Below are 129335 nucleotides of genomic sequence, written 5' to 3'. Positions count from 1 at the left end.
TGCATTTTATCTCAGTCAAAGTTTCAAAAGGTTCAACACTACATTTTACGACACCGAAAAAAAGTGCAAAATATGGGCCAATGAAAATCTATTTTTTCAAAAGCTATTTTAGTGAAAAACAAATAAAAAACTTACAGAACAGCAGTAGAAGACATTGATGTGTTGAAGGATAAAAAAATTCTGCACTAAAACTGCCAAAATACTTGAAAAAATCTCAAATCCTTACCTCTAACTTTCATAACAGTCATTTCACCGCCTCCATCTTGAATTTGAACGTTTTTCAAATGTTTGTTTTGATTGCGCACTTCATCCTAACCCTTTGAAACCTATACTTTCCGGAATGGAAATTTATCACTCTTTTCAAATATCATAACCATTTGATTCTCACAACAACAGAAAACTAAATATCATTGCTTAAATGACCATACATATAAAAGACGCGTATACGCGTCCCTCGTATATAGGCGCGGACGCACATGTGCGTCCCGCGTGGGCTAAGGGTTAAGGGAACTAATTTTCACGGTAACGGATTTATGCGTTTTTCGGTGTCTACCGCGAAAATTAGTTCCGCGAAATACAATTTTTACTAAAAATTCTCGAAAACTCCTAGGGAAATGAGAGAATTTCGACAAAAACTGGGTGTCAACCGTGAAAATTAGTTCCACAAAAACGCAAATTTCATATCCTTGCACGGCGAAAATAAGTGCCGCGAAAATTAGTTCCCTTAAAATACCATGAAAATTAGCTTGTTTTTTGTGACGTTGCAAGCCAAAAGACGCCCATTAAACAACGTCCACCACATTCATGGTCCCTAAATTAACATAACATGTAAGCTAGCCTGAGACAAAATGTCAACTTTATACCTAATCTTGTCGCTGTGCCTTCTTCTTTTTTCGATTGATTGATGAGGAGATTCTTGATATTCATGATGTTATATTTCATACGGAAACACACGAAAAACACCGGGCGTTTGCCACCAGTATTATTGTTTGAATTCAAAATTTGTGGCAAACGCCCGGTGTTTTCGGGTGTTTCTGTATAAAAGGTTACGTCGTGAATTTCAAGAATTAACCCTGGGAAACGGTACATCAATCGGTCGACTATCATCACACCCTGGTTGAAAATGATGGGCCGCTCTCTTTAGAGGTTTGACAAGCTCCCTTATTTGATGAAAATCAAATTTCCTTTGAAGACCGAATTAGAGAGCGTCAACTGTATATAAAAAAAAGCTCATAGTAAGGAGGCATTATTCTCAAGAATAGCAGACGCTAGCTAGCCAAAAGAGAAATACAGTATAGGCAAAAATTGGCTTTTTTGAAAAAGTTATTAACGTTAGCGTTTTTCGCCATAACTTTTGATCTAGATAAGTAAGCATAATGAAACTTTCTGTGATTGTTGCTCGTACGTCATTGCGATGCCGAAAAAATACCCGGAAAAACATTTTTACTTTTGCTTACGATTCTTTCTTCAAATCTATCGACAAGAAGTTTTTTTATAAGGATATCCAAAATTTTTCAAGCCTTCGAATGTTCTTAACTTTTTGAGTTTTAAGCCTAAAAATGTTCTTAACATGTTCTTAATTTCACCATTTTTTGAGTATTTTTGGTCCATTTCCCTAAGAAATTGTGTTTTAGAGTCCGCAAAGCCTCAAAATGTTCTTAATTTGTTCTTAAGATTTTGGCTATCGAAGCCCTATGTTCTTATATAATTTGTTCTTATAACAAAACGTGTACTTACCATGAACAATCCAAAAGTTCGCTCAACAGTCGCAAGACGAACCAGGCTCGCCATAGGCTCCCAGCCAGCACACATCGTCAAAACAACGTCCATTTGACATTCATAACGTCCAAATAATGTTATTTGAACGTTAAAACAACGTTGTGTACCAGCTGGGCTGCTTGCATCCTCTAACGAATTCGTGGGGTTTTGTAGAGGTCTGCGATTCAGACTAGGTTTGCCACATAAAAAGACTCTGCAAGAAGTCTTTCATGGATAAAGCACACGCTTGATTTTTGTCATTTTGGCGCCTTTTGATAATTGAGCGAACTTTTGGATTGTTAACGGTAAGTGAAGTCTTTTCGCAATGTAGATTTTTTGTATTATTTATGTAATCTATTTATATCAATATATTTTGAGAGTAGATAAAAATTACCGCCCTAGGGCGTACTGGATGTTTTTGTTTGCTTTGTCAGTATCAACAGATAACAGATGTTAACTAAAATACACGTTTTTTAGTGAGAACATTAAGAATTTTGATGCCTTTGAGTGTTCTTAACTTTTTGAGTTTTAAGTTTTTAGACTGTTCTTAATTCCGTCATTCGAGTATTTTTGTGCAATTTCCTAAGAAGTCGAGCATTTTAGAGTCCGTAAAGCTTTGAAATGTTCTTAGCATGTTCTTAATATTTTTCCCATCGAAGTCTTATGTTCTTATTCAGTTTGTTCTTATAAAAAACGTATATCACCATCAAAGACTCTATCAAAATGTTTACACGGAAAAAGCGTGAAGCGTAAGGAACTCGGTTTAAGAAGCTGAGGACTGATAATAGACTATGCTATAGTCTAAGACGAATTCGTACAAAGGAAGAGTGGCCGCACGGGAAATAAAAAGTTGGGCGGGAATTTTTTCCGCGCGGGAGGGTAAAAATTCGGAGTGGGCTCAATGTCTTAAACACAAACTCTATTTTCCGCTGCGTAACATATTTATTACGTTTCATAATATACAAATATGTTATATCATAATAATATATTATACGGACGATAGCTTCGTCTAAGGACGCATTGTTAGTGTATTGCTTTATAGCCTGGGATCCACTTATTATGACTTTTTGTGAGACTAGATGGCGTGAGCTTTAACATGAGATTTAAGACTTTTGACCTTACGATCACAGCATTTAAAAGCTCAAAATTGTTCCAAAAAGACTGGGAATATAGCCTACAAGCCATCGAACCCCTCCAAAATCGAAATATCCAATGGAATAAAATCACAATTCTTCCGAAATTCAAATTTTGAAAAACGTTAAAATACACTAAAATCCCAATATATAAAAACAATCATACGTATAATTGTAGCTAAAGAAAGTCAACTCTGCAACCAATTAATTACAAATCTTTACTGCCAAAATTAGAAATAGATAATGACTATCACTTCCTGATTTTCAATTATACTTCCGGAAATCAAAATTGGTTTACAAAAAAGCGAGGGACGTAGGGAAATTAAAATGTCTGCGTTACCCCCTCAAATGAAATCGTTAATGACCAGAAATGACTGAAAAAACCAGATGTTAATTACTTTATAATTGCGGTTTTAATTTGAGGCTTTTTTTTATCTGAAGAGAGTCAAGTTGTCATACCATCAAGTCCCCCGTCATTAATTGGTGCTGTGTAGATTGTAAATGACTATCCACTATTTGTTCTATTTTTTCTATTTCCTATCTTCCATTCTACTTTCTGATTTTACTCTGAGTCTTTCTAAACTAATTCTGAAATAAGCTTACCAGCTTAAAGAGACACGGCAGGATGCGAAGCGAACTAATACTTATAGCGTGTAATTTACAGACTCTATATATAATAACTCCTAACCCTACCGGTGCCCCTAAAAGGGCTGCGACACAGGGTACAAGAGGGCCTTCGACCCTACCGCGTATGTTATGACTCTCTCCAAGCCTGACCCTAACTGATGATAACAGAACCCCCGTCCAAACGGAACCATTATATACCCCCGTCAAACGTTTCCGCAGATTATTTATTATTAGATGAATTTGTTCTGACACGCTTTGCTATCAAGGTCGAGCAAAATTTGCTCTTATAGAGCTTTAGTGTGGGCGGCCGCCACAACACCATCAGAATATCAGATAACTGGTTTACAATGGAAGACAAGAAACAAGGAGATTCAAATAGCAAAAAAAGCAACGATCAATTCAGAGCAAACTTTAAGTTTAATTAATAAACGAAGTTCGCGTTCTTTTTGCGTCGCATTTCGAGGGAAAATTTTTATTTGATTATTATGAAACCTAAGCCTATACTAGACGTCGCAGTCAAGAAACGGGATGAAAAATCTCGGTTTTTAGTGAGGTACTTGCTATACGAATCCCAATCATGAATAATTGTCATCATTGGAAGTTTTCAGAATAATGCCTTCACTATCATTAATCTCATTAATCTCCTTAAGCGTTGCCAAGCTTTTCTGGCATGGTTTCAAACAAAAGACGATAACAACTTCAATGATCCGATTAATGTTAATGTTAATGTGTATATTCTTTAAAGTCGAAAAAAGTGTACAAATATGTACTAGCTTTAAAGCTAATAGAGTTCGACTGCCTATTTACAAAATGATTCATTCATCATCATCTGTAGACGAATAGTCTACATCATCTGTTGATGCCCAATCGCTGACGATTTCTTCTGTAGTGTATTTTTGTTCATTATAATTTGAAGATATATTTGTTTGATTTTGTAATTTTTTAACGATTCGTAGTTTTGTTCTTGGGCTCCCTCTAACGCGCCAGTTGAAGTCTTTATTCTTATTGTCTTTGTTAAGTTTCTTTGCTTGTTCGTGCATCTCCTTTATCTTTTTCCGTTCGTTGATTGTGAAATCTTCCGTGATACTTACCTGAAAGAAACAAGTTTCTTTCAGCATGTGTAAATTCTTCATGATAAGATCTTTGTCATGCTGACTTTGTAGGGTGACTTTAAGAGGACGGCCGTTTTTTGTTTTTCTGTTTCCTAATCTGTGGTGAGTAACATTTATTTCTGGAACATTGATGTCCTCCAGGAGTTCTCGGAACCGAAATATGTCATATTTTTCCCCATTTTCTTCTTTTTCCTTATCTGGGCCTGAATATTCGAGAAACCCGTGAACGATGATATTCAGTTTTCTATAGTCTATGTCTTTCTTTTCACTTTCTTCCTTCCGTTTTTGTTGTTCGGCAGATCTTAAGTCTTCTTTGTGCTTCTTAGTAATTTCGGCGTATGTTTTCTTTGATGTCTCCGTCATTATTTCTGGTGTGTGCTTGATTTCTTCCTTTATCATGGTTCTTGTCTTTTCTTCCATTTCTTGTAGCTTTCCTGCCAGAAAAATTTTGAGATCATTTTTGATGGAATCACGGATTTTGGTGTTGGTGTTGACCTCGTTGTTCAGTTTTTGTATGACGTCGTCTTTCTTTTTAAGTTCATTTTGCATCATATGTTGAGTGTTTTTCCCCACTTTATTTCTTAGGTTCTTCGTTATTCGGACGCAGTTTGAACATAAGTAATGATCGTTGTAGGATGTCACGAATATTTGTAGTTGATACAAAGGTAGCTGTGTGCACTCATAATGAACTGATCTTTTACATTTTTTGCATTCCAAGCGATCCAGGTCTTCATCATTTGTACATCTTGACGGCGTGCAAGCTTGAGGTGGTGAGGCTGCTTCGAAAGGCTGATCTTTATCCATTTTGATGTTATTTTCATGAATTTTGATGTTTTTGTTTTTTTTCAGCCATTTTTCCGAAGAGCGTTGCAAAAGCGTCTTATCTAATTGACACCGCAGATTTTCCGCAAAATTTCTTATCAAGTGAATTCCAAAAGCTGTTAGTATAGAAGATTATAACAATAGTCTAAAACAAATTAAATCACTATCACTACTAATATAAGAAAAAAGCCCAAAAGCCGAAGAAAATTCGAAAACGGTTTTTTTTTCCAAAAAGAGTTTATAGCCGGTAGAATTTGCCAATTATCGTCTGAGTCTTCGAAACTCTAGCTAACGCCTAGACGATGCTATCGTCCGTTTAGAGGTCACTAAACGCGGGGAAGAGTTAGGGCGTCAGGGCGGTTTACGGGAAAAAAGTTTTTTTTAGTGATCTTGTGTAGACAATAGGATATTCTAGCTAACGCCTGGAACAAATAAGATTCAATGCTCGAGTTCGAATTCTGTTGCATTTTTTTATAATTCTGTATTCACGATTATATCATTTTCATAGTAACATCAGAAAGTGGTACAGATGACTGGTTACGGGATTGACAAAGTGCCATTGGTGCATATGATTTTGATCTGGAGGCGTCTTTTTGTGGAACTCTCAAAAAGTCGGGATTATTTCGGCTAGTTTCCCCTATATCTCCAAAATTAGTGTCCATATGGAGATAAAATTTTGCACATTAAGTCACCTCATAACAAGTCAAAAGTAGAAGAAAAAAGTTTTTGATGCATCCAATAGATCATAAGTTCTGGAGAGATCCCTATATCCCTTCCTCATTCCGGGTGGGCTCCCTCTAAATCGGAATCAAGAAAATTCCGGATGGGAAAAAGCTAGGAACTTGAAATTTTGAGAGAATGTGCTCTTTTAAGCTCAAAGGAAAAGAAAGTTTTGATTCTCAACCATTTTCTCAAAATTTAGCCAAAACCAAAAATTTTAAATCCGATTAATCCGGTTACAGATTGCCGTGTTTGACTCCTCATCAAATTTTCTACTCCTTGAAATACCACCTCTGACATCTTTCAATAGTCTTCTGAGTGTACTCTTTTAGAATGGTACGTTGATGAAAGTTGGGTTTAAACTGACACTGACCTTTATATATTCCTGGACCAAGTTAGTCAATCCCGACCAACCAAAAATCTTTGATTGGAGTATTTTGAAAAGTGAACCCTAATGGCGGCACTACTCAATAACGGTAAAAATGCATCGAGAGCGCTAAATCTACTTTTCCCCGAATACTTTTGATGATGTAGCGCCGTTAATTTTTAACATTGAAATGGCTCCTTCTCGTTTACCAATTTCAAAAAAAACTTTGATCAAAGATGGCGGATATAACTTGATCCAGGGATAGATAAACATTCAACAAGGCCATAGCTTGGATGTAAAAATCAAAGGTGTTTCATTCAAAATGATTGATCAGAAAAGCCTTTTATTTCCACTTTAAATTCTTGTAACTTAGATTCCCAAGTCCAACCAAATGTTTGAGTTTAAATCCCTGAAGAGGCTAAAACGGAATCTCTAACTTTCTTCAAGCAAGATAAGGTGAAGGTGAAGGTTTGCGCGGTATTTAGAATGATGGATTGAATTTAGCTTGTCTTGATTTCGCGTCATATCTTTCAAAATTTAGCGACAAATTTTACTTTCAATCTGGCGTTTGTGTTTTGGATTGGAAATAAGTGGCTTCATTTCATTGGATGGGTTTCGGATATAGCTCCTTCGGGGCTTTGAAATCAACGATGTTCCCTTCTCATACCAAAACTTCTTTTATATCAGCTTTGCAAAAAAGGGTTTATTTAGTTAACAAGATACCTTTCAACCAATAACATTTAGTTATTTCGAAGGGAATTTTTCCCACCACGGTTTAACTTTCTAAGAGATAATGTTCTTCACCGAACACAAGCTTTTAATCTCTAGTGAGTTAAACCATGATGTTCAAAGCATTGACTTCCAAGTCCGAATGGCTAGACTCGAGACTCCTTGATGGGAAATGAAGCCACTTATTTCCCAGAACGCTCGTGCGTGTTTTTTAGATAAATTTAAAAGAATGCAGTCCTCAAAAACAAAACGAACCGCTAGATACAATTTGTCGCCATGATTGCAGCGCATTCTGGATGGGAAATAATTGGCTACACTTTCCTTGCCTGGGAAAGATAAGAGATTCTCCTCTAGACCGGGCTTTAAACTCAATGGTTCAGAGCGTACTTTCACCCAGTTCTGACGTCAAGACGTGACAAAGTATTTAAACTACTTACTAAAAGAGGAGTTTAACCTTTATCCTCTCCCTTTAAAATACTAGAAATTCCATAACCACGGTTTTAAATTACGAGAAATTATTGAATCGTTAAAAACAGACGTAAGCTTGGAGGATGCTAATCGAAAGTTCATAAGATCTTCGATAATCCTTATTACACGTTTTTATAAGAACATTGTTGATTTAGACCATAAAGAACAAATAAAGATTCAGATTTCAGAAAGAAAATCATCTTTTAAGCCAATACTGAAAAATCTGAAATTGGATATTACAATGTAATATTTGAAAATTACAAAAAATAAGAACAGTAGAAACTCATTAAAAAATTACTGGCTCTTATAAAAAAAGCGTATAGTTTGCAAAACAAACCGAACATAAAAATGACGTCATAACAACCGCCTATACCGTCCAAATAACGTTTGATGAATGTTCGAATGTTGCACTGACCTATTACACATCCCTGGACCAAGCTATATCCGCCATCTTTGATCGAAGTTTTTTGAAAGTTGGTACCCGTAAAGAAGCCGTTGTAGTGTTTGAAACTTTGCCTACCGACGAACAGCGTTATATCACTAGTGGACAAGCAAAATAAGAACTAGCGCTCTCTGCGCGGGTAACAAGTTAAAAAAACTCCGATCATAATATTTTGCTTGGCCGACATTGAGTAACTTGGTCCAGGAATATATAAAGATCAGTGGAAAGTGGGAAGCTTTCTTTTCATCGTGTCAACAATTCTATCAAAAACGTCTATATTAGGTTTTTCTATGTTTGCCAAATGGACTAGGAAGATATTCTTTGTTCTTGTTCAAAGTCAAAAGGTCACGAAATTGTACAAAATTGACTTCTGATAGAAAATTCAATGTCGTCTTTGTCATATTTCTGATTTTCTCTAGTTACTTACATGGAAAAGGAAACTAATTTTATGAGCCTTTATTAGACGGGTCTTTAGGCTGTTTAATCTATTTCTGTCATTCAACAAAGCAAAAATCCAATCGCTTTAAGAGGGAATACTATGGTTGCTAGCTGACGGGTATGTGCCGCCCGACTTGCCGACCCTTGGACCCTTAGCGGGACCCCCGCGTCACTAAAAAAGAGGAAAAAAAGAAAAATGTTGTCTATTTTGCGATCGTTGATGGGACTAATCCGACCAGATTTCGATGTTTTAAGGCAAAAAGTTTTCTTATTATACCGACCTTTAGGACTGATAATTATCGATTTTCTGATTTTCTTACCCTTAGTGGAATTTTGGAAGTCGACAAAAGGAAAAACGAAGACGAAAATTTTTTTATCCTTCAGTGCTAGTAACTTGATTTTAGATACCGAGATACTTTAAAGCCTTTTGATTTCAGATTTTCAATTATTTTTCATATAGAATTAGTGCATAGAAAGTTATAGGCCTCAGAGATTTAGGTTGCCATTTAGAATGGAAAAAAATCAAGATACTAGTTATTTTACTCCAACAACGAGCTACCTTTTATAGGCTGTAACCTTTAATGCAAGGTCTTAATATAGAAAACTCACTAATTTTTATACGTTTGCTAAAAAAATCAAATTTAGGAAAATGTTTTAGATTGATATTGTAATATGTGGGATTTTAACAATTACCAATTTCCCTTGTTTTTTATTAATGACTTTGATCAATGTAATTTGGGTGGGAGTGGGCGCGAGGGCAATTTTTTTTCTTTTCCTCAAAATTTTTGTATAAAACAGCGCTGCAAAGATCATACTTTTAATTAATCAAAGTTACTCTGAAAATTGAAGGATTTTGTGACAAAACACTACAAGAACTTGGTTTTATAAATATTCTGTCGACACACCAAGGTAAGTCGTCTTTTAGTTTTAGTTTATCCGTAAACCCTATCTACAATAATGGTAGAAATATATTGAGATTTAAGTTTTTCAGATTTTAAAGTTCGGGCGAGAATTGCTATTTTAGCACTTTCTTTCATTGAATATTTCAATTTTGGAGGGGCTCGGTGGCTTCTAGGCTATATTCCAAGCCTTATTGGATCAAATTTGAGTTTTTAGATCCTGAGATCTTAAGGTCCTAATTCTTAAGTTAGAACTCTACTTTCCAACTGTAGTTTAACGCGCTTAAAAATCATTTGTGGTGTTTAAAATTTCGCAGGGAAATCCCCTTTGTCCCAAATATTTTGTCCATGATAGCGCACCGCGCTGAATCTAAAAATAGATTTTATTTTTGACATAATCATTACTCTCGATGTGTTTGTACGACTTCCAATCCCATCAACCTTTGCGTTAATCTCTTTTGCACGTTAATTGCATAATTTGACAAAAGATATATGACGTATGTGTTGCGGAGCGCTATCGTAGCCCCGCCTGAAAAAAATTTCTTTCATGGAGGTTTTGGACTTAGAGCTATAATTGTCTTGCAATTTCACAAGTTTTCCTAAAATTTATTTATCTTCATTTCCGAAATTTTTTTTGCCCAATACCGCTAAATCTGATGACGTAAATTCAAAAAGTAACACAATTTTTACAGACTAAAAGGCTTGGTTTTATAGAAAACTACAAACTTAAATATCTTTTCAAACAATAAAGATATGACTTTGAAAGTCTGTCTACAGGTTAAAGGTATTATCTTAACATAAGTGTTCCCGTTTCTTATCGGCGATCCAAAAAATATCTGCAATCTGATTGGTTAAAAAGAGTACAATATATCTTGTATTTTACATGTAAAAATATAAATTAACGAAAAGATGTTGTTGCATTGTAGCGGTAGAAGCAATCTAACGTCACTTTGCACTACAAAAGTGCCGTGCGCTTTTTTCCAACACAAAAGTGCATTTTTTGGGTCACCGATAAACCAGTTATCAGACATTTGCTCGTACAATATGGAAATATTTCACTCGTTCCGGATTTTCCGTATATTTTCCTCGCCTAAGGGCTCGGAAAATATTGTACGGAAAAATCTCGGAACTCGTAAAATATTTCTTCTATTGTACTCGCAACTATCCGATAACTATTACATATCAGACACGTATTTCATATCAGGATAGTGTCTGCCTTTTGTTATATTATGCTGATATAAGCGAAAAAATGTTTTTCTTTTCCTCTTTCTGACCAATCTTGCTCCACATCCGTGTCAATCCAATGTGAAAAAGCTTGTGAATTAAAAGTGATGAGTAAGCAAACTATATCACTCTAATTTAAAAACAAAACCTTTAACATGATGGTAAGGAACATTTCCGAGAAAATTGTTTGCGATGACGTCACTATTTCAAAATGGCATACCATTTTCGAAAAAATAGATTTTAACATTTGGCGCACTGTACAGCCTGATTGAAATTCATTTAGCTCCGAAGCAGAAATGAAAGATCTTTTCTACAGCAAGAGCTACAACGGTTTCAAATTATGTCATTTTTTGGCTATTTATTTTCTCATAAAAACTGCTGACGTCATCAAAATATGTCCAGTTGCAATTTTTCCAAGACTCTGCAGGCACGACGGAAGCTTTTTATATCTGGTACGGCGAATGAGGAAATTTAAGCGATTTTATAGCGATTTGACCGACGAAGAGGAAAACTTCGGGTATTTTTGTGAAAATCTGGTACGGCGGCCGCCGTACCTGCCGTACCCGTTGTGTCGTGCCTGCTCTGCATAGATATGTACAATCATGCCAAGATTTATGACTTTTCCATCATTTTTCATGGTTTAATGGTGAGGGGGTGGTGCCCCCTATTATAATTCTTCTAAAAATCCGAGGCTTTAGATAGGGTTTAAAGCTTGTACAATCTTAGATAATGATGAGGCGTGAAATTTAAGAAAGTGCACTCTAAGGGTTAAAAAAGTAAGGGCAACAAACTTGTTTGAGCGAAATGTTGGAAAATCTCACCAAAACGCATGGTAAGGGTCGATTATTTGACCTAAATTTACTAAACTTTTCGTTGTACTGACATAATTGTCCCATTTGAAAGGCCTAATTTTAGGGCGCACATACGGTCGTTTTTAAAAACTATTGGAACTCACGCCTTGATTCACCCAAAATGTCACTGAAAATCTTTTTTAACTTTTATTTTCATAGTTAGGTAGGAAGACAATTCTTAAGGGCAATTTTTCTCTTTTTTTTCCAGCAATCAACAGTACCAATTCACCGAACCATGGATAGTTTATTAAATAAATCCAGCACCTCATACTCAACAGGTGGTAAAAATCTCCATAGCAACACAAACAACAAAACAACCACCAAATCAAACATGGTATCCAAAGGAAGCTACAACAAACTCGTCAAAACTTCTTCCACTCTCAACTGTAAGAAATACGAGCCAAAAAATAAACAACCGTCTCCTTTGATGTCAACAAAGAAGTGAATAAATGAGGCAAATCCATGACTTATCGAGGCAAAATAAAATTTTGGAGAGGTGACCTAGAGTATACAACTCAAAAAACGATCTGCAGTAACAGATAAAATCGGACGAGGCTAAGCGAAATCGAACGCAAATTTAATATAATTGACACAAGAATAGAAGAAAGGCTACAAATTTCTGGCATGTTAATTTAATCAATGACTTTCTGACCGATAAATTAAAATCAACCCTTATTTACAAATTCCAAAACAAAAATAACTTGTATATTTTAAAAATATTCAACGATGTACATATTATTTGTCACTCTATCAATTTTATTATATTTACACAGAAAAAAAATCGGAAAATAAACAGCCGTTCGAATAATTCTTTATTTGGGTTGGAGTAAAATAAATATAATTATAAAGGGGGGACCGTACGATCTGGCGGTACTCGGGATAAGGTCTAATTTAGGGCCGGGAAGCGGTAAAAACAATAAAAAGGGTTCGGGAAACGGTATTATGCAAGAGCCACGGTGACGGTAAAACACTTGATTTTCGTCCGGGACGAAGTAATTCTTATAAAAAACAACGATATTTCGGTAAAAGTCATACGTAGACGGTACATAAAATTTTCGATCAGCTCGTCTTATACACCCCCGTCTCTCGATTTTTTAGTTTCGAGAGAGGTTTTTAATTCAATTTTAAATTAATCAAACTTTTCAATTTTTCTTGCTATTTGGTAAGCAAGATAAAATCTCTCGTCTTTTCAACTTTAAGAAAAGAACATGCACACTAAGATTAAGGTCAAATTAAGGTTTTTGTATAAAAAACATTAAGAAATGAGGTATTTTTTGTATTTCTGAAAAAAAGTTTGAAAACTTTTACTTGGAAGACGTGACTCGGAATTCCAGTCAATATTCCAAAATAGTATGTTATTGGGATATGTCTCTGAACCAAGATCGCCAAGAATCTCTGGTGAACTCATCAGAAGACAAAATAGTGTTTTAAATAGGTAATTTGCCAAGAAAGATGGATCTGCAAAATGCCTGTCTAAGACTATTTTAATACTCTTTGAGTCTTTGTGACATCGCCAGAGGAATCCAGTAGCGAGTCTGAGTGGTTTCCAAATTCTTTATTAGAAAATCATCACTCTTCGTCAAAATTTTTGAACTCCTCTCATATCTGCCACTTGAACCTTTTGTCTTAAGGTTTTTAAGTAACGCACTTGATTTTGACTATGATCACTCCTCAATGATACGCTTATGCAAATCTCACCTTATCACTGCATCCATCAATAAAAGTAACGAAGTTTGTGGACACTGAAAATTAATGTTTTTATTACTTAATAAGATCCTGAAGATAAAATTTGATAATATTCTTATAGACCCAAAATTTTTGATTTTTATTTCTGATAACGGACAAGAGGTATTCTTAGCGACTGTTTCTGAAGAAATCAAATTGTATAAGAAGACATTTTAATCTTACAGTACCAAGGTATTTTCAATTTAATTTAAACTAACAGTACTCTGCTTCACATTGGAGCTTTTTACCAGTACTAAATATATTCTTAGCAAACTAGGCTAAGCTGATGACCTTTAAATTTGGTTCAGTAGTTCTCAAGTTAAGCTTTGGAAGTCAAAATTCACTTTTTAAAAAGTCCAAAAACAAGTCAAATCAAATAATAAATTTTAAAATTTACCGGTATTTTCGAAAATTTTGGACGGGATAACGGTAATTTTCAAAAAAATGGCCGGGATGGCGGTAATTCAAAACCTCGTACGCCGCCCCCCCCCCCTATAAAGCGCCTAAAAAAAATCTAAAATATTTGAGCGAATTATCGAGAAATATAATAGATTTTCAATAAAAGCCATAAAATGTTGAAACCACTCGAAATTATCAGAAAAAAAATATATATGGTTAAAAATTTAGACATTTTTTAAAGATAACAACTTTAATTTTAAACTTTTTGACATGTAGCTTCCCCAATGAATGAATTTCCTATGGTCCGAACATAGTTGGCAACCATACCGTTTCGATTACTTTTTGTTGGACTCTGTACGACTTTTAGTTTTACGTACGATAGGTTGTACGACAAGTCGGATAAACACAGGGGGAAGACGGATGTCCAAATAAGGTGATTCTGTATTGTCTTCGATAATGATGACGTATTCACCTGAAAATATAATCACGTGATCATTTTTTTCTTAGAAACAGTTTTAAAAGCAAAAAAGAGCCTCAAAAAGGCCAAAACATTGGAATTTCTAAAAACAACGTCAGTGGTGCATATCATAGGTTAGTGCGATCAGTATAGGCAATCACGGGGAATCAGGAGAAATAAATTCTTCTGTTCGGTCCAAAATGTTTTGTGATAGGGGTTCGTGGCTCGAATCCCTGCTCCTTTAAATGTTCCGCTCAGTGCCTAAAAGTCCTAGATTACTGGGCTATCCACGTTAAACATCGACTCTATCTATAGGGGGTTCAAGAGATGAGGTGACGGAAATGAAAATCGACCTTTACAGAGAAAATCTTTTACATTCTTGAAACTTTAGCGAAAGGGTTAACATCTCTTCACAATTTGCAAGATTGATTGATCTTTTTTATCATGTAGGGCTCCTTAGTATAAATCCTTATACTAAGTTTTCTCAAAATCCAGCTGGCACACAACGTTGTTTCAATGTTCAACTAACGTTATATGGATGTTGTGAACGTTAGATGAACGTTGAAACAACGTTGTGTGTCAGCTGGGAAGAGAAAAACATTACCTGGTTTGCAGAATCTTCGATCAATAATGTCCTCAATTCGATCTTCCTGTCTCGAGGCGCGATTCCTTTTCTTTTTTCCCGACGCCATACTCCCGCCACTGCCATCGCGCCCTGCAACGCCCTCCAAGTCAGTAACTTTTTCAAGATCTTTATTAAGGCGTTTAACTTCTGATAGTTTTGTGACAGATGATTCAGTGACACGACGAGGGCCAGTCCTACGTGAAAATAACGTTTTTAGCAAACTCGTGCCAACAAGTGCCTTTGGTATGTTTTAAATGATTCTGTCATCAAGAGTTTTGTTTATATCGCGCCATTAAATCAAATTAAGAAGAGGCTCTCGCTTGGTAAGAGAGTGCGTTATTAATAGACCTTATCAGAGTTTTTCATTTTTCTAAAAAAGCGATGCACTGTGGGATTGTTTCGAGTGTATTACAATAGAATTCCCTCGAGGAATTCCAAAGAGATTTCTATTGTAATAAACTCGAAACACTCCCACAATGCATAATAATATACAGTAGACTCTATTATTATAGTAGACGCTTATTCGAATCTTTCTATAATTCGAACTCATTTCCAGTCCCCGTCAAGGCGAAACTCTTTTAATATACTATCTATAGTTAAAATCTCTCTGTAATTCAAACAAATAAAATCCCCTGTTCGAGTTCGAATTAGCGAGGGTCAACTGTACGCGTGTGTTTCAAAGCTAACCTGTTTGATTTGCGAGTTTCAAAGCTAACCTGTTTGATTTGCGAGTTTCAAAGCTAACCTGTTTGATTTGCGAGTTTCAAAGCTAACCTGTTTGATTTGCGAGTTATCAAATGTTTCAAAAGCTAACCTGTTTGATTTGCAAGTTTCAAAGCTAACCTGTTTGATTTGCGAGTTTCAAAGCTAACCTGTTTGATTTGCGAGTTTCAAAGCTAACCTGTTTGATTTGCGAGTTTCAAAGCTAACCTGTTTGATTTGCGAGTTTCAAAGCTAACCTGTTTGATTTGCGAGTTTCAAAGCTAACCTGTTTGATTTGCGAGTTTCAAAGCTAACCTGTTTGATTTGCGAGTTTCAAAGCTAACCTGTTTAATTTGCGAGTTTCAAAGCTAACCTGTTTGATTTGCGAGTTTCAAAGCTAACCTGTTTGATTTGCGAGTTTCAAAGCTAACCTGTTTGATTTGCAAGTTTCAAAGCTAACCTGTTTGATTTGCGAGTTTCAAAGATAACCTGTTTGATTTGCGAGTTTCAAAGATAACCTGTTTGATTTGCAAGTTTCAAGCTAACCTGTTTGAGTTTCAAAGCTAACCTTCAAAGCTAACCTGTTTGATTTGCGAGTTTCAAAGCTAACCTTTTGATTTGAGTTCAAAGCAACCTGTTTGATTGCAAGTTTCAAAAGCTAACCTGTTTGATTTGCGAGTTTCAAAGCTAACCTGTTTGATTTGCGAGTTTCAAAGCTAACCTGTTTGATTTGCAAGTTTCAAAGCTAACCTGTTTGATATGAGAGTTTCAAAGCTAACCTGTTTGATTTGCGAGTTTCAAAGCTAACTTGTTTGATTTGCGAGTTTCAAAGCTAACCTGTTTGATTTGCGAGTATCAACAACTGCAATATCAGGCGAAAGTATCCCAGGAAAAGTATCGGCTGCTACGCTAGGTGGTAACATTAATGATTGAAAACGTGTCCGCCCATCTTCCGTTCGCTGCGATAAACCAATAATTGAGTTGGCTCTCATTTCTCCTTCGCTGTTCTTTAATGTTGGCGAGTCACCTGAAAATTTGAGAATAGACCTTTTCATAAATTGCGTCACGAACATCACTTGCCTCGTTTTGAAATTATTACCATGGTGATTAACTCCCAGTGTGTTTTATTAAAACTTTGAATACGAGGCAAGTGATGTTCGTGACGTAATTTATGAAAATTTGAGAATTTGTTTTACATTTTAGCTACTAAAGAAAAATTAAGATTTTTTTCTACCCAATACAAAATACTACAATTTTTTACATTTTGCCGAATCGACAAAACTTTGAGCAATTAAATAAGATTTTGTTTTCCAGATTTCATTTGTTCCTGGGTTTGAATAATACTGAATATATTAGTTAGTATGAATAAACTACATAAATTACTCTAAAAATGGACCAAGACCTGTGAAAGAAAAGAATAAAACACTTGAATAAAGTACCTTCGTTGGCAATAGAATCTCGTTTTTCATCTGACGTGACTTCAAACGTTGGAGTGTTCCTGTTCTCAACTTCGTTTTCACCCTGGCGAAAGAAAACAAATATTATTCTTCTAATTTTCAAATCTTGATCTGCCAATAGTTTAATTTATACTGAGACGATTAATTCGTCTGAGACCAGCAATTTAGAAAATGAGCATTATGGAGGAGTGTACTTTCCATTCATGTTACAATAAATAGGATCTTCTCCACGGATCACATTTTACAAACTACTCGTCTCAGACGATTTTTCCGTCTCAGTATAAATGGTATACTTTCTGAACTATTGTCTACACTACCAAAGGTTAAATTTGATATGGCGATTTGGCAGAGCTCGTAGTTTAGTGAGTGGACATTTTACATTAAAATGAAGAAATTCATTGGATCAGAGTTTTACCCTAATGGTACCACTATTCGATCAGGTGTAAAGCATCGAGCACGCTTGATCTACTATACTTTCCATTCAATTTTGTGATGTGGCGCCATTTGAATCAGACAAAGTTGCACAACATTGGCTTCTGTGATGGTATTACTTTTCTAAAAGCTCAAAAGTGCGTAAGTCCATGTTTTCGCGTCGTTTTCGCACAAACGCTAGATTGAAAGTAAAATCCATTGCCAGATTTTGGAAAATATGCCGCAAGAAAACAAAAAAAGCGCATCCTTAAAAGCGGCGCAAATCTTAAGGCTTCATTATATCTTGCTCGAGAAAAGTTGAAGACTCTGGATAACGACCACGAGTGTATTTGAATTAATGATTGTACACATATCAATCTGGTCACCCAAACTACGCAAACATGTGAACATGCTCGAGGGAGTCCAAAGACGAGCTTCAAAACTTATCCAAATATATCGACACCTCCCGTACAGTGAAAGGCTAAAAAGGCTTGGATTACCAACCCTCGAATTTTGGAGACAGTTTTGTGATATTGTGCAGGTCTATAAACATCTTTTCTTTTACGACAAAGATACTATACCTTCAAAACTAATCAGCCGTGCATGTCCTAAACGATGACATTCCAAAGAGCTTTTACCAAACTTTGCAAATGACGGCTTCAATGAACCCCAAACTAAGTCGTTTTACTATAGATGTGTGCCAACGTGGAATAAAATACCAAGAGAAGTTGTATCCGCACAATCGATTGAGTCGTTTAAAGAGAAACTGAATGACGTCATGGAAAAACCCACAAAGATTTGTTACAAGAGGAATATGAAAGAAGATCGGTTAGAGGCCCACCGTGAGCCTAGCTTGTAAATCTGTATAATAATAAAATAATAATAACACATCATACCAAGAGGCTTACTTACATTATAAGTTGCAGCTGTCACCACATCATTGGACGGCGAGTTCGGGGAACTTTCTTTGCTCTTGAAACAAATGGGATAAGGTTCGACTTGAAATCCACTGGAAAAAATATTGAGAAAAGATAATCGGTCACTCATAAAACTTGACATATTTTGTGACAATTCAACACCTTTCTTGATTCATAGGTATCTACTTAACACCTTATTCAAAAGCTCAATCTTAAACTTTTGCCCAGTCGCTTATGAAAAAATTGGACTAGAAAATTTCCTAAGAAGAATATTTCTTTAATATTCTTTAAATCTACGAAAAATTCTTTAAAATATTCAAAAAGTGCTTAAAACCACTAATTTTAATTCTAATTTTTCTAAAGAAGGTGTTCTGAGTATACCATCAAGGCACTAACACCATGATATCTGAAAATTTAGTACTGACCCCCTGCTCTTATTTGATTAATCAAAAGGAATGAGAAATCCATGCCTCAGTAAAAAGAGATAGATTTTAGAGCCCCGATAACGCCGTTTTGTAGCCTTGTCATTTTGAGTTTACTTAACTAGGCTAGTCTTTGGTGAAGATGTTACAGACGTGTTATTTATATTACGTCATTTATCGTCATCTGTTCATGCAAGTAGTAAGTAAGTTTGTGACCGCAGTCAAGGGTGACCCGAAGGCTCCCTTTTCTCTAGCTGTCTACCCGAAGGTAGGGGAGGACGCCACTCTTTTCCCTGGATTTCTCCACTTACCCTTGATCCGTCTCTTTAATTGCTAAGCATCAAGCAGAGAGGCATCAAGTACCATTTTGGGAATCTTTGGTATGACCCAGCTGGGGGTTGAACCCACAACCTTGCCCACCGGATGCTCTACCTGCATCTACTGCACTACGGCCGCTTATTCTAAAAAAAAAAATTCAAAATCGGCCGAGAACAACGACTAATTCACCGGCAGCCGAGAAAGAGAAGAAACTTACAAAGGTGTATCTCTTTTTTCCACTTCCGAATTTTCGCTTTCTTCAACTGTTAATGTGTTGTGTGGCGTCTTGGCGGAGGGAGGTTTGGGCGCCACTGGTTTTTCTTGCAAACGGATACCAGCAGTGATTTTCAATACACGCCCTGATTCTAGAAAGACAAAAAAAAGCAATTAAAAAGTGGTAAGTGACCCACAAAGAAATTAGGTTTATTTTTTTCCCTTCCTAAAGTTCTATGGGATTTTTCAGACAGCTGTTAAGACCGTATTAGGGTTTTAACAAATCTTTCAAAAGTTTATTGTGAAATTTATGGGTTTAAAAGACTTGAGACAATTTTTGTAATGCTCTAGTTTTGAAATTTTCGATTGGGATCCTTTTGAGATATCTATGAGTTATTCTGAAGAATTTTTGGAAATGTGTACAAGATTCTTCGAGTGGTTCAACTCTGGGCCTTGTATTCATTCAATGATCGACACTGGAGCCCACTTGTTAAACTCAACACGCACGATGTCCTCTATCAATGTCAATGACCTCTCTAAATTTTTTTCAAGCAAGAAATTGAAACTGTTATCTTCTCGTCGATTTTCAATCTTCTTACACCGAAAAAAAAAGAGAAAACAAAAAAGTTGGCTGTCTTACGGCTTGGGGACACGAGAAGTTTTTTTTGCGTTGGAGTAATGCAACATGCTCATCACACCAACCTGAAACGCTTTCTCGTGTCTCCTACCCATTTTTCTTTCTACCAATAAAAGTGAGATCTCACTTTTGTCCCTGGGACAAATTGATTCAAATTTTGGGTATTTTCCTCACTTTTTGTCCTATGAAACAAAAATAGAAACCAAGCCTCCAATTGAAACTAGGCTGCGCGCATCCGCAGAATTTGATTTGATTTCGATATAGGGGATGCGTATCGTGTATAAAAAAGGACGGCGTAACTCTCGGACAAGAATTTGATACACGATAGGCAGCCCCTATATCAAAACATATCAGAGAGGAGGCCGTACAGCCTAAATTGGAATCTCTCGGTCGGAAGCAAGAACTTACCTGTCACCACATCCCCATCTTCTGTCAAACAGCGAACGTCCAAAGAAAAGATGACGTCATTTTGATCTACATAGATGACGTCATCAGTAATGTCGTCCACTTGCATCAGTGCAGGTTCAACTGAAAAAAGAGATTTCTATCATACCATCATCAAAGACTTATCATGCCAACACGGTAATGACAATACATTGGTTTGAATAACGCACGCGAAAAAATATCAAGTAAACACACTTCTTCCGAAATGGGAAGAACCTTCCCGAACGGGAAGAACTAACTCTATTTTTTTCTGCCCGTTTTGGAAGATTCTTCTTCTTTGGGAAGTTGAAAATTGACTGAATCTCGGCGAAGCAGTACGATAACCGGCGAAAGTTGAAACTTTTTGGAGGTGAAGAAGCATCAAATTTTAAGGTTTTTTCACCGAAAGAAAAGTAGACTTTACCGTAGAAATCTTGTTAAATTGTGAAAAAACTGCGTAAACTTCCCAAACGGGAAGTTCCAACCCGATCGAGTTTTCCTTAGTTTCTCGCTTCTTCCCGATCTGGAAGTCCGTTAACCCGTTTGGGTGTTAAGTTAATTTCCCGTTCGGGAGGATTCTTCCAATTTCGGAATAATCTTCCAATTTTGGAAGAATCTTCCCGATCGAGTTAGTGGCACAGACTGACAGTTAGCGTTCTCTAATAGCACCTCGTTATGCAAACGTCATGATTATTACTTCTTTCAATTGACCGAAATTCAATCCCACAGGTCGTGTTCAGACCTGAAAGTTTAAGTTTAAGGTTCAAGTAGTACTTTGTTGATATGGGAATTTAATTATAATCACTTTTCTTTTGTCATCATCGATTGGCGATCTCGAGGAATCTCCTTTCCTAACTTGAAATCATGTCATCTTCTCTCTTGAGATACTTTGAAACAAAAAAGATTTCAGGGAATCCCTCTGCAAAACACTAATTCGTGGTCGTTGAAGCCATTACTGCTAGAGATGCTCCGAGCGTCTCTAAGTCATAAATTTCACGTTCTTTTTTCTTAATTTACAAAAGGAGCATGCTTTTCACTTGCGAATTCTGATTTCGTCTATTCAGAAAACTGTAACGAAATCGTAAAAACTTTTTTTTTAAACTAGAGGGTGATTCCTTTTTAAACTTTGGTTTAACTAATGAGGAGCGTGCCGTTAGATACAAAAGGAATATAAAAGAAACATGTAGACCTAATTGCTTTAAACCTTGGTCTGAACACGACCACAATCCTTCTCGTTTTAATTCAAAAATCGTGAGAGTTATTACTTTTTCTTTGTAATTTAGTAAGATTTGCGTGCAAGCATAATTAACGCAAAGGGTGACGGGATAGAATTTCAGTCAAACAGAAAAATCAATGTCTATTTTTAGAATTTTTGAATTTTCATCGAATAAGAGAGTGTATCGAAATGGTAGAGCATCGTTTATGAGACAGTGACTTTCAATATTATCGAAAAATGGAGTATATCGAGCGTCGAATTACAGAGCGTTAACTGTATTTAACATTAATTTGAGTTCTGTTTACACAAAAGTATTTTTTCAAAGAAGATTTCGAGTGGATCTTTAGTTCAGTTTAAAAGCCTTTTATAAATAAAAACAATTCATCTCAAAATACTTACATAATGGTCTATCATTAGTCCACAACCCACAGTAAACGAGGCCAGAAAAATGACGTAGTGTTCCTTCGCCATTCATAAGGTCTGCTTTCCATTGGCCCTGAAAAAAAGAAAAACACGGTCCTGTCACGTGACCTTTCAACCAATCACACTTCTTAGCAATGTAAACATTTTCAATTACTGGGTTACCCTTACTTGAACTGAATTGGGATGGGTGGTCATCCACAGTGAGAGGGGCAGTCATTTGAAGTGAAGTCACGACGCAAACAAGCAACTTGGATAATTTTCGTCTAAAAGTGATACAAGGCTGTTTCTAAAATGATTTTAGGTAAAAGATTGCGCTGTATGCTCTTTCAAACTTGAGTCAAAATTGTGCAGAAAAATCAGACTTACAAAATCACATACAGAAATCCATTCCAGTAGATATTTTAGAATTGGGTGATTTCTTTTTCATACCTCATAAATGGAGCCATCTTTGAAATGGAATTTCCCGTTCCCGTGTTTCATGTTGTTGATCCAACCTCCCGTGTACTTCTCACCCTCGTTGCTACACAAAGAAAATGGGTAAAATCAACTCAACTCATTCAATGAAACCAAGAATATTGTGTTATTAGAGCTGTCTATTGAAACAGGGAATCCCCATAACTCGAAAATCTACAACTTGAATGTTTTCTAAACTCAAACAAGTTGGTTGACCCCTTCATAACTCGAACAACTCGAACATTTTCGTTACTCGAACAAGTTGGTCAGTCCTTTCATAAATTAGTCTCCATAACTCGAAGTAAGTAAGTAATTTCATGTTGACGAAAAGGTAGCAACAAAGGCTAATAAAAGTCAACGCTACTTTACAATTAAAAAAGACTAATGTTTTGTTGGCAGCTCATCGTCGCTGCTACTGAGGCTAGATATTGACAGCTTTTGGTTGGCAAAGTTTTTGTTTGTTTTTATCAAGTGAAGGTTATCTGTTCTGGGACTTCCTCTCACACGCCAAATGAAATCACCATCACATTCGGAGTTCCATTTTTTAGCTTTTTCGCACATCTCTTTGATTTTTCTTCTTTCATTGATGGTGAAATCATCAGTGATGCTTAGATGATATTCAAACTTTTTTAAGGCTTTAAGGTTGCCTTGAACAAGTTGGTCAGTCCCTTCATAAAACAGTCTCCATAACTCGAACCTCTACAACTCGAACGCTTTCTTAACTCGAAAAACTTGACCGGTCTTACATCATTCAGTCTCCTTAACTCGAACATCTTCTCAGCTCAAGCAACTTGGCCGGTCCCTTCTTAAAAAAGTCCCCATAACTCGAACACCTACAACTCGAATGTTTCCTTTATCGAGATATATCATTGCGGGTCTCGTCTTTATGTCTTATTACGTAGAGGTATCTTGGCAACAGAACTTTAGAAACGCGAGTTTCTCTGCATTTTGAGGAATATTCCCTAATTCAGGTTTTTTAAACCAGTTTCTTTTTTACCTATTCCAGCCTCCTTCACCGTGTCGTTTGTGTTTATAGAATGTTCCTTTGTATACATCTCCGTTTGCATATTTGAATGTCCCTTCGCCTAAAGAAAAAAAGAAGCATGGGTTCTAGTCTTTCGGGTTCTTCCAATAACTAAGATCAACTCGCGGCTTACTTCCTTTTTCATCTTCATTTTTCGATTTTATGGAAATTTTTGATCCAATTAGATAATTCAACTCGAGAATATCTTTCCAATGATGAGTTGTATAGCTTTTTAACATAACATAACATAATGAGTGCTTGTTACAAAAGTAAAGCGTTCACATACGTTTGAGGCAAACTTGAGTACAGAACTTATAAGCCAAGTCGAAGACACTTTACTAACACGATTCTTTAAAAAAAATAAAAACAGCTTTCGTGACTATGCAACTAAATCGTGTTAAAGGTGTTGTTTTTAAATAAGAGTGATATCGTTTGCTTACTCGTCAATTTTAAATTTTAAGCTTTTTCACATTGAATTGATACGGATGTGGAGCAAGATTGGTCACAACGAGGAAAAGAAAGACAATTTTTTGTTTATATCAGCATAATATAACAATAGGGAGACACTGTCTGGATATGGAATATGCGTCTGATATGAAACAGGAAACATGTAAAAATTATGTAAAAATAAAACTCAGTCATAAAAAATAAAACTCATCCGTGTCAATTTGCGAATCTCGTTTTTATAATTTTTTAAAAATCTGACGGAAGACTGCCTGAAACGGCACGAAACTCCGAGTATCGGAAAATAAATTTGTCTCTATTCTTGACTGATATATCGCTCTACCAATGGTATAGAGAAACTTTCTTAAATCGCAAGTCAGATTTGCAAATAAAAATAAAACTCTGTATTCATATTCGGGTATAAACAGAATTCAAACCAGACAAGAAAAATGCTGACCTTGCATTTTATTATCCGCCCATTGTCCTTCATACTGATCACCATTTCCAAATTTCATGACGCCCATCCCGTTCATCTCTCCTTGGTCAAACTGCCCTTCATAAACATTTTGGTTATGCGACCAATATCGAGTACCGGTGCCGTGAATTTCACCCTCATTGAACTCACCTTCGTAATAACTGCCATCTCGCATTTTGAATTTTCCAAAACCTGAAGAAAATTTTTAATTTTCTCAGATTAAGAATCGGAACTCTTAAAGGCAGTGGGCAAAACAAAACAAAAGTTTTACGTTCCACGACGAATAATAAATTGAAACCCAACAAACTAGCCTTGATTTTTTAGTTTTCGGCGAATTTTGAGAAATCTGCCTGAGGCGAAAACAAAAAAATGTAGTGTTTCCGGAAACCGGCCGGGTGAAGGAAAAAAGCTCTTATGCGGCCGGCCGGAAAAATTATTTTGCTTGCTATTTTTGATAACTTAAGATCATTGAAATAGAACTTTAAAGATAACTTTTATGTACAAACAGTATGAAGTAAGCCCTGAATACTAATGTATGAACTACTAACGAACAAAACTTGATCGGCGGCCGGGTCAGAAAAATTGTTTTTTTTCACCCGGCCGGTTTCCGGAAACACTGCATTTTTTTATTTTCGCCTGAGTTGAAAGAATTTTTATTTGTTTATAAAAGAGTCGGTAGAGTTTTGATGAGGCTCGGCTGTTCTTATTTTATTTGCACTTTGAGCTTCAACAGGCCTCAAATTGTTCTTATCCTTTTCTTTATTTCTAGGACAATTTAAGGTCATTTTGGTTTATTTGACCTATAGTTTGATAAATTCAGCCGTTTCAGGGTGAGAGTTGTTCTTAAATTGTTCTTATTTTCGGCGTTTTTTTTTAAATAAAGAGTGTACGATAGAGAATACCTTTCTCATGTGTTTGTAAGTACTACATAAGACTATTGCAGTAAGACATCTTTAAAAGTGAGTTTTGCGTTCCCGAGCAGTTACTTGTATTTATAAGAACAAACTATATAAGAACATAAGACATCGGTGACCCAAATATTAAAAACAAGTTAAGAACATTTTAAGGCTTTATGGACTCTAAAACACCCAGTTTATTAAGAAATTGCACAAAAATACTCACAAAATGGTACAAAATAAGAACATTTTATGAACAGCCAGAGATTTGGGAAAAGAGGATAAGAAATGCGCTATTCATCTATTTGAAGCGAGGCTGTAGAATCTTTTGTTTCTATTGAAATGTCTGCGGCCGATCGATTGTTTTCATTCTGAACCAATCAGAGCGCTTGATTCGTTATGCGCACAAGACTAGAAGTACAAACAAAAAATGGCAGCCGTGATTGATATCGAAAGTGAAATAATTTTTTTTTAAATCAGGAATTTTGATATTTTTTATAAGCACTTTTCACTTTGAACGTAGTGTTTTTCAAGCCTTCGTCGTTGTGCTTGAAGGGGAGAATTACGCAGCCTCGACCAAAATATTTTCCTTATAAAATGATCGAATCAATTCATACATACTGTAGCTAAAAGAATTGAAATTTACATTATAAAACCAAAAATGATAAGCTTGTAAAACCAAGATAATTTTTCGTTATTTCTTTGTTTCTTGGACTAGAGTTTCTAATAAACAATATCATGAAGGCCTCTTCAGCCGGGTAGCGATGTTGGGTAATAGAACAAATTGGAGGAAAGGAAAAATTAGAGCTCAAAAGAAAAAAGAAGCGATGATAATTCATGATATCAATGCTAGATCACAAATATCATGAAGTCTTTCTTTTAAGAGCTTTATGAACTCGAAAGAATAATACATAAAATAATCCAAAAACATTATTGAAAAAAATACAATAGTTATACAAAACAGCTCCATCTAGGGATTTCCCCTGATATAATGATATATCTATCTAGCAAATAAAACAGTATAATAAAAGTGTATAATTTGAAATTTTTCTAAAAAAGATTAAACCCAAAAGGGTTTTTTTATGATTCACCTTCATTTATAACACCTGGGAAATTATAAAGACGTATTGCATGAAAAAAATCAGTATCATTCATGACTTAACTTGAAATAAAATTGAGAAGACTATAAAAAAAGACCAAAACCTTACAACTGATTTTTAATTAGTACTGATTCAGATTGTATAACTTGAAAGCTGGACTAGAAAATTATATTAATGCTCCATAGAGGACTAAATCCAATACATGTGTAACTCATTGTTTAAAAATTAAATACATTCACATATGGAAAAAATATTGGCAAAATAATCATTGTGCTCAGAAAAACTTGCGATATAACAAGTGAAAATATGTGTCCAAGTAGAATTGTAGAATTTAAATAGAAGCACTTTTGGGGTCTTCTAGTCTGCTAGTTTGTTTACATTTGGTAATTTTGGCCCATGTGTTTCCTGGCTCTGATGACTTGTTTGGACCATATTTCCAGGGACAACATGGATACAAAACAAACATTCAAATAAATGCAGGTTTGAAAAATATTCTCCAGACTGATCAAATTTACATAATACGTGTATGGAAATCCACTTTTTCCAGAGAACATTTTCCAAGTATATATATATATCCAATTTCAAAGGATATGTAGGCGGTGCTCAACCAGGTTTAACTGTTCATATCCACGGTTGTCCAGAAAACATTTACAAAATATCAACATCCACTGCATATATTTATTATACTCCATTCTATTCTGTTTTGGTCAAGCTAAATAATGCGCGTAATATAGTTTCTGCAGGTTTGATTTCCTCTTTTAGCATACTTTTCCCGTATGCCTTAACGTGAAGGTCAAAATGCAAAAATGTTGAGTCATTCTGAGTCAATCTTTGCTTCATTGCATCAGTGCTTGGATGGCCAATACTTAACTTTCCGTGGGCTGGTTTTTCTGGGAAGTGTTGTTATAAACATTATTTCATAGAGAAAATGACGATAACTAGCCTGAAAATATATAAAATGAAAATCTACTGTAAAACTAGGGCTTTTTTGTAAGCAATCTGTATGAATTACCCTAACACAGACTGTAAACTGGTAAAGTCCACCGATGAAATTATGTTTTGGCTGAAAAATTGTCAAAGCCTTGTGAGTCAATCCACTGACCGGTCAAAATCATGGCCCATCAATAGTCAGACTTTATAAATATCACATGTTGAAGTTATTTGAACTTTGCAATGTTTTTGTTGTCGAAACTTGAAATTTCCAACTATAAAGTCAATGCTTTCCCTAGATAAAGCTAAAAGTACCACAGAGGAAATCAAGTATACTTACTGAGAATCTCAATTCCATTACCAGAGAGGAAGTTTTTCTAAGATTACACTATTTTTTCATCTAAAAGTTGAAAAAAAACAACAACATTATCAACCGATATTGCCCATCTTAAATCAAAATGCCAAGAAGTTCTAGAGAGTGCCATGGAAAACTAAGGCATAGGTGGTCACAATCAACCTTCCTACTACCCATAAAAATTATGTCTGCAACACAAAAAATTCATTCAGAGCAATACAAGCCAGAAAGAAATTGGTCCCAATTTTTCAAAATTTCAAGCATGCCTCATGTCCGCCATCTTTACTCCCAGAATATAGAATGATTTTCCTCGATTTTCTCAGGGGAAACCCCCAGAAGATCAAAGATTCACACCCCAGTCTCTTTTTCACAAAGAACTCACTGGAAAGCTTTATTCAAGGACTTTTTTCTTGAACATTGGTTAACCTGTACGTAACGCCATTTTGTTTCGGCCTTCCTTCTTGCTCAACTATTCTACAGCCTTGCTTCTTCAAAGGGTGCCGAATTCAAAAGGAAAGAATAGGAAAACAGCGAGCGGCAGCGGCATTTCTTATCCTCTTTTTCCAAATCTCTGGAACAGCTATGAACATTTGCAGGCTTAAAAAATTTTGGAAGTTCTTATAAAAACCACAATATGTATTTCATTTTTTGCACGTGTTTCAAATTTTCCCACGATTCTACCCAAAAATATTTTCGAATGATTGGTGATTTTCGAGATGAAATTTTCATTGATTTATATCCACCATTACGGAGATAAAGAGAAGGAATTCTAAGAATTTCTTTTTAAAACTGTAAATTGTTGTCATAGGAACCCCCTTTTTAATCAAAAAGATATTTGAGCAGCTTATTTTGAAGCCAAATAGTAATACGAGATTGTATGTTTTGTTGTTGTGTACTTTGTGTTGAGTTTGTTAGATGAGGAGTTTTAAAAAAGAGAGAGGCTTGTGTGTGCGACACAGAATATTGGGGAGTTTTAAATCATTCGATAAAATGGAGGACAGAAATTTAGCACACAGCGCAAATGATAGAAATCCTCCGAAAAAAGCTGGTAGTGTTGAAATCAAAAAGTTGAAAGAAGAACATCAAAAAGAAATTCAAAAACTTACCTATGAATCAAAAATCGAATTGATGGACGCACAAATGAAAAATGCCAACTTAACACATCAATTGGAGCTGCTTAATTTGAAACATTCACACGGAATAGAGTCGAAACAAATTCAAGCCGACCACGAGCTTCAAAATAAACTGAATGAAATGGAAAAACAGCTTGTAATGAAAAACAAGGAAATAGCAACTAATGTAGATGAAACAACGTTAAAACTGATCGAGAAAGATAAAGAAATTGCAGACACTAAAAACCAAATGACGATAAAACTGAACGAGAAAGACAAGGAGATTGCAACCAAGGACAACGAATGCAAAATGAAACTGATGACAAAAGATCAGGAGATTCTGGGAAAAGAAAACGACTTCAAACTTCAAATCAAAGATATGGAACATGATCACAAACTTAAACTTAAAGATATGTTAAATCTCAACCAAACAAAAATCAAAGATTTGGTAAATGATCACAAACTTAAACTTAAAGATTTGGAAAATGATCACAAACTGAAACTTGTTGCGTTGACGAAAGAAAAAGACGCGGCAATCCTAACACTTCGAAACGAGATCGAAAAGTTAAAGCCAAAGAACAACCAGTCAAACGATGTGGTCGAACCCAAGAAAGTTATATCTGTCAAAAAAGAAAAACCTCAGAAGCTTTTCACAAAAATTGAAAAGTTAGCTTGGGGGGTTGACACTTTCTTTGAAGGGAAAAAATGGGAAGAAAATGTTTTCGAATCTTATGAAGTCTGGTACCGAGAAATCAGTTTGATTTTGACGAATAGAAAGCAAGAAAACGTTTTGTCTCCATTCGATGGAACAAAGTATGTTTTTATCAAGAAAGAGTTTATCGAATGTCATGAACACCTAGATATTGGATTTAAAGAAAAAGTAGGTAATGATTTATACAAAGAAAGAGATTGTGACACAATGTTTGAAGGTCTGAACGAAGAAACGATGATGAATGGGAGATTCTTCCTTCTCCATCCAACAATACCTGAAAAGCATTTCAAGTTTGCAACACATCATTTTTTTATTGGTTGGTGGATAGATGAAGTACCAGAAGACTTTTACTTTGGTGGTAAAATCTCAGTAATTTTTTATGTGAAAACTTTACAATCATGACCGATCGTGATCTTTTAGTAAAAAAGCGAGCATAAGAAAATTATAACTTAATGTTGATTTTAGATCATTTCTGGCAGTTTTACCAGAATCAATGGTATTAAGAATGATTTTAATGTACATTGGTATAGAACTTGTTACCTATTCTTAAAAATTACTAGTAGGCAGTGAAAAAAGGAAAACACATCTTCATGTTTATCGTCAAAGCATGTAGAAACCGTCCGATTCATATGACGAGCCGTCTTTTCTGGACTTTTATTTAATGACCTACTTAACATATGTACAATAGAAACGATCGTTACACTAATCAGAGAACTTGTTTTTCTATCCCTTTACACTTTTCTGCTTTATCAAAGAGTTTATTTAATAATGACTGTCGAAAGTAAATACCAGTTTTTTTTATAAGAACATCCCGCAAAATTTTTGAAGCCTTCGGATGTTCTTAACTTTTTCAGTTTCAAGCCTAAAAATGTTCTTAACATGTTCTTAATTTCACCATTTTGTTAGCATTTTTGCCAATTTTCCTAAGAAATCAGGTGTTTTAGAGTCCACAATGCCTTAACATGTTCTTAACTTGTTCTTAACAATTTGGCCATCGAAGCCTTATGTTCTTATACAGTTTGTTTTTATAGAATAAAAAAACGTGTAGAAATTATGCTATTTTATTGGATTTGTGCATCTGTAGCTTGCTACTTTAAATTCAATTTGCAGATTTCCCTTCAACAGAGACGTTGAGAGAATTGATTTTATGTCACTTGAGAATTCAAAAACTCTTTTTCATTGTTGTTGCTTTTGTAAAAGTCATATCTCCATTCAGTAGCACAGAAAATTGATTACTGCAGTGACGTAGAAAATAGAGGTCATCGGCTATTGGCAAATTTCAACCCGTCCCCGCCATGTTGGGCCCACAGATTTGTAAAGCCCAAAGGGCTTGATAGGCAACTTTAGGCTTTCTCCAGCAAAAAAAAGTGAAGCAAAAATTTAACTTTTTAATTTCGTGCCGATGGATAGGATCTAGCATTTTAATTGTTTTAGGAGCGCGAGATAAAAAAAAGGCGGCAAACGTTCGATTCTCACAAACCAGTGAAATTGGCTTGTTGTCACGCAATTCCTACAAAAACTTGTTTCACTTTTCGATAAAGGCCGCGGATGGTTGGGTCATACTAAAACTGAAATTGTGTTCATACACCTAAGTTCGTAATGTTGTGGATTTTAAGAGTATCGTCTTAAAAAATAATGTTTCCCCTGTTGAGAAGAAGATTTTGATTTTGCCTAAAAATCTAAGAATTTCTTTTTAAAACTGTGTTGTCATAGGAACCCCCTTTTCAATCGAAATAATATTTGAGCAGCTTTTTTGAAGCCAAATAGTAAAATACGAGATTGTATGTTTTGTTGTTGTGTACTTTGTGTTGAGTTTGTTGGATGAGGAATTTTAAAAGAGAGAGGTTTATGTGTGCGACACAGAATATTGGGGAGTTTTGAATCATTCGATAAAATGGAGGACAGAAATTTAGCGCACAGCGCAAATGATAGAAATCCTCCGAAAAAAGCTGATAGTGTCGAAATCCAAAAACTGAAAGAAGAACACCAAAAACAAATTCAAAAACTGACCTACGAATCAAAGATAGAATTGATGGAAGCACAAATGAAAAATGCCAACTTAACACATCAATTGGAGCTTCTTAATTTGAAACATTCACATGGGATAGAGTCGAAACAAATTCAAGCCGACCACGAGCTTCAAAATAAACTGAATGAAATGGAAAAACAACTTATAATTAAAAACAAGGAAATTGCAACTAAGGTAGATGAAACAAAGTTAAAACTGAACGAGAAAGATAAAGAAATTGTAGACACTAAAAACCAGATGACGATAAAACTGAACGAGAAAGACAAGGAGATTGCAGCCAAGGACAACGAATGCAAAATGAAACTGATGACAAAAGACCAGGAGATTCTGGGAAAAGAAAACGACTTCAAACTTCAAATCAAAGATATGGAAAATGATCACAAACTTAAACTTAAAGATTTGGAAAATTATCACAACCTGAAACTTGTTGCGTTGACGAAAGAAAAAGACGCGACAATCCAAATACTTCGAAACGAGATCGGAAAGTTGAAGTTAAAGAACAACCAGTCAAACGATGTGGTCAAAGCCAAGAAAGTTGTATCTGTCAAAAAAGAAAAGCCTCAGAAGCATTTCACGAAAGAGGAAAAGTTAGCTTTGGGAGCTGATACTTTCTTTGAAGGGAAAAAATGGGAAGAAAATGTTTTCGAATCTTATGAAGTCTGGTACCGAGAAATCAGTTTGATTTTGACGAATAGAAAACAAGAAAACGTTTTTTCTCCAATCGATGGAACAGAGTATGTATTTATCAAGAGAGAGTTTGGGAAAAATCACAAGAAGCTAGATATTGGATTTAAAGAAGAAGTAGGTAATGGTTACAAAGAAAAAGATTGCGACATAATGTTTGAAGGTGTGAGCAAAAAGACGACCAATAAAGGAAAATTCTTCCTTCTCCATCCAACAATACGTGGAAAGCATTTGAAGTTTTTAACAAATGATTGGGTTAATTGGTGGTGGAAAGTTGAAATACCTGAAGACTTTTACTTTGGTGATAAAACCTCAGCAATTGTTTGTGAAAAATTAACAATCGTGACCGATCGTGATCTTTTAGAAAAAGAGCTAGAGCATAAGAAAATTATAACTTAATGTTGATTTTAGACGATTTCCTGCAGTTTTACCACTTCATTTTTATCGTTAAAGCATGTAGAAACCGTCTAATTTATATGACCAGCCGTCTTTTCTGGACTTTCATCTAATGGCCTACTGTGGAAGGCGTTAAACAGCCTGTTGTATTTTTAATTTTTTAAAGAAAAATAAATTTTAAATTTTGTATCGGTAGAATGTTATTTCAAATTCAATTTGCAAATTTCCCTTCAACAGAGACGTTGAAAAAATTGATTTTATGTCACTTGAGAATTCAAAAACTCTTTTTCATTGTTGTTGCTTTTGTAAAAGTCATATCTCCATTCAGTAGCACAGAAAATTGATTACTGCAGTGACGTAGAAAATAGGCTAATAGAGGTCACCGGCTATTGGCAAATTTCAACCCATCTCCACTCTGTTGGCCATACTAAAACTGAAATTGTGTTCATACAACTAAGTTCGTAATGTTGTGAATTTTAGGACTATCGTCTTAAAAAATAATGTTTGCCCTGTTGGGAAGAGTATTTTGAATTTGGCTTAAAATGTAAAAATGTTTAGGTTGCACGGTATATCCCTGGACCAAGCTATACCCGCCATCTTTGATCGAAGTTTTTTTTGGAATTGGTAAACGAGAAAAAGCCATTCAATGTTAAAAATTAACGGCGCTACATCATCAAAAGTATTCGAGGAAAAGTAGATCTAGCGCTATCGATGCATTTTCACCGCCAATTGAGCACTGCCGCCATTAGGTTTGATTTCAAAAAAGAAAAAAAAAGAAACAATTTCAAAAAAACTCTAATCAAAGATTTTTGGCTGGCCGGGATTGAGTAACTTGGTCCAGGGATATATAAAGGTCAGTGGTTTGACGCTAAATTATTTTGACTTTTTTCCAAAAGTTGGAGATTTTGAGATGACGTCATTATTTTTTTCTTCTTCCTACTGGAAACTTGCTTTAAGATGGAGAACATCTGTATCAATTTTCATGGCCAAATCTCTTTAAATGAAAAATAATCGAGGGTGGTACAAAAATAAGAGACATTGGAGACATTGAACTCAACACTTTCCTCAGACCTGTGAAATTTACCGTTCACCGAGCTAAAACACTAGATTTGTAGCTGGCATGGCAACCTAACGTTAAATCGACGAACCAATACTTAAAGAGGGAAATAGCACAAAAACGTGAATTTCGAGACCCTTTCCGATAACTATTTTTTACCAAATTTCGACCTATCAAAAGCAAATTTTAAATGAATACAAACCATTTTTTAAGCCTTCTTTCCATTCACCTTCGAATCGGAAGAAGCTGTTTTCATAGGTATACGTCCCGTAACCTGGGGAAAGAGAAACAAAATTATGTATAAATTCAGTGAACATAATATAACCCATAGTAATAACCTTTCGATAGCTTCCAAAAATAGCAAATATAGAAGGCCAGGCGGGGTCTTATAAAGATAAAGGGGGGGGGGCTATTTTCCCATAACAGGAAAAAGTAAGCTTTCTAAATAAAATGGGTACTAGAAAAATAAAATAGTATTAACATTGTATTTCGCAGGAATAGAATTCAGGTAAAAAGGTGGTTCTTGTGGTAGCGAGCACCTCACCAAAAACCGGGATTTTTCATTTCGTTTCTAGATGAATTCCATTTTGACGATTTTTGAAAAATAGAAGCCTTTCAAGTGCTTTGATGCAAATTCGATTTTTCCCTACTGGCAGGAGCTTCGAAAGCTAAAAGTGACGTCAAAAAATCGAATATTTAGAACCCGAAAACCTGGAATAGACGTTAATTGTGTAGAAAAAACGCAGGTTACGTCTAGTATAGGCTACTGGAAGGTTTGGATTACGGAATTTGACTTGACCGCGTTTAAAAATTTTGCGAGGAGCCTGGAAACGATCAACAGCAAGCTAGTATCTGATTCCAAATCGGACGCGGGTGCTAGGCAGAAAATATAACAAATTTAATACGAATATGGTGTAGAATCATGTGCTAGCTTGCTTAAACAAACATGAAAAATCCCTGGTTTAGCTTCATTTACATGAAAATACAAGTTGCAAATGCGTAAAAAAACACGAGTGACGTCTAGTATAAGCTATTCTTATGAGTGATTGTTACTCTATTTTACAGTAAAATAGTAAATCATAAAGAACTATTTACCGTCTCTGAGATTGTGTTTGATTTCTCCAACATATCCACTTTGCACATCGATCGTTGTACATCCAGTGAACTTTTGACGTTCTGATGATGTAGTGGCTTGAAGTGTTGTGCAAGACATGACTTGTTGTATCTTTTAAATGTTTTGTTTCATTTCAGTTTTCGTTTATTTGTTTATGATATTTTCACTATATTTTGTGTTCGTATTTAGTTTAAATCTGAAATATACAAAAAATAAAATTATTTATATAGTAGATCAACTTTGGATCAGTAGATAGGGAACGAATTAGTGGACTTCTAACGTTTGTTGTTTTACAGGGGAGCTAAAAGCAACCTTTAAGAAAATCAGATTTTCCGCATCTTGCCAAAATTCTCCATGATAAGTTATCGACAAGATTTACAAAATTGCTACCTTGCTCAAAATAAGTTCTCACGAAATTGAAGTTTTTTATAATTTTCCACAATAAATAGCTCCAAAAAAGAGCTTATTTAACCTGTAATTTGCCAGAACTGATTTTCTTGAGCCGAATGTTTATGAATCAAGGATTTCAGCCCAGATAAAGAAGAAACAATCAGCGAAAAATGTCTTCAATCTTTCCAACAAAAAAAAACCGAACAATTTGTTAAACTACTATAAAAATAAGAAATAATGATATTTAATATCTAAGATTCAAAAACAACGCTACTGTAGTTTTTATAGCCCGAAAAATATTTCATTGGGTACAAATCTTTTAATCCGTCGAAGACTATCACTGATTTCCACGACACTAAAACTCTGTTTCTGTAAAAACTGTAAATTCTAAGGATTGTGGAAGTCTGACCTTATATTTGTTTACACGCTTTTTTTTATCATGGATATTCTTGACTTTTTTGGAAAAATCATCCTAAAATATTCTTACAGCATTCCTAGGTTAGGATCCTAATTCAGACTAGATTTAAAATTGATTACATACGTCTCAAGCATAAAATGTCATTTTTGTGAAAGGAGTGAGCCTTACTTGGGGTTAATTGACAATTTATAATTGAAAATGCCCTAAAAATGACATTCTTAGATTGGTAGAAAAATTGATGGTGATATTCTTAGCATTATTCTTAATCTTTTGGCCATTTTCATCAGGGACATTCCTATAAAGAATATTCTTATAAAAAAAAGCGTGTATGTGTATCCAGTCATTTGCTTGAATACTTGATACCACGCAATTATAATAAAATGCCATTTTATGCTTATTAATGATTAGAAGATTCTAGAAGAGTACTATCCTAGCTGTCACACAATGTCGTTTCAACGTTCATTTAACATTATTTGGACGGTTGTGAGCAATGTTGTTTGCCAAATAGAAAAAATTCAAAAATACATTACAGAAATATAAAAGAACTATTATATATGTTATCGGCCAAAACTTAGTCGGCTCCAAGTGACTAAATTTTGGCTTGGTGACTAAAATTAGGGCCGACTAAGTTTTGGCCGATAAGGTATGTATCCCATGAATGGTGACCTATTTTCGGACACTTGTGTTTTTAATAGAAATATCGGACAGGAGGAGCAGGAAGGTCTTCATCCGCTTCTGCATCATCAGATTGAAAACCAATGATCAAATCAGTGTACTCAACTCCTGCTTTTGGTTTCAATAACTTTGTCATTCTAGAAAATTGAAAACAAGTGTTTTTTATATATCTGAAAAAGCTAATCCAAATTCTTATTTTTCGTTATTCTCAGTATTCAATGTTCTTAAAATGTTCTTAAAATATTCTTAAATATGCAAACTTTATTCACTTTGATTCATGGGACTTAAATCGACCATTTCGGAAATCCGAGGCTAGGGCTTTTTAGTTTGTTCTAAGGTTTTGTATCAAAGTTGAACCTCGTGTTCTTATAAAACAACGTGTAATTTGCAGAATGTTTTGGAAAAATGTGAAGTGTGTGGTCTAGAAAATCTAAAATACACTTTCCAAATCCAGCATCGAAAAAACGAAAGTGGGATCGGAGTTTCCGGAAGGTAAGAGCGACATAAAAGAGACGTTTAGTCAAACTTAAACACGTCTGCACATACTGCCTAGTTGAGAGGAATCAGAAGAGGCAGTCACGCTTTCCTCTTTTTTTTAAGGTATCATATTTCCTGTTCCATGCTATCCTCTCTCATTCAAATTTAAGTGTTTCTATTCTATATTCGTGACATTGCTTTGATAAAAATCCCCTTTCCTTCAAGAAGAAGTGTTTGTAAAGCCATGGCTCGCAAGGTTGTGGTTGTGGGTTCAACCCCCTGCCCATGTTTGTGGAGTTACTTGAAAAAAATACTTACAGTTCTTTGGGTCTTTTTAAATGTCCAGGCATGATTGGCATGTATATCATCTTTACACCTTCGCAAACCATGCTCACAGTCAAATCGTGTGTTTTCTATGAAAGAACAGTACAATATACTTGAAAGTTTTAATACTAAAGATTTAGGCAAGTTACGGCCTTGTTAGGATTAAAAAAAAAGCGGTAAGCGGGTAAAACCACTGACCTTTATATATCCTGGACCAAGCTACTCAATCCCGGCCAACCAAAAATCTTTGATCGGAGTTTTTTTTAACTTAATGGCGGCACAACTCAATAGCGGTGAAAATGCATCGAGAGTGCTAGATTTAATTTTCCTCGAATACTTTTGATGATGTAGCGTCGTTAGACGAAATTGAAATGGCTTCTTCTTGGGTACAAATTCCAGAAAAAACTCTGATCAAAGATGGCGGATAGGATATAGCTTGGACCAGGAATATATAAAGGTCAGTGGGTAAAAGCAGTTCTCATTCACACCTCCGAGCATGGAGCGTATTCACTCGTCTAGCTCTTCAAGAGAATCTGTCCAGAATGGCGGACTGGACCGTTTTGATATTTTTCATCAATCTGAACGTGGTAAAACAAATGACAATCATAGACATAAACATTAGAAGCCAGTCGCTTTCATTTTTATTTTTCGTTGAATAACTAGGTCAGATAATCACATTCGCTCACTCTCTCTCTTCAAACTTCAATGTTCAGGTCAGATGTAGCCCAGAAGGTTACACGCTTTTTATAAGAATGGTGTTTTTTCATTTCATCATGGATATTCTTTTGGCGAAAATCGTCCAAAAATATTCTTACAAAATTCTCAGGTTAAGATCGAAATTGGCAATCTACAGGTTAAAATGCATTAAAAATGGCATTCTTAGGTTTAGTTGCTAAATTCCATGATGGTGATATTCTTACCATATTCTTAATTTGTTGGCCATTTTCATCATGGACATTCTTATAAAGTGTATTCTTATTTAAAAAAAAGCGTGTAGCCATTCAAAGACAACCAAACTTAAAAAAATGTGTATTTTGTTGAAAAAAGGAATTAACCTTAAAATGATTGATAAAATCTTGCAGTTTGTAATTAGCGTTGCCCTTGACAACCCAACGGTCCCACATTGTGAATTCTAATCCGTCCCTGAGGTAGAAAAAGAGAAAAGAATCTTATTATATCATTAGGTAAAATAAATTCAAGTTTACTTTCTTTAATCTCTTTACACGACCGACTTTCTGTCCTATTCTAATTGTTAGAGTACAAAAAGTGTGCAAAAAGTTGGCAGTTAAATCTCCATTAGGAAAAGATTTGAAAGATGACATTACATGGACGTCAAAAGTGGGCAATGCATTGACTTTAAACAGTCAACTTTCTTCCCACTTTTATTCACAATTAGAATAGGCAGAGCAAAAAGTGGGCCGGCGTCTAAACTAGAAAATGAATTAGCTAGAGGTTAAATAATTTGGTTGCATTTAAATTCGTGAATCATTCAGGTTCGCCGACTCGTCAAAGAGGGAAATTGTTTCGCTTACACTTTTGCCATTTTTATCCTTGTGCACACTTCTACCACCATCAAGTTGAAACATTATAAAAAAGTGTGAAAAGTGGCTTCTACAGCTAACTTGCATCAGGCAATGTGTAAAAACGAGACCACGTTCCTTCTAATACAGGTCCGAAATAGTGGTCCTTTTAGGTAAAATTCCGACGGCAACAGAGCCTTATTCTGGGTCTTTATATTACATTTTCAATCGGTACAACATCAATTATGCCTTCTGCCATCTTTGAATAAATTTATTCTCTAGTTACACAGCGACGGATAATTAATGCAAAATTAAAATCAAATTAATGCAAAAATGCCAATATAAAGTGGAAAGCTGCCATTTTGTTTACCACTTTTCACACAAACTGTGCGAAACAAAACAAATTTGTTTTTTGCTTGGTGGAGATTGAGAATTTGCCACTTTGAAAACGAATGGCACAAACGATCAGTAGAAATTTAAGCACTTTTGCCACTTTTAGACACATTTTGAAGAAACAAATAGGAATCTGATGGCACTTGTGGCACAAATATGAAAAATATCAACGAAACAATTTCCCTCAAATCAGTTTTCTTTTTCAATAACCATATCTTCTTCCCTGCATTTTCTTTGTAGTAGTTCGGCCGGATGTAAATTTATATAAATTCATAACTGCAGTGTTTGTAGTATATTTATATGTTTTTAGGTTACCCCCTGTTGTGTTAATGATCTTCAAACAATAATCAAATGTTTGTTCGCAATGCGTACGATTTGTACAAGGCACCGTTTTTCCAAAATGAACTTAAATACACCTTTTCGACCGTAGTCGCGCGGGCATTTTTTGTCCGCTTTATCCCATTAAAACCGTCCCAATCCTGTTTTGACGTATTTTTCCAATGTCTATATGTGCGAAAAAAGGACTGGGACGGTTTTAGTGGGATAAAGCGGACAATTGGTGGCTACGGTCGAAAAAGAGTATTGACAAATTGCTGCTGCTTCTTCAAAAAAAAAGACACGGGCAGCGACCACTGACCTTTATATATTCCTGGACCAAGTTACTTAATCCCAGCCAACCAAAAAATTTTGATCGGAGTTTTTTTTGAAATTGGTACCCTAATGGCGGCACTACTCAATAGCGGTGAAAATGCATCGAGAGAGCTAGACGTTAATCTTTAACATTGCAATGGCTTCTTCTCGGGTATCAATTCCCAAGAAACTCCAATCAAAGATGGCGGACATAGCTTGGTCCAGGGATATATAAAGATCAGTGGCAGCAACATGCTGGGCAAATAATAAAACTACTCTAAACCAATAGACATACTTGATTTTAGTTTTGGGAGGGGCACCAGGTTCCGAAAGCACCATCATCGGTAACGCTAAATTCAAGAAGCAATTCTTTAGGTTCTCCAAGGGGCTTCCAGCAATGATTTTTAGTAATTCCAAAGATGCCTGGAAAATGGAAAAAAAAAGATCAAATATAAAATATTTTGACTCAGAGAAATTTTATTTATTCAGAGAGAAGGAGCTTTACGATTTTGAATAATGACTGTATAAAGCAGTATTTCAACTAGGTTTTATGAATATGAGACGTACTTTAAGTTCGTGAGTGATTTGAACCCAAAAAACAATTATTGGTAAGGCGGAAATGGTGTACAATGGAAACCCCATAACTCGAACACGCATGGGGACACACATTTGTTGTGTGGAAATTTCGAGTTAAATGGAGTAAGGTTTATTATGTCATTGCTAACTGAAGGGATAATCAAGGGACAATAAAACCCGTTCGAAGTGAGAAGACATTCGAGTTATAGAGGTTCGAAGTAAGGAGACATTCGAGTTATAGAGGTTCGACTTAAGGAGACTCTACTGTATTTGTATCTCGATCTGATGGATTTACGTCCACAAATAATAATAATAATCGTCTCACCAATCCCGCTATTGCGGCAGTCGTAGTAGCAATAGCAGGGATAATCCGTCCCGCAATTCGTTTGGTTTTGAAACGATCCGCTGTCGGGATATTGTACATGGTCGCTCGTAAATTCTAAGAAGTAATGCTATATATTTTTAATATTTAAGCTATGTCTGATTTAAATGTGAATTAAAATATCATTATGGTATCCCTTGAAAGGTGCCCCCACTTAGGCATCCTAGAAAATAATAATTCGACCAAAAACTAATCTTGGCGTTCAAGGATTTGAATCCCGAAAAATTGACCCCAAATCTTTCTAGAAGTTCATAAAGCTTGTCAAAAGGAAGCATGTCCCACCCCTACCACGGGTGTTTTCTTTTTGCTTTTTTGAAAGATTTTGCCGTTTTATGGGCTGTTACGGCTGCCTGGCTATTACTAACTTTGTAATACCAAATCATTTAAAAACAAGAGCGTAGGAGTGCTCTTTTGGTAAACGAAAGAAACCATTGCACTAAAGCAACGTAACTTAGTTGAACTTATTCAAATGCTAATGAAATAGTTCAACTCTCCTCCACAGAGGCCAACAAGAGAGTTGTGAAAAAATATCTCAGTAACTAGGCTGCTGACATCCACTAACGAATTCGTGGTCCTTATACTTATATACTACCTGCGGTTTTGCTAAAAATAGCTCCACGCTTCTCCACAGAGTTGCGAAATAGCATCTCAGTCACTAGGTTGCTGCAATCTTTCAAGAAATATATTGAGAATTCCGGTTATTTTGACGTTTTTCGAGATTTAAAGTTCGGGTGAAGAAGCCGATTTCGGGCTATCTCTTTAATTTAATCGAATATTTCAATTTGAGACGGGTAGGCAGACTTCCAGGCTATATTAGGAGCCTTACTGGACCATTTATGAACTTTTGGATCCTCAGATCCTAAGGTCCTAAGTCTTAAGTTTAGCGTTAAAACTCAAAGTTAAAGCTCTACCCTTCGAACCTACTATAGAGCACTTACAAATCGAATTTGGTTTCAAAACTTCCTGGGGAATTTCCCATTCGTCTCAAATATTTCTTGAAGGATTGTGGCATCCACTAACGGATTCGTGCTCCTTATACTTATATACTACCTGCGGTTTTGTAGAGGTCTGTGATTCAGACTACTCAGTCACGAGATGGTGCTTAACCGTGACAAATCGCACTTTGCGGTTCTTTAGCGAGATTATGTATTTGCACTTTTGAGGACGGTAAAGTGACTGAAACGATTTGGAACAACCCACAGTTCCGCCTCGCAAAATCGAGGACGGTATAAGTGCCTCAGTCAGCCTGGGACTAAACAAGCCATACCATCACTGTCACAGAAAAACACAGGTCCTGCAAAGAAGAGGTTGAAATGAATGTGAAATGAATTTTTACTTACAGACGCAGATGTGATGAAATCAATATGTCCATTACTGTCGTCATCTTTTTCAAAATGTTCAACTTCCAAATGACCAGCTGTAGAGAAAATAGAGAAAATAAAACTGTAACACCGAAAATCTTGAACTTGAACTTTCCCGTAGTTTATTTGGTAGAAATATACACAATAGACAGTTTTAAGCGGTTCAAGACCTTTTTGAACAATTGTTAACCCTTTAACTGCCCATCGCTTTTTTTTAGGTGCGATTTATTTGCCGAGGTAAAAAATAAAGGTAAACGCCGACATGGGCGAAAAGTAGCGATTTTCACTTCATTTTCGGAATAATATATGAAGTATTAGCCAAGGACTATAATTTTGAGTTGAACATTGTAGAATAGCATATGCCGACATGGGCACAGAAAGGGTTAATCTCTAGATGAGTTATAAAGAAGCTTTAACGAGTGGTCAGAAGAGAGAATACGTTCATATGACAAAAAATTAGTATTTTGATTAGTATTTTGAATGTAAGCTTAAGTAAAATATATTATTTTATAAGTTTTAAAGGAGAGGAAAAAGAACCTTGCAGATTTGACGAAGACTTCAAAAAGTTTGTCAATTTTGTGATTTTATCTTCATCGTTATCTTGCGGTTTCTTGGAATCTTCCTTCTCTTTTGATTCGTCAGTCTCGATTTTCTAAAAGCAAAGAAGATGGGAAGGTGGTAGCTATCAAAATAAGTTTATGTATCAGAGGATATCGAGGGTGACGGTAAGTGAACTCGACGCAAAACAAAGTCGGTAGTTGATGTACGGCTCTATATCGCCTTTGCCACTTAAACAGACGACGGTAAAAACACATTTTATCGTGAAGATTTCTGAGAAACTGCGTGGATGAACATGTCAACCACAAGATTTCTCTCCCTATCCTCTCCTCTGAAGATTTCGGGCTTTTACAACTAAAACAGAAAAAGTGAGGTGATTTTATTTTTCCTATACCTTATTTTTGGGAACGAATTCAGGTACTTGGGTGTTCTGCAAAATACTCAAAACACATTCAGCTTTCGTGTCATCTTCAGTAACCTTTATACCATGCACATTTGCCGTCAGACGAGCGCAACTCAAAATGAAAGTCATATGTTCCGCATCGCTCGCGTTGAATTCGATAGGTGTTGGAGGACGCTTCGGTGATTGCCAGAATAATGCTGAAAGAGATAGCATATTGATCCATGGCAAAATTAATTTTCGGATTAAGTTTTATCTTGTTTTTACTGTAAGCTGTTATATGGTCAAAGTTTTCAGAAAGATTACATTTTGTAGGAAATTAAAATAATTTTTACACGGAATTATTTCAATAAGTTTGGTAGATATAAAACTGAAATTACAAAGTTAATTTTGATAAGAATTTCGCTTTGGTGATTACACTATTGCAATGTTTAATTTCACACTAAAAGTGTATAAAATATTTAAAATACAGTACATAGTTTGCATTGACAGTAGATTTTGACATCCTCAAAGTTTTTCTGATTCTTTGTAACAAATTTTTTCTTCAACATTGAACCAAACTTCCTCTAAAAATGGAACTTACCTCCGTCCGGCATTTTGGTATCCAAGGGAAACGCATGTAACAAAAAGAGCGCCATGTGTTTAAAGTACTTCTCGAATTTGATTCGTGCAGATGAAACACACTCTGACCAATCAGAGGGCTTCTTTTGAAGTAACGAGATGGTGTCTACAAATCCGTCCGGAATGGAGGATGACAAAGTCTAGAAATTTCGAAAAGAATGTTATGGTGATCAGTGAAAAGTGATTTTTCAAGAAACCATCTTCTGAAATAATTATAAAGTTAACTCTCTCTAATTCGATCTTCAAAAGACCAAGAATTTTTTTCGAATTAGAGAATAATTCGAATTGTAGTAAGTATACTAATTTCTAGCTGAGGGGACCAATATTTTTTAGTTCGAATTATAGAAAAATTCAAATAGTAGAAGTTCGAATTAGAGAGAGTTGACTGTAGCACACGGACAGAAAAAGTAAGTTGATATCTTTCTTCTCGAAGAAAACCAAACATCTGCAATAGTTTTTTGTAACAGGGAACACAAAATTAGGGAAGCAGTTCAGAGGCAGCTTTTATGACGAAGCACTTAAGACAATCAGTGTGATAAGAGGCGACGATCACAATGCTAATTTTGAGAAATGTATGATGTCAAACCTGTTTGAAAGTATCTGGTGTGCCATGGGTTTCCCAGAATTTATTGTACGTGGTTGGCTTCAAGTTGAACAATTTCTCAAACTTAAAAACGAAATGAGACATATATAAGATAGGATAAGACGATCTTTTCTCTAGCTAAGGATCGAAAAGACAGGACTTTCAATAGACCTTTTCATGAATTACGTCACGAACATCACTTGCCTCGTATTCAAACAATTACCATGGTGATTATGTCTCTTCAGACATTAAATGATTCTTTTATGAATAGGAAGTAGTTTTGATAAAATTCGCTGGGAGTTAATCACTATGGCAATAATTTTCAAAACGAGGCAAGTGATGTTCGTAACGTAATTTCTGAAAAGGTCTATAGGACTAAATTATCCATCGTTTACAAAACGCACAATACAGTGGAGTCTCCATAATTCGAACATGCACGGGGAACACAAATTTGTTCGAGTTAAAGGTTTTTCTTTTTAAATAAGAGTGATATCGTTTGCTTACACATCAATTTTAATTCACAAGCTTTTTCACATTGGATTGACACGAATTGGTCAGAAAGAGGAAAAGAAAGACATTTTTTGCTTGTATCAGCATAACATGACAATAGGAAGACACTGACTGTCCCGATATGAAATATGTGTCTAATATGAAACAGGAACAAATATGTAAAAACAAAACCTTTAAGGTAGTTTCGAGATATGAAGTAAGGTTTATAAGGTATTGTTAACTGAAGGACGATAAAACTTGTTCATGACATTCGAGTTATAGTTAAAAGGTTTAGAGTTAAAAAGACTCCACTATTATTGACCGTATAATCATAATAACAATGGACGCTTGAGAATGGTTTCCAAGATTTTGTGACAATAGCTTATGTTATGATAATAAATAAGCGCCTATGACCTAGAATGCCTAAAGTTTATTGCATCGACTATAGTCCTTGTCAAGTGCGTTGTCAAGTTACACTCGGAATTCGACAAGGTACCTTATCTCTAGCCCATTGGATGGTGTGTTCAATGATCTGAGGAAATGATTTCAATGTACAATATGGAACATCTTCATCTACGGGATCTCGCTAGAAAGATAAGAGAGAAAATACAACTATCAAGATTACTTCACTTTTTTTGTGTAGAACACTCAGCATTAATCTAGAACCTTAGAAACTTGCAAATCTTAGGATTCTTTAAATCGTCCGCCAACTAGCCGAGAGTCTACAAACTAGCCGAGAGTCTGCCAACTAGTCGAGAGTCACAACTAGCCGAGAGTCAACTCCAACTAGTCCGAGAGTCTGCCAACTAGCCGAGAGTCTACAAACTAGCCGAGAGTCTGCCAACTAGTCGAGAGTCTGCCAACTAGCCGAGAGTCTACAAACTAGCCGAGAGTCTGCCAACTAGTCGAGAGTCTGCCAACTAGCCGAGAGTCTACAAACCAGCCGAGAGTCTACAACGCCAAGTCTGCCAGCGAGAGTCTGCCAACTAGTCGAGAGTCTGCCAAAAACTAGCCGAGAGTCTGCCAACTAGTTCGAAGTCACTACAAACTAGCCGAGAGTCTGCCAACTAGTCGAGAGTCTGCCAACTAGCCGAGAGTCTACAAACTAGCCGAGAGTCTACAAACTAGCCGAGAGTCTGCCAACTAGTCGAGAGTCTGCCAACTAGTCGAGAGTCTGCAAACTAGCCGAGAGTCTGCCAACTAGTCGAGAGTCTGCCAACTAGCCGAGAGTCTACAAACTAGCCGAGAGTCTGCCCAACTAGTCCGAGAGTCTGCCAACTAGCCGAGAGTCTACAAACTAGCCGAGAGTCTGCCAACTAGCCGAGAGTCTAGCCGAGAGTCTGCAACTAGTCGAGAGTCTGCCAGCCGAGAGTCTACAAACTACCGAGAGTCTACAACTAGCCGAGAGTCTGCCAACTAGTCCGAGAGTCTGCTAGCAGAAAAACTAGTCGAGAGTCTAAAAACTAGCCGAGAGTCTGCCAACTAGTCGAGAGTCTGCCAACTAGTCGAGAGTCTGCCAACTAGCCGAGAGTCTGCGAACTAGCCGAGAATCTGCGAACTAGCCGAGAGTCTGCCAACTAGCCGAGAGTCTGCAAACTAGCCGAGAGTCTGCAAACTAGCCGAGAGTCTAACTAGCAGCCGTGCAACTAGCCGAGAGTCTACAAACTAGCCGAGAGTCGAACTAGCCGAGAGTCTGCGAACTACCGAGAGTCCCTGCCAAACTAGTCGAGAGTCTGCCAACTAGCCGAGAGTCTACAAACTAGCCGAGAGTCTGCAACTAGCCGAGAGTCGAGCTCTAGAGCCTGCCAACGTCCGAGAGTCTGCAAACTAGCCGAGAGTCTGCCAGCCGAGAGTCTGCAAACTAGCCGAGAGTCTGCCAACTAGCCGAGAGTCTGCGAACTAGCCGAGAGTCTGCCAACTAGCCGAGAGTCTGCAAACTAGCCGAGAGTCTGCCAACTAGCCGAGAGTCTCTGCCAACTAGTCCGAATTCTCCAAAGAGCCAACTAGCCGAACTAGCCGAGAGAATTGCCGTCTTTCCAATACAATCTTTAGAAAACGTCAAAATAAGGTGCATAATGGTATTAAAATTTTTATCTTAATTGTTATTGTTTTTGGAAAACTTCTCCCGCATACCAAGCCGTCGGTAATAACTCTACGTGCTTTAGATGCTAGATATCAACATTCTGTTATCAGTTTGAACAGTATAATAAGATACCGTTATACTCCTAAATCTTCTGGATATTAGGAGGGCGGTTATTCGAGGCGGGGAGGGGGAGCGTTTAAAAGCAGTAATACGGTAACCAATAAGAGAACTGATCAGTTACTTCAGACTTACCTGGTCGGAATAAGATTCAGTCTTGAATGGAACCACAACCTGGTGAAGTGGATAAAAGATGTGGAAATTATAGTGATTCATTTAAGCAGAAGGAAAGGTGTCTAAGACATAGATTAAAAAAGCCCGAAGGGCTAGATGTAAAGCTTTTGCCGAAAAATGTGCCGTGATTAGGTAGGAAATTCTACGTAAGTCACGTGGCATTACAATAGAATTTCAGCGCTTAAACAATCAGAAGCTTCGTGGGTTTTCGAAAACAATAGCAACAATATTTTTCCCGATATTCACTTTTTTTTTCTGCGATGGAAATTTTTGAAAAAATTCCATGAAGAGTGTAAATAGCCATGACTAATGAAACCTGATTTTTTGAAGAAAAAAAGTGTTTTAATCGCAGAAAATCGATGTTCTCACTCGATGACATCCCAATAAGAAGAATCTGAATACCTGAGGGTGATTGATTTAGCCTATAATTGGCTCCACGGGGAATAGAAATCGCTTCGAATAACTGAAAGTTCGTATAACTGAAGTTCAACTGCGAGTATTTCTGCCCCAGTTGGGTAAGCCGATCCAAGGGGAACACCATATCTCACTCTGAATAACCGAATTATTCGAATATGTGCAGGTTCGAATAATCGTAACGTAAATATAATAATTTTAGGTGTATTGCGAGAACAGAGAAATTACGAATATGGTTGACTAAAAGTTATAGAAAAACATTAGGGTAGTAATAACTTTTTAATTCCCATTATCAAAATTAAAAATTCGACTACCTGTACGTGGCCCTTCGGCCCCATGGTGCCAGTTTCAAGGAGCGGTAATTGATTGGTGACACATCGACTGAAACGAGGAATGAAGAAAAATACATTATAATTTTGTGATAAAATATTTTCTATTTTAAGCTATTCATTTTAAGTCCATTTTTCTTTAACGCCCTCTTATAATCACCAGATCACAGCTTTTTGGATAGATAAACAGATAGAGATAATAGTCGATGTTTTGAGAGTCTTTCGATTCTTCTCACGAGGGTCCACTTCCAACAACATTGGAAGGAGCGAGGACCCCTGGTTTCAGATGCTGACGCCCTAGACCACTTGGCCAAACCCATCACTCCTCGAATTGGTAAATTTACATTTCTATGTCACAAACCAAATGTGGAAGCCCACGTTTCTTAATTTTAAACAAAGAGAATAATCACAAAGTTGAACAGCTTACCTATCAACATATCGCCTTGCTTCTACATTGTCTAGCGCGTTCACGACGACATTTTGAGATTTGTAAAACGCATCATTATAGGTCGAAAATTCCGTATCTGGTGAAACTGAAAGTAGATATGTGTTTAATCCATATTATTATTACATTTTTTTCTTAGATAAATATTGGAATTTTTTTCGTATTCTTGCGCACACAAAATTCGATAAGGGTTTTATTAATATGGTAATCAACTAATGATCAAAGTTTCGATTGTCTCGACTTGACTTCGTGTAGCTAAACCATCCAATTTGTGAAAATTAATTTTCGCGGAACTTATTTTCGCGGTGCGAATAGGTACTGAATTGGCGCATCTTGAGGAGCTAATTTTCGCGGGGTGAGACCCATTTTTTGCCAAAACTCTTTCATATTCCTAGGGGTTTTTGAGGATTTTTAGTAAAAATTGCATTTCGCAAAACAAATTTTCACCAAAAATTAGTTGCCTTAAGGTATCGCATCACCATCTGGCTAAGCCTATCATTATTCATAATAAACATCCGCTCAGTCAATAGTGTAAAAAATCAGACCACATAACGGGGCCACATATTCCGGGTACTTTTAAAAACAGAGCGTGCAGGGAAGCAGGATGATGGTCTCTCTTTCTAGTAAGAGACTGTTCATCTAAGGTTTCCAGACCAAAAAGAAGAACCAAAAAGAACGACAAATAACTATTAAAAAGCGACAGAAAGAACGAGAAACTTTAACCCTAAACTTAACTATCAAAGAACGACATATTTCGCCGTCCCAAACCCGTCCCAAGTTAAGGAGACATTTGAGTTATGAAGTAGGCTTTAAAAGGCATTTTCTAAACGAAGGGACCAGCAAACTTGTTCGAGTTAAGGAGACATTTGAGTTATAGAGGTTAGAGTTAAAGAAACTCTCTTTTACCTTTATTCTGATGTGCTTCGATTTGCAAGTCTAAAAGAAATAAAAGAGAAATCATTATCTATCTATGTTCGAAGGCCATTTAAAAAAAAAAACTCAATAACATAAATTATGGTTATAATTATATGTACGGTCGTTCTTATCATTTATACGATTTTTAATATACAATACTTCGACCCTCGTAGTGAGGGTCACCTACTTCAAAGTCTCTACTGAGAGTCTCTATTTTAATTCCACGTTCTACCTTAAACATTCAGCAACCCTAAGAAAAGGAGATTTTTGAGTCCAATTAAATCTAATCCTTAGAACAACTACCTGCGTTAATTTCTCTCGCTGCTTCTGAGGCGGTTAGTGATTTTGGTTTCTAAAAAAGAAAGAAACATTGAAAGATCTTTCCTTGGGCTAATAATTTAAAGGTAAAAAGAATAACCTAAAGCGTCATGTTTTTATTTAAAAACTATATTCGACCCTCACTACAAGAAGTCATCATCAGAGTGTAAAAATCTATCAACGTTGTAGTGAAGGTTGTCTGTACACAAACCCAGTATCTACGGCTTATTTCAAAATTCATTGCCGTAGAGGGTCTGTTGTCATTGTCTTTTCCTATTTGAGAGTGTTGGCGAGAGAGGGGAGACGATGAGAGAAGTGTTACTATTTATGAATCATACTTCATCGCAAAGGTTTGCGTACGGGAATTTTTGATCAAACAGACAATGCCTGTACTGCGAAGCGATAAACGTGAGATACACTTTGGTACGGAGTATAGTGAAGGTCGAATATATAGAAAAACATGACGCTTCTAGTTATGCTTTTCACCATTAAAAGAAACATTGATGTAACCGGAGAACCGTAGGCTACAAAGACAACAAGATCCTCTTCCCAGATGGCACACAACGTTGTTACAACGTTCATGTACGTTAATTGTAAAGTAGCGTTGACTTTTATTAGCCTTTGTTGCTACCTTTTCGTCAACATGAAACAAACTATTACTTACTTACTTACTTACTAACGTTATATTGACGTTGTGAACATTAGATGAACGTTGAAACGATGTTGTGTGCCAGCTAGGTTAGCTTTCGCAAAAATAATAAGACGGCTTGAAAACAAAAAAATATTTACGACGTCAAATATTGTTCTTAAATCTTAAAGGATTTGAGGTTGCTCAAATAAAACGTATGGGCAAATAAAACGTATGGGCAAAGTTAACACCCCCTTCTCAGAGATCCACCAGGACCCCTTCCAAATGGAAAAATTGCCCAAAATAGCGTTCCCGGTGGGAAATTATACTCCAATTTTTCCGCACTAAAAATAATCAAATAAACCAATCCTCACGGCAAAATATAATGCTATTTTTCCCATCCCCACTGAATTTTCTGACTAAAGAATTTAAATCCCCGGTCATAAAAAATATGGGAATATTAAATCCCATCAAGTTTCAGACGGTTGTTTTTACCCCCACTTGCTGAAAAAATTCTACCGTATTCCAAAGTGTATTTTAAAGTAAGTTAGCAATAGAAATAGAAACAAGACGACTTGAAGTCAAAAATATCGCCTAAAGTTTAAACTGCATGGGAAAAACAAGAAGTAGAGATGAAAGCTAATCTGAAGTCTACTCTACATCGAGCCTTGATGAAACAATTTTATATGAACAACGAGGCTCAAAATCGCTAAACAGATAAGATCAATTTACGAACAATGGTTGTTTAATTCTTAAGAACTAATAACTGAAGGCTATATCACCTTCTATCGAGAGTTATTGATTTGATTCTTATAAAGTATATGCTTATAAGAAAAATAAATATGCTAATATTGTGCGCCATCCCTTGTTTACTTAGTAAGAACTAATTACCGAAAGGTATATCACAGTCTATCAAGAGTTATTGATTTGATTCTTATAAAGTATATGCTTATAAGAAAAAATGAATATGCTCATATTGTGTGCCATCCCTTGTTTACCTTGTAAGAACTAATTACCGAAAGGTATATCACAGTCTATCAAGAGTTATTGATTTGATTCTTATAAAGTATATGCTTATAAGAAAAAATGAATATGCTAATACTGTGCGCCATCCCTTGTTTACTTTGTAAGAACTAATTACCGAAAGGTATATCACCATCTATCAAGAGTTATTGATTTGATTCTTATAAAGTATATGCTTATAAGAAAAATAAATATGCTCATATTGTGTGCCATCCCTTGTTTACTTTGTAAGAACTAATTACCGAAGGGTATATCACCGTTTATCAAGAGTTATTGATTTGATTCTTATAAAGTATATGCTTATAAGAAAATAAAGAAAAAATCCAAACTGTGAAGCTAAAGACACAAAGATATATGACGTAATCCAAAGAAAACCCGCGAAAATCGTCCGTGGTTATACGAACGTGTAAAGTGTAAATCAAGTTTAGTAAGTTCGTCCACCGTATCGAGTACTTTCGTTTTCTAAATTTTCGTACGATGACACAACCGCCGCCGCTGAATGCCTATCGTAATACTTTCGCTAAGGCGAAATTAACTAGGTCACAGTGTGGATCTAAACCACACTGAAACGACCGCCTTCCATCACGCATCACGCTCGCGAAAGAGCGCACGCACATTATTAACGCCTACATGTCATCTCCAGTACATTTTAGATTATTCATTGAAAACAGATTACAATATAGTCATTTTTCATGTCTCGATTATTCAATTCCGAATAAAAGACATTCAGGGAAAAAAAAAGAGAAACACCTGGGTAATCTAGTTAAAAAAACTGAAAGTAAATGGCAGACAAAGTAATTAGCCAAGGCAAAACGAGATTAGCGTACCACTATGAAAGAAACCGCCTCCGGCGGTCGATAAAAATGGAGTTTCCATAACTCGTAAGGTACGGGTAACGCAATATTTTTTGAGTAATAGAGACCGGTTTATTAAGTGTTGGTTTACTGAGAGAACCAACTTGTTCTAGTTAAAGAAAGACTTGGTTGAGACATTGAAGAGAATTTGACAGTTATAAAGGTTCGAGTTATCGAGGCTCTACTGTATTTGCTGCGGATTGTTTTTATAGTTTGAGTGTGTGAAGAGATCCCAGCGTCAGAAGCTAGCAAATATTTCGCAATCACCCTAATGTTTACGTAGAGAAAATTTTAGACCAATATTTTATAGCATATTAGCTTTTTGAATACCTCGGAGTGCTTTAGATTGTTTTTAAAATCCAACCAAAAGGTTGGTAGAGCTAGACAATATACTTAGTAAGTATTTCGCAATCACTCTAATGTTTATATAAGGAATGCGAGATAAGTGTGTTATCGTAGGCATTTTACAACTTTATTTAAAATACTTTCGCGAATTTTTCATTAAAACTTGAGCGGGCTCCACTTTGTTTATTAAATTTACCTCAAAACGGCTGAAAAATTAATTTTATGATAAGCAGCTGGATGGAAGGAAAGAAATTCAGGTTTAAGCACAAAAAAAAAAAAAAACTAAATTTGAAAAATTCGCAAAAAAGTTTCTTCCCTCGAGCTCAACAACAAAATTCATAATTAAGAAGCCGCCAAACCCCAACTTTGATAAATGTTAATGTCGAAAAAAAGGAAAATATAATCTATTCAAAAAGACGACTGAGAGATGAGAAATAAACCTTTGTGGGAGAATCCCACTATTCAGGGAAAGTCCCGTTTTTTGGGAAAGTCCCACTGTTTAGGCAACATTCGGAACATTTGAGCTCAAACGGAAGGATCTAAATACCTGAATATGCCATGGTCGGAATAAGAACTGTCGATTCAAATTAGATTTCTCAATTAAGTCGTTATCAGTGATAGTGATCCTTCCATCCTGACCACCTGAGATGCCCAATAGAGCATAATTTTTCAACATTTCACAACCGATTGCGCCACACCCAACCATGAATAGACGTGTGTTCTGAAGTTTGGTGAATAAGTCTTTGGAGATACAGTTCAGAAGTTGGCCGTATTTGCCTGTAAATAGAATCAATCATCTGATGTCAAATATGAAAATATTTTTTATATTTTAGTATTATCAGCTCGATAATGTAATAAATTTCTCAAACTAACTCTTTGTTAAATATTACACGCTTTTTTTATAAGGATACACTTTATAAGAATGCCCATGATGAAAATGGCCAAAAAATTAAGAATATGGTAAGAATATCACCATCATGGAATTTAGCAACTGAACCTAAGAATGCCATTTTTAATACATTTTAACCTGTAGATTGCCAACTTTGATCTTAACATAAGAATACCGTAAGAATATTTTTGGATGATTTTCTCCAAAAAGTTAAGAATATCCATGATGAAATGAAAAAACACCATTCTTATAAAAAAAAAGCGTACACATGTTTATTTTTTGAAAGAACTTGTAAATTTTGGCTCATGCTTTGTGGTTTTAAATTTTCTGAAATATTCAGGCTTAAATATTCTTAAATTGCTCCTATTGTAATATGACTCTAGAACAATTCATTCATTTTGAGCCTTTATAAATAAAAATTTAGTGGATAAAATTAGAATGACTATAAAGCCCTGTGTGTAACGGTGTTTATATCCCAATATTCTTGATTCAGCCTTGGTCTTATTTAGTTTGTTCTTAAATATTCGCTCGAGCTGAGCCTCAGATTGTTCTTAATTTGTTCTTAGGTTTTGGGATAAGTTGGGAGTTTTTACGAGCTTTAATTTGATTTGATTGGTCGTTAACCTATAATAAAACTATTTTGTTACTTTTTTTTTAAATAACGAGTCATTTCTATTACTTCAAATGACTAATCAGTTAGGTGAGGTATCTTATAAAAACCCCAGCTCATCCCTTGGTTTTGGCCAATTTTCAACCTCGTGTTCTTATAAAATTAATCTTATAAAAAACGTGTATTTTGATAAAGGTCTCTTGTTTCAAAGGAGAGTTTGACAGCTTACGATGTTCTTAAAAATGGGTTTAAATCTGTCAAAATCTGTACTTTCTTAGTTATTTCGAAAGCTGAGGCTCAGATGTTTTTAATTGGTTCTTTAGGTTTTGGCCAATTTTCAGCCTCATGTTCTTATAAAATTGTTCTTATATATAAAAAAGGGTGTTTGCGACCGCAGTCGAGGGCGACCCGAAGGCTCCCTTTTCGTATAACTGTCTACCCGAAGGTAGAGGAGGGCGCCACTCCTTTCCCTGGATTTCTCCACTTATCCTTGTGATCCATCTTTATAGTTGCTGAGCATCAAGCAGAGAAGAATCAAGCACCATTTTGGCAATCTTTGGTATAACCCAGCTGGGGATCGAACCCACAACCTTGCGCACCGTAGCTGGATGCTCTACCTTTATGCTACGGTCGCTTTTATGTTATATATATAAAAAAGGGTGTAATGAAAATCACCTTCACCCTGGCATCTTTGAGAATCACTACAAACTTCCACACCATCCAAAAACAACCATTGTTTCAACGGACTGAACTTTCCTGAAAGTCCTTTTAACACTTCTTGTGCACAAATACCGCCGATGGCTGCACAGAGCGGCGCTAATTTTCCTTTGCAAGTCCTGTACAAACACTTCAGGTAATCTTCATTTAAACCCTCTGAGGGATTGGATGGTTGTGAATTTACTGTTCGACATTCGTTTAAAAATAACTCTTCATTTGAACTTAACGAGGTTAAGGTGTCTTTATTTTTCAAAAGCGTAGATAGAGCAATCAAACTCAATATAGGTGCATCTAGTTTCGATAAATCGTTGACCACAACGTCTGGTGTTTTTAATTGGTCTTCCAAAGATCCGAACTCCATCGTTGTAGGTTGTTTAATTTTCTTAAGCACGCCACCATGAGTGTAAGGCCCGTATTCACTACCTGTCGTATCGAGTTCTAAACTAAACGAACTTGTTGAAATGTATTTGATCTTGTGTGTAGTTTCATTCAGTGTGTCCATACCCTTGATTTCCCGTAAGAGAATTGTGTCGCCAGTTTGTAGACCATGTCGCCGATAGTCTAGTGTGTCAATCGTGCATGGGTTAGACTAAAAATCAAACACAAAACAATATCAAAAACTTAGGATGTTAGATTAGATCGAGAAAAGAAATAAAACGTAGCTTTTTGGCATAAATATTTTTTTATAATTACTAAGTTGGGAAAATCCTGGTTATATAAAAATGAAAAGCCTTTCAACGAAAACTTTTCTTAGATCTTAACATAGACAACAGCAAGGCTTGACCATTCTCGCCAAAATAGAGGATTTTAGAGGAGGTTGAATGCTAAATTTAAATCATTTCAAGAATTTCATAGGGCACTAATGGTGCGTGTTTCCCAAAATTTACCTTTGCGAAAGCGCTAGATATAAAATCACAAAAATTGAGGTACTTCAAGTGCCTTGCGATCATACAGTCAACACTCTTTAATCCGAACCTTTCTGTAATCCGAACTACTTTAGGCGTACAGATTTATTCAAGCGCAAACTTTCGAGATTTGCGTTTTTCGGTAAATGTCTTTGAAATTTCTTAATATGAAAGTAACTCGCAAAAGTTTATGCTCGCAAAAATAGTTTAGAATACAAGCTGAAAATATTTACTATTTTAGTTAGCTTTGGGGTGAGTGTTTCAAAATTTTGAAATTTCCGAAAGAAATATCTTCATCTTTAATTTGCGAAAATTTATGTCGTAAATTTCGCGATTTCTCCACCTCGAGAAAGTTTGTACGCCTAAAGTAAAACATTTGTCCAGTCAGATGAAAAGTATTATTATTGCTCTCCGTAACTCGATTCTTGGTAACTTGAAGATCGAATTAGAGAGAGTTGGATTTACTTACTTTCGAGATGTTGCCAATGAAGACTTCTTTATATTCTTCACCGTCAGAATCATGGACGACAAATTGTGGACCAAAATCACAAAACAAATATGAAAACACTCCAATCACATCACATGAAATGAACTGAAAAAAGAGAACGTTTCGTACACGTTTTTTTATAAGAACAAACCATACGGCGTTCTAAATTACAGGCCTGGCAAACTCATTTTTATGCAGGCCAAAAATTGGAAACTAACGTAGCATTATCAAGATCAAAAAATGAAACTGTTTCGTGTTTTAGATATCTACCTGGTTTTATTAGGGGAAGTTTTGGTGGTACTTAATTTCGCGAATTATCAAATTTAGCGAAATTTGGTGAAATTTGGTGAAATTTAATTTCGTGGTTAATTTCGCTGTTGACGGTTTTTCCAGTTCAAAATCGTTCTAAATTAATATGAGCTTAATTCCCCGGAAAACTCTAATTTAAGGGGCGGAATAAGTTTTATTAAAGATCAACGTAGGGGGGGGGCTGGCAGTATTTAATTTGCGAATCAGACGTCGAAATCATTAAATTTTGCGAAATTTAATTTCGCGGCTGACGATACTTTCAGTTCAAATTGTTCAAAATGTAAGCTAATTTCCCGTAACAACTTTATATTTATAAGGGCGGTTAAAAAGCTTAAATATAGTGCTGTGTTTATCAACACACGTTTTTTATACGAACAAACGATATGAGAGCATAAGGCTTCGATGGCCTAAATGTTAAGAACAAGTTAAGAACATTTTAAAGTTTCGCAGACTTTAGACACCCAATTTCTTAGGAAAGTGGACAAAAATACTCAAAAAATGACGAAAATAAGAACATGTTAAGAACATTTTTAGGCTTAAAACTCAAAAAGTTAAGAAAATCCGATAGCTTCAAAAGGGTTGGTTGTTCTTATAAAAAACACGATCATCCATTCTATGATAAAAAGGTCATTCCATATCTCATTAGTCTGAATGGCAGACCTAACCGCAGGGAATATAAGATCTGCTTAGTAATCTACCGCCCACTTTCCGGTTCGGTTTTTTCGCTTATTAAACATCCTCTATAAGAAGCACGAATTCGTTTAGTGGATAACAGCAACCTAGTGACTGAGATGTTTTTTCGCATCTCTCTTTTCGCATCTGTGGAGAAGCGTAGAGCTATTTTTAGTAAAACCGCAGGTAGTATATTAGTATAGGGAGCACGAATCCGTTAGTGGATGCCAGTAGCCTAATCATCTTGTTAGAGACGTTTGTTGAACACTAAGTAAACATACCTAAAAGTGGAATTGGATTCATAAACTCATACAGAAAACCTATACTCTAAAATTGAACTCAACTTAAGGTTCAAAAGAATATCCAAAGGAGAAAAAGGCTCGATATTTATACCAAAGAATGATTCTTTATCTATATTCCTTCCCAACGGGAAGAAAAAGTCTTATTTATCGGTTTGAATCTCTCCGGCCTTCCACTGTGATGACAAAAGACAAAAAGTTATTTCCGGCATGTAAAGTTTTCTAACCAAAACATATACACGTTTTTTTATAAGAAACACGTTTACGAGGAATTGTTAAGGAACTGCTCAGGCTGAGAATAAGAAAACAAGTCGAGGAATAGAGAGTTAATTCTTGAACTTGCAAATATTTACAAAAACCTAAACAAAAAGATGACTAAAATGGACGAAACAACATTCAATACACGCTTTTTTTTAATAAGAATACACTTTATAAGAATGTCCATGATGAAAATGGACAAAAAATTAAGAATATGCTAAGAATATCACCCTCATGGAATTTTGCTACTCAAGCTAAGAATTCCATTTTTGGAGTATTTTCAATTATAAATTGTCAATTGCCCCCCAAGAAAGGCTCACTCCTTCCACAAAAATGCCATCTTATGCTTGAGACGTATGTACTAAATGTTAAATCTAGTCCTAAACCCTAACCTAAGAATATGTTGTAAGAATATATTTCAGGATGATTTTCCCAAAAAAGTTATGAATATTCATGATGAAATGGATTTACACCATTCTTATAGAAAAAAAACGTGTAAAGGTCTTTTTCTGTACTGTAGTCAATTATTATAATTACACGAAAATTACATACTTAGCAAATCCAATCTTAGCAGCTAAGTAAATTAAGAAAAAAAGTGGAACCTTTCAGTAATTTCATCGATATCTAGCCTAATTTTCATTCGGGTTGGAGCAGCATTAAAAAGTTCTAAACTTCAGCTTTCTAAGTAAGACAATGTTAGAGCGTTGTTGTAGAAAGTCGTTCAATGGTTGATTAATTGACAGAGGGTCATATGATATGAAAAGGTCGAATAAGAAAAGAGAAAATAGAGCTGTTGTTATTCTCATGACAATATCTCTCTTTTTTTATAAGAACAATTTCAGAATAACAACGAGACTCCAAAACAAAACAAAAGCAATAACAGGAATGGAATAACTAGAATGACTGAATTTCAAGCGAATACACAAGTTAGGTTATAAGAACAAGTTAAGAACATTTTAAGGCTTGGCGAACTCAAAACACACAATTTCATAGGAAAATGGACAACAATACTCAAAAATGGCGAAAATAAGAACATGCTAAGAACATTTTTTGGCTTAAAACTAAAAAAGTTAAGAATATTCGAAGGCTTCAAAATTTTTGGAAGTTCTTATTAAAAAAAACGTGTAAAGGGTCAAATCAGTAAAATTGGTTTCATAGCTAAATATGACTCATATTTGGCCCGAAAATAAGAATAGGCCAACCTCAGTAAATTCTAGCAGCCCTTATAAAAAAACATATTCATGATGTCTAAATACTAAATATAAAGCTAGAAAATAAGTATATTATCTTAATACAAGTCCTACAAAGACTCAAAATCCATATATTACTCTAATTATTCTATCATCTTAAAAACTATAAACAATTTCTTAACCCATTATAATACACTTTTTTTTTCATAAGAACAGATTCAGAAAAACAATGACTAAAAGATTAAGAAAGGCCAAAAGATACGAAAAATTACGGAATAAGGCTGAGCCTGTTGTAGTGACTGAATTTCAAGGGTCAAATCAGTAACATTGGTTTCATAGCTAAATACGCCTTATTTTTACCCCGAAAATAAGAACATACCAACCTCAGTAACAATCTAGTATTTCTTATGAAAAAACGTATTCTAAGTCGGTGATTAAATACAAGTCGGCTAAAGAAGGCTCCCAATTAAATCATCTTACTCTGATGATCCATTCATCAATAAAACTATTCACAAATTTCTTGACCCATTATAATATGGCAAAATAGAAGGTAATTAAGTTGAAAGGTTCAAAAGAAATCAAAAGGAATGAGTAAAATACTCTCGTCAGCAAAAAATCTATTGTATCTCTAAGAGAAGTAAGTATGTATGTTTGAAAAAACTTGGTTCATATGATCAAGATTTTTTTTTTGTCTGTCATTTTGATGAAAGAAGTATTTTTGATGAATATTGACACCAATGAAAAAACCTTAGTTCATATGATCAAAATAAATTTTGTTTTTTTGTTTGTTAAAACATTTTTACAGTTGAAAGAGAAGGTGTTGATATTTGAAACCTCTGATGTTTGATGGGTTGAGATGACAGCAGCACAATCTTCGCCAGTCAAATATTTCACACAAGAACACAAGAATCGTCATAATGTTGATATTCTCGAAGAAAAATCTCAACAATGCCTCCTCAATGTTTTTCACAAACATTTTCCACGCAATCCAGTTGATTTATACAATGCTTTGTTACCACATCAAAGGAAATTGAAACAACTTCCTAAAAAGATTTTGAGACAAGATCAATACGATTTGATATATCCAGCATGCCAGAGAACCGACTCCTCAAATTTTGACGTCACTTTGGCGTTCCTTTTGATCCGTGAGTTATGCGGATATCAAGATCCACGGACAGGTTGGAATGCGGAACCAGACCCTACCGACACTTCAGACATCGCATATTGTATCATTCTAAAGATTGAACGTAACCAACTCAACCATAAAGCAAACAGACAGATTACCAAAGCAGAATATAAGAGAATCTACAATCGGATGAGTAAACCTTTAATCGCTTTAGGATGTCCTCCACAAGATCTCAAGCCTCTGTCACCAACTTTCATTTATCAGCTTCCAATCGAAAACCTAAACTTCGTTGGTCGTGAAAATGAATTGAACACAATTCACCAATCTCTCGTTACCGGAAACAAACTAGCCACGGTTATTTCAGGGATTCCAGGTCTCGGAAAATCAGAATTAGCAAGGAAGTATATCATAGATTATGCTGCCAGATATAATAACATTTTGTGGATAAATGCCGAAACCATTGAGACAACTTACACCAATATAGCTCAGATTCTCGGTTTCCCAGGACAATCAAATATCAAGGATATTTCACACATGCTTCATGACTATTTTAAAAACGAGGAGACACTTTTTGTCTTTGATAACTGCACTGATATCAACCAGTTATCAGATGTTTTACAACTTGGTCAAAAAATCATCATCACCACACAGCTTGGTAATTGGACCAACAATTACGAACATTTAAAAATGGAAACATGGCCTGAACAAACTGCTTACAAATTCGTCGAGAACAATTTGAAGGATGAGAAACATTTATTTAAAGATTTGATTCAAGAATTAGATTTTCATCCATTAGCTATTAGTCACGCAGTAGCGTACGTCAAACAATCACAAACCTCTTTGAAAGACTACCTCCAGCTTCTTCAAGATTACAAGCTCGATACTTTATCACAAAAAGCTGTCACTCATTATGGAGTTCGATCGTCCGTCTTTTCATCTTTTCAAATCACTATCAAAAGAATCGAACAATCTAACGACCAATCGATGATGTCTTTCCTATATTTATTCGGTATACTCGATGGTAGTTTTATCGACGAACGTTTCCTTGAACGTTGCTTTGAGAACAAACTTGAATATACGAAAGCAAAAACACTTTTGTTAGATTATTCCATGATCAAATGCAATCAAAGGTTTCAAGAATTGACGCATCTAGCACCCGAAAATTTTTGGACGGTGCATTCCCTTTATCAAATATCAATCCAATATTACCTTTTCGAAAAGAACATCGAATTTGAAGCGGTCAAAAAGTTTTATGATACGATTGTTAATTGCATTTATGATGAAGATGGCGAAAAACTTGCAGTTCTTTGGGCTCCTCATCTCTATCATCTTTGGAAGGAACCGAAATATAAAACAATTTTCATCGATATCATTGATTACAGAATTTGGGTTATTAACGTGGACCTCGATAGTACCGGATACGATAATTTAAGGGAACAGCTCGTTAAAGAAAGTTATGAGGTACGACCACACAACAAAACTGACATCACTGTCTATTGGTTAAAATATTGTATGATTGATCGTTCGGAAAAAGATCCTCTGAAAAAACTGTTGAAGGAAGTGAAGACGAATGTTGTAGAGGAATCTCCTGAGAAAGAATTACTCATCCAGAAAATTCAGAAGCATTTAGAAGACAATGATTACAATGATTACAGTGAAATTACAGCCATCTTATTTGATGGCGATTTTGAGGGGCATCAAAGTCAAGAAACGTTGAATTTTGATGAAACATTCCCACTTGCTCTTTCTTATAAGGAACTTGGAAACTACGATGCTGGATTACAGTTGATAAAGAAATATTCAGACTTGACATATCTATGGTATCCTTGTAAAACGTTGATTGCGTGTTTATTGATATTGAATGGAATGACGGAGGAAGGTTTGAAGATTTTTAACTCTTTGACTTTCGATGCTGATCAAAAATCATGTGTTGAAGGAGACATCACATTATCTGAAGTCGGTCGTGCTCTTTTCGATACAGGAGCATACGAAAAATGTGCAGAGATTTACCAGAGATTCCGTCAATTTGCAGATGCGTTACCTTTGTTTTCCCATCTCGACAGTTTGTGTAAAATGTTGATTCTGAACGAAGTTGAAACTATTGATTTCGTTAAAGAGCAATTGTTGTCTTTCATTGATCCTAGGTGTAAATCAACAACAAGTTATTTAACGAGAGTGAAATTCCGATGCAGAATACTTTATATTTGTTGTTTCATTCGTGAAAATGATTATAAAGAAGCCTCAAAACATTCGAAAAAGCTCTTCAAAAAGCTAAAGAGACAATATCATCCAAATGATTTAAGAGAGGCTTTATTCATGGCGAAGCATTTGAAATTACGTCAAGAACACGAAGAAGCTTTGACTATTCTTTTTATCGTGAAAAAACTTCAAAAGAAAATGAATGCTGAAACATTGAAATTAAATGGGGTTGAGATCGACATTGATCGAGATATCGAGTTTTGTATAAATCGATTGGGTGGACTTCCCGAGCATCTTCAAGAAAAAGAAAAACGTGATTGTATTGTATTGTAAATTTAACTTTTTTTGTAACATTAGTGTACGTTGTAATGTAATGTAAGAGGGTAAACAAACAGAAATATTTGAATTTTAACACAGACAATACGGACCTACTTTATGCCATAGAATGAAGGTCTCCAGGTAGTTTATTTTTAAAAAAAGGAAGCTTTTTACCTTAAGTGGATTAATTTTAATGTGGATTCAATTTGGCGATGGATCAATTGTGTAAAATTTAGCAGGGGTTTAATTTGTCGAAAACATTACGCATTCTACTTTATCCTAGCTTGTTTTTATACACTTATTTGTAATTATTTGACTTTATCTAACTTTTATTACGAAGAATTGAAGAAAGTAATTGTTGGGTTCATTTTTCAACTGACAAGATTTACCTCTTTCCGATATTGATGATTTCTCACTAGCCACTTTATGTAAGTGTCTTTTATGTGTCAGAGACGGTTAACTTCTGATTTGTCTAGATCCTGATTGTCTGAGAATGACACTAATTAAACACTTTTCCATACTCGATTTCCAAATCGTTTCATTCAGTCCACCGCCCTCAAGAGTATAATTTATTGGCCCTTTTTACCTAGGCCCTTGTTGGTGTTATTTTTTTTAATAAGAGCCGGTGTAAGGGGTCGGAATTAAATAAAGGCCGGACTAAAAATAGAAAAAAATTGAATTTTTTTGCATAATAGAGGCCGGCGTAAAAAGGGCCGATAAGGTACATAAACTCCCTACTTCCAATAATCTAGCAAGCTAGACGATCAATTCAAAGCAAAAAGTAATAAATGGAACAAATTTTAGTATATTTTAGATTTTATACAAACTAAATCGCGTAACAATAATTGTATTATTATATGCCGGCTATACTACTGTATTACACGCATTATAAACGACTTCAGTCGATACTTCCAACTCCGTCACGATTGACCCAATATAGAATCAAAACATAATTCTAGATATTATCTGAGCTTTTGAACTACTTTGAACTGTAGTAGAATCGAGTGAAAATTTTACCTTTTATTCTGGGCTTTATAATACACGGCCTATATTACGTCCACCATCTTTTACAAGTTTTAAGATGCATAAAAATAAAGCCGTCTCTTTTAATCTTTCCAGCGTCCAACATTTTCTGAAAAATGTGAAAATTTCCAACTATTTTTTTTTAAATCCAAAATTTCAAATTAGCATGAAAGCTTGTGCCTTGAGATTTAGACAATGGTTTTAGTACCATTGGAAAGTAATTCTTATACTCTTTCTAAAAGCATTCAGTTTATGCCCTTTTAAATCAAGTGGTCAAGAGTTATGGCCTTAAGTCTGGGCCTCGTTAGATTGGCAAATTCAAACCGTGCATACACGCCTGCCGGTTTTGAAGGGCCAGAACGTACTACAGAAACTTAGATCTAAAAGTACCACCAATGCAATATTTCCCTACGAAGCATATAATTTATTATCTCTGGCTTTTACATGTTTTATATTTCACTGCATTGACTTTAAAGCCCCTAAGAAACTAGAAAGAAATTTCTCCAACCTTTCTAACGCAAGGGTACTCGTACTCTTGAACTAACGCTAAAAACCTGATAGGTGAACACTTATCAAACTCACTATTAGAAGTGCTTGCATTTAGGCGATTATTAAGGAAGTTGTTGAACTTGGTTTGGATTAGATATACACCAGTCAATATTAAATGTCCCTGGCAAGTTTATTACATGTTCACTAAAAAGTCAGTCTAAGCCCCGCTATAAATGTGCTTAATAGAGTTAAGTAGTCTAGCATGCGATCAATTTAAACATACGCAAACCAAGCAAACAATAATGGAAGTAAGAAATTAACGTCTTACAGAAGTTTCTACAAACTGCAATTATCCTGGTACTGTATTACATGGATATAAAGAACTCCACATCGCGCAGAATTGACGTTACAATTTTTGACATAAAACAAATCCGGGGGTTTTGACGTAGATTTTTGACGTCAAAAAATTAGATGTTGCAAATTTCTTAATTTTTCCCTCCCCTTGTTTATTACACTGCTTCCTGTGTATAACGTTTTGAGACATAAATTTGATATTTTTGAATCACTGAATCTGTCCTCTTTTAAGAAATACCAAACTTGCTTAGATTTGTAAGTTTGTAAAAAAGTTTGAAGCGATAATGTAAAGGTTACTTTTTTTATACGTTTTTGAAAATTTGACAAACTTTAAGAGAGCAGGAACGATAGAAATTGAGTAGCTTTCAATTTCCCACCCCTCTAGAAAGAAAGTTCAGCCCTTTCTCTTTTCAACGGTGTAAAAATATATGTATCGGTTAAGACAATTTCCATCGACTTTTTTGTCCTAAAGATAGGCACTGTCACTCTGACAAAAAAAAATAAAGGCTGATAAATTCTGACGTTAATGACAAAAATGATGACAGAGATTTAAGTATATTTAGACAATTTTCCCACCCATCGCAAGTGAAAGAGGATAAAAAATGCTAAAAAATGATGTATAAAATAGTACAGGTTGTAATCCAATTTTAATCGATTTTTTTGCCTTGAAGTTATATCTTTTTCAAATGCTGTAACGTCAATTTTAACGTCACGTTTCAATTTCGAAAAAGAAGTCTCTTTATTTTACAAATCACCAACACATATCTACTCATTCTCTTTAGCATTTTTTACCTCCAAAATAAATAAAACTTACTGGTTATCCTTGGGAGTTTTTGATGTCAAAAAATGAATCACCATTAATAAAAACAAAGTTGAGATAAATAAAGGCTCCCATCGAAAACTGAATTTCGAAGGGAGGAAAGTCTGTAGTGAAAACTAAAGCAAACAAAGCATTCCAATTCCATATATACATACGTCTTACAATCATATCTCAATGTAATAAATTTTATAACTTTCTGTTTCTCAAAGTCTTTTCAAAATATGAATAAGATCACAATATTTTAGGTTTAAAATTTTTAGAAAATGTTTTCTTCTCAAAACCAAACTCACAAATGAATTCAATGTTTTGATTGCAACATTTTCGAATCTTTCGAATGCGTGACGCCGGTGACGCAATTTGATTGGGAGAAAATAGAACTCGCGCGAAAAACAATGCAACGACTTCATTTTTCAGATGACAAAAAGAGTAACATCAATTCTGTGCGATGAGTCTTAAGAGTCTAGAGAAGAAAAATCAATTACAGGTACTAATCATAGCGTCAGCCTGGGTTTAGGTCCCAGGCAAAAAATTAGGTCCCCCTGAGTTTGAAGTCCCCCCAAAGATTTATGAATTTTTTTTTTAGTCCCCAGGACTTTTGACCCTAGACACTTTCAAAAAATTGATCCAGTAAAAAAGGGTTTTCCAATGTAAATTGCGTTCAGTTCTAAATTTAAGATAAAATATTTTGCACACTTTCTATAAAAATATTGCAGATTCGTGAACTTCAATTTGATTAATTGAAGCCAACTATTAAGCTGAATTATTTTAGTCCCCCACGTTAAGTGATGAGATTTTAGCTTCCCCAAGTACATAGGTCCCCCATATAGGTAGTGTACTTCCAGCCACCTCCTTTTTTGGGAAAAATTTAGGGTGTAGCCCTCCCCATAACCAGCAGGGGGGCTGACGCTATGTTAATCAAATGTACTTACAGGTATAGTTGGTTGCTGGTTCCTGCAGAAATCATTGTATTTGATTTGTTCGTCGAAAGTACATTCCGTTACTACTACACACTGAAACACAAAAACATACTGAAGAAATGAAGAACAGAAATTTTTAGAGGGTTCTACCACTGACCTTTTTAAACCCTGGACCGAACTATATCCGCTAATTTTAATCGGAAAGTGGTGCCCGCAAAGATGCAGTTACTGTGTTGAAAATTAACGTCCAACAGCGCTACAACATCAAAATTATTCGAGAAAAAGTAGATCTAGCGCTCTCGATGTATTAACAGCGCTATTGGGTAGCTTAAAAAAAACACCTATCAAAAATTTTAGTTCGAGAAACCTCCTTCAGGGTATATATAAAGCTCAGTGGTTCTACACGTTTTTATAAGAGTTTCCAAAATTTTTAAAGCCCACAGATGTTCTTAAAATGTTCTTAATTTTATTACCTTATCGGGGAAAACTTCATGGGGAAAATTTTCGTCGGGGAAAAATATTCGTCACTTGCTGGTTTTGGTAAACGCATTAAGGCCGGGGAAAATTTTCGTCGGGGAAAAATATTCGTCACTTGGCCGAAATTTCGTCACTTTTCCCCGACGAAGTTTTCCCCGATAAGGTATTTTGAGAATATTTTTGCGTAATTTCCTAAGATATTGGGGGTTTTATAGTCCGTAAAGATTTAACATGTTCTTAACTTGTATATATAGAGCTTAGTCTTGAAACTGAAATGAACCAGGCTGAGATAGACTATGTCATATCTTTCCTTCACTTCCTGGAGCCTGGAGCTGTCTATTGCGTAGACTAGGCTGAGGATGAAAGTGACGATTTTTGAACAAGTAAAAAACGCTAAAGAAATTACTTGGAAATCTTTGAGGACATTGATGTTAGCGTTCAAGTCATCTTCAATGATGGTCACATTAACGTAAGGATTTAATTCAGCTAAACGTTGACAACATGATGCTGCTCTGGAAAAATGAAATGGATGGAATTGTGAATTTTAAAGAATATCGAGTTCGATTTCAGTGTGACGTTTATTACAGTCACTGACCTTTATATATACCTGGACCAAGCTATATCCACCATCTTTGATTGGGGTTTTTTGAGGATTGGTACCCAAGAAGAAGCCATTGCAATGTTAAAAATTAACGTCCAACGACGCTAGCTCATCAAAAGTATTTGAGGGAAAGTACTACTACTACCCACTCTCGATGCATTTACACCGCTATTGAGTAGTGCCGCCATTAGGGTACCACTTTTCAAAAAAACTCCGATCAAAGATTTTGCTTTGCCAGGATTGAGAAACTTGGTCCATCAATAAGTTGAGTAAGGTAACGAGGTCTTAAAAAGTGGTACCTTATTGGAACTAATTTTCGCGGGAATCAATTTTAGCGTTTTTCGCGGTTTTTTAACCCGCGAAATACAATTTTTTTCCAACTTTATGGAAAAAATTGAAAAATCCCTAGGAAAATGAAAGAAATTTGTCCAAAAAGGGCAAAGCCGCGAAAATTAAAACCCGCGAAATGCAATTTTTCTGATTTTTTTTTCGCCCGCGAATATTAGTTCCCGCGAAAATTAGTTCCAATAAGGTACGTATCCATCTTGAATTTTTTTATTTACCGAGTTCCTTGATTATATGCAAATCATGTTCTGTCTTTTTCCCCCGGGGCATACTGTATTAAATAGCACAAAAACACCGACCTCGAATTCTTAAAGGCGGCTAAAGATACTAGTTTATATTTCGACGAAACCAAGTTACGAATAAATAAGGGTAAACCATTTGACTAAAATGCGTAACATTGGTCTTATACTAAACACTTAGGAATTGTACCTTATCACTCTATGCTCAAGGGTGTAAGTGGAGACATCTTTGCAAAACAATTAAGAAGACTTTGCGTAACCGTTAACTGCCACATGGCTGCAACCTCACTTATTTGCGAAATCAACAACATCAAAGATCATAGGTCCATGGTAAGTATATAAAGGGGAATTAATTTGTCAAATTTACCTTGGTTTGTCGACATCACTTTCACGGAGGAAGAATTGGGTTCCCAAATCATTTATGGTGCATTTTGTGTTGTCCAGGAGTGTGACTGACTAAAAGGAAGGATATATCAATAGCGCTGCGCAACGCATACGTCATAATTATTACTTTTCACTTTGTTTGACATTTGTTTACAATCCCACAATTCAATGCGGCTCTATTAAAGATACGTGCAAGTTCTTATATATCTTTTGTCAAATGATACAATTAACGTGCAAAAGAGATTAACGCAAAGATTGACGGAATTGGAGCTCGTACAAACACATCGAGAGTAATGATTAATATGTCAAAAATAAAATATATTTTTAGATTCAGCGCGGTGCGCTATTACAGTGGTATCCTCATAACTCGAACACGCACGGGGAACGCAAATTTATTCGAGTAAAGGAAATTTCAAGTTATTGAGTAAGGCCTATAAAGCATTGTTAATTGAAGGGATTATAAAATTTGTTAGAGTTAAGGAGACATTCGGGTTACAGAGGTTCGAGTTAAAGACATTCCGCTCTATTAAGCCAGTGGTCAATGAAGATCATTTCGTGCGAGATGGAGCTTAGAAAAAAGTTTTGCTTTTGGTGAGTTATGTAGAATTTTGAGACAGAAGAGCCTCTTTTTATATTTCGCTGAGACAAAAATCTACGTCTGAGACAGCAGAACTTTGAACACTGTCTTGCACCAATATTCAAAAAGGAGAAATGTTGTTTGAAGCATCAGTAAGAAGAGGCTTACATATCTAAGAATAAGTTCAAAGAAAATAAACACAAAAAGGTGTTCTATAATTCGAGCTAATTCCCAGTCCTCGTCAAGGATAACCCCTCTTAAAATTCTTTCTTTGGTTTGAATCTCTCTGTAATTCGAACAAATAAAATTCTCTTTTCGAGTTCGAAATAGCGAGAGTTGACTTAAACAAAACAAAGCATACCTTCACGCCAGCCAAAATAACATTCTTTGCTATGAAAAATAATAAAATAAGGATCTTCTCAGTAAAGGATCTTAGGAGGGAGGAGAAGGTAGGAGGGGGTACCTTATCGGCCCTTTTCACGCCGGCCCTAATTCAACGCCGGCCCTTATTACGCCACAGCCTGATTTTGGGCTTACGCCAATTAGGGCCATAAATAACGCCAAAATTTGTTACAATGGCCATTTATGCTTCAATTTACATTCAAATATCATTTTTCAGTAGTAAACTGTTAAAAATTCCATTGAAAATCACTGATTTTTGCGAAGTTTTAGATATGGAGAAAATCAATTTTATGGATAATTTTTTATCTTCGAATCATATAACCAAAATTCTTTACATAAAGAAAAATGGCCAAAAATTAACGCCACTTTTAAGTAAAATTTGCAAAATTTTGGCCCTTTTTACACCGGTCCTTTTAACGCCGGTCCTTATTACGCCAAGAGCCTAAAAATAACGCAAATAAGGGCCGGCGTAAAAAGGGCCGATAAGGTAGTCAGGCAAATTGACCGACGGGTATGTGCCGCGGTCAAGGGTATGTTTTTTAAAATATCAGAAATGCACTGTAACTTTTATTTTTTCAGCAAATCTAGCTCGAAAATCTTGATTTTTTTGCTTTAAAAGAGTTTGCACTTTGAAAAAATGCACTGTAAGCTAATTTTTTTCACAGCACATACCGTCAGTTGGTAAACCCACTGACCCCCCCCCCCCCCACCCGGGATCCTACGAAAAGTGGGGGAAGGGGGTTGACAGCTAATTTGAAGTCGAATTTAAATCGGATTATGTTTTTTAAAGCAGTTTATCAAAAATGAAGTAATTCTAATGTCTCAAGTATACATAAAATCAATAACTCTTGACTGGTGAAAGAAAAAACAAACAGTTTATAGTGACTTACCAACTTCGACGCCAACTCCTCCAAGACCAATAATCAGAACGTTGGCTTTAGATAATTTATGCATCGCTCCATCACCAAGGACGTATCGTTGACGACTGAACAAACGAAAAAACAAATAGAAGGTCCAAAGTGTATAATACGAGGCTCAAAGTGGAAAGTACGAGGATCAAAGTGGAAAATACGAGGTACAAAGTGTATAAACGTTTAACTTAACACTCAAGTGTATTAACACTCAATGAGAATAAGACCCGCATGGCAAAAAAGAGAGCACAAAATTAAAACCAAAAGACTAGAGAGGAATCTTGAACTTTTTAAAAGCGACCGTAGTGCAGTGGTAGAGCATCCGGCTGCGGTTCACAAGGTTGTAGGTTCAACCCCCAGCCGGGTCATACCAAAGATTCCCGAAATGGTACTTGATGTCTCTCTGCTTGATGCCTAGCAATTAAGAGAAGGATCAAGGGTAAGTGGAGCAATCCAGGGAGAAAGAGTGGCGCCCTCCCCTACCCTCGGGTAGATAGCTATCGAAAGAGGAGGCTTCGGGTCGCCTCTGACTGTAGCCTCAGACTTACTTATGCCTAAAAAATACTAGGCGACAAACAAGCTGACGACACCACTGAAAGGTTTGAGAGGTGCATTGAAACTAACCTGTAAAGCGAGTCGTCAATTTCCATCGGCTCTCCCATCTTCAGACTGTGAATTTCTTTTTGTTATATTTTGTCATTCGTTTTTGTATTTTTGTTTTTCTCTTCTAGAAATATAAGCACAAAAGTTAATTCACTTCCCAGTCAATATTAAGAAAGTCTAAAATAAAATAAGTTTTTCCAGTCCTTTCGGAAGATTTTTTTATTCTTTGGTTTTACAGAGGGACCACAGACAAGATGAAATTGAAGGAGATGACCAGAGATAGAACAAAGCAAATTAGCTGAAATGTCAATAAACAGTTTGAAAAGTTTCCCCTAAAAGGGGCCTAAAAGACCAATTCAATAAAACCTAATTAGGAACGTTCTTAAACCAACTCCAGCAAGCAGAAGCTGTCTGTTCCTAACTGACAAAAATTTCACTCACAAAATATAAGCACAAAAAATTAATTAACTTCGCTTTCAACCTAAACAGTTTGAAAAGTTTCCCTTAATAGACCGATCGACCAAGTCCAGTCAACCATCTTCAACCAAAACTCAGGAAAACTGCCTGTTCCTAACTGACATAAATTTCACTCACAAAATAAAAACAAAATAAAAACAAACACAAAACTATGCGTAAGTCCAAAAGCGAAATATATTTGAAGGCTTTGAGTTTTCAAGATGTTACTATATCATCATGTACATATTCTCATCTTTCGTAGATGAAAGTAAGGTCACACGAAATCGGTTTATAGCAGGACTAAAATATGACACAAAAAAACTTGAACAAATTGTATTCTGCTTGATTGTTACATGGAAATGATAGAAAAAGGCTTTCGAAAGTTGCCAAAGCTTTAGTTGCATCTCAAGTCATCTTGAATAAATGTTGATATAGTTTCCAATGTTTCCTTCTGGCAGATGGGTGTGAAATAACGTTTTCACCTGGATAAATATAAAAAAGTGACGGTTTTAGAATACTCAACAAAAAAACTGCATTTTCTGCGCACGAGAATTCAAATCAGAATTAAGTAGTCTAATTAGTTAGATGTAATCGAGGATTTCCAAAATACTTAAGTAATTAAAACATATTTTTCTTCAAGGAACCTCCTAAAAGAAGTTATAAATGTATGACCATAATATTCCCAGGATTTTACAATAAATGAAGCCACTATACATACCCACAACAAAATCGACTCGACTATACTTACAATGGTATAATTTCTTTCACTCAAAAACCATTTAGCATCCTAAATAAAAAAGATGAAAGCGTGCCAAATGTCATGATTTTTAAATACAGACTGCAAGCTATCTCATAAGTAGGACTTAAGAAAACATAGGATATACGTCAGAAGAGAAAACGTGTCCCGTGTCTTGATAAATGGTAATGGTAATTCATGATATGCACCATTGCAATGTCTTCCGTTCCACCCAATAGCTGATTGGTTGAAAGTGACGTATTGACTGCTTTTACGTCACTTCCAACCAATGAGTTATTGGTTCCGTGATGTAATGTCAGAAGACATTGCAGTGGTGCATATCATGAATAAGGAGGGCAATTTCATGATATGCACCATTACAATGTCTACCACGGACCCAACAGCTGATTGGTTGCAAGTGACGTATTGATTGATTTTACGTCACTTATAACCAATCAGCTATTTATTGGGCCCGTGTTGTAATGCCAGAACACATTACAATGGTGCATATCATGAATTTAGGTGCGACGAGAATCTTTATGCAGCCTGTATTATGAATAATTTGATTTCAAGCTAGAAAATGTGAACGGTGGGAGTCTAAACAAAACTTTCTGTCCGTTTAGAAATAGAACACTAGCGATTTTATGTATTTGCACTTTTGAGGACGGTAGAGTGACTGAAGCGATTTGGAAAGACCCGCAAAATCGAGGACGGTGAAAGTGCAGATTTACCGTCGTCCTTAGTCAGTCAGAATGTAGATAAATTAGAACCTTACCGTCTCCGTCGCAGAAAAACACACATACATAAGCTCGGTACTTCCGAAGGAGGAGGAAGAGAAAGTTCTGAAGATTCTCCAATCCAATACAGACGACTCGAATGTAAATATTTTGTATTTGGCGAAGGTATTCCCAACACCCTACCTGGAAGTGCTTTGGATTCGAACACAGTCCATTGCCGTGCAAGTTTGTGATCAAAACCTTCACACTACCAGTCGGCAGAATGTTAGTAAGACACAGTGATAGCCTTATCCAGATGGTTTGTTGATTTTGGATAATGTCTTGTAACTTCTTAGCAAATGTTTCATGAGAGAGGGGAAAATACAGGATTGTAGATTAGGACTCTAGGAATTCACTGGAATTTCTTTTTTATCAAAATGTGTAGTTTTGAGGCTAATATTACCCTTTTTCTATCATTTTTTGAAATAGCCTCAATTAAGCACATATTGAATATCCACATTTGGAACTGGTTCAAAGTTGAAGATAACAGATTGAATTTTTCTAAGATATACTTATGTGAAAGAATTTCAAGTGATAAATGTGAAAAATTGTGGCTCGAACTCGCTGTATTGAAATTTTTTCAATAATTAAAAAAACAATATAGCAAATAAATAGTAGTGATGAAAATAATGAATCTGGTGTTCTTGAAAAATTAGTAAAAAATAGAACATATTTGAAGTATTTACTTACTAATTTGTGAAATCATGCGGCTAATATTCACACTTTTTTGAAAAAAGGTCCTTATTTTAAATGGTAGCCACACCCATTCACAAAAGAATTCCAAAGACCTGAATTATATGAGACTATAGCTTGATGATCAAATTTTCACTTTCTGAATTCAAAAGTATCAATTAATAGTTGCCCTGTGATTCTACGTGGCTAAAAAGACTTACTAAAATTTCCGGATTGTTAAAAAGGCTACCCACATTTTTTCACATCGTGAGTGAAAAAAATAACCTTGTTTAAACTTTCGAAAATTTCATTGGCTTTCTTTTGATACCTTCCATGCCTTTCTTTAAAATTGATATGTGATTAATGGTGGCAATAAATGACAGGGAAAATCTATAAATTAAGGCTTAAAATGAAGTAAAACTACTAGTTACTAAGTATGCAAATAACCACACATTTTAACACAAAATCATACAGGAAGTATTACAAAAAGTGTTTCTATGGAATTAGCCACATATTTAGCACAATATCCCAAAATTTCATAACTACAGCTTTTTTACATGGTGAATAAAGTCAGTACGTAAAATGCCTGTTGAAACGTTTTTCCTCAAGTCAAACATCACAATTGCAAGGAGTATTTAGCCACTTAAATTCACATTTCTGATGCTGTATCCTTAGAAAATGAAAACAAAACCATTCAATAAGTATCATCTCAAGCAAAAAAATTTCAAATTCCACGATTATACTTTTTTATTCAATACTTTTGTCTCTGGGTGCATTTTAAGTCTATTAACCACATTATTTCACTTTCAAGGATCAATAGCCCTCATTTTTTCACATAATCTCAAAACTTTATTATTCAATATAACCTGTGCAAAATTTGGGTGACTGATCTTTTAAATTGAAGTTGCTACACCTTTTTGAAATTAGTTGGTAGAATTAGCCACTCAAAAAATTAGCCACAATCTTTCACACACTTTAAAGACTAATTACTAGCCACTGAAGATCACTAGAAATTTCGTTTCAAATGCAAAAGAAATTTTTGTCATTTTGGGACGTGGGAATTAATCTTTTTAACTGTAGCCACAAAATATCACATTTTATAGGCTTTTTAAAATCGTCACTAAAAAAGTTGAATTTTGTCATTCTTTTTTGAACACGATCGTGAGTGAATGTATACCTTAGAATAAGTGCACCCTTCCTTCATCGCGCAAAACATAAAATAAAAAGCCATACACGTTTTTTAAGAAATCGCCCTTTTGAGCCTTAAATATTTCTAAACCTTTTGCCATAATCAGCCTTATGGAAGGCTGGATTGGAAGGTTCTTAAGAAAAACTCAGCCTCAGCATGTTTCTTAAATGATTCTTAGTTTTTAGGCATTCTGAGCCTCATGTTTCTTAAAAGTGTGTTTCTTAAAAAAAAAACGTGTAATAAACAAAAGACCATACCTTTGGCAATCTATCATAAGTCACAATGAGTGAGCTGGGTTGAAATTCCCTTTGAAGCCACTGAAAAGGGTTTTCAAAAAACTGGTCACTTTCACACAGATAATCAACCTCAGTATTTGGTTCACATGTTAAGAATCTCATGGCAATATTTTGATGGAGATAACTGAAACAAAGAAACATATTTCAAGTTGATAACATTCATCACATTATTAGCCGGTATAGAGAAGCTCAAATCCATCAAAAGAAGGTATTTCTGGAGACTAAAATGCTCATATCCCACCAAGCATTCTACGTGTTTTACCTTATCAAAGTGACGTCAATATTTTAAAAAGTACATCGAGTGACGCCAACCTACTTCATGACCCGTGAATTATAGAGGGTGGGGGTATTTTCCTAAGAAATCGGGTGTTTTGGAGACTGTGAAGCCTTTAAATGTTCTAACTTGTTTTTAATATTTTAGCCGTCGAAGCCTTATATAGTTTGTTCTTATAAAAAACGTGTACTCGGTCTACAGAGCAATTTTAGAACCAAGAACACTGCATTTATAGTGAATCCAGTCACAATAATGAGGTCTTTCTCACCTATAGTATGGTGTGGAATGGCAAGGCATTAAAAATAAAACATCTTCATCCTCAATATTTGATTGCCTAATGAAATGTAACACATCTATGGTTCCTCTTTGATGTATCAAACCAAAATAAAATGCCACTGGAACGTTCAATAGTAAAACAAGTAGAAAAAGTAGTCTTGGGGAAACGTATTTTGAGAGGTACTTGAAACCTTGGCCAGCATAACATAATAGTATGGGTACCACAGGTAGCAAGAAACGAAACTCCTTGTGTACGATCATGCTGAAAGAAAAACAAACAAAATTGAACATTGGAGTCTCCATAACTCGAACATGTAATAGGGCAACAGAAATTTGTTCGAGTTATGGAAATTTATAGCTATAGAGTAAGGTTTATAAGGTATTGTTAACTGGAGGAACCAGCCAACTTGTTTGAGTTAATGAAATAGATGTGTAATAGAAGTTAGAGTTATGAAGATTCCATTGTAGTTACAAAGAGTCAATCTATGGAAACAAGTTATAAGATATCCAAGTCCAGGTAGAAAAAAGAAAACCCAAGACTACCAGTTTGTAGATAAAAATCTCTGTTAAAATGATACAGCTCAAACGATAGAACAACTTTCATTTAATTTCTATATATTTCGTTACAATCTTATCAATCCCTGCGAGTGTCAAGAATTGAGAACCCTGATCCGGATTTTTACCTATGTACGAAGATATAAAACATTGAAATCCATAGCAAAGTCTTTTGTTTTGGTCCGCTGCAAAAAACACCAACAATAAAAAACAAAACCTGCACACCAAGGACGACGGGTAAACCTTGTGATAGATACCAATGCCATGAGTGAGCTCCATAAAATTCTCCAATATTCTCCAAAATATTAAACTGTAAGAAATTCCAATGCACAACAGTAAATGAGCCATAAAAATAAAAATCAATACCAAATAGTAACACCAATAGAACAGGAACTGCTATAAAACAAGCTTTCAACAAAGTCAAAATGTGAATCTCGTTTTTCAAGAGTAAAATAAAAACTAAAGGTATCCAGATCAGGAAGCAGGTAGGTCGTATTATACATCCAATGCCACCAAATAGTAATGCAAAAACCAATGAGTTGACATCAGATGGTTTTCCAAAAGAAATAAATGATAAACCAATAGTTGAAAAACACATTTCTGCAACATTTGACAATGTTCTTGAGCCAGTATAAAACAAAAACCAAGACATTAAATTCAGATAGTATGAATAATTAGCTATTTCAAGATTGTCTGTTACATTCAATGTTAACTTTTGAAGTGAAATATCATAATATGCAGTTAGTACTGCTTGTATGAAGTGTGGCCCATATCTAACCAAAACATAAAAATCTACAGTTAAAATTTTTAGTAGTTGAAAATACATTTCAAATATGAACGGGTAGAGATATGATCGTATTTGAGCTTTCCATTCCCAGGTTAAATAACCGTAACCGAAAACTTGACGATGAGCCACTTCGGTGCTTTGCCAATATTCATCAGGTACGAAAAATGTTTGCGTTAAAAGAACTGATGATATCCTTAACATTAAGGACATTGTGAAGAAATTTTGAGGATTTTGGAAGTAGTTGTTGTTTTCTTTTGGGTTGACATTCTGGACTTTTTGTGATGGTTCTAAAGCCTTGTTTTCATTGTATCTTTTACGAACTGTCATTACTATTTCTGAAAAATAGAGAAAAAAAATCATGTTACATAATATGGGTTTTAATTTTTTAATTACACACTAGTTCAAGAATTTTAGTTTAGACTTATCACTCTTAAAGCTTTTTCACATGCACGTAAAATTTTACTTTAAGATATAACGAAAAGTAATATTATGTAGAGTTTCTGTTGATTAAGAGGGTCTTACGTGACTTTTCCTTCCGTTCAAAACTTTTTAAACGTAAGCAAACTCCACATAAGGCCTTAAAACACTACGTAGGCTTAGGGAAATTCCCCAACCTTCAAGGTCTTAAGTAAATTTTACGTACATGTGAAAAAAGCTTAAAATGTGATACAACTAGGGCACAGTAACGAGATCAGTTTTAAGTTATATATGGGCTAAACAAGTGGAAATGTAAGAGTCTGTAAGAGTAAGAGAATTAAATTAATTAGTATTAGTAGTAATTAATTAGTGGAATTCAGCGAATTAATTATTTCTATTTCAATCTATTTAGGTTCATCTGGGTCCATGAAACAGCTTTAAAAATTAGTCTCGCTTTAGATTCATTTACAACCCTGAAAGAAGATTTGACATGTGGAATATTCAAATTCATCATTATTCAAAAAAAGTTGTATTAAATTTCTAAAAATATAAATACATGACTTATAAAAAAATGCAATTACAAACAATTCAAAAAAAAAAAAAAAAAAAAAAGTTATTTCAGTTTAGCAAAATTAGCTGACAATGAAAAACACAGTTTTACAATCTCTTGACAGTTATTCACATGTATTGTTGGCAATTTGGCTTTGCGCGTTAAAAGATCTAAATAGTTCAACAAAAATTCTTGATGTTTTGCAATGTCTTGACCTTTCAACACATTTTCCATTGCATTTTGAAATTTCATTTGCCAATTTTCACTAAAATATGTCACAACTTCTAAATCGTTTAGCTCCTTGAAAACAGGTAAATCATCAGCCAACTCACTGTATAATGGCCAATTTTCATTACACGGTAAACATTGGCATTTGAAATAATATTGGTCTAGTAGGTGAAGCTGTCGTTCATGTTTTTCCTCAACAGCATATAAAAATCCATAATTATCGATGATTTCCTGACCTTTTGAGATATGTTTTAAAGCACGAACTACACAAACATCTTTATAACAATGACGCACAACTGAAGGATCACACGAATGGTTGAGGAGGCTTAAAGTTGTGTATGCGGCTGATCCAATTTCTTTCAGCTCATTTGATGCTAGATCATCTCCGGTGAGTTGAGCTTCAGAAATCTCATGTGCATTACAAGGAAGCATCTGTATCTGCTTCAAAAGATGACCAGCAACAATCACCAAATCCTCTTCGGATGAATTAGAAGGTAAATAGCCAGAATTTTGTAATATTCTACATAAGAATACAGCCATGATACTACGTTTGAAAAGATCTGACAGCTTCCTTGATTCACTGTTACCAACCAGAGAATACAGACAAAAATAATCTTGAGGATCATAAACACCTTTATCATTTAATCCAGAATCATTTTCCCTTTCAGTATAGATACTATTGAATTTTCGTAGTTCTTCTAAATTATTTTTGAGAATGACTTTGACAGCTAAGTGCCCTAAACCAATATCATCATTGATAAGCATCTGAAGATATTTACATTCATATTGATGAGAAGATTTCCAAGATAAAAGTTGACATTCCGATGAACAGTATAACACAGTACTGCAACATTGACATGGATAACCAACTATAAATCTTGTTAAACATTGATAACAATGCGTTTCAAAACTTTCAGATAAACATTGCAATGCGTATGGTTTCTCTGCAATAATTATCTCACCAGCTTTGATATCACGATCAGCAATGGCATATCGACCTTGTGACTGAGTACTTTTGATGGAAAACGATTGACTAGCACTTAGATATACTAAATTCTTATCCTCGATAACAGGAGTAAGAGGGTTGTATAAGAAATTATACAACATTGATTTAAGGTTTTCTGTATTTTGATCATCCTCAAAAGGACAATTACTTACCAAAGACTCAATAGAATCCATCTTCTCTTTAAGCTGTTTCTTGCTAAGATTTGCAGTTTTCAATGAATTGAGACAAGCTTTATAAGAGTTTGCAGCATCTTGATAAAAGCACTGTTCAAAAAAGCATTTTCCATTTCGTTCGTAAAGTTTAAAGTGAAGTTCATCAGGGTAACCATTCTCAAAAGACAAACCAACGTCAATTTGGCATAATTTATAATTTTTCAAAGCAAACAGAACAGCAGATCTATTAGCATAAGCTAGAGAAGCATAACTTGTATTTGGCTCTGCTAGCTTAATAGCACGAGTATATGCTTTCAAAGCACTTTGATAAGAAGCAGCACTATATAACTTGTTGCCTGTTGTACGGTATAACTCGCTTTGCTTGTTGTTTTTGTCATTGAATGACTCTTTAATTAGCCTTTTGAAAAAGACATCTTTTGAAAGTAAAACGGATACCCTGCCAAAATCATCTTTTTGCCCAACAAATTCATTTTCAAGCTGTTTCAATTGACCACTTTTTGTTAGTTCAGTGCAAATCTCTTTGTACCATGTTGTAAAGTTCATTATACTAATCTAGAAAAACAAAACATGAGAAGGTTAAAGTTTGATACAAAATATGAAGTGAAAATTTTTTTAACCATTTTTGTGGTAAGTAAAAAAATAAGCAAAATTGATATTTTGAAATACAGGTAAGAGAAAAAAGTCCAAAAGTGGTTTTGTATTTGTTGTAAGTTGTGTACAAAGTAGTCAATTGAAAACAATAATAAAAACTATAATAAAATAGGTTAAAAACTGACTAAGATGATCCCTATTTTTTCTTTGCAGAAGCTTTTTTAATTTGAACCAATTCTCTAAAGTCAGCAAGTACTTTATTTTCACGTTTAGCTTTTTCCTCTCTATTGTACATAGCTAAAGCACGTTTCTCATCTGCACTGTATACTTGATTTTCTTTTCTTAAACGGACCGCTTCCATACGTCGATGACGACTACCACTCATAACATAGCCAGCATCTTCATAAGTAGAAATCTCTTCACTTGTCAAACCAATTTCTCCTCTTCTGGGGATACGTTTTCCTTCCTGTACGAATTTAGCCATAGCTTCGCCCTCACCAGGAAGCAAAGCTTCACCATAGTCCTTTGAAGTAGTTTGCTCAATTTCTGCAATAGATAATGGTAGGGGACCAATATTTACATTGGCTGAAGTGGCTCTTTCAGTCCATTCATCTTCTGCATTATCTTTAACAGATTTCTCAGAATCAGAACTTTCGCTGTCACTACTTTTGGTGGACGACTTTTTCTTTTTCATTTTCTTATGTTTACCATGTTTCTTTTTCTTTTTACTTTTTTTGTCCTTTGAAGATTTCTTTTTCTTCTTTTTGTGTTTATCTTTTGATTCCCTTCCACTCATTTCATCAGACGAGTCTTTATTATCATTCATTTCTGAATCTATACTTGGAGCTCTAGGTGAGAAACCCCAAACATAAGATACCCCATCTTCCGCTATTCGATCCCTGTCAGCTCTCCATATCTCTGTGTCCATATTGTTTCTTCCCCAATCAGATCTGTCTTTGTTTCTTCCCCAATCAGATCTGTCTTTATTTCTTTTATATGATTTTTGAGAATCAGGACTTCTTGATCGGTCTCTTTTGGATCTGCTGCGATCATATTTTGGACTGTAGCTTCTGTCTCGATTTCTATCCCGAATAGGACTTCGAGATCTAGATCTACTTCTTCTTTTATATGACATTTTATATCTTGATCTGAATTAGAAACAAAGTAGAATTTCAATATAAGAGCCATCAGAAAAAAAAACCTGAATTCTTTAGCATAGAAAAAAAAGTTAGAAGGGTTCAAAGTTGATGGAAAAATGAATTTATTTGGTTTAACACCAACAAAAGTTACATGACTTATGGAGTTGCTAGCGATGTCAATCAAACTGTTCGATTACCGAACTAAACAATTGAATTCAATCAAACAATATTGAATGATTATTTGATTACCAAACCAACCAGTCATCACCAAAAAATACCGGTAAAGTTTGATAAATTCGATTTATGCACAATCTTAATGACCAGCTTTTACTGGTTGGTTTTCTGCTAATCCAACGGCAGGTTGTTTTATGCAATGGCAGTTTGGCCGTTTTCCAAGATAGAAAAGAGATCTAGCTCTGCCTCTCTTTCAAAAAGGGGGTTGCTAGCCTAGGTGTCCAGACTCAAAATTTTAGAAAAAAAATTTATCTCAACATAAAATTATAGAGTCTGGCATACAGTCTGATACAGTCAGTTAGTCACACTAGGAACAACATCAGTCATCTACAGGATGTATTTGCAACGAGAGTGAGAGTTACTTGAATCAAGTTCCGAAGACAACTAAAATCTTGAAACAAAACAAAATGACTGATTGCTAATTTGCAGCAGCAAGCTAAACAACCAACCAACAAGTTCTGCGGCGCATTTTTTTGCTTGGGAGTCAAGTAACTAACTGTCATAACATAAATTCGCTTTTCGTAAAAAAACGGTAGGTAAAATTCCGGTTCTCGTAAGGAAACCTAGCAAAGAAATGGTAGGTAAAGAACTCCTTTTAATCATAATTTCTTTTCCTCTAGATGAATTTTTGTGAAATTTTCAGGAGAAATCCATAAAATTATCATTGATATCATGTTCAAATATCTAAATCATTCTTTTTAAAGGAAAGACAGTATAGACTTAAACTTGTATATCAAGATTACGGGATTTTGAGTAAGGGTCAATTTTACTTTCGTTTTGAGTGGTTTCATTTTCGATTTCAAGCCAACATCTTAGCAACGGGGTGCTCACCCATAGTTACAGGGATTTGCGCAAAAAACTAAACATAGAAAATTTTCCAAATCCCCCATTTCGATCAATGCAAGTAAAAATTAAACTTTTCAATGTTTCACTTTTTTGCACCTATTCTTCAAAATGAAAATATTTAAGATTTTAAGTTCTTCTTTTAAAAAACTCTCGCATCAAAATTCCCCCTTTCTTTGGTAAATTGAAGATGAGAAAAAACCTAAGCTACAGATCATGGATTGAAACAATATGAAGGTGGGATTTTACAGCCGCCTGTCGTGCAAGGCACTGAGGGGCAACGGGTGCCAAAAAGAAGGTCCGTGTGAAATGCAATCTCATTGGTGGAAATTTGCTAAACAACTGCGAAGGAAAGCAATCAGTAGAAGAAACCGCTTTTGTTTTTGTTGCAGATTTCGATATAAACTTCTCTCACAGGGATTACTTGTCAATGTGTTGTGTCAACTTGTCAGTATTGTATTGTTGTAAAGGGAAAGATAAAAGAGGTAATACTAGCCTAGTTTCTAATCCTGATATAGCAGTTTAAGATTAGACTGATAGAAAAAATTGTTAATGTTTACACTCCTCTAACCTTCCACAGTACTAAAGTGCTCATTTTTACCGAACGCCTTCACGGTGGAACACGGTGGAGATAGCAACTCCTAAAAAACGGTGTACCGTCAGCTGCTCTAACTTGGGACTATCTGACAGAACATGGGACGGCAATTCGGCTACCATTCCACCGAACCTCCAAAGTCATTTGATTTGATTTAATGAACGGAGTGTTGAAAAATACATGATTTCTCTTTTGCACCGAGTAGGCTTTTAAATCAAATTTGGAAAAAATCCATAGTGGAACACACGCCAGGGGGGGGGGTCCATGTACAAAACAGCGGCATGTATCAAAATTTCGATTTTAAACACCCACCGACCCCTATAGTACAAAATGTACAAAATACTATCCAGCAAACTCCCAAAAACACCCCAACATCCCCTATATTTTACAATTTACTATTCAGTACTATCCAGAAAACTCCCAAATACACCCTGACACCCCCTGTATAATACAATATACTACCAAGCAAACTGCCAAATATACCCCAACACCCTCCTTACATAGTACAATATACTATCCAGAAAACTACCAAATATACCCCTACACCCCTTCATGAAATAAAAATTTCAAGCCAAAAAACTTGAAACTTTGGGGCAAGTTTTTTATTCTTCCCATAAAAAAATTTTCTCAAAAATTGACAAAAACAATTGAGAATTTAAAAAATTTTTTGACAAAAATCTAAAATAAATCACAATTTGATTTGATTTTGGCTTTTTAGTACACAAATACTAAGCAGAAAATCCGAAATTTGACCCTGACACCCCCTGTATAGTACAAGTATACTAAACAGCAAATCAGAAATTTGACCCTGACACCCCCGTGTATAGTACACAAGTACAAAACAGCAAAAAATTTTTGAAAACACCCACCCACCCCATGATACATGCTGCTTTTTTGTACATGGACCCCCCCCCTGCACACGCGAGTGTCTGTGCACTCTAAGAGGAACGAAGAAGTATGATAGATAAACTTGGTGGAGTTATCAAAACAAATTTGTTGTCAAAGAGATTTAAGAGTAAGTGAAAATACAGGCCAGATATCAACCAGTCCCATGTTTTGACCAATCGTCCCAAGTTAGAGCAGTTGACGATATTATTATATGGAATTCTGTGGAATTTCCAAGTATTGAGCAGAATTTCCGAAGCACTTTGAAAAATTGACTGGATTTCCGAGTGCTTTTTTTATCTGAAAATTCCAGTCGTCCACCCCCCCCTATATCAATTTTTTTCTGAAAGAGCCCCAAACATGAGATTAATCTTCGATTTTGTTTGATTACAATTACAGGATTATGTTCGATGAGTTTGATTGTGATTAAATTATAGTGGATAACGGAGCCTTTTTAGAGTGGGCAGCCAAGCGCTTAAATACAATACGAATGCAAATAAAATCTAATATAATTGAATCAATCGAACGTAATTGAAGCAATCAAACGTAATTGAAGCAATCGAACGTAATTGAAGTAAGCGAAAGTAATTGAAGCAATTGAACAGCAAATCCTTGGGAATATTTGATTGCGATTCGATTACGTTCAATTGCGTTCAATTGGTTCGGCATTCGATTTGTCGATTGACACCGTCTGGGCAAAAACAAAACATTAAGTTGAAGTTGGTTTGATATTCTACGTTTGACGTTTGATATTCGTTTGATATTCTCAAATTTGCGTTTTGAAGTTTTTGTGACTACTTTTGGAATTGAAAACTATTAGAAGCCAATAGAGTTTATTCTCAAAGGTGTCTGTGCAAAATTTCAGCACTCTTCATCGCAGTGTGGCTCCCTCTAAAAATTTGTAACCCTCAAACCTCATTTCGGCCGGAATGACAAGTTGGGCTCATGTGGGGGAGAGCGGTTATCTTTAGAATTGGAAACTATTGGAAGCCAATAGAGTTTATTCTCAAGGTTGTCTGTGCAAAATTTCAGCACCAACGTCAAACACGTAGAATATCAAACCAACTTCAACTTAATAAAAAAACATACAGGGACAGGGTCACCTTATAGTTTCCCATGTCAATAGGTTGGCAAACAATATCATACTCCAGGATGCAAGTGAAATTTTCCAATCCGCGGACCTAGACGGGGGTTCGGTTATTATCAGTTAGGGTTAGGGTCAGAGGGTTGCAGCTCGAGAGTCACAATATAAGGCTGAAGGCCTACCCTAAGATTTAACTTTGGATCCCGTAGGGATCCTTGTAGGGGCACCGGTAGGGTTGGGAGCTTTCTTAATAAAGGTCTGTAAATAACATGCTATAAGTATTTGTGAATGAGAAATTTCTGCCGTGTCTCTTTGGGCGCAAGCGGTTAAAGGCGTTGGGTTTGTAAACCAAGGTTGCTTGCATTTGGTGGTTCAAGCATTTGGTGCGTTTGCGTAGGGTAAAATGGCGAAATGCGAAAATCGAATTTGGCAAAATTTTTTTGAAAAATGACCCTACAAGATTTGACTATCTATATATTAATAGCCGTAGTCTGTATGTGTGTTTGTTTGTTGGTTTGTTTTTTGTGTGTCACTTTCCTTTTCGCAAGCAATGTTTTGTTCTTTTAAAATATGACTTTTGCTTCTTGCTCCACAAATGTGTTAAATCAGATTCGCGCCGTTATATAAAAACTTTGAGTTGTTCTTTAAGTTTGTTTTGATTGATGGATAGAAAATCATACATAGGGTTAAAAATTAATGAAAATTTTAGCTCGAGAAAACGGAGACCTGTTGTATATTTTTGGAAAGCTCTCAAAAATTAGGATTAGAGATATATTGCAAGTATAGGTGATTTCAGTACCTAACTCGAGATATTGAGCTTCAAAAAGCGCAAAAACTGGACAAAATAGCTGTTTCTGGCTGAAAAACACGGTTTTCAAGGGTTAATATCTCGAGTTAGGTACAGAAATCACCTATACTTGCAATATATCTCTAATCTTAATTTTTTGAGAGCTTTCCAAAAATATACAACAGGTCTCCGTTTTCTCGAGCTAAAATTTTCAATAATTTTTAACCCTATGATTTTTGCCTGAGACCGTCATATTTGTCCGAAAATCACACCAAAGTGTCCGAAAAAAAATTGGAAACATAGTAATTTCGATTCCCCTACCCCTTAGCTTTCCAAAAATGTATAACAAGTGCTTCTAACAAAACAGTCAAGCGATTCCAAAAAATTGAACAAAATTCCCCCTACTACAAAAATCTTTTTCAAAATATGGGAGGGATAGAGTCAAACTTTGAAGAGAATTCTTCCCTTTTAATTTTGATTTCATCGTGTTTAAGCCACCTTCCCAACATCCAAATGACTTTAAATGCGTTCAGCAAACAGCTAAACGGGCGTGCGACGCCGGGTACTGGCTAGTATCTTTTTATTCCATGAAGAGATTACTTTCAAATAAAAAATGTATTGACAATGAATGGGTAAGATTTCTAGAAATCCAAACATAAATTGCAAAGCTTTTACCAAAAAATAGCACTTTAGGATCGGAAACAGTCAAAAACCAGCTTTTTCCAATTTTCTTCGAGTTACAGGAATTAATTCCTTGTTTGTTTTGATTTGAAATTTTCAGTAGGGGTGGCCAACATGGTTCCCTTGCTCATATCAGGGGGGGCCGAGACGGGGGTAAGAGAATTAAAGTTTCTAAGTAAAATCTTGATTATCACCCAAAAAAGTGCCTTTTTCTGTCCAAATCTTTTAAATAGATTGTCCCAGCCTTATCCCTCTTTCAGTAAAGCTTTTTATACCTTTTGTCCTTCAAAAAAACCAAAAATATTGGCCTTAATTGCTTGCTTTCAGTTCCTGTAGCCAGTAGTGTGACCCCCTGTATTTCTATTTTAATTTGCGCGGGTTTTTTAATAGAGATGTCACATGACTCAAATCCTGCAGTCTTATTGGACTAGAGAAAGCGAGCGTGAAATCGCGCGATCTGATTGGATGAAAAAAAGACCGCGGGAGGGAACCAAATGGAATTCTCTAGAATTCTCATTCTAAAACAAGATGGCGGCGAGAAAAGCACGTCTTTTGCTTTGAACGAAAGGTTGTAAATTCTGGTTGATTGTAAGGTTTAATCTTATCTTATCTCATTTACTTTAATTAGTAGAGGCTTCTTCAATGTTTGGGGGGAAGGTAAGTCTGTAAAAGTTATTTGTTTTTCGGTGGAAAAAAAGCATTTTTTGTGCTCAAGGTTTATTTTTCTTCGCAAATTTTTGTCTTCAATCTTAAGGAGTATTTGACTGATGGTTATGATTTTTTCACAGAACATAGTAAAACTATTCAGGAACTTAGAACTTTTTACAGAATTTCAAAAAATCAGTTAGTTCTGGAGATATATTGAAAAGTTTAGACATGGGTAGTTTGCGTTCGTGTTTCGCGTTTCCAAACCAAACGCACGTGGGTCGGATACCTGTTTCTGAGAAAGACAGAAAATCAGGATAGAAGATAGGAAAGTTAAGTAGAAAATAGGCCAGTCTGGAAAGAAGAGAATATTTACGCCAGAGATTTCTTGGCGTAGCCTTTGTGTAAGCCTATGAAATCTAGTGTGGAATCCATGCAAAAGCCACGCCAAATATTTTGAGGATCAAGAAGGTGTTACACCCAGCCAGTTGAGGACATTCTCACGCCGAATATATTCGGCGTACTGTGCATGAATTCCAGACTGGTATGAAATCCAAAGTCTGCGCCGGAGATATCCGGCGTACATGCCTTACTTTCCAGATTGCGATTGTGGATGGAAAATAGGGGGAAAATAAGAGAGGATGCATCCCATCCTGGAGCTGGAGTATGATATCGTTTGCCAACCCAATAATACCCCTATTCCAATAATACCCTTTGATGTTGATGAGTCTATTCTTAAAAAGCACTCTTCGCATAAAATACCCACCGGAAAAAGCCACAAAAACACATGAAACTTTGAAACTGTTAAAAGTCGAGATTCTATTCCAGTTTGTTTTCTTTACGAACCGGAGCTCCGTCCACCATTTTAAAAAAAATTGACAAAATTTGAGGACTGAAAATGCTTAAAAATATTTCAAATTGATTACCTTTATTACATATTTTGATTGCAACAAAATATGAAAATTAAAAACAAAATTTAATTAAAATTTCAAAAGTTAGAAAAATATAAATTATGATTTAACAAAAAATAATCTCACTAAAAAAATTCAGTCAGTAATTTACATTCTTGATTTGCACGGCCGCGCGGCTGTTTAGCCGAGCACGAGCGGTCGCGGCATGACTACGTCTACGGCTGACGATCGCCTGATATGTATTGTTTTTAGAGTCCAGGCTATCAAATTCTTGTTTTCCGAAAAGATGGCGTACCAAATTTTATGAAATCTCATCAAAGCCATCGCAATTTTGGCTTAAGTAAAGACACTTTCAAGACAAGGACGCTTCATAATTGCTGTGAAAGGAACAGCAATGCTATTTGGAAGAAATAGTTTATTTATAATTATAAATGTGTTGTTGGAATACCATGAAGAAAGCGATTTCGTCTACATCGCCAAATAGCAGCAATAGAAGTGAAATTCAAAAACTCTATCGGTAAGCCAGTTTTCATCTCTTGTCTCTGCTGGTTGAAAAAAAATTCAAACATTAAGATGTTCCCCCTAATAAAATTATCTTGTCATCTTTGGCATTGACATTTAGGAACATTTGGCGAGCATTACCTGTACCGCTGCCGCAATAGACCTTTTTTTAATGATATGAGGCCACCCTGTTGAATAATTATGTAGTCCAGCAAAAAAAACAATGATATAGCCAAGCATAATTATTATAATATGCATGAAACAGTAATTATGCATGGCTGTATCATTGTTTTTATGCTGGACTACATAATTATTCAACAGGGTTGCCTCTTTAAAAAAAGGTCTATAAAAAAATCGTAAGGCGGCAATCACAAATATCTTCATTTCGCGTCCTCGTTGGGTCTTAAAAGTGAGTTGGTCGGTCGTAAAAATTTTCGGGTTTACATAACGACCCAAAATGGCACATGTAATGATAAACAAAGTCAAAATGCCGCGAATGCGCTAGAAATCGCTCGCTAAAAATCGGCATTAATAAAAGTTTTGAACGAAGTTAAGTTGTTTTTTTTTAGTTTTTATTGAATATTTATACAGGATTACGCAAACAGTTACAAGTATCTGATATTACCTTTGGTCCTGTTATAAATCTAAAATAATAAATAAATTGTAAGTTAAATAAAAGGCATGCTGGCATAGTTTACGAACGTATTGAATTTGGCTATGAAAAAGCACTTGAAAATAATTATTTGAATGAGGAGTTAAATTCGCTATGAAAGTAGAAATTACGATGTAAGATCTCGTTTTGATTGAGAGGTGTACGTACTTTCCAATGTTGGAAAGGCATGAGTAAATGATAGTAAGGAAAAACACGAGGCATAACACAGTATGAAAAATAACTGAGGCAAACATAAAATAGAACTAATAGAGAATATATTAAACTAAATATGAAAGGTTATACCCGCAGAAAAACCACGCTGTGATCGATAGATACTTCAAAAGGTTATAATATCTTAAAATTAATGTAACAAGACTAAAAGTATACATGTATGTGAAGTCTATTAATACAGTATGTCGAGACTGAGAATATTAATACTGAAAAGTGTGACGCAATGTGTAAACTCTGAAAAGGAGAAAGTACCCAAAAACAGTGAAATTATCATATTCAAAATGTTAAAAAAAAAAAAAAAAAAAAAAAAAAAAAATAAGACGGAAATAAATATTAGATAAAATATCCTAAATGCCTCTCTTTACTATCATTGATACAGAATATTAGGGATATAGTTAAATGTAGCAACGAGAGTGAAAACCAAAGCCTCGCTAGATCCAAAAATAAATTATCCAGAAAAGAGATAGTGTAGTGGCAAGTTAAAGGCTAAGCAGAGGCACTATACTTAAATAAAATTGAAAGTATGAGACTTTATTTTGTTTTAAAAATATTAAAGTCATTTACGGTTCTCAATTCCACTGGTAGCGTATTGTACAACCTTCCTCCCATAAAGAAGAATCCACGTCGGGCAACTTCTAAACGAATTTTGGGCAGACGAATAAAAGCATTTTGGTTTCGTGTATTGACACCGTGGTTATTTTGTTCGAAATGATTAGCCAGCAACACACTTGCTTTACCCAGCATACATTTCTTCACAAGGCAACATGCTTGACGCTTCATGACATTCGATGTCGGCTCGATAATATGGCGATCTATTTGCCGTTTGTTAATGATCCTTCTAGCCCTGCGATCGATACTGTCAAGGCGGTCGATGCTAGATCTGTTGAGGTTTAGGTTGGTGGATGACCCGTAAAGGATGATAGTTTGTACCATAGCACGAAATATTTGGTAGGCTGCGAATGAAGTTACGTTCGATCGAATTAAAGTCAGTAGCTTTAAACGTGAAGTTGATATCTTAATTGTTTTTTCAAAATGTTCGGATAGTCGAAGCTCTGGGTCGATCAAAATTCCCAGATATTTGTAGCTGGTAGCGTTGTTAATGGGTGTTTCACCGTAGAGTAAATTCAGTTTGGGAGAATCGTGCAATTTCTTAGCGGTGGAAAACAACATCCCCTCAGTCTTTCCTTTTTTCCAACACATTATCACACATAATTCTACAGAATACGTAGATGGTGTAAATTTAAAATTTCTACAGATGTCTGTAGATTTACGGGTGGAATTATTATTCTACAAAATATGTAGATTTATATTTCTACAGACGTCTGTAGAATTACGGCAAATTAGTAGATTGCTACACAACAGAGTCTATATTGTATAGAAGGGTATATAGGGTAGAATTATTATTCTACAAAATATGTAGATTTCATATTTCTACAGACATCTGTAGAATTACGGCAAATTAGTAGATTGCTACACAATAGAGTCTATATTGTATACACCACAATGAGTAATTTAGCGCTGACAAGTAAGGGCGAAGAATACACTGGGGTGGTCTCACTTAACGGTCGGGGTTGTGGATGGCGTAATACCATAATACCGGATATATAGTGATCTAGACAGTTAGCCTAACTCGTCAGTTAGACTGTTTACTCGTCACTACAAAAGTTCTTGGGTCAGGGGTTTGGAGCTCGAGTCTCGAGCGCGCACAAAGTGAAATCGTTCTAGAATATCTACAAAATCAGTTGAATTCTACATTCTACATTATATGTCGATATTAAAGAGTGCCGTAATTCTACAGACGTCCGTAGAATTAAGAAAATTTATACATCTACTTATTTTGTAGATTTTTTTGTGAGACTGGCCTGTTTTTTCAGGTTAACGATAAGTTCGTTCTCGGTCATGAAGCGTTGGACGTTGTTGAGTTCGGCGTTTAGGATGTCGTTGACTTCTTTGGAGCTTTTCGCCGCAGTGTAGATGACTGTGTCGTCTGCAAACATGATCGTTTTGCAATTCTCAAGACAGTCAGGAAAGTCATTGAAAAATATAAGAAATAAAAGTGGGCCAAGAATGCTTCCCTGGGGGACGCCACAGGTGACCGGTTGCGGTTGGGACATGGCTTTATCATACGAAACAAATTGTTGGCGATTGAAAAGGTAGTCTTGAAACCAGTTCAGCTCAGTCGTCCTGATCCCGTAGGCCGGTAGTTTTTTCAGTAGCGAACCGTGGCTGATTGTGTCGAACGCCTTGGATAAATCGAGGAACAGGGCGCCAGCAACATTTCCTTTGTCTACTTGCTTTCGAATATCGTCGATGAAGAGGTTAGCAGCCATTTCCGTGGAGGAGTGCTTTCTATAACCGAATTGGAAATCAGTGAGTAGATTATTCTCTTCCAGGTATTCAGTAAGCTGCATCTGGACAATTTTCTCTGCTATTTTCGAAATGACTGGTAGTATCGAGATTGGACGATAATTTTCGACAGACGATATTTTTCCGGATTTGAATAAGGGTGTCACTTTGGCTTCCTTCCACTCGGTCGGAAATGCTGAGGTGGATAACGAAAGATTGATTATATGTGCGAGTGGTTTGGAGATGGATGGAGCTGCATCTTTCAGCAGGTTAGATGGAAGTTGGTCGATGCCGGTAGCCTTCTTTCGTTTGAGTCCTTGAAGAAGTTTACATATCAGGTCTTCTCCAACCATTGAAAACTTGAAAATCTTATCGGTGCGGTTGGGAAAGGGTCTAGCTTGTCTCCAGACAAAGTCTATTAGTGGCATTGCTTTTTTCTTTAGATTCTGTGCCACTTTGGCGTAATAATTACAAAACATATCGGCTTTGTCTTTTGGGCTAGTAGCGGTTGCGTCACCGTCTTTGAGAACGTCAGTTGGTTTTGATTTTACGTTTGAAGATGGTAAAAGTTTTTTGATGTGACCCCAGAACTTTTTACTATTTTTGAGGTTTTCGGTGAGGATTTCTTTATGGTAATTGTTTTTCGCCTGTTTGATGAGATTGGTGCATCGGTTCTTTTTACGACGATAGATATTTCGATCACCTTCGTCTTTCGTTCGCCTTGCTTTTCGATCAGCTTTGTCACGATCGTTCAGGTGTGCTCGGATTTCTTGGGTGAGCCATGGACATGGGCGACCTTTGATGCGTTTTGTTATTTCAGGGGCATGGCGATTGAAGGAGTTAGTCACGATTTGTTTGAAGTATTTCCAAGCAGCATTTGGTTCGGACTGTTGATATACAAGATTCCAATCGACTTGGCGAAGTTCGTTGTTCATAGCATCAGGATTGTACCGCGAAAAGTTTCGGCATTTGATGGTTTTGGGTTCATATCTTTGATGGTTACGTTTCCGAACAACTCCAATCATATCATGATCACTTAGTGATAAGGGAATTACGGTTTCGTGGGAGATTTTCGACTTGTCGTTTGTCAGGGCGAGATCGATTAATGTTGAAGATGTGTCAGTTATACGGGTAGGTTTTGTTATAATTTGGTCAAAACCTTGCAGGTTTAAGAAATGTTTTTCATCTCTGTGGTCGTTTCGGACGAGATAATTGATGTTAAAGTCCCCCATTAAGATGACCTCTCGGTATTCGTTCATGTTAGCTGTTAAATTGTTCTGAAAAAGTTCATCGAAGTCGGGAGGGAAATAGTCAGACGTATCGGGTGGACGATAGATACAGCCGAGGAGAAACGGACTTGTGTTAGTTTCGAGGACTTCGACCCATATACACTCTAAACGCTCGTGTTCAAGGTCTTTCGTCGTTTGTATTTGTATTTGATCCGGTCAGATATGTAGAGAGCTACACCTCCGTGGGTGCCTGTCAGCCGATTCTTTTTGATCAATTCGTAGTTCTCGATTGAGCAAATGTCGGTTTCTTCGAGCGACTTTTCGAGATGAGTTTCTGAAAGTCCGAGGATGTCAATCTTAGGAAAGTCGGATAGCAATTCCTCTAGATGTGAATGTTTACTCGACAAACCTCGGATGTTTTGATGGAGCATCTTGATCCCCTTCTTTTGTAGCATTCGGTCTAGTTCAGGAACAACACGCTTGACATGGTCTGGACCTGGGTTTGATTCGATATCTCCAGCCAGAAGGATTAAAATGGTCAAGAATTTAGATTTGTTCTTGAAGTGTCTTTTAAGGTTACGATTGTTCCTTTGTAAACTAACAAGTGTGATCTGCTTCCGGTTAATCCTTGTTTGGTTTGCGTTCACAACAGTTTCTGCTTGTGTGGACGATTCATGAAACTTCAAAACAAACAGCAAGATGAGCAGGTGAAATTTGACGTTTAATCGTCCCATTTTTCGAAAACTTCTTGGTTTCCACGCGAAAAAATATATCAGCGTGTGCAGAATCCGTTCCTCATCAGAATCATGTGAAATTTAACTATAAAACACTGTTTATGACGAATTCCTTTGCAAAAAACTCTTGAAAACGAAGAGTTTTTTCTGAACGTCAAAAAAAAAGCGTCCGTTGACGTTGAAGTCGTTGCAGTGTCATGACTTTTCCAAGGGTGGAGGAAACAACGCTTTTTTTAACATTAGATCATACATATTTTACCGCACATACTCTCAATGTTGTCAGTTGCATTCATGTCTTACTCTCATATCTTAAACACCTGAAATTAATAATGCTTTTCTAATATACTTCCTATAATTATCCAAAATTAAAAAAATAATGGTCATTTTTGAAAAATCTTTAACTTAAAAAATATTGAAATTTTGAAGAAAACTTCTGGATATGGGCTTGATAATGCGTTGCTAAACGATAGAATAGTGATTGAATGTGGCTATAACATCACTAATGATTTGAGGTTAGCTCAATCATGACTTTTCCAAGGGTGGAGGAAACAACGCTTTTTTACATTAGATCATACATATTTTACCGCACATACTCTCAATGTTGTCAGTTGCATTCATGCCTTACTATCATATCTTAAAAACCTGAAATTAATGATGCTTTTCTAATATACTTCCTATAATTATCCAAAATTAAAAAATTAATGGTCATTTTTGAAAAATCTTTAACTTAAAAAATATTGAAATGTTGAAGAAAACTTCTGGATTTGGGCCTGATAATGCGTTGCTAAATGATAGAATAGTGATTGAATGTGGCTATAACATCCCCAATGATTTGAGGTTAGCTCAATCATGACTTTCCAAAGGGTTGAGGGAACAACGCTTTTTTTACATTAGATCATACATATTTTACCGCACATACTCTCAATGTTGTCAGTTGCATTCATGTCTTACTATCATATCTTAAACACCTGAAATAAATATGCTTTTCTAATATACTTTTATAATATCCAAAATTAAAAAATTAATGGTCATTTTTGAAAAATCTTTAACTTAAAAAATATTGAAATTTTGAAGAAAACTTCTGGATTTGGGCTTGATAATGCGTTGCTAAACGATAGAATAGTGATTGAATGTGGCTATAACATCCCTAATGATTTGAGGTTAGCTCAATCATGACTTTTCCAAGGGTGGAGGAAACAACGCTTTTTTAACATTAGATCATACATATTTTACCGCACATACTCTCAATGTTGTCAGTTGCATTCATGTCTTACTCTCATATCTTAAACACCTGAAATTAATCATGCTTTTCTAATATACTTCCTATAATCTACCAAAATAAAAATTAATGGTCATTTTGAAAAATCTTTAACTTAAAAAATATTGAAATTTTGAAGAAAACTTCTGGATTTGGGCTTGATAATGCGTTGCTAAACGATAGAATAGTGATTGAATGTGGCTATAACATCCCAAATGATTTGAAGTTAGCTCAATCATGACTTTTCCAAGTGTGGAGGAAACAACGCTTTTTTACATTAGATCATACATATTTTACCGCACACACTCTCAATGTTGTCAGTAGCATTCATGTCTTACTATCATATCTTAAACACCTGAAATTAATTATGCTTTTCTAATATACTTCCTATAATTATGCAAAATTAAAAAATTAATGTTCATTTTTGAAAAATCTTTAACTTAAAAAATATTGAAATTTTGGTGAAAACTTCTGGATTTGGGCTTGATAATGCGTTGCTAAACGATAGAATAGTGATTGAATGTGGCTATAACATCCCTAATGATTTGAGGTTAGCTCAATCATGACTTTTCCAAGGGTGGAGGAAACAACGCTTTTTTACATTAGATCATACATATTTTACCGCACATACTCTCAATGTTGTCAGTTGCATTCATGTCTTACTATCTATCTTAAACCCTGAAATTAATAATGCTTTTCTAATATACTTCCTATAATTATGCAAAATTACAAAATATTCGGTCATTTTTGAAAAATCTTTAACTTAAAAAATATTGAAATTTTGGTGAAAACTTCTGGATTTGGGCTTGATAATGCGTTGCTAAACGATAGAATAGTGATTGAATGTGGCTATAACATCCCTAATGATTTGAGGTTAGCTCAATCATGACTTTTCCAAGGGTGGAGGAAACAACGCTTTTTTTACATTAGATCATACATATTTTACCGCACATACTCTCAATGTTGTCAGTTGCATTCATGTCTTACTATCATATCTTAAACACCTGAAATTAATAATGCTTTTCTAATATACTTCCTATAATTATCCAAAATTAAAAAATTAATGGTCATTTTTGAAAAATCTTTAACTTAAAAAATATTGAAATTTTGGTGAAAACTTCTGGATTTGGGCTTGATAATGCGTTGCTAAACGATAGAATAGTGATTGAATGTGGCTATAACATCCCTAATGATTTGAGGTTAGCTCAATCATGACTTTCCAAAGGGTGGAGGAAACAACGCTTTTTTTACATTAGATCATACATATTTTACCGCACATACTCTCAATGTTGTCAGTTGCATTCATGTCTTACTATCATATCTTAAACACCTGAAATTAATAATGCTTTTCTAATATACTTCCTATAATTATCCAAAATTAAAAAATTAATGGTCATTTTTGAAAAATCTTTAACTTAAAAAATATTGAAATTTTGAAGAAAACTTCTGGATTTGGGCTTGATAATGCGTTGCTAAACGATAGAATAGTGATTGAATGTGGCTATAACATCCCCAATGATTTGAGGTTAGCTCAATCATGACTTTTCCAAGGGTGGAGGAAACAACGCTTTTTTTACATTAGATCATACATATTTTACCGCACATACTCTCAATGTTGTCAGTTGCATTCATGTCTTACTATCATATCTTAAACACCTGAAATTAATAATGCTTTTCTAATATACTTCCTATAATTATGCAAAATTAAAAAATTAATGTTCATTTTTGAAAAATCTTTAACTTAAAAAATATTGAAATTTTGGTGAAAACTTCTGGATTTGGGCTTGATAATGCGTTGCTAAACGATAGAATAGTGATTGAATGTGGCTATAACATCCCTAATGATTTGAGGTTAGCTCAATCATGACTTTTCCAAGGGTGGAGGAAACAACGCTTTTTTTACATTAGATCATACATATTTTACCGCACATACTCTCAATGTTGTCAGTTGCATTCATGTCTTACTATCATATCTTAAAAACCTGAAATTAATGATAGTTTTCTAATATACTTCCTATAATTATCCAAAATTAAAAAATTAATGGTCATTTTTGAAAAATCTTTAACTTAAAAAATATTGAAATTTTGAAGAAAACTTCTGGATTTGGGCTTGATAATGCGTTGCTAAACGATAGAATAGTGATTGAATGTGGCTATAACATCCCTAATGATTTGAGGTTAGCTCAATCATGACTTTCCAAGGGTGGAGGAAACAACGCTTTTTTTAACATTAGATCATACATATTTTACCGCACATACTCTCAATGTTGTCAGTTGCATTCATGCCTTACTATCATATCTTAAAAACCTGAAATTAATGATACTTTTCTAATATACTTCCTATTAACGTCCAAAATTAAAAAATTAATGGTCATTTTTGAAAAATCTTTAACTTAAAAAATATTGAAATTTTGAAGAAAACTTCTGGATTTGGGCTTGATAATGCGTTGCTAAACGATAGAATAGTGATTGAATGTGGCTATAACATCCCTAATGATTTGAGGTTAGCTCAATCATGACTTTTCCAAGGGTGGAGGAAACAACGCTTTTTTTTACATTAGATCATACATATTTTACCGCACATACTCTCAATGTTGTCAGTTGCATTCATGCCTTACTATCATATCTTAAAAACCTGAAATTAATGATACTTTTCTAATATACTTCCTATTAATCGTCCAAAACTACACAATTAACGGTCCTTTTGGAAAAATCTTTAACTTAAAAAATATTGAAATTTTGGTGAAAACTTCTGGACTTGGTTTTGATAATGCGTTCCTAAATGATAGAATAGTGATTGAATGTGGCTATAACATCCCCAATGATTTGAGGTTAGCTCAATCATGACTTTCCAAAGGGTGGAGGAAACAACGCTTTTTTTACATTAGATCATACATATTTTACCGCACATACTCTCAATGTTGTCAGTTGCATTCATGTCTTACTATCATATCTTAAACACCTGAAATTAATAATGCTTTTCTAATATACTTCCTATAATTATCCAAAATTAAAAAATTAATGGTCCTTTTGGAAAAATCTTTAACTTAAAAAATATTGAAATTTTGGTGAAAGCTTCTGGACTTGGTTTTGATAATGCGTTCCTAAATGATAGAATAGTGATTGAATGTGGCTATAACATCCCCAATGATTTGAGGTTAGCTCAATCATGACTTTTCCAAGGGTGGAGGGAACAACGCTTTTTTTACATTAGATCATACATATTTTACCGCACATACTCTCAATGTTGTCAGTTGCATTCATGTCTTACTATCATATCTTAAACACCTGAAATTAATAATGCTTTTCTAATATACTTCCTATAATTATCCAAAATTAAAAAATTAATGGTCATTTTTGAAAAATCTTTAACTTAAAAAATATTGAAATTTTGAAGAAAACTTCTGGACTTGGTTTTGATAATGCGTTGCTAAATGATAGAATAGTGATTGAATGTGGCTATAACATCCCCAATGATTTGAGGTTAGCTCAATCATGACTTTCCAAAGGGTGGAGGGAACAACGCTTTTTTTACATTAGATCATACATATTTTACCGCACATACTCTCAATGTTGTCAGTTGCATTCATGTCTTACTATCATATCTTAAACACCTGAAATTAATAATGCTTTTCTAATATACTTCCTATAATTATCCAAAATTAAAAAATTAATGGTCATTTTTGAAAAATCTTTAACTTAAAAAATATTGAAATTTTGAAGAAAACTTCTGGATTTGGGCTTGATAATGCGTTGCTAAACGATAGAATAGTGATTGAATGTGGCTATAACATCCCCAATGATTTGAGGTTAGCTCAATCATGACTTTCCAAAGGGTGGAGGAAACAACGCTTTTTTACATTAGATCATACATATTTTACCGCACATACTCTCAATGTTGTCAGTTGCATTCATGCCTTACTATCATATCTTAAAAACCTGAAATTAATGATACTTTTCTAATATACTTCCTATTATCGTCCAAAACTACACAATTAACGGTCCTTTTGGAAAAATCTTTAACTTAAAAATATTGAAATTTTGGTGAAAGCTTCTGGACTTGGTTTTGATAATGCGTTCCTAAATGATAGAATAGTGATTGAATGTGGCTATAACATCCCCAATGATTTGAGGTTAGCTCAATCATGACTTTCCAAAGGGTGGAGGGAACAACGCTTTTTTTACATTAGATCATACATATTTTACCGCACATACTCTCAATGTTGTCAGTTGCATTCATGTCTTACTATCATATCTTAAACACCTGAAATTAATAATGCTTTTCTAATATACTTCCTATAATTATCCAAAATTAAAAAATTAATGGTCATTTTTGAAAAATCTTTAACTTAAAAAATATTGAAATTTTGAAGAAAACTTCTGGATTTGGGCTTGATAATGCGTTGCTAAACGATAGAATAGTGATTGAATGTGGCTATAACATCCCCAATGATTTGAGGTTAGCTCAATCATGACTTTCCCAAGGGTGGAGGAAACAACGCTTTTTTTACATTAGATCATACATATTTTACCGCACATACTCTCAATGTTGTCAGTTGCATTCATGCCTTTCTATCACATCTTAATAACCTGAAATTAATGATACTTTTCTAATATACTTCCTATTAACGTCCAAAACTACACAATTAACGGTCCTTTTGGAAAAATCTTTAACTTAAAAAAAATCGAAATTTCGGTGAAAGCTTCTGGACTTGGTTTTGATAATGCGTTCCTAAATGATAGAATAGTGATTGAATGTGGCTATAACATCCCCAATGATTTGAGGTTAGCTCAATCATGACTTTTCCAAGGGTGGAGGAAACAACGCTTTTTTTACATTAGATCATACATATTTTACCGCACATACTCTCAATGTTGTCAGTTGCATTCATGTCTTACTATCATATCTTAAACACCTGAAATTAATAATGCTTTTCTAATATACTTCCTATAATTATCCAAAATTAAAAAATTAATGGTCATTTTTGAAAAATCTTTAACTTAAAAAATATTGAAATTTTGAAGAAAACTTCTGGATTTGGGCTTGATAATGCGTTGCTAAACGATAGAATAGTGATTGAATGTGGCTATAACATCCCTAATGATTTGAGGTTAGCTCAATCATGACTTTTCCAAGGGTGGAGGAAACAACGCTTTTTTTACATTAGATCATACATATTTTACCGCACATACTCTCAATGTTGTCAGTTGCATTCATGCCTTACTATCATATCTTAAAAACCTGAAATTAATGATACTTTTCTAATATACTTCCTATTAACGTCCAAAACTACACAATTAACGGTCCTTTTGGAAAAATCTTTAACTTAAAAAATATTGAAATTTTGGTGAAAACTTCTGGATTTGGTTTGATAATGCGTTGCTAAACGATAGAATAGTGATTGAATGTGGCTATAACATCCCCAATGATTTGAGGTTAGCTCAATCATGACTTTCCAAGGGTGGAGGAAACAACGCTTTTTTTTACATTAGATCATACATATTTTACCGCACATACTCTCAATGTTGTCAGTTGCATTCATGCCTTACTATCATATCTTAAAAACCTGAAATTAATGATACTTTTCTAATATACTTCCTATAATCGTATCCAAAATTACAAAATTAACGGTCCTTTGGAAAAATCTTTAACTTAAAAAATATTGAAATTTTGGTGAAAAACTTCTGGATTGGTTTTGATAATGCGTTCTTAATGATAGAATAGTGATTGAATGTGGCTATAACATCCCCAATGATTTGAGGTTAGCTCAATCATGACTTTCCAAAGGGTGGAGGGAACAACGCTTTTTTACATTAGATCATACATATTTTACCGCACATACTCTCAATGTTGTCAGTTGCATTCATGTCTTACTATCATATCTTAAAAACCTGAAATTACTAATGCTCTTCTAATATACTTGCTATAATTATCCAAAATTAAAAAATTAATGGTCATTTTTGAAAAAACTTTAACTTAAAAAATATTGAAATTTCGGTGAAAGCTTCTGGACTTGGTTTTGATAATGCGTTCCTAAATGATAGAATAGTGATTGAATGTGGCTATAACATCCCAATGATTTGAGGTTAGCTCAATCATGACTTTCCAAGGGTGGAGGAAACAACGCTTTTTTTTACATTAGATCATACATATTTTACCGCACATACTCTCAATGTTGTCAGTTGCATTCATGCCTTACTATCATATCTTAAAAACCTGAAATTAATGATACTTTTCTAATATACTTCCTATTATCGTCCAAAACTACACAATTAACGGTCCTTTTGGAAAAATCTTTAACTTAAAAAATATTGAAATTTCGGTGAAAGCTTCTGGACTTGGTTTTGATAATGCGTTCCTAAATGATAGAATAGTGATTGAATGTGGCTATAACATCCCCAATGATTTGAGGTTAGCTCAATCATGACTTTCCAAAGGGTGGAGGGAAAAACGCTTTTTTACATTAGATCATACATATTTTACCGCACATACTCTCAATGTTGTCAGTTGCATTCATGTCTTACTATCATATCTTAAACACCTGAAATTAATAATGCTTGTCTAATATACTTCCTATATTTATCCAAAATTAAAAAATTAATGGTCATTTTTGAAAAATCTTTAACTTCAAAAATATTGAAATTTTGAAGAAAACTTCTGGATTTGGGCTTGATAATGCGTTGCTAAACGATAGAATAGTGATTGAATGTGGCTATAACATCCCTAATGATTTGAGGTTAGCTCAATCATGACTTTCCCAAGGGTGGAGGAAACAACGCTTTTTTAACATTAGATCATACATATTTTACCGCACATACTCTCAATGTTGTCAGTTGCATTCATGCCTTACTATCATATCTTAAAAACCTGAAATTAATGATACTTTTCTAATATACTTCCTATTAACGTCCAAAACTACACAATTAACGGTCCTTTTGGAAAAATCTTTAACTTAAAAAATATTGAAATTTCGGTGAAAGCTTCTGGACTTGGTTTTGATAATGCGTTCCTAAATGATAGAATAGTGATTGAATGTGGCTATAACATCCCTAATGATTTGAGGTTAGCTCAATCATGACTTTTCCAAGGGTGGAGGAAACAACGCTTTTTTTAACATTAGATCATACATATTTTACCGCACACACTCTCAATGTTGTCAGTTGCATTCATGCCTTACTATCATATCTTAAAAACCTGAAATTAATGATAGTTTTCTAATATACTTCCTATAATTATCCAAAATTAAAAAATTAATGTTCATTTTTGAAAAATCTTTAACTTAAAAAATATTGAAATTTTGGTGAAAACTTCTGGATTTGGGCTTGATAATGCGTTGCTAAACGATAGAATAGTGATTGAATGTGGCTATAACATCCCTAATGATTTGAGGTTAGCTCAATCATGACTTTTCCAAGGTTGGAGGAAACAACGCTTTTTTTACATTAGATCATACATATTTTACCGCACATACTCTCAATGTTGTCAGTTGCATTCATGTCTTACTATCATATCTTAAACACCTGAAATTAATAATGCTTTTCTAATATACTTCCTATAATTATCCAAAATTAAAAAATTAATGGTCATTTTTGAAAAATCTTTAACTTAAAAAATATTGAAATTTTGAAGAAAACTTCTGGATTTGGGCTTGATAATGCGTTGCTAAACAATAGAATAGTGATTGAATGTGGCTATAACATCCCTAATGATTTGAGGTTAGCTCAATCATGACTTTTCCAAGGGTGGAGGAAACAACGCTTTTTTTACATTAGATCATACATATTTTACCGCACATACTCTCAATGTTGTCAGTTGCATTCATGCCTTACTATCATATCTTAAAAACCTGAAATTAATGATAGTTTTCTAATATACTTCCTATAATTATCCAAAATTAAAAAATTAATGGTCATTTTTGAAAAATCTTTAACTTAAAAAATATTGAAATTTTGAAGAAAACTTCTGGATTTGGGCCTGATAATGCGTTGCTAAATGATAGAATAGTGATTGAATGTGGTTATAACATCCCCAATGATTTGAGGTTAGCTCAATCATGACTTTCCAAAGGGTTGAGGGAACAACGCTTTTTTTACATTAGATCATACATATTTTACCGCACATACTCTCAATGTTGTCAGTTGCATTCATGTCTTACTATCATATCTTAAACACCTGAAATTAATAATGCTTTTCTAATATACTTCCTATAATTATCCAAAATTAAAAAATTAATGGTCATTTTTGAAAAATCTTTAACTTAAAAAATATTGAAATTTTGAAGAAAACTTCTGGATTTGGGCTTGATAATGCGTTGCTAAACGATAGAATAGTGATTGAATGTGGCTATAACATCCCTAATGATTTGAGGTTAGCTCAATCATGACTTTTCCAAGGGTGGAGGAAACAACGCTTTTTTTAACATTAGATCATACATATTTTACCGCACATACTCTCAATGTTGTCAGTTGCATTCATGTCTTACTATCATATCTTAAACACCTGAAATTAATAATGCTTTTCTAATATACTTCCTATAATTATCCAAAATTAAAAAAATAATGGTCATTTTTGAAAAATCTTTAACTTAAAAAATATTGAAATTTTGAAGAAAACTTCTGGATATGGGCTTGATAATGCGTTGCTAAACGATAGAATAGTGATTGAATGTGGCTATAACATCCCTAATGATTTGAGGTTAGCTCAATCATGACTTTTCCAAGGGTGGAGGAAACAACGCTTTTTTTAACAGTAGATCATACATATTTTACCGCACATACTCTCAATGTTGTCAGTTGCATTCATGCCTTACTATCATATCTTAAAAACCTGAAATTAATGATACTTTTCTATTATACTTCCTATTAACGTCCAAAACTACACAATTAACGATCCTTTTGGAAAAATCTTTAACTTAAAAAATATATGAATTTTGAAGAAAACTTCTGGATTTGGGCTTGATAATGCGTTGCTAAACGATAGAATAGTGATTGAATGTGGCTATAACATCCCTAATGATTTGAGGTTAGCTCAATCATGACTTTTCCAAGGGTGGAGGAAACAACGCTTTTTTTAACATTAGATCATACATATTTTACCGCACATACTCTCAATGTTGTCAGTTGCATTCATGTCTTACTATCATATCTTAAACACCTGAAATTAATAATGCTTTTCTAATATACTTCCTATAATTATCCAAAATTAAAAAAATAATGGTCATTTTTGAAAAATCTTTAACTTAAAAAATATTGAAATTTTGAAGAAAACTTCTGGATATGGGCTTGATAATGCGTTGCTAAACGATAGAATAGTGATTGAATGTGGCTATAACATCCCTAATGATTTGAGGTTAGCTCAATCATGACTTTGCAAAGGGTGGAGGAAACAACGCTTTTTTTAACAGTAGATCATACATATTTTACCGCACATACTCTCAATGTTGTCAGTTGCATTCATGCCTTACTATCATATCTTAAAAACCTGAAATTAATGATACTTTTCTATTATACTTCCTATTAACGTCCAAAACTACACAATTAACGATCCTTTTGGAAAAATCTTTAACTTAAAAAATATATGAATTTTGAAGAAAACTTCTGGATTTGGGCTTGATAATGCGTTGCTAAACGATAGAATAGTGATTGAATGTGGCTATAACATCCCTAATGATTTGAGGTTAGCTCAATCATGACTTTTCCAAGGGTGGAGGAAACAACTGTTTTTTTACATTAGATCGTACATATTTTACCGCACATACTCTCAATGTTGTCAGTTGCATTCATGTCTTACTATCATATCTTAAACACCTGAAATTAATAATGCTTTTCTAATATACTTCCTATAATTATCCAAAATTAAAAAATTAATGGTCATTTTTGAAAAATCTTTAACTTAAAAAATATTGAAATTTTGAAGAAAACTTCTGGATTTGGGCTTGATAATGCGTTGCTAAACGATAGAATAGTGATTGAATGTGGCTATAACATCCCCAATGATTTGAGGTTAGCTCAATCATGACTTTCCAAAGGGTGGAGGGAACAACGCTTTTTTACATTAGATCATACATATTTTACTGCACATACTCTCAATGTTGTCAGTTGCATTCATGTCTTACTATCATATCTTAAACACCTGAAATTAATAATGCTTTTCTAATATACTTCCTATAATTATCAAAAGCTAAAAAATTAATGGTCCTTTTGGAAAAATCTTTAACTTAAAAAATATTGAAATTTTGAAGAAAACTTCTGGATTTGGGCTTGATAATGCATTGCTAAACGATAGAATAGTGATTGAATGTGGCTATAACATCCCTAATGATTTGAGGTTAGCTCAATCATGACTTTTCCAAGGGTGGAGGAAACAACGCTTTTTTTACATTAGATCATACATATTTTACCGCACATACTCTCAATGTTGTCAGTTGCATTCATGTCTTACTATCATATCTTAAACACCTGAAATTAATAATGCTTTTCTAATATACTTCCTATAATTATCCGAAATTAAAAAATTAATGCTCATTTTTGAAAAATCTTTAACTTAAAAAATATTGAAATTTTGAAGAAAACTTCTAGATTTGGGCTTGATAATGCGTTGCTAAACGATAGAATAGTGATTGAATGTGGCTATAACATCCCCAATGATTTGAGGTTAGCTCAATCATGACTTTCCAAAGGGTGGAGGGAACAACGCTTTTTTACATTAGATCATACATATTTTACCACACATACTCTCAATGTTGTCAGTTGCATTCATGCCTTACTATCATATCTTAAAAACCTGAAATTAATAATGCTTTTCTAATATACTTCCTATAATTATCAAAAGTTAAAAAATTAATGGTCCTTTTGGAAAAATCTTTAACTTAAAAAATATTGAAATTTTGAAGAAAACTTCTGGATTTGGGCTTGATAATGCGTTGCTAAACGATAGAATAGTGATTGAATGTGGCTATAACATCCCTAATGATTTGAGGTTAGCTCAATCATGACTTTTCCAAGGGTGGAGGAAACAACGCTTTTTTTACATTAGATCATACGTATTTTACTGCACATACTCTCAATGTTGTCAGTTGCATTCATGTCTTACTATCATATCCTAAAAACCTGAAATTATTGGGCGTTTTCTAGTACTTCCTATAATCGTCTAAAATTTCAAAATTAACGGTCCTTTTTGAAAAATCTTTAACTTAAAAAATATTGAAATTATTGGTGAAAACTTCTGGATTTGGTTTTGATAATGCTTTCCTAAAAGATAAAATAGTGATTGAATGTGGCTATAACATCGCCAATGATTTGAGGTTAGCTGAATCATGACTTTCCCGAGGGGGAGGTGAACAACGCTTTTTTACATTAGATCATACATATTTTACCGCACATACTCTCAATGTTGTCAGTTGCATTCACGCCTTACTATTATGTCTTAAAAGTCTAAAATTAATCATTCTTTTCCAATACTTCCTTTAATCTTCAAAAATTACAAAACTAATGTTCCTTGGTATGTTAAGACAAGATCACAGTATCACTTAGGAAGTTAAATAATTTTGACGCAGAGTGCTGCTATTTTGATGTTTTTTTAAAGTGTCGTGCTTCTAGAGAATAGATGTCTGCTTGCATCCAATATTGCAGTGAACTAGCTGTTCTAGTTGTGTATTGGTATATCTATTTCAAAAGCCGTCCAGAAGGGCTTGTTACGATTTCAACTAGGGCTGTGATACACTTTGCAAGTGAATGTACCTTTGCCCGGGCCAACCCATGTCATGTGAGGGGAATTGGGTAAACAGAAACTCAAGAAGCTTTTTGATGAAAAATTCTCTAAATATGAAGAAAAATCGTGACATAAACACCACCCATTGAAGCAGCAAACACAACTGCAACATGCACCCTTGTTAGGTGTATTGATGATGAAAATCAAAATCGACTCAAATGCCGTAGCTGTTAACGTATGGTACATTACGAGTGTACACAATTGCCACTTTAGTAACTGCTAAAAACACTTACCATATGATGCAAAAGGAGATTGCTAAGAAAGACGACTAAATCAAAAAACCGTGTAATACTAACCAGGTAAATGATTTGATCAATTTTTCAAAACAATGTGGTAAATCTACACTTCTTAAATATAATGTTTTTGTGAATGAAAGTTAGAATGGATTAGAACCCGTATCCATTTAAGCCCTCTGTTGTTTCTATAATTTAAAGAAGTAAATGTTGTGATCAAGCTAGCCTCTCTTGACGCTTCACTGATCTTTAGAATTATTAAACTATATTCTACAGGTTTGCCTTCGGAAGCAAAAGAGAGGACCAAAGTAAAGAATCTACAGACAATATCACGAAAATCTTTTTTAGAGACAATGTAGAGTCTGTGTTCGTTTAAGGTTCAATTTCATGGACACTAACATAAGCAATGGAGACGTATCTAACAAAATGATGCTTAGAGTAGCACTGAATAAATTCTGAAGTTTAACTTGCGTGATATCAATCTATTTAGAGAACATTGCCTTTTGTTTTACTGTTCACTGCTGGCGAAGTGAAAACAAGTTCTCATCAAAGGATCTTATATCCTATCCTATGGAAGCCCAACATGGCAAACGATGACGTTGTTGGTCAAACTAAACAGCGGTCAATCGAAGAACTTTACAGGTTGCTGCAAAAAAAGATCCTCTGAATGCGATTGAACAGTCAAAAAGTGGAACAAGCCTTCCATTGCAAGCCTGACTCGACCTTTTAAAGCTTATACGATAACGTGGAAACTCGGCCTTCCCTGTTAAGTTTTCTCTTAGTAAGGACAACAGCAATCTCTCTAATCGGTCAAAATATGTAGAAAGCTCAAAAAGTTGCAGGTAACATTTTCATCTTTGAAAAATTACCCTTCTTCCACAGGTAAACCTTCAAATGGTCGGTTGAAGTATGACTCCAGATATTTATGATTAGATTGTTTTGGAAGTCAACCTATTTGTCAGATCCATTTGTTTGCATATTCATTTGTTTAGTGTTTTTCATATGTGTGTATGGGCGACTTTAACTCCCATTATAATGTTCTCAGCCAGGGACGGATTATTGTTTTATTTTTTGTCTCTAGGAATTTTTGAGAGTTTTTTTTTCGTGAATTTAGACGATACCTCGAAATTATGTTTAGCACGTTCTTCGAATACCCGTACACCGTTCAGTCAAATTGCTTTCCTTCAATTGTGACACAATTGTACACAAAAGGAGGAAGGCCTTGTAAAACTCTCCTTGATCAAGTGGTGGTTGATTCAATTGGACTGTCTTTGGATGAGCTGTTATTATGATGATTGGAGTTTCTAGCACTCCCCTATATTACTAGTAATAGTATTTTGGTAAAATTTATGTCGTAAAGGTGTTTATGGAGCTTAATAGCGCTTCATAATTGGCGGTCTAAATTTAACCATGTTGATTTATGATTTTCTTGAAATAGGTCGACGTTTCGGTGCAACACTCACTCATCTAGTAAATTTCTTGCTCAAATTTTGAGGCAAAAACTTCGATTCTTCAACAAGGTTTCGCTTTCTTTATCTTTTGTACATCTTGATTATTGGCCGAAATTTTGCATTTTATTTGAAGTTGATTCTTGTCTTATTGTTGCAGTACGTTTGAATGGACGAAAGAACTTGGCATCAAAAGGTTGCAAACTCCATTTCAGTCCTCTGTCATCTGATGTGATAGAACAACTTTTTGTTGTTCATTGCTCGATCACGGTATAGAATGGCAACGCACATACACGTCTTTTTTAATGATCATGCATACTCAATTTGGTTCTTGGGTTCAGCAAGTGTGCTAAGATGTTTCTGATAAGATATAATACTTTTGCGGTGGGGTTGCCACTTCTCTGTAGATTTAAGATAGGCCTAATAAAAGCCAACCCAAGGGGGGGACAACACACATACACGTTTTTATTCTATATCGCACATCCCTAAATTTTACAGTTTAGTTAAAGGATGTTTTAACATGTCATCTGATTTAATAGAACACTTTTTGGGTGTGGTTGCAACTTCACCAATGAGTTAAGGTCAGTCTAATCAAAGCCCGCCCAAAGGGGGGGGGGCACAACGCATATACACGTCTTTAATAAATATCATACATACCCAAATTATTGTGCTTGGGCTCAAAAGGTGTTCTAAGATATCATCTGATCGGATAGAACACTTTTTCGATGTAGTTGCCACTTCTCCGTAGATTTAAGTTCAGTCTAATCAAAGGCAGCCCAAGGGGGGACAACGCACATACACGTCTTTAATAAATATCATGCATTCCTCAATTTGGTGCTTATGGGTTCAACATGTGTTCTAAGATGTCATCTAATGAGAAAGAAGGCTTTTCGAATGTGATTGCCACTTCTCCATAGATTTAAGAAAGGCCTAATCAAAGCACCCCAAGGTGGGACAACGCACATACACATTTTTATTCTATATCGTACATCCCTAAATTTTACACTTTAGTTAAAGGATGTTTTAACATGTCATCTGATTTAATAGAACACTTTTTGGGTGTGGTTGCAACTTCCCCAATGAGTTAAGGTCAGTCAAATCAAAGCCCGCCCAAAGGGGGGGGGCAACGCACATACACATTTTTATTAAAGATCATACGCCCCTTAATCTGTTGCTTGTGTTCAACAGTTGTTCTAAGATGTCATCTGATCCAATAGAACACTTTTTGAATGTGGTTGCCACTTCATCAATAATTTAAGCTCACTCCGCCCAAAGGGGGGGGGGACAACGCACATACACTTTTTTATTAAAGATCATACATCCCTCAATTATGGTGCTTGGGCTCAAAAAGTGCTCTAAGATGTCATTTGAATGTTTAGAACGCATCTTGGGTGTGGTTGCCACTTCTCCGTAGAACCTTCATGTCGTAGGTTTAATATAGGCCTAATCAAAGCACCCCAAGGGGGAACAAAACACATACACGTTTTTAATCTATATCGTACATCCCTAAATTTTACAGTTTAGTTAAAGGGTGTTTTAACATGACATCTGATCTGGATCTAAAAGAACATATTTTGGGTGAGGCTGCAACTTCCCCAATGATTCAAGTTTAGTCTAATCAAAGCCCGCCCGAAGGGGGACAACGCACATACACGTCTTTAATAAATATCATACATACCCAAATTATTGTGCTTGGGCTCAAAAGGTGTTCTAAGATGTCCTGATCGGATAGAACACTTTTTCGGTGTGGTTGCCACTTCTCCGTAGATTAAAGTTCAGTCTAATCAAAGGCAGCCCAAGGGGGGGCAACGCACATACACGTTTTTTAGTAAAAATATTATACATTCCTCAATTTGGTGCTTATGGGTTCAACATGTGTTCTAAGATGTCATCTAATGAGAAAGAAGGCTTTTCGAATGTGGTTGCCACTTCTCCGTAGATTTTGGATGGGCCTAATCAAGGCCAAGGGGGGGGGACAACACACATACACGTTTTTATTTTATATCGTACATCCTGAAATTTTACACTTGAGTTAAAGGATGTTTTAACATGTCATCTAATTTGATAGAACATTTTTTTCGTTTTTTGGGTGTGGTTGCAACTTTCCCAATGATTTAAGGTCAGTCTAATCAAAGCCCGTCCAAAGGGGAGTCAACGGACATACACTTTTTTTAAAGATAATATATTCCTGAATTATTGTGTTTGGGTTCAACAGGTGCTCTAACATCTTATCTGATTAGATCTAATCTGATAAAACACTTTTTGGGTGTGGTTGTCACTCTCCAAAGATTTTAGATGGACCTATTCAAAGCCAGCCCTGGGGGGGGGGGGACAACGCATATACACGTCTTCTTTACATATCACACATCCATCAATTTGACACTTGAGTTCAAAAGGTGTTCTTAGATGTCATCTGATTTCATAGAACACTTTTTGAATGTGGTTGCCACTTCCTCAATAATCTAAGATCAGTTTCATCAAAGTCAAACCAAGGGAGGGACAACGCACACACACGTTTTAACTAAAGATCATACATCCCTCATATGAACACTTGAGTTTAACAGTTGTTCTAAGACCTTATCTTATCTGATAGAACACTTTATGAATGTGGTTGCCTCTTCCCCAATGAATTGAGTTCAGCCTTGATTTGAGATCAAAACCTGGCGAAGAGGGGAACAACGCACATACACGTTTTTTATAGATCATACATCCCTCAATTTGACACATGAGTTCAAAAGGTTTTCTAAGATTTCATCTGATCGGATAGAACACTTTTTGGATGTGGTTGCAACTTCCCAATGATTTCAGTTCAGTCTAATCAAAGCACACCCAAAGGGGGACAACGCACAAACACATTTTTATTAAAGATCATACATACCTCAGTTATGGTGCTTGGGTTCAACATGTTTTCTAAGATGTCAGCTAATCTTATAGAAAACTTTTTGGGTGTGGTTGCCACTTCTCCGTAGATTTAAGATGGGCCTAATCAAAGGCAGCCCTAGTGGGGACAATGCACACACACATTTTTATTAAAGATCATACATGCCTCAAATTTTTGCTAATGGGTTCAACATGTGTTCTAAGGTATTATCTGAGCCGACAGAACACTTTTTAAATGTGGTTGCCACTTCCTCCATGATTAAAGCTCATTCAATCAAAGCTCCCCAAAAGGGGGACAACGCACATACATGTTTTTGTTTGAGATCATACATCCCTCAATTTGACACTTGAGATCAAAAGTTGTTCCAAGGCAGTAGCGGCCTGGCTTAATTGTCTTGGTGGTGCAAACTATGAAATTGGCGCCCCTGGTATTTTTGTCCTTATTCGCGCCCTATACCATTAAGTGAAACTATTAAACTGTAAGAGCAGTGACTGGTTGAAAGTAACGCCCGGAATCCCTGAGTTAACAAACTTTTATTTATACGAAGGTGGTGTAAGTGGTAATGATAATTTGATATCTATTTCCTTGTTATTTCCTGGTCTTACTTTACTCTCCATTAAAGATCAATGGCTGAAAGAGGCCCCAAAAATGCGAAAGTTGGCAAGAATAAGGGTTGTTTGTAATTCTGGCGCCGCAGGCAAAAAAATTTGGTGTAAGAAAGGTCAAACAGCTTATAAGGTGGGGGGCGTACGGTTTTAAGGAATTGCGGAAATCGACCCTTTTCTCTTCGGAATTTCGCAAATCAGGCAAAATTCTTTCGGTATTTCGGAATTCTGAAATTGTTTCGGTATCGGAAACCCGTGAATTCTTGCTTTGAAATTTCGGTAATATAAAGTTTTTATCCCCTTTTTTCGGAATTCATACATGAAAAATCAAAAATTAGTCAAAACGGGGGAAAAAACCCAAAAAATCGCTATCGGAATTGCAAGCATTTTTTTACGGAATTTCGGAAATTTTGGCAAAATTGTCCGGTATTTCGGAAATCGCAAACCCCGTACGCCCCCCCCCTATAAGATATTCTAAAAAGGAGAAAGTTAGTTCGCATAAGATCACAAAAACCACAGCGAGCAGTTTCGATCGATCTCTCATTTTGGGGGTGAGCATCCTCTTTAACCCCTGGTGGATACACAACACTTCTCTTGCTTTGACTTTTCGCAATTCAATGTTGATAGTAGTTTTTAAAAAAATCGTAAAATAAAACGAAGCGCCGCAGGCGAAAAAAAATTTACATTGCACTTATAGAAGGCGCTAAAAACGTGTCAAAGGGCGCAAAATCGCCCAACTAAACATCAAAAAGAATTTTGGCGCCCCCTTGAAAAGCTTTTTTGGCGCCCCTCTCAGGTCTTTCTGGGTGGTGCACTGCACACCTTGCACCCCCTGCCAGGCCGCCACTGGTTCCAACATGTTATCTGATCTGACAGAACACTTTTTGAATGTGGTTGCAACTTCCCATATGATTTCAGGTCAGTCTCGTCAATGCCAACCCAAGGGGGACAACGCACATACACATTTTTATTAAGATTATACATCCCTCAATTTGACACTTGAGATCAAAAGTTGTTCCAACATGTTATCTGATCTGACAGAACACTTTTTGAATGTGGTTGCAACTTCCCATATGATTTCAGGACAGTCTCGTCAATGCCAACCCAAGGGGGACAACGCACATACACATTTTTATTAAGATTATACATCCCTCAATTTGACACTTGAGATCAAAAGGTGTTCCAACATGTTATCTGATCTGACAGAACACTTTTTGAATGTGGTTGCAACTTCCCATATGATTTCAGGTCAGTCTCGTCAATGCCAACCCAAGGGGGACAACGCACATACACATTTTTATTAAGATTATACATCCCTCAATTTGACACTTGAGATCAAAAGGTGTTCCAACATGTTAACTGATCTGGTTGCAACTTGCCAATGATTTCAGGTCAGTCTCATCAAATCAAACCAAAGGGGACAACGCACATACACGTTTTCATTAAAGATCATACATCCCTCAATTTGGTGCTTGGGCTCAACATGTGTTCTAAGAAGTCATTTGATCTGATAGAACACGTTTTGGGTGTGGTTGCTAATGCACGTACTATCCGAGTTAGCACTTACATTCAACATATTTTCTATCATACCATCGCACTATGGTTCGATATAGATAGAAATAACCCCCCAACAACATAAACTTGGTATTAGAATAACCTCCCGATTACATCAGTGAATTATTCATTAATTTTGTCCTGTCAGTAGCAATTAACCAATTTTGATTTATGTGTCAAAGATTGATAGAATGTTTTCGCGGAAATCTTTAAGCCTTCAACTTCTTTCAAATTGAAATTTCTTCGTATAATTACCATTTACTTTGTTTGTTTTTTTTTGTGACGGAAGTTTTCCTTTGGTGTCGCCGTCGTTTTCTTGCGTTGCTTCTTGATGTCCTTGGTATCGTTGGTAGTTGTATGTGTAATCGTCAGCCGTGCAAAATTACTCGAATCTGATTGGTTTAGAGGAGTGCAATTAATCGTTAATTGCACTATTACCACTTTTTGCACTCTTCGGCGGGGGGACACTTTTGTCCCCTTATTCTTTTCTCTCCCAAGTCCTGTGTCAGAGACTTTTTTTTACTATATAATAAAAAACAAAGAAATTTTACGTTACAATAGCTTCTTTTAATTGAAAACAAAGAAAAATTACACTGCAATGTTTTCTTTTTAAACAAAAGAAAAAAAGGAGGTTTTCGAATGTTTACAAAAATTTAAAAGTTAGAAAAAGATTCTTTTTCAAAACTATTTACTGTCGATTACCTCGGAATCGTATGTTTTGTCGTGCAATTAACGATTAATCACTCGTAACAAAGGAGAAAATACCGTAATTTGCACTCGTCCTTCGGACTCGTGCAAATTACTATTTTCTCCTTTGTTACTCGTGATTAATCGTTAATTGCACTCCAAACCATACGATTACTAGTACTAATGGGTCGACTTTGTCTGCCGGATATTACAATGATATTGGTTGCTAGTTGGTTCAATTTCTTGCCACCTTTTCAACATTTGATATCTTTACAATGAAATTAGATTGTGTGATGGAGTTTTGAATTAATTATGCGTTTAATGTCACGTAAATTTAGTCTTTCAGCATAATTTCAAAGAAGGAGTATTCTACAGTTGGTCAACTACAATTTGATCATTGTGAAAATGTTCACAAAATTACTCCCAAGGATCCAAAAGTTGGTCGCGCTAGTAAAGCAATATACAAGAGTGAAGTGCTCGTGAAACATTTGTGATCATCTATTTGAATCCTCATACTTGTTCAAACTTTTGATTCGTCAAAATTTGTTTATGATTCTTTTTTATGTGATTTGTCAAAAATATTACTTTAAGATTGCTAGAAAGTGGATTGTATTTCTTTTTATTTCGACATTGTGAATTACAAATGGCCATGCGGCGTTCTCATCTTTTAGATATGTGGCAATTACAACGCAGATTGATCCTTTGCTACCCCTGAAGAAATCTAGTGCTCAAAGTGGTCATACAGTTTGTATCCAGAATTGACTTTTTGATAACGAGCAAATTTATAGCAATGGCGAAATCATCAAAGGTTGGTGAATTATCAAAAGAATGCAAAGCAATTTCAGAGACCTTATTTCTCTTTCAGTCGTACGAGGTTTTTTAACCAGTTGAGATGAAGGAGCCGATGTTTACAAATACCAAATTCTCCATAGTTTACTTACATAAAAATTCAGTGTGGATATTTTCAAATCGTTTATGTTTTTTTTTCACACGAAGCTTTAACCCATCTTCAAATTAATGTGCACACTCGCCCCAATCTCTTTTTTTTTGGGAGGGCGACGCGGACCTACTCCAGACCTACTATACGGGTAAAGGACATCGATTTATAAAGCCCAAAGAGCTATATGTCGCTTTAAGCTCTTCCAAGCAAAAAAAAGTGAATATCGTAAAAAATATTACTGCTTTTGTTTCGAAAACCTGCGAATCTTCTTATTGGTCAAACGCTGAAATTCTATTGTAATAGCACGTGGCCTATGTAGGATTTCCTATTTAACCTTGGCACACTTTCAGCCAAAGAACGACAACTAGCCCTTCGGGCTTTATAAATCTATGGTACAGGACCGCGATCTCGTATGATGCTAGTGGCACTTGATAGTTTTAAACAGATATTTGAATATCTTATTTAAACATCCTGGCTTTCGGGCCGAAGCTGTCTCCTTTTTGGAAATTAAATCCTATGATTTTAGTTGTAAAGGTGTTTATGGACCTGAACAAACCACTTAGCCTAAGCCATGCTAAGTAAACTTAGTGATAGTGTAAATATTTGACCATATAATTCGTCAAATTTATATTTATCAAACTTATGATATTTTTCATTTATTTTGCAGGGTTGACGTTTTGATGTAATATTCAAGCTCCGCGATTTGCGTTTTCCAACTTTACACATCTCGCATTCAGAAGACCACACCCATAAACACCTGCACTTCTACGACAAGGGCAAACTTTCTTCCCAAATAAATCATGATGAAAATCTATCATTGTAGCGGGTAGGTGAAAGTTAAATCAGTCCAAGCTCCTTACAACAATCATCTTCCGGTTATCTGGTGAGAAATCAACAAATGGGGACGGGAAATCCTATGCATTTTTAAAGAGGGCATCCCGAACGCTGAAGTTTGAAGGTCAGAAATCGAAAGGGATCGCCAAAGTATAATAAGTGCTTCCAAATATGATTAAAATCAATTGTATTTTTCTTACCCACGGACGACTTGTTAGTATATTTTTTTGGGTCTCACCTGGTCATGAATGCATTTGAGTGCTAATATCAAATTTCCATGCATTTATTCGTATTGTAAAATAACACGGAATTCAGTTAGACCGGGTTTGCCAGAGATAAGTTATTTGAATTCGATGGTTTTCTATCCAGGAAATTCAGTGGGGATGGGAAAAATAGAACAATATTTTGCTGGGACGATATTTTGGCCAATTTTTCCAGTGGGAAGGGTTCCCAGGGGATTTGTGAGAAGGGGTGTTACATAGCTATTTACAAAGATACAGACATTCATAGGTAAATGATTCACTTGAAAAATTAATTTTTTTAAAACATTAGAGATTTAGCTTTTTGAAGTATTCATCTGTGTCAATCGAAGCGAAAGGCCTAATCGTTGAACATACGATTTGTGTCGGTATGCGGTCGTCTTTGAATTGCAGTAATGATATAAATATTCTTCTAGACTCTAATTTCTAACAGGTAGAGAGTTATGGAAGGAGATCTTAGTGTGTCGCTAGTGTAAAGTGATTGTATGACTCGAACTAGCTGCAATTCCAACTAGAAGGTAGACGATGAACCGGTGTGAAAAGTTCAAGGTATGAGTTGAGAATATATACAAGAGCAAAATACTGATTGAATTACTGATTCTTTACTGATGGGATAAACAAAAGAGATACTTGTTAGAACAAAAGGTAAAGTCAACGAAGGAGGTTTATACAAATCTACCGTCAAGTTTTTAATTGAAAGACTGAATTTCTATGGGATCGTTGCTTGTTTCAGAGCAAGAATTAAAGGGACTTATGAGGAGATATTGATGCGACCGTAGTACAGTGATAGAGCATCCGGCTACGGTTCGCAAGGTTGTCGGTTCAACCCCCAGCCGGGTCATACCAAAGATTCCCAAAATGGCACTTGATGCCTCTCTGCTTGATGCTCAGCAACCAAGAGAAGGATCAAGGGTAAGTGGAGAAATCCAGGGAGAAAGAGTGGCGCCCTCCCCTACCTTCGGGTAGAAAGCTATCGAAAGAGGAGCCTTCGGGTCGCCTCCGAGTGCGGTCTACTTAATGCAGTAGTTTACCTATGTGAGTATATCAGTCATTTAAAAATGAAATAAGATAAAGAAGGCAATCTGCCTGAATTCATACCACTATATTATTTTCGATGATATTCCTAGACGATGTTGTCGTCCATTACAGTGATAGTAAAAGCGGGGAAATATGGCTGTATGGCGTTATGGCGGTATACGGAAAAAAAAATCGGAGGAAGAGCTTCGAAGAAACGACTGAAAAACTCTACCGGCTGTAAACTCTTTTCGGCAAAAAGCCCGTTCGCGAATTTTCTTCGACTTTGGGCTCATTTCTTAGATAGTGATTTGTCTTAGACTATAGCATAGTCTATAATATTCCAAGTATATACAGTTAAAGATAATTTTACATATGTAAAGATAGAAAATTTGTAAATTATTACGAGGAAGTCCTAAAAATGTGAGTTGAAAAGAAGGTCACTCACTTCTTTGTATATAACCAACCATCACAACAATCTGATAGCACACCCTTTGGATCCGGATATAGTTTCCATTCCTCCCTAACACACACACACTTATATTACACATACATATTTTAACACACATACTGTCCAAGTTGGCAGTTACATTCAACAGGTGTTCTATCATGTCATTGCATTGTGGTTTAATACAAATGAAAATAACCTTCCAGCAATTACTAAAATTGGGGTTTGACTCACTTGGTTAGTAAATAATTTAGGCAACAAACCAGTTGGCTGTGAAAATGAAGACTAGATACAATATTGAAATCAAATAGACGATCAGATGCTAGAAGTTGGCAATAACTTTTGCCCTCTCTTATTTTCAAGGTGAAAAGCGAGAACTTGCACTGTATAATTTAGTTTCATGCGTACTGTGTAAAGTTAGTCTTTTTGTATATATGCAAATTTCATAGAAGGAAGGGTCCATCACCAAATGGTGAAAGGGTATTATTCAGTCATTGAAGATGTATTTACAAATTAACATGCAAGACTGATAAAATATCGAAATCACAAAGACGAACAGATGCTAGTAATCGATTATAAGTTTTTTTTATCCTCTTTTATTTTCGTGCTGAAAAGTGAGACTTTGATTTGAATACTTACTAGTTATCATGCAAATTGTTAAGTGTTCCCTCTACTAGTTACCAGTACCTTACTCAAATATAGAAAGTTTAGTAAGACACTAAAATGTTTTTGTTGAAAGGTTTTTCGAGGTTCTGTATTTTCAATTATTGTAGTTTGCTGTGATGGAACTTTTGATTTGCTTACTTCGTTTGCTCTTTTCCTTCTTGGAATTTTTAATTTTATTTGTATTTAATCTGTTGTGTATCTACGGTGTCACTGCTGTTATACGTCTTTGGCTAAATCAAACACCTGAAATTTATTTGGAAATTGCAGTATTTGTTTAGATTTGAGTAATCGCCTAGGATTTATAGAAATTATCTCGCCATATAATTTTAAGATAATTTAAGAAATACACACTGAAATGTTTCATTATACACCCCCTTCTCACATACCCTGTTGGTTTTTTTTTTCAGCTAGTGGGGGTAAAAAGAATGGACTGAATCTCGCGATTGGGATTGATATTCACATACTTTTTATGAATGGGGATTTCAATTCTTTTGTTTTAAAGTCAGAAAATTCAGTGGGGATGGGTAAAATAGCATATGTTTTATAAAATATCCCATCATGGACCATCACTTCAGGATTGCTCCCAAAGGGATAGAGAATGGTGTGATATTTCGGGAAATTTGCGATCGTTATCCTAATGCTGCTTGTGGATGTGTGAATATGGAAAGATGGGTACCCTCCCTAGGAAGTGACATTCGGAGAAGGGATAAAATTAAAAAGGTTTTGTAAAATTTAGGTGCAAATACGGAAAATAATTGAAATTTGAAAGGAATATATGAATTATAATTTTGTCCTTATATTTTATGCAGTTTTCCTTTTCCCTGTGAGAAAATTTTCTTGCGCCTATTGTAAAATATCACATCATCCAGTATCCAACCAGGATTAATCTGGGTGGGATAAAGTTGGTGTGATATTTCTGGACATTTGCGGTCGTATCCTAAAACCGCTATGTAATTTGTAAAATATCAGTGGATGAAATTGATAGACCCCTCAAAGTGTTCGAAATTATGTACAGTTCCAGAATTGTTGAGGTTTCAAAGTTTGTTGAATATAATATGTTTCAAGGTTATATCAATGAGGATATTTTGTAAGTGAAGTATTTTGTGGAGTATGTAAAATTGTTTATTTTGATCGGCTTTTGGAAAAATAGTGAATATTATGCAGTGAGGATAACTTTCCACCGGGGACGATATTTTGGCCAATTTTTCCAGTGGGAAGGGTTCCCAGTGGGTCTGCGAAAAGGGGGTGCTATTATCACCCCACGAATTCAGAATGAATTTTCGTTTTTTACTTTTTAGGTATGGGTAACTCAATATTTTCCTTAGGAGGATGATTTATCTAAAGCTGACACAGCATAAATCATGAAACAGTAGCTATGCAGTAACGGCTTCCTCTTCTGGCTCATCATTAGTCGCCTGTTACATGGAATGAAATCAAAATCAAATACCAGTACAGGATAGAATATGAATCATAGGTAGGTCAATTTTTATCAAAACCAGTAAATTTCTATTGTTCCAAACAATAGAACTATTATTCTAAGGGCCTAAATCTGAGGCTAATGTTCCTATAAAAAAATGTTTCTTATAAATAAAAGATTTTCCGATTGGGATTAGTTTTCATTGTTTTTTTGTCTTCCGACGGATTGATTTTTATTTTTTTTTTTAAGTGGAGATAGTGGAGTATGGCACGTGAATTATAATTATCTTCTGGTTTTAAAGAACCAGCTATTTTTGAGGTGACTCTCTACATTGGGTTATATAACTAACATTTTTGAATCTCATTTACAGGATGAACAGTTTGATGAAACACTACATCACTCAAACAGTTCGCTTCAAGAGAGGATACCATCTTGCATGGTCCGTTCTGCAAGCTCTAAATAATTTGGACAGATCAAAGTTAGTATCAAGTCATCGGGAGATTCTAGATAATCATTAAAGAAAGCCGAAGTGCATAAAGCGGTTTTCGTCCACAGTTCCGAACCAGAGCACACAAAAGCATCATCTTCTTATCTGATGAGCGCAGTCGTTTTTCGCCGATCTAAATTTCTTTCAAGTAAAGACGTATGAACTATTATCTACCGAACCCGCCTATACCTTTGTTCTCTACGCGCCACTACCCGGAGCGAGCCAACCGGAAGGTTAACGATTGACCTTTATGGTACCCTTCCTTTGAGTCCACCAACCATGAATTGATCACAATGCTGCCGTTTCAATCATCGTTTCTAATTGTTTATACTCCAAGCATCCCGTAATTGATATTGGACTGCGGTTGTTGTTTTCGAAGATACCAAAATTTCAGGTAAACACACATATCCTTATTACACCTAGGTTAATCGGTACTTTAGGAAAAAACAATTTTTCGGAAAAAAGCAATTTTTATGATTATTTTCCAATCGCCAATTTTCAGGAAAGAATTGTACCGCTAAAAACCTCTTCAGATATAATACTAAAATATTTGTTTCGAAATAAGATTTTGTGATCATTTCTGTTTAAAATCATAGCTATGAGATATCCAGAAGGTTGGCACCAATGAAGTATAAGTCCGAAGGGCTAGAAGTCAATCTCCTTGATAGGATTTGAAGCCAACAAATCCTACCAAAGTTGTGCGGCCTTGAGCGGTTCGCCTGGTTTTTTCACAAATGACAGATTGAAACTAAAATTTACCCCTAAATTTCGAAAAAAATATCAATCGTAAACAAAGGAATTGCTAGATTCAATCTGTCGTCAAAAATGCGGCGCATTTTTTAAAACTTCACTTTTTCTTGCCTAAGAAAGGTTAGAGATTGAACTCTAGCCCTTCGGGCTTTAAACTCAATGGTTGGCACTCTCTTTCATACTTTTAGAATGAGCAACCATTTTTCTCTTTAGTAATGAGGGAGTTCCTGAAGAGGCATTCACCGCATAAATTGATCAAGATCTTTGTTTAGAGGAAGTTTAGAGTTAGATGTATTGATTCCAACAGTAAATTGTGTCAACTTGATAGACAATATCTGTTAGAAGTTAAATTTTCCGTCAATACATATACAGTGATAAGCTTTCCGAGATATCTTGATCTTGATCAATTTGTTATCAATGGGAGAGATTTTTGAATGAAAGTTCATTGTTGTTTAGCAATCGGAGAATTATCCTGTTTACTATATACCTATATGAAAATCTATCTTGGTGGAACTTAAGGACTAATTTAAACTAAAGTGATTGTATCTGAGGATTGCGTGTCAATTTATCATCCCGTTGATTGGATTCAATGAAAGTATTCCCTGCACTGTATATCAGGCCGAGTTTTCAGAACGTATCTGTTTGTTACCGAATTATAATGGGTGACTACATGGAATTTTATCTTAGTAGACTATATTGTCGTGGTGCGCCAGCCGGTTAAGGCTGGGCCCACAGCAACAACATTTTTATTTAAAAGTTTTTCCCCGGATATCGGCCTGACTGCCGTTAGAAGACAGGAGATGGAGTTCATGGAGTAGATCAAGGAGGTGGGAGACACAAAATGTTGAAGTCTAATTTCATTCGATAACTCATTATACAATATCCAAACATACAGTTCCATAAAGCATAAAAATTCAATAACGTTCAACACTTCGAGAAGACGGGGACGCACGATCGACCCTGCCTGGTCGGTGTCATTTCCGAACGAACTCTTTACTCCTCCTGGTACCTGGATCTCTTCTCTCATGTTGATACTCCCCGACGGGAGGACTTGCCTCGCCCGAGGCTAAAAGCGAAGTGTTTTTTTCTCCTAATAAAATTTCTATCTAACGTACTCAAGGTGAGCTTCCATTCAATGGTTACCATAACTACGAACATAAATAATAAAATTGCGGAACTATGTCCTCATGACAATATTTCAAATTCGGAATTATACAGGGAGTTTTATCTTAGTAGACTATACTTAGAATTCAAAATAATACTATTTCAAGATGGAGAAAATTGGATGTTTTAAAGTAGGTAGGTTTGCTTTCATTAGATATAATGGTACATACAATCTAGCATTTGTTTTCCTGAGTAATTTGTAGACAGTTACATAAAATGAACAAAAAGTTCGACTGTCCATCGAGGTCAAGATAGACATTTCCCCTTGGCATCTAAGGCTTATCAAATGTGTAAGGGACCAAGGTTTTTGTTCGAGTTAGAGATACAAAAAGCTATTCTTGGAAGAAAAAAAGCTGAGTAAAAAGTCCATAGTGGAAGAATTAAAGTAACAAAGTTTGGAGACGTATGTGAATTAGCATGATGATGATAATTTGAACCCGGGGGGGGGGGCAGTCAGGCAAATTGACCGACGGGTATGTGCGGCGGTTAAGGGTATGTTTTTTCAAAATATCAGAAATGCACTGTAAGGGTGGACTTTTGATAAATGCACTGTAAGGGTGGAAATTTCAGCAAATCTGGGAAAAATTGCAAATTTTTGCTCGAAAATGTTGTCTAAATTTGAAAAAATGCACTGTAAGGGTACAAATTTCACCGATTTTTTTCTGCACTGTAAGGGTGCGATTCTAAAAGCCAATTTTTTCGCCGCACATACCGTCAGTTGGTAAACCCACCCTCCCCCCCGGGAATTTGAATCATATATTCATAAAATGAAGGTTTATAGGCTCTGGTGCACACCGCAATTATTTGATCTGATATTACACTTTTTGGATGTGATTCCCTTCCCACCGATGGTTTGAGATTAGCTCAATCAACGCTTGCCAAACAACGCATAAACATATTTATAATATAGATCATATCGTAGTTAAAGTAATGAAAATTATTTTTTCAATACTGGCAGTTTCATGTTTTTACAAACAATCCTCAGTTGAAATGATCATACACATTTTTATAAACTCACCTGCCTTTACGCCAAACACACACATTTATATAATAGATCATTTATGTTTTGATACATACACACCCTAAGCCGTTTGGTCTGATATCCCCCTTTTTGTGAGATAAGATTTCCTTTTACCAAATGATTTGAGGTTAGCTCAATCAACGCTTGCCAAACAACGCACAAACACATTTATATTATAGACATACACGTTTCACACATACATACTCGCCTGCCTTACGCAAAACATACACATTTATAGAATAGATAATTCATATTTTGACGCATACACACCCTAAGTCGTTTGCTCTGAAATCACACTTTTTGTGGAATAAGATTCCCTTTCCTCGATTGATTTGAGGTTTGCTCATCAATCAACGCCTGCCAAACAATGCACAAACACAATATTATAGATCATATATATTTCACACATATTCTCTCACACTTTGAATTGCATCCAAAAAGTATTATATCGTTCCTTCGTAGCTTCTTCGTTTTTAAAATCCAAATATTCTTATTTTGAGCCTAAAAATGTTCTTAATTTCATCATTTTGTGAGTATTTTCGTGCAATTTATTAAGAAAATTGGGTGTTTTAGTGACCCTTTATGATTCTTCAGTAAACCCTCAGAATCTCCAACAGCAGGAGAGGAATTGTCCGAGTCAAAAAAACATTTGTGTGTCTAGAAGTCAACGAAATGTTCTCCTAGCCTGAAATAAAGAATAAGCCTTGTTAAGAAGGAGAATCTGGGTATGCGAAAGTAAAAGTAAAACAGTTATTGCTTTGTTTCTTTCATAATAAATTCTTCTTAACAGTCAAGTTAACATATCAAATGGAGTACCAATGTGAAACAAGAAAGGTTTCGATTTATGAAGAATTCGAGACATGAAACATGAAAAAGCCTAAAGTTACTTGAAGGAGCCACAAAACATTTGTTCTGAGGGAATGAGATTCCAGTGGTGGAGGCTTTTCACAAAGACTTTTGTAGGAAGTTTAATGTTGGCAACCAGCAAAGAGTCGTTAACAATCGAGTTATTAAGGTTTTATCGAGTTATTTGGGAATTTTTCTTATTTATTTGCTTTGTTACATACCTTTACAACGAAAATGAATTTTCAAATCAAATTTTACAATTTAAGTTTTTAACCCTTGGTTATTAGTACCTGACAATATTTAAATTAGCCTTTTAGCATGATGATTGAGAAGCAAAGGAACATTATGTAGTTGGTCAAAGATCATTTGATTAGCTAACTTTCATCAGATTGGTCAACTATGATCTGATTGGTAAACTACGATCTGATCGGTCGACTATTATCGGATTGGTCGACTATGATCTGATTGGTCAACTATCATCGGATTGGTTGGTGAATTATCACCCAATAAAGATGCATCAATCTTCAGGTAATGCTTATTAAAATTAACGACATGCGTTCGTTTTACGGGTGAGCTATCTACCAGAGTCTAGTCAAAAAGGACCTGAATGTGTGGCCCAAAATTAGGACTTTAAAATGGGACCCTTACAGTGCAGAGAAAAGTCAGCTAAGTTTGAGTAAATTTGGGTAAACCCTTACGGGACATTTTCTTAAAGATCTTTGATCAGATTTTCCAACTTTTACACACTTTGAGCGCAATTTTTCTTATCTTTGCTCATTTCGACCCTTAAAGTGCTGCTTGGAAAAAGGACCCTTAAGGGACGCACCTACGGGGGTTGTTTACTTTGTTCTCCCCCCTCTGGGGATAAACTAGAGTCTGTTCTATATGAGGGTATGTAAATGTCATTTTTTATAAAAAAGATAGTTTGAATTGGACTGTATTTTTTATGAAAGACGGTATATATGATTTTAGAATGACATTTTTTTGTTTTTCTCTTTTAAGTGTGGAGGGAATTACCAAGGACCATCATAGATGTAAAAATCGATTCAAAATACCAAAAATCGTTTGTTCTGAAGTTGAGAAATAACAACTACATTTTCACAGATTCAAGAAGCTACAAACATCCGGAAAAAATGAAAATTGGTACCTAAATTCTAATTCAAAGGTAAAACAGGTTCTAAAAATAACAGCCATACCTTCTAATCATATTCTTTAACAGGGGAAAAGATATGATTCTGCTATTGATAACCTTAAACCAACCTCGTTCCCGTGTATGCCAAGCTTTATTTACGTTACCGAATGGCGCCAGAGAATAGCCTAGCGTTATCAGTATTAGAATAGCTAAGGTTTAAGGTTGATCTTAAAGTACCTTAAACCTCAAAGATGGTGTGTAATAAGAAAGATATTTTATCAAGAAATCATTTTTGTAAATATTGGGGGTGATTTCATTCTTAGAATCTGTTATGACAGTGATTGGCTTTCTGTGGCACTATGTCATCAGTAAATTTGAATTTTGAATTTTGTTTTAGCATGATCTAACAAGAAGAAAGGAGCATTATCACATCGGTCAATAACAATTGACGAATCATAATATCACGTTGATTTTTAAAGATACACCACAATCTCCGGGTACTAATATTGAGATTGACTTACCTTAGCTTTAAGGCTTTCTAAGGGTCCAAAAAATAAGCCGAAGTCGAAAAGTCGAAAGTGCTTTCCTAAATTTGGTGGAAACTTTCTCAAAAACCATCTCTGGGATCAGTTGATCATACTCGAAATATACTACAACATTAACACAACCTCTCACGCAGGAAGGAAAAGCTTATGATTGCACTTTTTTGAAATCGCTATATGCCTAGTCCGTATTAGCCCCGGATAATTATGTCTGAAGTGGGATGCTGTACTGACTGCTGCTGTATGTACTGTTTTATTCTTCCCGCGCATGTTAGCGTCCAAATGACGTTGTATGAACGTCAAAGTAACGTTTATCTTACCACTGCTAACCCATTATCCGTCGCTCGGGGACATTTGCGTTGTTTAGTCGTTGTTCATCGACGGTAGACGTCGAAAGCCCGTTGTTACCCGTCGATGAACAACGGATATAGTTCACTTTTTGCAATCAACACTAAATCGATGGGTTAGTGTTGGTGAACAACGGCTTTTCTCAAAGCTTTTCTTAGTCTGTCGTTCACCCGTTGTTCGAGCGTCGGTAAACAACGCTATTTTCGAAGCTTTTTTCCCTCCGTCGTTCACCTGTCGATCTAGCGTCGGTGAACAACGACTATTCTCAAAGCTTTTCTCAGTCTGTCGTTCACCCGTTGTTCGAGCGTTGGTAAACAACGGTTTTTTTAAAAATGATTTTCAGCGTTGTTCACTCATTGTTTGTTGTGTCGATGAACAACGAGCAATTTAAAGTTTTTTCCCCACCGTTGTTCATCCGTTGTTTGAATGTTGGTGAGCAACAGGATTTTCTATGTTGAATTTTTTCACATTATTCAATCGTCGTTTGACTGTTGGTGAGGAAAGGGTTTTTCCAAAACTCCTTCGTCGAAAATATTCGAAAATAATCGAGTTTTTTTATTTCGTGGTGAAACATAATCTTTATAAAACTCAAAATTATGATGTGGAAAGCCTTTGGAGTGCAAGACTTTCAGGACTTAAGGATAATCATCTACAAGATTTTAAATACTGTAATGCAATAGCAGAACGAAAAAGTAGTAGAAAGAATTTCGTAAAATTTGTACCAAATAAGGCAACATTTTTGAATCAGAAAACATATGCCCAGACTAAATCTTTTTCTACTCATTATTCGCTTCTTTTGAGTACAAAATGAGCTTATAAACTTTACAAGCATTTTGACCATGCGTTAATCCCCTGGAGTTTCGCTGACTTCAGCATGGTTATAAAATTCCCTATGTTTTTGAGTTTTAAAACTTGATCGGCTAACGCTAAACCAAGGTGGTCTAGCTCGTTTGAATTGTTGGTTAATGGTGGTTTAAATGACCAAAATTAGATGATGTTTGATTTTCTCTTCTATATTATAATACGCTAAAATCGGAACTCTCCAATTCTCGCATGAAGCTTTTTCGCTAGCGATTTTTAAGCAGACGGCAATTCTTTTTCGCGCCTTTTCTGTGTTGGTTTTTACATTAGTAAAATTTCAGCTTTAAAATGAAAGCCGTGAAAAACATTTAATCTTTTCTCTCTTTTTCTTATCTTCTTTTTTGAATATTTTCAGGAGCACTTTGAAATTGAAGACTCTTCTTTTTCTTTTTCATTTTGAAATATTTAAGTTTCAAATTTTCAAAGCTATTCATCTGGGGGGTCGAACCACTGATCGCTTGCATGTTAACCAAACGCCTTAACCAACTGAGTTAACTCGACGATGCAATTACTGTGCATTCAAGCTATAAATTGAATTCAATGCTCTTTAGAACTTGCACTTTTGTCTTCTCATTTCTTCAACCTCTATATCTATATTATAATACGCTAAAATCGGAACTCTCCAATTCTCGCATGAAGCTTTTTCGCTAGCGATTTTTAAGCAGACGGCAATTCTTTTTCGCGCCTTTTCTGTGTTGGTTTTTACATTAGTAAAATTTCAGCTTTAAAATGAAAGCCGTGAAAAACATTTAATCTTTTCTCTCTTTTTCTTATCTTCTTTTTTGAATATTTTCAGGAGCACTTTGAAATTGAAGACTCTTCTTTTTCTTTTTCATTTTGAAATATTTAAGTTTCAAATTTTCAAAGCTATTCATCTGGGGGGTCGAACCACTGATCGCTTGCATGTTACCAAACGCCTTAACCAACTGAGTTAACTCGACGATGCAATTACTGTGCATTCAAGCTATAAATTGAATTCAATGCTCTTTAGAACTTTCACTTTTGTTTTCTCATTTCTTCAACCTCTATATCTATATTATAATACGCTAAAATCGGAACTCTCCAATTCTCGCATGAAGCTTTTCGCTAGCGATTTTTAAGCAGACGGCAATTCTTTTTCGCGCCTTTTCTGTGTTGGTTTTTACATTAGTAAAATTTCAGCTTTAAAATGAAAGCCGTGAAAAACATTTAATCTTTTCTCTCTTTTTCTTATCTTCTTTTTTGAATATTTTCAGGAGCACTTTGAAATTGAAGACTCTTCTTTTTCTTTTTCATTTTGAAATATTTAAGTTTCAAATTTTCAAAGCTATTCATCTGGGGGGTCGAACCACTGATCGCTTGCATGTTAACCAAACGCCTTAACCAACTGAGTTAACTCGACGATGCAATTACTGTGCATTCAAGCTATAAATTGAATTCAATGCTCTTTAGAACTTTCACTTTTGTTTTCTCATTTCTTCAACCTCTATATCTATATTATAATACGCTAAAATCGGAACTCTCCAATTCTCGCATGAAGCTTTTTCGCTAGCGATTTTTAAGCAGACGGCAATTCTTTTTCGCGCCTTTTCTGTGTTGGTTTTTACATTAGTAAAATTTCAGCTTTAAAATGAAAGCCGTGAAAAACATTTAATCTTTTCTCTCTTTTTCTTATCTTCTTTTTTGAATATTTTCAGGAGCACTTTGAAATTGAAGACTCTTCTTTTTCTTTTTCATTTTGAAATATTTAAGTTTCAAATTTTCAAAGCTATTCATCTGGGGGGTCGAACCACTGATCGCTTGCATGTTACCAACGCCTTAACCAACTGAGTTAACTCGACGATGCAATTACTGTGCATTCAAGCTATAAATTGAATTCAATGCTCTTTAGAACTTTCACTTTTGTTTTCTCATTTCTTCAACCTCTATATCTATATTATAATACGCTAAAATCGGAACTCTCCAATTCTCGCATGAAGCTTTTTCGCTAGCGATTTTTAAGCAGACGGCAATTCTTTTTCGCGCCTTTTCTGTGTTGGTTTTTACATTAGTAAAATTTCAGCTTTAAAATGAAAGCCGTGAAAAACATTTAATCTTTTCTCTCTTTTTCTTATCTTCTTTTTTGAATATTTTCAGGAGCACTTTGAAATTGAAGACTCTTCTTTTTCTTTTTCATTTTGAAATATTTAAGTTTCAAATTTTCAAAGCTATTCATCTGGGGGTCGAACCACTGATCGCTTGCATGTTAACCAAACGCCTTAACCAACTGAGTTAACTCGACGATGCAATTACTGTGCATTCAAGCTATAAATTGAATTCAATGCTCTTTAGAACTTTCACTTTTGTTTTCTCATTTCTTCAACCTCTATATCTATATTATAATACGCTAAAATCGGAACTCTCCAATTCTCGCATGAAGCTTTTTCGCTAGCGATTTTTAAGCAGACGGCAATTCTTTTTCGCGCCTTTTCTGTGTTGGTTTTTACATTAGTAAAATTTCAGCTTTAAAATGAAAGCCGTGAAAAACATTTAATCTTTTCTCTCTTTTTCTTATCTTCTTTTTTGAATATTTTCAGGAGCACTTTGAAATTGAAGACTCTTCTTTTTCTTTTTCATTTTGAAATATTTAAGTTTCAAATTTTCAAAGCTATTCATCTGGGGGGTCGAACCACTGATCGCTTGCATGTTAACCAAACGCCTTAACCAACTGAGTTAACTCGACGATGCAATTACTGTGCATTCAAGCTATAAATTGAATTCAATGCTCTTTAGAACTTTCACTTTTGTTTTCTCATTTCTTCAACCTCTATATCTATATTATAATACGCTAAAATCGGAACTCTCCAATTCTCGCATGAAGCTTTTTCGCTAGCGATTTTTAAGCAGACGGCAATTCTTTTTCGCGCCTTTTCTGTGTTGGTTTTTACATTAGTAAAATTTCAGCTTTAAAATGAAAGCCGTGAAAAACATTTAATCTTTTCTCTCTTTTTCTTATCTTCTTTTTTGAATATTTTCAGGAGCACTTTGAAATTGAAGACTCTTCTTTTTCTTTTTCATTTTGAAATATTTAAGTTTCAAATTTTCAAAGCTATTCATCTGGGGGGTCGAACCACTGATCGCTTGCATGTTAACCAAACGCCTTAACCAACTGAGTTAACTCGACGATGCAATTACTGTGCATTCAAGCTATAAATTGAATTCAATGCTCTTTAGAACTTTCACTTTTGTTTTCTCATTTCTTCAACCTCTATATCTATATTATAATACGCTAAAATCGGAACTCTCCAATTCTCGCATGAAGCTTTTTCGCTAGCGATTTTTAAGCAGACGGCAATTCTTTTTCGCGCCTTTTCTGTGTTGGTTTTTACATTAGTAAAATTTCAGCTTTAAAATGAAAGCCGTGAAAAACATTTAATCTTTTCTCTCTTTTTC

At 35.2% G+C, this 129335-nt stretch overlaps 7 protein-coding genes and 1 long non-coding RNA gene across 8 annotated transcripts; 1 reads left to right on the top strand and 7 right to left on the bottom strand.

Annotated features, from left to right (window-relative positions):
• Positions 1-14014: 14014 nt before the first annotated feature.
• Positions 14015-22449, bottom strand: LOC136806082 (MORN repeat-containing protein 1-like). Its single transcript, XM_067062655.1, has 9 exons — positions 22365-22449; positions 21912-22008; positions 20282-20401; positions 19241-19388; positions 18279-18375; positions 16938-17019; positions 16336-16525; positions 14776-14990; positions 14015-14186 (listed from the first exon to the last, which is right to left on the bottom strand). Exons 1-9 carry the CDS (start codon positions 22413-22415, stop codon positions 14050-14052), a joined length of 1137 nt encoding a protein of 378 aa, XP_066918756.1. The 5' UTR covers positions 22416-22449; the 3' UTR covers positions 14015-14049.
• Positions 22450-23366: 917 nt separating this feature from the next.
• On the bottom strand, positions 23367-24518 carry LOC136806093 (MORN repeat-containing protein 1-like). Its single transcript, XM_067062665.1, has 2 exons — positions 24314-24518; positions 23367-23473 (listed from the first exon to the last, which is right to left on the bottom strand). The coding sequence occupies exons 1-2, from the start codon at positions 24504-24506 to the stop codon at positions 23382-23384; spliced, it is 285 nt and encodes a 94-aa protein (XP_066918766.1). The 5' UTR covers positions 24507-24518; the 3' UTR covers positions 23367-23381.
• Positions 24519-26139: 1621 nt separating this feature from the next.
• LOC136806102 (uncharacterized) lies at positions 26140-27643 on the bottom strand. Its single transcript, XR_010846518.1, has 2 exons — positions 27598-27643; positions 26140-27270 (listed from the first exon to the last, which is right to left on the bottom strand). It is a non-coding gene; the product is annotated as an uncharacterized lncRNA (long non-coding RNA).
• A 3628-nt stretch (positions 27644-31271) lies between these two features.
• LOC136806071 (putative leucine-rich repeat-containing protein DDB_G0290503) lies at positions 31272-32692 on the top strand. The gene has a single exon (XM_067062644.1). It carries the CDS (start codon positions 31331-31333, stop codon positions 32546-32548), a length of 1218 nt encoding a protein of 405 aa, XP_066918745.1. The 5' UTR covers positions 31272-31330; the 3' UTR covers positions 32549-32692.
• A 3230-nt stretch (positions 32693-35922) lies between these two features.
• LOC136806054 (ubiquitin-like modifier-activating enzyme 6) lies at positions 35923-70405 on the bottom strand. The gene is made up of 25 exons (XM_067062627.1): positions 70301-70405; positions 69656-69750; positions 68725-68753; positions 67770-67858; positions 66624-66729; positions 65753-65833; positions 55749-55871; positions 54333-54963; positions 52706-52935; positions 49294-49342; positions 48982-49011; positions 48058-48163; positions 47616-47682; positions 46849-46887; positions 45010-45099; positions 44028-44108; positions 43404-43581; positions 42815-43020; positions 42400-42514; positions 41842-41918; positions 40445-40558; positions 39839-39966; positions 38056-38143; positions 36995-37089; positions 35923-36336 (listed from the first exon to the last, which is right to left on the bottom strand). Exons 1-25 carry the CDS (start codon positions 70336-70338, stop codon positions 36213-36215), a joined length of 3009 nt encoding a protein of 1002 aa, XP_066918728.1. The 5' UTR covers positions 70339-70405; the 3' UTR covers positions 35923-36212.
• Positions 70406-70906: 501 nt separating this feature from the next.
• Positions 70907-76631, bottom strand: LOC136806059 (GPI mannosyltransferase 3-like). Its single transcript, XM_067062634.1, has 5 exons — positions 75638-76631; positions 74947-75216; positions 74366-74528; positions 71484-71522; positions 70907-71217 (listed from the first exon to the last, which is right to left on the bottom strand). The coding sequence occupies exons 1-5, from the start codon at positions 76621-76623 to the stop codon at positions 71146-71148; spliced, it is 1530 nt and encodes a 509-aa protein (XP_066918735.1). The 5' UTR covers positions 76624-76631; the 3' UTR covers positions 70907-71145.
• Positions 76632-77207: 576 nt separating this feature from the next.
• On the bottom strand, positions 77208-79272 carry LOC136806036 (SET and MYND domain-containing protein 4-like). The gene has a single exon (XM_067062612.1). It carries the CDS (start codon positions 79211-79213, stop codon positions 77327-77329), a length of 1887 nt encoding a protein of 628 aa, XP_066918713.1. The 5' UTR covers positions 79214-79272; the 3' UTR covers positions 77208-77326.
• Positions 79273-79352: 80 nt separating this feature from the next.
• LOC136806044 (NF-kappa-B-activating protein-like) lies at positions 79353-80416 on the bottom strand. Its single transcript, XM_067062618.1, has one exon. The coding sequence runs from the start codon at positions 80394-80396 to the stop codon at positions 79458-79460; it is 939 nt and encodes a 312-aa protein (XP_066918719.1). The 5' UTR covers positions 80397-80416; the 3' UTR covers positions 79353-79457.
• Between the last annotated feature and the right edge of the window lie 48919 nt (positions 80417-129335).

This window comes from Clytia hemisphaerica, unplaced genomic scaffold (genome assembly GCF_902728285.1).
Source record: "Clytia hemisphaerica strain Z4C2 unplaced genomic scaffold, Clytia hemisphaerica genome assembly, whole genome shotgun sequence".
Classification (NCBI taxonomy): Eukaryota; Metazoa; Cnidaria; class Hydrozoa; order Leptothecata; family Clytiidae; genus Clytia; species Clytia hemisphaerica.
Note: the sequence above shows the minus strand (reverse complement) of the source record. Positions and strands in the feature narration are given on the sequence as shown.

Bases quoted from the DNA above. Each gene is read 5' to 3' on its own strand.
- LOC136806082 (XM_067062655.1), bottom strand. From the start codon at position 22,415: ATGAAACACGGGAACGGGAAATTCCATTTCAAAGATGGCTCCATTTAT. The intron at 19,389-20,281 runs GTAAGTTCTTGC...TTGTCTTTCTAG, and splicing joins AGATGGGGATGTGGTGACAG to AATCAGGGCGTGTATTGAAA. The intron at 16,526-16,937 runs GTACTTTATTCA...TCAAATTTTCAG, and splicing joins AGATTCTATTGCCAACGAAG to GTGACTCGCCAACATTAAAG.
- LOC136806093 (XM_067062665.1), bottom strand. From the start codon at position 24,506: ATGCGAGATGGCAGTTATTACGAAGGTGAGTTCAATGAGGGTGAAATT. The intron at 23,474-24,313 runs GTCAGCATTTTT...TTTTTTCTTTAG, and splicing joins GGCGGATAATAAAATGCAAG to GCGAAGGGACATTCAAATAT.
- LOC136806071 (XM_067062644.1), top strand. From the start codon at position 31,331: ATGGAGGACAGAAATTTAGCGCACAGCGCAAATGATAGAAATCCTCCG.
- LOC136806054 (XM_067062627.1), bottom strand. From the start codon at position 70,338: ATGGGAGAGCCGATGGAAATTGACGACTCGCTTTACAG. The intron at 67,859-68,724 runs GTATGCTTTGTT...CCTTCCTTTTAG, and splicing joins TTATTTTGGCTGGCGTGAAG to TCAGTCACACTCCTGGACAA. The intron at 45,100-46,848 runs GTAAGTCTGAAG...TTATCTTTCTAG, and splicing joins CTGAATCTTATTCCGACCAG to CGAGATCCCGTAGATGAAGA.
- LOC136806059 (XM_067062634.1), bottom strand. From the start codon at position 76,623: ATGACAGTTCGTAAAAGATACAATGAAAACAAGGCTTTAGAACCATCA. The intron at 71,523-74,365 runs GTATGGTCTTTT...TTTTTTATTTAG, and splicing joins CTTATGATAGATTGCCAAAG to GATGCTAAATGGTTTTTGAG. The intron at 71,218-71,483 runs GTAAGTATAGTC...ATATTTATCCAG, and splicing joins GTGAAAGAAATTATACCATT to GTGAAAACGTTATTTCACAC.
- LOC136806036 (XM_067062612.1), bottom strand. From the start codon at position 79,213: ATGAACTTTACAACATGGTACAAAGAGATTTGCACTGAACTAACAAAA.
- LOC136806044 (XM_067062618.1), bottom strand. From the start codon at position 80,396: ATGTCATATAAAAGAAGAAGTAGATCTAGATCTCGAAGTCCTATTCGG.